General features: G+C 40.5%; 4 protein-coding genes across 12 annotated transcripts in view; all 4 read right to left on the bottom strand.

Annotated features, from left to right (window-relative positions):
• The window catches only part of kazna (kazrin, periplakin interacting protein a), a 151,592-nt gene extending 141,691 nt beyond the window's left edge, over positions 1 to 9,901 (bottom strand). For 3 of the 6 annotated variants that reach the window (XR_003039215.2, XM_017417724.3, XM_017417729.3), the window contains exon 1: positions 9,508 to 9,897. Coding sequence is in view for 5 of the 6 variants with exons in the window: in XM_017417724.3 (XP_017273213.1) it covers positions 9,508 to 9,583 (76 nt within the window). In the remaining variant the exon portion in view is untranslated. Of the gene's footprint in view, positions 1 to 9,507 lie in introns of all 6 variants that reach the window. The other 3 variants (XM_017417723.3, XM_017417722.3, XM_017417730.3) reach the window with 3 other exon arrangements.
• A 4,829-nt stretch (positions 9,902 to 14,730) lies between these two features.
• Positions 14,731 to 23,477, bottom strand: prdm2a (PR domain containing 2, with ZNF domain a). The gene is made up of 4 exons (XM_017417721.3): positions 23,317 to 23,477; positions 21,863 to 21,920; positions 16,862 to 21,029; positions 14,731 to 16,592 (listed from the first exon to the last, which is right to left on the bottom strand). The coding sequence occupies exon 3, from the start codon at positions 20,962 to 20,964 to the stop codon at positions 16,891 to 16,893; it is 4,074 nt and encodes a 1,357-aa protein (XP_017273210.1). The 5' UTR covers positions 20,965 to 21,029; positions 21,863 to 21,920; positions 23,317 to 23,477; the 3' UTR covers positions 14,731 to 16,592; positions 16,862 to 16,890.
• A 5,629-nt stretch (positions 23,478 to 29,106) lies between these two features.
• On the bottom strand, positions 29,107 to 38,552 carry si:ch211-156j16.1 (uncharacterized protein LOC564557 homolog). Of its 2 annotated transcripts, none has more exons than XM_037977202.1 (4): positions 38,150 to 38,552; positions 31,891 to 32,388; positions 31,652 to 31,757; positions 29,107 to 30,634 (listed from the first exon to the last, which is right to left on the bottom strand). In XM_037977202.1, exons 1-4 carry the CDS (start codon positions 38,211 to 38,213, stop codon positions 30,628 to 30,630), a joined length of 675 nt encoding a protein of 224 aa, XP_037833130.1. In that variant the 5' UTR covers positions 38,214 to 38,552; the 3' UTR covers positions 29,107 to 30,627. The 2 variants fall into 2 exon arrangements, with proteins under 2 accessions (XP_037833130.1, XP_017273043.1); XM_017417554.3 differs by having other exon boundaries at positions 31,652 to 31,760; positions 38,150 to 38,549.
• An 835-nt stretch (positions 38,553 to 39,387) lies between these two features.
• On the bottom strand, positions 39,388 to 98,826 carry LOC108236689 (forkhead box protein J3-like). Of its 3 annotated transcripts, none has more exons than XM_017417542.3 (13): positions 98,466 to 98,826; positions 91,033 to 91,159; positions 90,249 to 90,734; positions 68,218 to 68,292; positions 65,664 to 65,747; positions 60,037 to 60,138; positions 57,124 to 57,282; positions 52,905 to 53,118; positions 48,792 to 49,019; positions 44,591 to 44,692; positions 43,214 to 43,477; positions 42,384 to 42,485; positions 39,388 to 41,464 (listed from the first exon to the last, which is right to left on the bottom strand). In XM_017417542.3, exons 3-13 carry the CDS (start codon positions 90,618 to 90,620, stop codon positions 41,343 to 41,345), a joined length of 1,824 nt encoding a protein of 607 aa, XP_017273031.1. In that variant the 5' UTR covers positions 90,621 to 90,734; positions 91,033 to 91,159; positions 98,466 to 98,826; the 3' UTR covers positions 39,388 to 41,342. The 3 variants fall into 3 exon arrangements, with proteins under 3 accessions (XP_017273031.1, XP_037833017.1, XP_037833018.1); XM_037977089.1 differs by lacking the exon at positions 98,466 to 98,826 and adding an exon at positions 98,418 to 98,440; XM_037977090.1 differs by lacking the exon at positions 98,466 to 98,826 and adding an exon at positions 97,568 to 97,613.
• Between the last annotated feature and the right edge of the window lie 4,313 nt (positions 98,827 to 103,139).

The following is a 103,139-nucleotide window of genomic DNA, read 5'->3' as shown; positions in this document are numbered from 1 at the left end:
TTAAGTGCAGAACAACAAGACTGAGAAACAGCTTCATTCCAGAAGCTGTAAGACTCTCAAACTCCACCTCTTCACACACACTGCATTGACACTTTCAAAGACACTAACACTCCACACTAAGACACTTTATTTGCACTTGGACACTTTATCTTTTTACCTTATCTTTTTTTATGTTTATTTTTTTTTTCCTGTTTTATATTTTTAAATTTATATTAGATGTAAGCTGGGACCGTGGTTCACAATTTCGTTCCACCTCATGTACCACATGTGATGCGAATGACAATAAAGTCTCCTTGAATCCTTGAATCCTTGAATCCTGCCGGCTCAGATGATGATGACAGGGACCTGTACTCAGAGTATAAGGAGTGTTGCTGGTCATCACATTTAGGATGAACACTAAAAACAAAATGACCTGAAAAGCAGCCCCGTCGGTGACACGGCAACCTGGCCCAAGCTGTCCACCAACTGTAATGAACAGATAACACATTTTAGCAGTTTAATCAACGCCTGGAGAAAGACTTTCATTTTTTAAACAGAATTTTTCTGAGGCGTAAGCAAGACCGACAAAATGTATTATTCTCATTATAGCAGGCCTGTGCCAGCAAATGACTAAATAATGCTGTCTTTTTTTAAGTTTAGTTGTTTTTAAAATAAATGTTTTGTTGTATTGACATTGTAAGGCAATTATAAATTATTAGATTACAGCATCGCAATCACTAAATAGTTTCTCAGTTTTTTTTCCTCCTGCTGTTTTTTCCACTGACCTTGAAGTGGAGCCTGAGTGTTCACAGCTTGACCAATCTTTGGCATCGGTGCGGGCGGCTCGGTGTGGTTCTGCAGCCTGCTGTGCCGTGCCATCCCAACACCTCAAACAGTGTGAGATTACTCCCTGAGGCAGCAAGGTCTCTGATAATTAAAGTGGAAGGTGTTGAGCCACATATTCCGAGGCAGAAACGTGCACTTCTAACCCGTGATCACAAGGCTGATCGTTTTTCTCTGATGATTTTTATTTTAAAAAAAGAGGAAAACTATAAATTGGTCTCTCATTTGTCGAGACTTTCATTTTTAACTCCTAATACTTTTCTCACTTCATTATGAGAATGCAACCATGCAGCCATCTGAGGAAAAACAGATAACTTTTCTATTCAGAGAAACATTTTGTGCATTTCTTTTCTGACAACATCTCCAGTAAAGAGGTCTGTTTTGTGCATTTGAAATGAGTTTAAATATCGCTTCTTGCTTGAATAATTATCGTCACAAATAAAGCACAAAACGCATGATCTTAATGTCACGATGCTCTTCCGCTTCACCTCAAACATGCAACACTTGTTCTATAATCCTGTATGTGTTTAGGATTACGGTCTAAGCTTTTATCACTCATCAGTGATCTCACAGAGCAGAGCTCAGCACAGATGGATCATCGAGATGGGAGATCGCAGGTGCCTGACGTGAGGATTTGAGCAGGAAAGTGAAGGATTTCAGACAAGGACTGACGTGACTGGCAGAAGAATCTCGCAGCTGCTGACGCACCGTCCACCTGCAGCTGAAGATAAATACAGCCAACAAGCAACTCCTGTGGCTTCAGAGCAGAAGAACACAAAATGTGCCTCAGAACAATATCAGCTGTAAATGTGAGCAACTTTAAGCGTTTGGTGAGAATCACAAGTAGCCTGACATTTAGCTGGGCTCTCAAAGTTATTCAGAGTAAAGAGGAGTCTCGCTTAAAACTTTACCTAAATGCTATTATTCTGTAACGATAGGGATGGCAGAACCTGGCATTTAATTCTACAATGTGTCATTTCCCTTAAAGCTACATTATGGAAAAAAATCTACTTTGGTTGAAATTTAAAACTTTTCTTCTTATTTTTTTTTTACTTGTAATTTGATATTCCCAAAATAATACCTCAACTGCCTCTAAGGGATGTTTAATTGGGGATAAAATAAATACAATTAAGTATTAAAGATTTAATTTTTAATAGATAAAGCAGCTATAATCGTTATTATGTCTAAATTGTCTTGGCTCAGAAGCTGTTAGCTCCCATCCAGCCCTACCAGCTTGTCACCAGCTGCTGAGCAACACTGCAGGCTGAGAATATAATCACAGAACCACTGAGAGCCCACAGGTAGTTTTTTCTTTTTTTTACTCCAGCTGGCTGCTGAGCTCAACAGAAATTGAATCACTATAACTGCAGTGTGTTTTAGTGTATGAACTTCTTTATTATTTTGGCAGGAAAGGAGCACAACCCTATAGTGTAGAGAAGAAATCAACCCAATACATTTAGTCCAAAACATTATTGTTGCCAAAAGTTTGAAATAAAAGGTTATCTATAGTAAACAAACCCCTGATTTATGTTGAATTCAAAGACTCCTCATTTCGCCAAATGGGCTGAATTCATCTTTAAAGCCGGGAAATGAAAGCCATTATATTTTCTGCTATTATAAAAGTAATAAAAGTTTGTTTTTACTCACAACTGGAATCAGTTTAATGATAACAAACAGATGTGGAGGAACACCTGAAGCCTTTTTTTGTTTGCTTTAAACATCAACAGCTGATGAGGCTGAAGTCTAAAGAACACAGGAGTGCATTTTAAATACAGGCAAGTTTCTCATCTCTGCCTGAACAACAATTAATTCTACACAATAAAGTACATTTGCCCGTATTTTACTAAATGTACCAATTCACCACCTCCAAACAAGACTTATTTTGCTCTTCTGTCATGAAATACAACCAGAAAGTCTTCGAGAAACTCAGCTGCCAGTCAAACAGACAAGCTCTATGGCAAAACACACCAAAGCCACAGCGAGAAACTACATAAAAAGAATTTTAAAAAAGTTTGCATCTTCAAATCATTCGGGAAAAACAAAACATTTCTTGAGACAACGAGCAAACAGTACACACCGGTTCTGCTGCACCTTTTTCTGTTAGAAAGTTTGAACTCCTTTGTACTTTTGTTATTTTTAGACAAACATCAAGCTTCATTTCTTTTAAAGCACAAAAAGGTTCATCACAAGTGACAGTGCACCAAATCTGACCTCTTAAATGACGCGTATCATTAGCCCATGATTTGCTTGAAACTGTGACACCTGTGTGGTGCAAAATAGGGACAATATTTGCTACTATAAAGGTATGTTAAGCTTTATTATATCATCTTTGTATCATCAGACATGGTGTCTGTTTTATGGTGTTTGCCGTCCCGTAGATGAACATGGGAGAGTTTATATCCTGGATCACTGGTCCTGAGTCTTCCCCTAATGGTGCCTTCTGACTGGAAGGATGAAGAAAAGCACCATAAAACATTTAAACACGTCACGTGTTCAAAATGATCTCCATGTGAGGCAGTCTGTGCAAACCAGCACCCAAACTTTTTCTTACAGAGGAAAAAGCAATGAGGTGGAGAAGTTGCAATAAACCGGAACCTGCTGACTCCTCCACCAGTTCTCGCATTTATTCAAAGGTTAATAGCAGCTGGAAACTTCCAGTTCTAAGGAATGAAGCAGCAAAAGAAGAGGAGAACTGTAAATTTTTCAGACTATTCCAGGACAGGAGTACCACGGTTTCCTGCTGAAACTGAAAGGGCTGCAGTGACAGTATTTTTTTTTTCTGTTAAGAGTTTTGAATAAACCTGGAGAGATGTCAACTTGACAGAAACTTTTGTCTCTCCTATACCAGCTTCACTTATACATTTCTACAGATTAATTCAAATATATGTATTTGTACACTTCACAGTCTGGATGGGTGGATGGACACAGTAAGAAGCTTTTTTTCATGTGATTTGAAAGAGATTTATCTCGTAGAGCAAAAGGTTTTTATCTCCTGTGAGGAAAGCTCAGCCTGCTGGTGCAGATGGATGACCTGCATTCATCTGTGATTAACCTGTCAATAACAGGCCTGGTCAACACATATCAAAGCAAATTAGATAATAAGTTCCCTGCAACATATATATATATTTCTGTTTTATGGTTTCATAACGTTTCTTGTCACACATAGACTTTTCCCAAACCAAAAATCCACAGCTACGTGAATGTTATGTGAGTTATTTTGCAATTAATACAAAAATACTTCAGGGAGGCTGCTGGAAAAACACTATGTTCCTAAAAACTGTTGTAAATTTGTGATAAGTTAAACCTTTTGAGCTCCAAGAAAGAAGATACTCGAGCAAAAATCCACTTACTGAGATAAAGTACTATTCAGCAAAGCAGCAAAATGCAGTCAGGCCCCTGCAGGGCCCCAACATATTTGATGACTCTTAAACTTAACAAAATGTACAACAAATTGCATTATTCCAGCACACAAAAAAGGCCTTTAAGTCTTTTAAACAGAAAAGTGTGTGAGTGTGTATGTGCATTACAAAGTATTGCAAAGAGTGATGATGGTCTCCATCAGAAACTGGAATTTTTTTCTGCTTGGATCGGGTGTTTTAAAACTCGATTTCTTTAACTAAGCTACAAGATGAAGATAAGTTCATTTTCACCCATCAACAGTTTTCATCAAAAGCAAAACAGGTACATTTATGAAAGAAATGAGCATCTCTAAAAATAAAAATAAAAAACTTAATCTATATCTGAGATATGTAAAATTAAACAAATTTCATTAAAAAGAAATGTAAATTTTGTCTCACAACAAACTTTCTGCAACGTGACTCCTTCTGCATGATTAGCAACAGCCGCAGCAGAAAGCTAATCTCCCCTGCAGGAAACCCAGCCGGGTAAAGAGGTGCGAGGAATCTGCGAGTGTGCTGGAACCATAACATAAGTGGCAGAAGGAGAGGAATTAATCACTTCAAAGAAGACCAAAATATGTGCTACACCTGCAGTAGTCATGCATTAAAACTCCAAATCACATTCACCCTCCTGAGCACAGGTTTACCAACCGTTTACTAAGGGTATTAAGAGGATAGAGGCCAGATTTTTCAAAACAGAAAACCTGTTTACTCCTCCGGTTGTCTCTGAAGGTTATAATTTCACAGGGAATGGACATACACCTTCGTTTTTATCTTATTTTTCAGACGTATTGTGTCCAGATCAAAGGTGAACTTATTTCCTTATTTCATACTTTAGTTTCTCAGTTGTCAGCAGCGATGTTCTTTATGTGGTTTATAATTGCTTCCTATAAGGGACTGTAAGCTGCAGCAATACGTCAGTTATTTTAAGCATTATTAAAAAATAAATTATAACTGAAAGCAATTTACCTAAGGGTTGATACCAGCTTCAAACAGACCAAAATCCGAATCAACAAATAAGAAAATGCACAACCTAATTAGTGTTTGACATTAATCATGTTACATGCTGATTAATTTTCAGACTGACAGGGGGGCTTGCATTTCTGCAAAGTAGGTCAAGAGATAATAGGAGACATGAGTAAAGAGAAAGCTTTTGTTGAAATGTGGTAACAGCAGGAAGGTGAACTGAAGCCATTATAGAAAAAAAACATAGATTTACTGTGTTTTTTGCATGTCTTACCATGTGGAAAACTACACTCACTGACCACTTTATTAGATGCTCATGCTCAATTGCTTGTGAACCCTAATAGCTAATCCTCCAATCACATAGCAGCATTTGGGCATCTAGTAGTTGTGAAGACAACTTGCTGAAGTTCAAACCGAGCATCCAAATGGGGAATTTAAGTGACTTTGAAGATGATGTGGTTATTGGCTTGTCTGAGTGTTTCAGAAACTGCTGCTCTACTGGGATTTTCACACACAACCATCTCTAGGGTTTACAGAAAATGGTCTGAGAAACAGAAAATATCCAGTGAGTGGCAGCTGTGTGACGAACAAACATCGTGTTGATGTCAGAGAAGCATGGGCAGACAGCAGCAGAATACCACACGGGGTACCACTTCTGCAAGCTCAGAACAGGAAACTGATGCTGCACACAATGCTGCTCCACAGAATTGGACAGTAAGAGATTGGACAAACATTGCATGGTCTGATGAGTCACAATTCACTGGAGTCTGGCGGCCTCCACGGTCACCAGATCTCAGTCCAACTGAGCATCTTTGGAATGTGGTGAACCAGGAGATTCACATCATAAATGTGCAGCTGACTAATCTGCAGAAACTGTGTGATGCTATCATGTCAGTATGGTACCCCAATGTAATCAACATTGGGCTGCTGTGGCACCCTTAGCACCCCCAATTCCCACAGCCTCAGGTGTACCTTATAAAGAGGCCGGTGTATGGGACTGCATGGGATCCTATGGATATGTTGAAAATGTTCCATTTTCAAACGGAAAACATGCAAAATGTCTATTTTAATTTCACATGTTTGCACATGTGAAATCATGTGATTTTTCATGCGTGGAGTTCACCTGCTTTTTGTTTCAAGTCCACTCAGGAAACACATGCAAAACATGTTTTTCACCTGTGTTTCACAAGCTAATTTAATGTGTTTTCACGTGTGAATGTGCTCAAACTAGCCATTAACTTGCCACTTCTTTCAAAACTGAACTATTTGTCCACACTGAGCTCATTCAAAGAGCTATCTGCAACAGGTAAGATATTAATTGGTCATTACCATTCCACAGTACTACATTTTAAAAGAGCTGAACTATCCCTTTAATGTCCTTAACATTAGGATGTATTTGGCAGCACACTTACACTCGGTGGCTCAGAGGAAATGAAATCCACTTTATTGGTGTAAATTTAAAAAGTTACAGCCATAGAAAATTGGGTTTTAATTGAGTACTTTAACATTTTTAAGTCACACTCGTCCAACAAACAGGAGCTGCTGAGAGATTTCTGGTGACACCGCAACACTAAACACAGCATAAATCACAGCGCCAGTGGGGAATCAGAGACTCGTAGCAGGCTTCTACACCTGGCACTGCCACGTGAATTCAATTCATGAGAAAGAGGGGGAATAAAATTCTGTCAAGTGTTTATTCTGCCAGAAAACCACCAGAAGGTTGTTAATATTCAAGTCTTTGGGCTTGTGGAATGGATTTTTACTCTGCAGGATGTTGCACACAGGGACTCTGAATCCAATGATGGGTGACAGGCAAAGATAACAAAAATTAAATAAATAAATAAAAAATCCTGACATAATTGCTGTTCTGATCCTGTGGATCAGCAGGGCTGTGGATTAGTCCTCCAACAACTATGGAACAGTATGTAATGTTGCTAAAAATAGAATAAAACATCCATCTCTTATATACACAGTTTGCAGCTTGCTCACTTTCTTTGCCCCCCCCCCCACTCCTCCCTCCCACCTCCCCCCTGCTTCTCTCACACATCCAAAATCGCAGCCTTGCAGCACAAGCTTCAAAGAGCATAGATAAGTTAGTGTAGCGCAGGACCGACTGCAATTTATCACAACACATACTTGCCATGATAATGTCATTTTCACAAGCAGAGAGCAGCATTTAGGCTTAATTCAACCAGAACCCTCACCTGGACTGATAAATGGGTGTTAGAGAGAAGAAGCTTCAAAGCTTCATTGCGTTTCTTTAAGTACTCACTACATTAAGTTATAACAGTGAGAGTAAAAGTGCAGAAAAATGCCATTTGGGAGACGAGGAAAACAAATGCACAGGAAGAAATGCGCATGCAATTTTTAGTATGTGATAAAGTGCCCAAATAAAAAGCTTAATTTGCTGCCCAAAAGTCTCAAGAGTGAATAACAGTAACTGATCATTTTTCATCTGTAAAACAAATCTTACATTTCTGGCACTGAGAAAGGCCAGATAAAGGCCACTTTTTTTCCAATTACAAGGCAGTTACCTAAAGGGAAGGCATTATTTATTAATGAATGAAAGAAAAGAACAGTAGATGCTACAACTCAGTGTTGTGCATCTGCTTCTGCAGAACTAAGACATGCAGAAAAGGGAAAAGGTTTTCAGACTTACTGGAGTAAAATGACCTTGCTGTGCAGATGCTCGCATGTAATCACCTAAATCTGTATTAAATCAATGAGAAATTAAAATTCAGCTTGACATTTTGTCGGCTGGAGCCAAAGGCTGCTTTTTTCCCCTCCGTAAGTGAAGCATATTGACTCCTTTAAAAACTTCCCTGAAGAATATTTTGAAACAGATTTTGTCGTGCTGTGAGTGCCAATCCTGAGACATAAACAGCAGGTTTTAAAGCCAAGAAGAAACTGGCAGAAATATTTAAATGTTACAGATAGGAACAGAGCCAGAGTTTGAACTTTTCAATTCAAATATATATACATATATATATATATCAAGATCAATTTAAAGGCCGAACATTCCTTAAAGGAATGCATGTCACCCGCCACCTTTAATGCTATAGTTTTAAACTAAGATCATAGTTTTGGTCACCTTCTAAATGACCTTATTAGCAATCTGACGCAATATTGTGAGATCTGCTAGAGCTCAGTTTGTTTTTTAAGGATGACTCTCAGCTACTACCGCGTTAAACTTTCACTCAAGATCTGTAAAACTGACTGAGTTATAGCCATTTTTCTGAAAGCTAATGTCAATTAGCCAACTCCAAAGCCTAATTAGTTGTAGATCTAAGGGCAATGATTACTTTCTGACCGTTTCAATAAAATGCACCTAACAAACAATCGGGGTTGACTCCAACAGGTAGAGCCCACAGACTTCTCCTGACCTGTTTAAGGAATGACTCTCAGCTACAACCACGCCAAGTGGCAGCACGATATTTGTAAAACTGACTGAAACATAGCCAATTTTGTGTTTGCTTAGATCAGTCTGCTGTGCCAGCCATCTTAAATTGGGTTGAATCTAAAAGTTAATGAGTTGAAGAGGTGCATCCAATGATTATTTCCTGAAAGTTTAATTAAAATCCGTCCAGTGGTTCATGAGATATTTTGCTAACAGACCATGAGCGCACACAGACACAAGTGAAAACATTATTGTCCACCTATGGCAGCGAGCGATAACAAAACAAGCAGCAGTACTTTACTGCGTGTAAACCCAATCGTGAGGAAGTGTAATCAGTTCTTCATTCTGCTCAAACAGCTCAGGAATTGGACAGAAATGCCCTCAGTAATTTCCTCCTGTTGGTGATGACTTTTCTTTCAGTCCCGTGGAGTGTGCAGTCAGGCTGAGATCAAAGAGATGGCGAAGAGTGAGCCGCCGCCTGCCTTCACACACACATGTTCACACCTGACATCGCTCTCGCAGCCCATCAACGTTAACACGCTGAGGCGCCACACCGCATTACTCCAGGATTACGGCGTAAATATGAACACAAAACATTTCAGGAAGCCAGAGCGGAAAGAAAAGGGAATTGGTGTTTTGTTTTTTTGTTTTTTCACGGGTGACAAATTATTGATAGGAGAGGCGACAGAATTAAACAAGCTGAAGGAAGTGAGTGGTGAATCAAGCAGAAAAAAGACAAAAAGTAGGACACACTCAACTGTTGCTTAAGTAAACACCTTCCTTACATAACAGGACTGTTGATTTTTTTTGTCTACTTTAAAAAAGATTGATTGCAGATGACCGTAATGGCATCTATTAATCAGACTTTCCATGCAACAAATCACATTTCATAAGATGTTTGCTTCTCTGAATATTAAGACTTACTGGCTTGCATGAGCTGACCCTGCCGCCCAAACACCTGGGAGAAAGGGCTCCGGCTACAGGTGAGTGTCTCCTCCATGGTTGTGCTCCTGTGGGAGGGTGGGGGGGTGGATCAGGGACTGGTTCTTCTCTGAGCAGATAAAGTGCACTGAGGGTCAACCTCAATCGGAGCAGCCTTTTCTTCTGCTCCCCTCTCTGCTGACTGCTATTTGCCTTTGATGCCTCTTCACGACCTCTCCTCCGCCTTTTCCCAGTGATGTCATTCACCTCGCCCGTCAGCTGACTGCAGATCAGTGGCTCAGATCAGGAGCCGCCGCGTCTTCTCTTCAGCTGATGGGAGATCTGTGTGCCGAGGCTGCTCTCAGCCTGCTCATTAGTGCTCTGGTGTGGCTCTGCTTCAGATGGAGAGCGCAGCGTGAACAAAGCAAGAGAGAGAAGCCTGCTGCAGAGAGAAGACACACGCTCTACCTCCTGACAGAGGGAGAACACAGATAACTGTGTATGTATGCAAATGTGTGTGCACAACCACCATTACACTGTGGCTTTCTAGAAGTGGTTTGCTCTTTTTTTCCCACAACTCTCTGACTCCTCCGTGATGACATGAAAAGCATCACTGGATCTGCCTCGGAAAAGAAGACTAAAACAAATTGGGCAAGTTCACAGAAATATGCACTGAAAATTAATTCCAACGTGTTCAGAGTTTTGGATTCGGTGCACACTGTAATATTGATTTTGAGAGTTAAATGTCTAACTGCAAACCAAAAAGGAAAGCCGAGAAACCCTTTTCTTTCTCCCCCTTTCGTCCCTGCAGATCCATACTTGAGGATTATCTTCCAGAAATAGACAGAGAAAGCGTCTCTTTTACATTCTGTCAGGTACATGCAGGTTTAATACCTTGGGTTGCTTGTACAGGCAGAAAATATATATAATACACCTTCACAAGTAGCACTCAAAGCAAAACACTGATACTAAAGAAAAATCAGCTGAACCGCGCACACGAAAAAAAAACAGTTTTAAAATAAAAGGGGCCACTGGATCATTAAAAATGGATCCACATTTTTTATTAATGTCCTTGTTGAGATGTCTGTTCTGCTCCCACATGAGCAGCATTGCAGGCAGAGAAAAGAAAAAGCTGCTCCAACAAAATATATTTTATTCCGACATTATATCACGGTGGTGATGTTACTGCTGCAAGGAGTGAAGGGTAACCATCTGCACGACACTGGCATGTTAATCTTCACCTCCTTCCAAGTAACCAGACGCACTGTAGGTGAACATGCAGTGTTTGAATTATGATTTTTATTCACATTACTTCTATCGAACCAAAGAAAGAGCCACCTATGTATTGTGTACGAGGCATGTCACGAATGTTGCCCTGAGTTTCTCCAAGTCATCTTTCACTAACTGAACCGTCTGGATGCTGGAAGATGTCATCATCTGGTGACATCTATGAGCAAAACCCAGGAGTAACACCTCCATCCTCTTGTTTAAAGAGAAAATTTATGGTTGGGTTTGTGTCTTTTGGGGAAGCTGTTGGTGGTTCTGAATTAAATTTTTTAAATGAACATAATTAAAAGTGGCGCCCTCCTTGAAGGAATGCATATCGCCCGCTGCCTTTCATGCCAGAGTTTTAGACAAAGATCATCTTATCATGAGAAACTATTGCAGAGTATCTGTTGTGAATGACTGTCAGCTACTACCACATCAGATTTTAGCTCAGCATCTGTAAAGCTGACCAAGTCAGTTGGCTGCGGCAGCCATTTTGAATCAGGTTGACTCCACGCACACACTCTACCATTTCTTTTCAGAAGCATAACGTAATCACTTAGACCCGCACACCACAGCAGCATTTTTGGTGTATTTTGACAAAGAGTGACACCTCACAGATGATGATTTGTCCGATTTGCAACTACAACACTACAAATCAAAGGTATTACCACCATTAGGATCAAATCAGTGGAGATATTCTGCCGATTAGGGTTGCAGGATTATTACCTGCAACTCTTCAAACCCAGAAGGGAAATCTGATCAAATTCTGCGTCTGCCTTGTTAGTTTCAGATCAGAACTGAAATAGTTTGAGCATGCTGAAATTAACAAGGAGGAGATCAAAGGTTTCTCCCGCACACTTCTGAAATAGATCTTTCTGTTTAATTGTGGATCATTTTTAATCTTGTCCTCACTTCTCATCACAGCTTCCTGGGAGAATTCAGCGTCGCCCTGGGCTAAGATCCCACACTGGTTTGTGCACACAAATGCAGCATCACAGTTCAACGTTCTTCCCCGAGCCTCTGACTGAACATCATCCAACAGGCGTTAGAGGGCTGCTTGACACCAGCTAAACTAAAACGCTTTTAAACAAACGTCCACAATAAATCCAGTAAAACACCACATCTAACACCTTCTTCTGCTCCTTGCAGGATTTTCTACCCTAAATGTTCAGTTGGGGTGAAATTTATGTTCTAGAGCTTGGAAGATGTCAATAGAAGAAAAAAATATATATATAAATATATATATATATATATATATATATATATATATATATAAACTTCCATATAAGTTCAAACCACTTGTGTTCATTTATTACAAAAGTGCTAAAAGGTTCTGCAGAGTTAAGGTTTGAGCTTCACCAGAGGGGAGAACAAATCCAGGAGCCTTTAAACTGAGCACAGCGTAAATTAAAGCAGCTTTTTACCTCACCTGCTGCTGTAGCTGCTGCTGTAACTGCAGCTGCTGTAGCTGCTGCTGCTACTGTAGCTGTAGCAGCTGCTGCTGTAGCTGTAGCAGCTGCTGCTGTAGCTGCTGCTGCTGTAACTGCAGCTGCTCTAGCTGCTGCTGCTGTAGCTGTAGCTGCTGCTGCTGTTGCTGCAGAGTCGTGTGGATCTGCATTGTGTTCTAGCTCGGGCTGGAGCCATGACACAAGGGGGATGAAGCAATTAAAGCGATATGTCAGCGTCCCTGACACGTTTAGGGCTTTTACGTAATACTGAAGAATCATTAAAAAATCTCTTTCCCTTGGATGCCTGTGTACTTTTTTTTTTTTGCCCATAGTAATAAAAGATTGTGCGTAGCTGCCAAAATTCCAATTAAATTTATGCTCACTGTGCTGCATGTTGATGAATAATTACTTTCAGGCAGAGATTACTTTTAGGCAGTTAATGATTTGACTGAGAGAGTGTGCTGATACCAAACAGCACATAAACCTGGCCACAGCAGAAAGGAAAGAAAAAAAATGTTGTATTTTGTGTGGGCGTGGGTTAGATCCACATTCAGATTAAATTTAAATAGACTAATATTGACTGTTTATTATTGTGAAAAGTCCATTTCTGACAGGTTTGTGTTTAGTTTATAGATGAAATCACATGAAGATTTGTTGTCAAGTTACCCATATAAACGCCAGCAATGTTACAGTTATGGGACAAATCAGTACAAATGACTCTATAACCATTTTATCAGTAATGTTAACTATACTTTGAATAAATGTTGGCTACCGTAACCTTGAGGGTTGACCTCAAAGCTATAAACCCTCAAATAACTGTTTGTTACTAAGAAGAGAAGAGAAAGCCTTTACTAATGAAATTGGGAGCTCTGCTCATTGAAACTGTCAGAAAGGTATAATGAAAAAGTAAAACTGCGTAATAAATAGTTTAAGTGTAACAATCTGGATTTAAAGGCCCACATCTTACCTTCAGGCCAACGTCCATAACTCACTGTGTGAGAAGTTAATGTTTTCAAACTAATTAAAAGCGCATTTAAATGTGCTGATTCAAAATTATTTCATCTTTATGCTACTTCTTTATTATTTTAAGGACTTCAAGTCAATTTTAAATGATTTAGAGGCAGATAGATCTGACTGTAGGGGTTATAAGTTACAATCCACCTCCTGTTAGAATCTCACCCACAGAATGACTTTTAGTCTGTTTCTAAGTATGTACTTGTATATTGTTTTAGTGATTCTACTAATGCAAGTCTTGAGTCTTCGTTATTTTTTAATAAATGCTGAAAATAAGTAAAAGCCTAGTCTTCCTTGAAGGAATGCATATCACCCTCTCCATGAGTTTTAGACTTAGATCATCTTATTAAATGTGACAGTAAGGGATACAGTGAAGAAACTCACAGAACACGTTTAACACAAGAAATCTCCATCTAAAAACCAGGAACAAAAATGTGATCAGAAACCTAAATATAGTAAATAACTTGAAACTTCTAACACAAAACCCGAAATCTCAGGTGAAACCTTTCTGTGTGGGGTTTACATGTTCTCCCCGTGGGCGTGTAGGTTTCCTCCAGGTATTCCCGGTTCCTCCCACAGTCTGAAAACACGCACGGAATTTTTTAATACAAAGATAAATAGAAATTCTAATAAAAACTACAACATGGGGAGGCAGCCTGGAAATCCAGACAGAGCTGGAGTTCAAAGAGCAGATTGTATAAAAGGTCGCTGGTTCGGTTGCCACATCTGACCCGACTTGACTTTTTTTCTGTAAACAGGAGTTTTTACTTTGACCGGGAGTGCAGTTCCAAAACAAGCAGAGACGAACAAAATCCAAGTTAATGTTAAATACCTATGGACGTTTCCAGGGAGTCCAAAGGTCAGAGAACGCAATCCAGACAGGAGAAATAGATGTTTTTAAAAAGTCTTACTTTTTTACACAAGGACCTTGATTAAAATCATTTATGTTGCAGAAATACAAAAAGATTCTTTATTATTTAGTTTTATATTAAATTTAATACATCCATTAAATTCATGCTTTGATTTGATTAGCTCATTTATCTAGAATACAAACTTAAAGGTCATGTCATCTTTTAGATTTTAATTTTTGTGCTGTTAGCTCAGTCCTCCTTCATTTGCAGTTTCACTGAAGGAAAAAGATTTTTAAAAAGTCAATCTTGAAACTGCTGTGTAATTATTCATTGGTTTCCTGGAGATCAGGCTACAGGCTGCAGCTTCACATATTCCTGCATAAAACTCTGCATTTACCAAAAGGTTGGGAATGTAACGCAGTGGCAGCGAGCTGAAATCAGAAGCACCGTTTTATTTTCCCAAACAGAGTCAGCGTGGATGTGATGCCGTCGTACATCCTGTCACCGCTCCGAGTGTGGGAAGAGACTGCCACCACCTGGCTGTTTTAAGACTGCAGCAGCACAGATGATGACAATCACCCTTTTAGTTTACGAACGCGCACACAGGAATTAGTTTCAAACAAAAGCGTCACACCAATGTCACGTGTGCTTTTAACATTCGCCATTTATTTTTAACATCTGCTTGAAAAAAGAAACAAAACAAAAATCTTTTAGTGCAAATCATACAGAAGAATCAAAGACTGATAACATGATTTTAAATTATTAATAAATATACATGAGACAATTTACACTTCGAAATGCTACAAGCACTTTTCACAGTTAAATAACAGCCTCTCAGTCCATCCTGTACATCCAACATGTTGCAGTCAACTAAAGGAAAATTACCAGCAGGGGCTGAAAAGGCAAAAACAATAGTAGTACCATTCAACGGATACAGACACTTGTCAAGTTTTCTTTTGACAAAATTAATAAATCAATCTCAAAGCAAAAAAAAAAAAAACTACCCTGTGTAGCACAAATTCTTAATCGATTTAGTTCTTAAAAAACTAAATAAAACAAAAAAAATACTATATATGATTTGTGACACTGTGCAACGAACATTTTCCTCCCCAACAAAAATTACCCCCGATGTTGGCTGAACACATCTCTCATCAAACTTAGACCCCTGTCAGAAGCTAGAATCACAAATGAAGTGCTTTTATGACACAGATGAAAAAGACTTCAACACAAAAGTACTGACAGATTATACTTCTAATCACTGTGTGAGGGGGGGGATAAAACACCACAAATTAAAGGTTTAATGAGCATCTGTAGGAGGAGGTGCAAAACAAAAGCAGCAAAACAAGCTGGACTTTAGATGAAATGCTGTGAGTCCAGACGGTAACTGGCTCTGCTGACAGAGCAACCAGCTTCACAGGAACTGAACACAGGACTTTTCTTTGGGCTTGTAGTGCAAAATGCATCAAATGCAGGTTTCTCAACCGGAGAAATGCTGATTTACGGTGGCCTGTAAAGCCAAAATCGAGTGAATAATCATCCACTTGTAAGAAATCTGGTTAAATTTGCAAATTTATTTTAAGAGAATTATGGTTTTATTTAGTTAAAGCATCAAAATGAGTTTTGTTTGAGAAACGCTGACAAATGTTACAATTTTTCACCACTTTCATGCTAAATTTAGCCATGTCAGAATGATCTGATGGCACCTACAGATCATACAGGGGCAGCCGACGCAAAATGAAAATACTGCAGCATTAAATTTAGTAAACGTCACATTCATAACAATCATGAAAATATACTTTCCATCATTACAGTAGCTAACCAACAAATTATAATGCCATGCGTGGCAGGACTTTTAACAGGAACTTTATGGGCAGCATGGTGTTACTTCTCCTTGATTCTGTGACAGTGAGTTCAGAAACCATTATCTTTATTTCTATTTTGGTATGTGAGACATGCCTTCCATGTGCTTAGAGTAGTTACTGTTAGCAAATCAAAGGTTTATGACCAGATTCTGTGCTGAGGACCTGACTGCGTCAACATAATCCGTCTTTAATCAGTGCAGCTGCAGTAGAAGCTCACAGACAGCATGCAGTAAGAGTTTGAACCAAAAGGCCACAAAGAACTACAAATAAGAACAAAGTGCAAATGCATGCCAGAAAGTGACCGCCATGTTCTCTGAGCCACCCCGCAAGTAGGAAATGAGCTGCTCAGTCCTTCCTACGTCTTTTCAAACCTATAGCAGTCAGATTAACTTCAAGTGCAAGTCCAAGCCGTAAATAGAGCTAACACAACAAAGGAAAAAAAAAAAAAAACTCTCAAAGTGTCAAGTTACTAAAACGACATTCACCCACCTGTACACATTCACTCACTGCTAGCTTTTTTTTTTCTTCTTCTCTTTAATCAGTCTTGAATTTAATGTACAGTATATTGTAGCCTACAAGTCCGCTGGGTTTACAGTGTAGTTACCAGTTTCATCCCTTCAGAATAAGAGGTTCCTACAGCAGTCCTGAAAACAAACAAACAAAAAAGAAGAAAACAAGATGAGAAAGACAGAAATGTAATCTGGGTACTTACTTTATTTGTATTTTTTTATCCTTGAGATTTAAAAATGGCTGTGCTGCAATCTTATCAGTGTTTACATTAGATCACCTAACTAAAGTAAAAACTGCCAATTACCATCTACTCTGTTTATAATAATTGTACTTGTCTTGCCTTTGGAAAAACATTTATTTTACCATTATGCTCATAATTGTAACTTTAAAGGATTTAGTCTACCTGCTTATCCAGGTTGATTGATGGAGCTGTCAGGCCATCGTTCCAGTTGCCTCCTCTCGACTCTGAGTGGGAAGTGGCTCGTCCTTCTGCCGAGGCTTCACTATGGTGATTTTGATGGGAACTCCTTTGATGCTATGCTGCACTCTGCTGTACTGCCGCATGGAGGGGTTGAAAGTGCGAATGGGAACTTCTGAAAGAGTGGGCGACTCCTCTTTCGGCTGCCTGTCCTTTTTTATGATGATTTTACTCCGCTTGCTTGAGAAGACGGTCTGCACCGGCAGAACGGCGGGCCTCTTTGCAGATATAGACGTCTGCAGTCTTGTGTTATGCTGAGGAGATGATTGCTGCTGCTGCTTCTCCTTCACATGAGAAAGCCCTCTCTGCAAGTGTCCGACGTTTTCTTTTGTGACAGATATTCCGCCTTCTTTCCTTTTCTTGACTTCTTTTGGTTTCTTGGGGCAGACAGCGGCGTGTTTGGTCCGGCTGCGGCGCATTGTGAACTCCCTGCTGCAGTGTGGGCACACAAAGATTTCCTGTGGCTCAGCCACCTGCGTGGGTGACATTTTATTCGATGAAGGGACCGACTTACTTCTTTGTGGCATGACCCTTTGGACTAACTTTTTCTTCCGTTTGTTCAGTATTTTAAGCTTAATTGGCGATTCTTGACTTGGTTTGGACCTGCTTGCCTGACTGACTTTGTTCAGCCCATTTGCAGAATTAGTAGTAGAAAGCACTCCATTTTGAGTTTTTGCGAAGTGCCGTAAAGGGATGGGGTTTTTTCGAGGCGTGTATCGTCTTTTATCGCTTGCGTTGGCACACGCCAAGATGTGTTTGTGCAGCTCTGGCATATTATCAAAGCTTTTTCCACACTTGGTGCATCGAATAGCTGTGCTGAAGGTTTGTGGGATGTTGTGGGTGGTAAAGTTTGTTGCTGAAGCAAGTGATCCAGCAGGTGATCGGTTATGATAAGGAAAAGGAGGCGGCTTGAAGCTGGGATAGTGCTGGTTTATGCCAAGACGAACATCAGGCCCCTTGATTTTACTTCCATCTGAAGCCATGATCTTAATCGTCGTAAACAGCTCATCAGCAGTCACGGAAACTTCACATTCTTCCTTTTTCGCCAGTTTCTTGGGTTCCTCAAGAGGTTTGGGAACTGAAGGATTTGTGTTCACTTTAGTTGAGTTATTATAGTTCTGAGGTCTTAATTTTCCCTTTTCTTCCTCCGTGTATGAACACTGCTGGCCGGGATGCAGCTCCTCCTGATGCTGCTTCAGATTGCAAAGGTAGACAAATTCTTTTGTACATGCACTGCAAACATAAGTCTTTCCAACACCGTGGAGGCTTGATCGATGGTCGAGCAAATCAGAAGGCTTGCCAAAGAGCAGCACGCAGAACTCACATTTGTAGGGCCATTCATCAGCGTGGTCCACTGCGTGATGTCCGAGTTCCTTCATTGAATGGAAAAGCTTATCACATACATTGCAGATAAAGTTTTTGGTGAATGTCTGCTGCTGCGGATCATTTTCTGTATTGTTTGATGATTCTTCATTGGCTTTCTCAAGAGGAGGAGGAGGAGGTGAGGTTGTCGGAGGGATTTCCGACATGGAAACAGGACTGTCAGCTGCTTCTTCATCTTTTTTGGCTGGCGGGTCTGTACTACCAACAGACTCTGGGTCAGGATTTGAGTCGTCCGCATTAGGAGAACCAGATATTGCATCAGTGTTATTGGACAGAGCTACAGCTTCTGTGATGGAGGACAGAAGAATAGTGTGATCCACAGTTTGAGGACTGGGCACAGATACAATTTGTTGTTGTTCTGAGTGATTAACAACCATCTGGGCGGGTGCTGGAGGCTCAGCGGCATTCTCTTGTAAGGTAACTGCAGGAGGAACAGCACTTCCCGGGGCTTCCAGCGATATTGTACACTCGATTAACACTGTGTTGCTGGCAATGTTGAGTAAGGAATCGTTTAAGGTTACAGCTGGTGGGAAAGGTACTTGTGACACAGGACTGGATTCGACCACAGGTGGATTGAGCGCAATCTGATCCGTGAGAAACACATGGCCAGGCAGATTAAGAGTCGGGTCAAGTGGCTGGGAGAGAGTGATAATGTTTGCAGGATTGGTGGCAGCAAATGCAGTAGTTAAATCACAATCTGAAGAATTTAGTGCATTTTCTGTACAGATTACCAAGGGCTCATGAGATAAATTTGGGGTTAATACTTGGATTGGTTGGCTTGAAGGGCTGGAAATAGATGGAGGTGGGGCCAAAACTGTAATTACTGAGGGAGCATTAGGAAGGACGGTGTGTGCAACTGGAGAAGCGAATGCTATGGTGCATGGTGAAGCTGGCTCCAAGGCAACAGGGGTCAGCGAACCAGCTGATGAAGTCAGAGTACCCGGAGGTATGGCAAGTCCGTAAACAAGCCCCTCTGTGACATGTTCCAGCGGGCCCACAACATCTGAACCCGTGACAAGAGTAAAGTCTGTAACCAGGGGAGTCACAGGATTTCCCAGGTTTATTTTTTGTTCTCCAGTTTTAACTAAGGCCTTTTCCACCATGCATGTATTTGATTCTCCTTTCAAACCTGCTTGTGAAACTAAATTTAATGTCAGTTCAGATTCAGCTGGGCTCCTTCTTTGCAAACTCAAATCCAGAACAGCATCACCTGATGCCCCATCGTCATTTCTTTTGACTGTATTAGAAAGATCCAGAGGCTTTTGGTTACAAGAATTACCACCGGTGACAGGGGGCCAGCCTTCTGACAGAACAGGTTTGACTTCTGGCATGACTACAGATGGAGTTGCATCATTGTTTTCATCAAGCGATTGTTGCACAGGTGAGCTACGCTGCGCCTCAATCTGCCGTCCACTTCCAGAACCAAACTCTTCAGAATCCGGCTCTGACGTTTCTTCATTTGTTGTTAACATTTGCTGTGTCAAGCCTGTCGGAGAGCTGGTTCTTCTCTTAAACCGTCCCGTCCCAGAAGGTAGAACAGAGAGGGAAACTGGTGACGCTGGGTTCTGGCCATCTGTGATGAGGGCGAGTGTTGGTTTAAGACCCTCCTGCTTCTCAAGGAGCTGCTTCAGTTTTGGAGACAGAAATACTGTTCTTTCTTTCTGTACAACTGAAGACTCTGAATTCTGAGGGAACAGATTTTCTATTAAAGAAGAAACAAGTGATGAAGAGAATGAAGACACCACCACCTCAGACTCCAGTTCGGTTTTAATTTGTGGTAAGAGAGGCGGTGTTGTCGTTCTTCTCTTGGCCTGCTGTTGACCAGATATTTCTGCATCTGTGTTTAGAACCTGACTGATCTGGACAGGGTCTACAATCAGGGCATCCAGTCCAACTAAAGGTGAAGCTCCAGACTGAACCTCAGCCACCTCACAGTTACTGACTGTGCTTGTTGACACTATCTTTCCGTCGATGTAAAAGCTGAGATTCTCTGAAATATTGTGAGGCACGTCTAGCATGTACTGTTCTACATATTCTCCTTCATTTGTGGATGTGGATGCCAATTTCTCCTCATGCTGTGTCTGATGTTGCGACGCTTCGCTGGGTAACGGCTGTGAAATTCCCTCCTGTGACAGCTTGGTTTGCTCATCCTGCGTGAGCTCCAGTGGATCCTCGTGGACAATGCACTCATGCTGCTGGTTGTTGGTATTTGCTGTGAATATCTTCTCAGCGTACATGAAAGCATGACGCTCCTCCAATGTTCCAGGCATACGATGCTGACCACTGTGATCTCCACCCATCAAAGTGGAAGTATTAGTGCTAGAGGAGGGTAAAGTATGAACCTGCTGGACTGAATCTACTGCATTCACAGGCTTCATTTTCTCACGCTGCAGCTGAATTAGGTTTGAACCTGAAGAGCTGTTTTTGTACTCGTGTGCCTCGTTGTTCATAAAAGCATGGCTGTGCATGTGTTGTTCCAAGCCTTGTCTGCTGGTAAAGCATCTCTTGCAGTGCTGGCACAGAAAAGAGTCTCTTTCTGCATCTTGTTTTGGAGGGTTTATGTGCTCACAGCTTGTGTCTGGTCGTTCTTGTAGATCCTCGCTGTCTTCGAGTTCAGAAATGCACAAATGGGGCGAGTCGTCCATCTTCACTGAGGATGTATCTGGCTTTCTGAATGATGTCGGTCACAGGATTTTGGCAGTTTTCACTCCTGTTAAATCAATCAAGCAAATACTGACATTTAGCAAAAAGCAACACCACATATGCTCATGAAAGAACTACACCAAATTAACTTGATCAAAGTAGCTAGCAGTAAGTGCAAGTGTACAGAATTAGTTGGCTGAGAGACTGAGGTTTACATTGGCTTTAAAATCTTAGTTATGGGGTTTTGAATTAAATCGGTATTTTTAGCTTGTGCAAATTATATCTTTAGATCATAAATTCCTTAAAAGATACAATTACACTAACTGATGCAACAAGAGAGTAAATGATACTGCTGCGGGTATAAATGTAGGTGCAGCTAGGTACCCTAACAGAAAAACAAACAATTAAAACAACAAAACCTTCCAGGAATGGAAGAGCAAATTGTAAGTAAATAAAGCCTAGTTACAGAAGTTTTTGTCAAACCTTGTAAATGATTGTCTTCATTCAGCAATCCAAATGAGAAAAAGTAATCCTATTTAATTCTGTAGTAAGCAGGCTAAAGAACACCCAAAACTTTACTTTTTTAATGTTGTATTGTACTGTAACATCATAACAACCTGAAGAAGATGGTTTTTATCATGTATAAAGAACTTTGTGTTCTGATGAAAATACAGTTTTTCCAACATGATCACTATTGGAAGAATCCACACAACTGGAACAAATGAGAATAGAGTTACAGATGTTTGTTGATTTATATAAAAACTTATGTATTAAATTCCAGAGAATACTTTAAAAAATTGTGTGCATAAATTTACCACTTTAAATACTTCTCATGTTACATACATCATAAGTAAAACTGTCTTTGAATATGCAGTTAAAACATTATTTGGATTAGCTCACCATTGTAATCTTCAGTGCAGAATAGTTGTTTGTTCAGGGGTGAACAAATGCAGGTTATCTGTTGAAAAAAGAACAAAAATTGTTATTAAAATTTGATCCTAATTATTACAAGACATTGCAGAATGACGAAAAGCAAAATCTGATTGGAGTAGACAGCTGTGGTGTTGAAGCAAATGAGGCAAGTAGCAAAATATCTCGGATGATCTGGTTCCTGAATGAGCTGTGAGTTTATGCAAATCAATCTCAAGGATGTCTAGGTTGCCAGGTGACTCACTGTGATGCTGCAATGCTACCATTTATACAAATAAAATCTTGTTTCTTCATGTGAGTGCATCAAATTCTAGTAATGTGTCTGATGATTACCTTATTTACCTTTTAATTACATTCCCTTCTCAGCTGAATAAATCCACTCTCAACTCACCTGCTATCCACATAGAAACCTCAGCTTGGTTTGAAATAAATGTCTAATCAGCTACTGAAAGAAACATAAAAAACCACATAATAAAGCCTTCCAGTAAATTAGCTAATTTGGACATAAATCCTTGGCTGGCTAAAACAAAATGGCAGGCCTGTCATGTGTCTGATTTGTTATGCAGAAAAGCTAGCAAACCGATTAAATGTGCTCCAAAACAAAAGGCATCAACATCAAACTCATTTGCTTAATAATCAGATCTGTAAGCACGCCTTCAAAACATTTTTATAAAAATATATATTACTAATCTACATATAGCGCAGCTTTCAAAAACACAAGAGGCCATATAAAGACTTTTGAGTTCATATTATACACACTGCCTCCTTGTTATTTCAGCGACAATATTTTGAAGCATTCTTGTTGCACAAAAATAAAGCAGAATCGTTATTTATTTGAGTCAGCGCAATTTAGGGCCTACAGTATTGATTTATTTAAACCGCTTCTTAGTTTTCTATTTAAACCAATGCACGCCGCAACAGGCTTATATAAAACCCGCTACTCACATAATACATTTCCAACAGACGTGCTTTTTTATTTTATTTTAATTAAAAGTATATTTTATTTTTTTAAATAAAAAACCCGGTCTATGTTGCGTTCACGCGCATCCGTTTCGCCCGGTTCAGTGACGCGCCTCCGTCCTTGCTCCATTGCTAACAGCTCCCACAACACGTCGTCACATTACGCTTTGGGCTACGGAGGCTGCCGCGCTAGCTCGTCCACTTTTTAAGGTCAACCGGGGGTTTGCGAATGCTGGCGTTTAACCGTCCGCAAAACACGGGGAGCCGCTGTGAAAGTCCGTCGACGAGGCTTTAAACGTCAAGTCAAATAATCCAGGTTTTTTTTTAGGTGTCAACATATTTTTTTTTTGCTAGCTTCGATGCTAGCTAGTTAGCTCGTGCCAGAATTAAAACTAAACGTCCAACGCAGCGGTCACAACAAGCGCTGCCTGACGAGCACAAAATGCTAATTAAAGTGTCCGTACCTGCATATGTTTCCCTCCAAAGTACCGTAAAAAAACACAGGTTAGAAGTGACCCTGTTGTGCAGCTTGTACACAGCTGTTCTTAACCCCCTTAGAGTATCAACAAAATTCAGGCGTTCTGATTGGACAAAGAATCGGCAAGGAAAGACCAACCAATCAGCGGCAAGTTTGTTGAAGCCATGAAGCGGTGTTGTAAAAAGAAAACTAACGGAGAAATCTGTGATTGTTGCTTTTTATTTTTATTTTTTTTAAATAAAATAAACAGAAGGAAACAACAACATTAACTTTCATAAACTGCAGTTGCACTTAATTGTAATTGTACAAAGTTGTGTAAAATAAACCATGTGACACAGCTTATTCATTCAGCTTATTATTATTAATGATAATAATAATGATTATTATTATTTGGCTACAGAGACTATTAGCTTGTCCGCTTTTACAGTTCATTGGTTTTGTGAATGCAAAACTGGTTGATAATTAATATTAGTAATAGTAGTTGTTGTATTACAGACATCCTAATAGAGAATTCAATGTTTGTCTATTAAATAAGGCCTGTCAAATCCAAGAGATAGTCTACTTTAAAGCAAAGTTTCATGCATATGATACAGTACAAATTAGTTTGTAAAACTTAAACATTTAGAATCTGTTACAGCTGAAACATTAAAAGCTGAGACAAAACAAATGCAGCATCATGCATGAGAAAGGACGTTTGCAAGCAGGTAAAACAAAGAATCGGTTTAATTTCTGCCCACAAGACGTAGCCAAGCAGGAGGAACATTTAGCCATAACGTTTAATCAAATGGGTGCACTGTAAAATATAGAAATGAACTTGGTTTATCTTATTTTAAAATTCTTACTTTGTTAAAGTATGAAGGGCTAACTGTAATCTTACATCATTTCAATCATATATGTTGATATCATCTGCACAATCAGTTTACAATAATCAGATTATTTAAGAAAAACAGCATAGCTGTAGTTTATTGTTTTAACCTCTAGAGGGCAAAACATTCAAAGACTTCAGGTCAGTTCCTCACCAAGCTGCTGCCAGTGTTACTCATACAGTTTAGATGTGACTGTAATTTTATAACATTTAGAAAATTACTGCATGAACAGTCCCAATTTTCCCACTCTACAGTAACTGTGTGTCCGTGCGTACTGTCTAGTGTGACTATTGCAGCTACAACACAGGCAACAAGATGAGGAAAATGTTTACAAGATATGTGGGTATTTTATTTATTAGCTTTAATTAATAAAAACTGAGTTGGCAGTCGTAAATTACTGAGCGAACATTTAAATTTTGATGACACAGCTGAATTTGGGTCATATTTCAAACCTTTTAATTACCACTGTCATTTTCTCTTTCCCAACAGTTAATAAAACAGAAGCCACATTGTGCTCACAAACCGGAGATTAATAACAGTATGGTTTTCTTTTTTTTTCTCCTGACCAGTTTTCTGTTTTCCTCATCATTTGACAGTTGAAGCCTAAGGGACTGGTTCATATAAATCTGACAGAGAGCTGCTACCTGACTTCACATGGCTTCACCTCCAACCTGTAGGAGTCCATAAAACCCCCGCCTGCGCGTCGATGACACTGCGCAGCACATAGGTGGTGTTCTTATGGCACGTGCATGGTATGTCTCTTGTTGTTACGTTGTATGTGGGCTGAGCGGTGTTTCACTGTGACACCACATGCCTGACTTCTGCAAGCCATAATGAAAGATCATAAATTACAGACCTAACCCTCTATATTCTGGCTTCTTTTAAACTTTTTTGGTAGTTTAGAATTAGCCTCCTAAACTTTTCAGTTTGGCGACTGACTCACAGCACGACATGTCGTATTGACGTCGCTCCTACGGAACAAACTCTTGTCGCCACTGCAAAGTTAATTTGGGGCCAAGCTGGCAGTGATTGAGTTTATTCATACCATGTTGTAGCAACTTGCCGTGGACGTGCCCAGGCTCACAGCTGAGAGCAGTTGCAGCTGTGGACTGTAATGAGCGGCATAAAATTGGGCCTCCGTGTTACACATACGTCAGATTATTGTAAAAAGCAGGTGCTGACTGTCTGGGAGAGACACCGAATACGTGAGTAAGCAGTCAAGAGTTGTAGGAAGTAAGCTTTTACAAGACTGGAAGCAACTGGGAGCATAAAGCGTGGAGAACTATCAGAAAAAGCAGAACAAATTCTGCAGAGTATGAAGTATATTTAAGTTGACATTTGGGAAATCTTGCAGCAGCACTAGACAAAAGGCTTGGTGCTTTTATTTTTGCAGACTTAGCTGATATAAACAAAAGTAAAAAACAGAAAGTGTGTAAAGCTGTCGTGATATGTCACGTTTATGGATTCATTCTTGGTTAATCAGGGGGGAAACATCAGTGGGTTTGTCAAACGGGGTCACATGATGTGTATACCTCGTAAAAATGTATCTGTTTGCAACATCATCTTCTCTATTGGAGCCGAACATATAACATTGCAGTGTCATGATGTTTTCACATGTGTGTGAGTGTTTTCACGTGGATATTGATTTCTGCAGGTAAGTTATAAATGTGTGCCTACCACGTTAGATTTAGTTCATAAGGCCACTGAGTGTAAAATATTGAAAAATGGCAAATTTCAAGATGTCGAACGGTTTAGCCCTCATTCTTCGAGATGGCGTGGAATCCAGACAGGAAGCTGATTGGATTGTGTTTCCTAGATGCTTATTTCTGAACATATCCTGTGGTAGTGGGTGCTGGTTCATGCCAGAAAATGTGTGCACAAAGAAACATTCAACATCCACAAAAACATACAGTATGGAGCAAGAAAAACAAAGAGGGGAAGAAGGAGAGGTGGTCCCCAATTGTCCATATATCAGACCGATCACTGAGCAGGACCTTGGTACAAAATAATAAAGGTCTCTAACTGAGGGTGTGTGTCAACATAAGACGAACAAAGACCTGACTGAGAGTTGACAAGATGTTATGTCACTTGCCTGAAAATAGAACTTATTGTTTTGAATTGCAGGCACCAGATATGCAGGGAAGAATATACAAATGTGAACTTGTGGAATAAAAGTGCAAACACCATATACGTGTGCTGCGATCTTAAAAATCTGATCATTTTGCACACGCTCATTCAGAATTTCATCCTGATAAACACTGCTCAGTCAGTCTCCTCTGTTTATGTTTACGGTTTTCTTCTGGAACGCACAGGAAAGTTCAGCCAAGCCCTGCATCATCCATACCAAGCACACCGTCCGTGCCTCTGTCACCCAACCTTGTGCACCCTTCAGCACTTCTCCATCTCTTCCCCCACAACCCTCCCCTACGTCCACCCTCGGAGCCCAGCTGTCTGTGACACTCAAAAGCTGCTGGGCTGACACTTTCCCCATGACATCACATGATCCCGCACGCCGTCTGCGCTCGCTGGAGGACACAACCTGCCGCGGGGCTCCAGTCAACACAGGGATGGTGTCGGCGCCAGAGACGAAGCACTTCAGCAGACAGGAAACAAACAATACTCATGAAAAAAAAAAATCAATCTGCTTTGATGAGACCAGCGTCTTGTCTTTCTTGAAGAAAAGTTCAGTTTCGTTTTTTGGAAAAGCGACTGAAGAGAGGGTGTGTTCTCAAGCCGCCCCTGATAAGATTAGTTGTAAACGGTGTAGGACGGAGCAGTTGTTGGCCCAGCCCTGACCGGGCCTTTCTGTGTGGCACTCGCATGTTTGTCTTTGTGTTCTGTGTGTTTCTCCTCACATTCCCCAGCTTCTTCACGCAGTGGGAGACATGCAGCGCAGTTGGATGGGCAGCTTTTTATTGCTGAGGGGTGTGAACGTGTCAGCATACACAGGGAAGCCTCTCACCTATCATAACCTTGACCTGATGGAAGAAACGTAAATCAAGGAGTGGATTAGTGTGTTTTAAATATTACTAAAAGAAGGAGACGTTCAAATATACCTCTGGCAATTTTTAGGGTTGACCAATTACATTTTGGGGTTTTCTGTTAATGAAACCACATGAAAAACTGCAGGAATTTACTATCAGTTGGACTGGTTTAGTCCTGTGACTGTTCCTCAGAAAGAGACTAAAAATACACAGTTTATGAGGCTTCTTTGGAAGGACTGCCAAGAGAAAGTTTCTTCTTTCTGAAAAGGACATGGTAACGCACGGCTCCGGTTTATTTACTCGCATCAAAGATCTACCAAAAGACTTTTAAAAATGTCGCTTTAGATGGGGAAGTGACTGCTTTAAAATGTTGGGACATTATGTACAGAACCACGTTTGGCAAAACCCAAATCCAGTAAATCAGCAAAAAACACCTTGTTCGAGCACATGGTGAGGGTTTGGGCTTGTCTGTTTCAGACATAGGACTGCAGGTTCTGCGTGTGTTTAGGTAATTATTTTGTCTCTTTTTGAAATGCATCGTCGTGATTTGACGAGGAACACACAAATATCAGGTTTAGCAAGACGTGGGAACAATTCTTGCTATAATTTCTGAATGTGTTGTTTGTATCAAGTTGTAGATTCGTTTGCATCTTCTAAATACTAAACATCGGTCAATAAAATTACTTTTTTTTGTGAAAGTGAGATTTGTAACTGAATTAAGCAGATGCCTGGTGTTTATCCTCAGCACCGCAGGCCTGTTGTTACACAGCCTGTGCTTTATTTATACAGTTGGGATTAATTATTGCTGACTGGGCATCAGCAGCTTCTTTAACGAACAAAAAAGATGACTTCTGTCTGTATGAAATGCATCGAACACAGCCTGCTCAAAGCCTCTGGTCGTCACTGACAGAACAATAACAGCCAGACAATAGAATTTATGTTCTTTAGTTTATGTCAGAACAAAAGAAACAGCTGTTTATCATTGAGACTGTTTCAGGCTTCTTTATAACATCAGATAAGCAGTCACATGTTTAAGGGACAGTTAATGATATAATAAATATGCTTTTAAAGTCATGTGCTTTCAGTAAATCCCCAACTATGTGCCATAATGGCTGCCTTTACAGAGACATTTCACTGCTGCGTGCCTTTTGTTATCTTTTATTAGGTTGTTTTCATTTGAACAGCTAATTATTTACTCTTTATTAGAGTATTTCTATGGCTTGAGTGTGTAAAAAGCACATGATGGATGCTGGGCCCACCCAGGAAGTGACTCCACCCCGCAGCAACGTACAAAATTCCCCCGTTGCTGAAGGGGAAGAGAGCGAGTCCAACAGCCTCTCCATTTGCCCCTCTCAAAAGACTCCATTGTTCCCAGAAGTCTGAAGTGAAAAAAGTGAGCTAAAAGGGAGTTATGAAGCTCCCTGGTGGGGCAGAGACTTAGGTGGGGGGGAGTTGGGGGGTGTTGGGTTGGTGCCTAAAACCACACGGAGGACCAGGAGCCAGACACAGAGCATCTCTGTGAGTTTGGCCTCAGCCTAACAGCACAGTATGAAAAAAACCATCCACAACACGGCACAAACAGCACACCTCACTGTCAGAGAGCTCAACCGTCTCAACGTTTCTGGAGCGAACGCGTCCTCCATATTTGGTGCTGTTTGTCTGCTTTAAAAAAGGGGGATTTTTTTTTTCCCTCGTTTTTTTTTTTTTTTTTTTGTAAGATTTGAGTCACTGCTTGAATTGGCCAAGCAGAGAGGGCAGCTGGACGAAGCCCCGGGCAACTTGTTAATGTTTGCATACTTCATTTGGAAATAGAAAATTAGAATCATGGGACTCTAACAGTCACAAGAATGTAAGTAAGAGTAACAGTGCTGGTGTTCACTTTTTAGCTGCCTCCATAGCAAATAAGTAAATGGAAAAAAGATGAAATATGGAATATTTTTCTTTTTTTATTGAAACAGTATGAACCAAAAACTGCAATTAAATAAAGAGTTTGAATGAACCAGATGGCACAGATTAAAGACATAAAAAAAACAATGCAAAGCAGAAGAAACAAACATTTCATTGCAAAACATTTGCAGAGTCTAAAGCCTATTCATTAACCATTACTCCACTCATTCAGTGCACACATTAAATACTTTTTAAAAGCACGCAGGGACAAGTTATGAGTTCCTTTTTCATACACTAATTCAACACAGCTACAATCGCAAAAGTAACAAAACAGGCAATACTGCTTAAACTGTGCACTAGAAGTAAGTGCAGCTATTAAATGTAAACGCGTGCGCAATCTAGAGTTAATGACTGGGTGGATGTTCTGGTAATAAAACAACAGAACTACATTGTCATGACATCACAATAATTGTGTCTAACAACTGCTGGCAGTGAAAAAAAAAGCTATCCATGTAGATGTTGTTTTAAATAAAATAGGAAATAGGAAAGTTGAGTCCCACTAAAAATGCAGTTCAAAAGTTACAATCCTCTTTGCTAGCAAGAGAACACCAGAGGCAGTGGAACAAACCCTTCTGCTAAATTTCACAGATATGTATTAGGTTTTTATAAGTCTGTGTTAAAGTGGGCAGAATGTCACGTTACTCCTTAAAACGAGGACGACTTTTCTGTCCTGCGTCACCTCAGAGCACAGACGTGTTGTCAGAACAACTTCTGCACACCGTGCTTCATACAATTGGCCGACATGTCAGGTATTCTGGCTGCAAGAGAAACTGTCTGAACCGCTGCTTTGGGGTGTTTTAGCTACATAATCAGTCTACGGTTTCCTGTATATACTGCGTGTTTAATATCAAAAAGCTAGTCTATGCAACTGTAAAAAATGAGAGTCATTTGCTAAGTCCTATGTAGTACCCCTGCGTTGTATGTACATGAATCTTGTGGATTTGCCACAGCATTTCCTGATTTGGAATCCCAGCCTCTTTGCAAACTTCACACATTGCTCCATTTAAATGCTTTCTTTTTTCCAGCTTTAACAGTAATTGAAGTCAGTCACGCCACCACTCCACCCCCTCCACATGTCAGGTGATCTGTTTCTTAATTTTTATTCAACAAAATGCTTTTGAAAGAAAAAAAAAAATCTTTGTGACCTCCTGTTGTCACTTTGTTTCGTTCTCTTCAAGGAAATAAGGGAAGGCAGGGCCTTTATTGTCAGCAGCTCCTTAATATCAGAGAGGTGGCGGGGGGAGGGGGGGGCATGAGGATGTTGGCTCATGCCCCCCTCTTGTCTCACAAACATCACAGTACATGCATCACATACAGCAACACAAACAAACCTTCCTGCACCTCTTGGTTGGGCACCAGTTCTGACTCCGACTTAAATTAGTTTAGTTCTGGTTTTGTGCTTTTTATATAAAGTTATATATGATCAAAATCAACATCATTGTTCAGTAGTTTAAATTTTCCAGAACTTTACACGATCCTGCTGCTTGGTCTGCGTTTTCCTCAAGGTCTGTGGGGGAGAAAAATTGGAAACCAATCAGAAAATTTAGACAGATATAACATAAAATAAATCTGTATCTGTGTTGGGTGAAATAAATAAAGTTTGTGTTATTTCCAATTTAATTATTTGGTGAGCTCATTACATGTCGTTTATAGTCTTTTTCCCCCTTAAAGGCATGAAGAAGCAAGTCTGACTTTTGGTTTCTACAGTTAAAAAACAAAAACATCTTGCTGACTCTAGTTTGCAGTCACACTTCCAACAAACACATGCCCTCTGTTTCTGAGGATAAAACCAGGCTGTTAAAAGTAAACCAGCCTACATGATGACCACTGTCCACAACTCCTGACACTGAGTCAATAAACAAAATAATTTACAGGTCAAAAAGAGCCACTTGTCACCATGAATGCCTGAATTTTTTTATTTTTTTTTTACCACACAGCACAAGACTGTGTCAGCTAAAGGAACAGATACAAACATGTTTTGTCAGTTTTGAGGAGAGAAACTTGTTAGTAAAAAGATGGTTGAGAGTTTTTAAACTGATTTGCAGAGAAAATCAAAAGAAGAAAATTCCCAGAAACCATAGGGATGGCTTTTATTTAAACTGTTTTTTGCTCTTAGCATACCTATGAGAAACAATAATAATAATCATCATCATATGGTGAGGAGGGTGTGTTCTGTGAAATTAGTACCACTTGGAAGTGATTTGGTTTATTTTCTGGGTTAACTTTGGTTTTCCAAATACATTCAACACCCTAAGACCATTTATGGTCGAAATGTTACACAGTTTGCGTTGGGCATTCAGCGGCATCTTATCACACGGGACCAACAATCCCCATTACATCATTATCTGTGATGTAATGGGACCGTGGAAATAATGACTAAATGCTCGTGCATCCTGGCTCAGTAATCAGAGGAAGCAAGATGAGATACTCTGGATGCACGTATCATTCACACCTGGGTCACGTTCTCAGTGTTCGCTGTATGTACGCACAAATATATGTTCCTTCAGAGTGGAGGGGTACTTACGAGTACTTTCCCATCCTCCTCACAAATGCAAACACCACAGCGGTGACAAGCACCACAGCGAGGATGGCACCGATCACAATGCCGACTATCTGTCCAGAGGTCAGGCCTTCTGTGAAAGAAAAGTTGTCTCATTTAGTTTAGGGTTACGCATCTTTAAAAACACCTCTTAGGTTTTGATTTTATATATTTTTATGGTATTGATCACTGCAAATCAATTCAATTAATCTTCTGTTCCTCACCTTCATTGCTTTCGTCAATGGTCACCTCTTCACTCAAGCTGTGAGTCTCCATTAAATAAGTTTGGTCCTCATCCTCTGTAGGATCAGCAGGGGTTGTGATCTCCGGTGGAGCTGCAGCAGCATATGTGGTCTCCTCAGGTAACGCTGCAGTTGGAGTCATGGAGTCCTTGGTGGGAGCTGCAGTACTAGCTGTGGTCTCCTCAGTAGTTGATGGAGTAGTCGTGGTCTCCTCAGGAGTAGATGGAGAAGCCGTGGTCTCCTCAGTGGGAGCTGTAGACCCGACGGAAGGAGGATGCTGAGATGTTGCGGCCCCTACATAAGTGGGAGTCATGGGCTCTTCGGTACCGTCTGTGACAAAGGATGTAGATGTATGTACGACATCAGGTGCAGCATGTGGCTCGGTGGGAGGAGGACCGGTTCTTATATCAAGCTTTGTTGGAGTTGGAGCTGCAGAGGTGACATCTGTTTCTGCCTCAGTGTTGTAAGGTCCTGTGGGGCCTGAGGAGAATAATAAGAAACATTACAAATAGTTTTTAATGCAAATCATCTCTCTTTTATTCAAAGTGGTTGAGGCAGAGTGGGTCTGAGGTTTCATGCAGAAGTTTTACTCCCCACTGCGGCCACAAGTTTGCTCAAGGGCAAGTTGTTGGGTTTTGTTACTACAGTATGTGTTTGTAAAGAGCTAAGCATTTGGTGAAACGTATCTTCTCATAGCCCTTTTAGGCAAGGCAGCTATGCACATTATTATAATATTTGGTTATGTTCCCATAACTTCACAGCATTATAAAGAGAGGATGAATTAGAATTTCAAATGTTAGCAGCAACCCACTAAAGCAGGCTGACCCATTGTCCTCTCCCGCTTTGAACGGTCACATAAAGCCCGGTTGTAAAATCAAAATGGCATCTGACACAGAAGTTCTCAAGTTTGCTAAGATGGGTGCAATAAAAAGCCTGCACACTCCCTGAAAACAATTGTCCCATCATCAGAGCACAGTTGCCATGGCAGCGTTTTACACCCCACCCAGTGACCTCCCAAAATGTACATCCTCCTTCAGTTCCTCCACCCGCTCCATCCTGTCTTTAAAATTTGTGTCTTTGTGAAGTGGAATGCCACATCCTCTGCCTCATTTCCTGTGGAAGGAGCTAAAATGTAAGAAACGCTCAGTTTTGTTAACCCTTAGCAACTTCACCAAGAGGGAGATGATGCAACAGGGGAGCAAATATGCTAAAAGGTGTCTAAAACCCTAAAAAGGTTAAGATGTACAAAAAAAAAAAAAAATTTAGTCTGCTCCAAGTTGTTCTTGTTTTATGTCTAAAGGTAGGGTTTTTTCTGCCTTTGCACTGAAGAGAGGCTCCTATTTCTTCCCAGCTGTATAAAGACATAAATTCGAAAGCCTGACCTAGTTTCAACCCAATCATTTACCTTTATTAACTCTCACTGCATCTCCCTAAGTTCTACATCGCTCCAGCCACAACTAAAAGCCGAGCCTGGACAGCGCTGCTTCAAAATTAAGGAGGTAGACTTCAGCGGGGCACCAAAATTACAGTCTGCAATCAACTTTCCACTGACAAAAAAAAAAAATTGTTGGCTAGAAATTGCTTTGTCTTCTCTTTGGAAAAATAAAGTCTGTTTAAAACTATTCATCCCTCTAAACGTTCTTACAGTTAAGAGCAGAAAAGTGTGTCTTCTAAACTTAGCCGCTGACATAATGGTCTCTCCATCTCTACTCTATCCAACTCCCTTTAAATACTTGAAATAATAAATGACTCTTTGCAAGAGCAAAAATAACCCTGAATGACCTGCAGTGGTTTCATTAGCAGCAGGCAGGGTAAATATAACAAAACATTTGTTCCCACTGCAATAGCACCATTGAAGGGGGGGTTTTAGACTGTTTGTTTGGAACATCTGTAAGCAATGATATAATGGTCTGTGCTTCACAGAGTATGGCTGCACACTATGTGTAATCACCTAACCCTCTCAACAACAATTGTTTCATTATCTGTCCAATTCCCACAATTAGCACAGAGTTCCCACACAGCTGACCCCTCTGGGTTAAAACAACTGCATTAAAACCTACATCCTCTCTTTTTCTTTTTCTTCTGCTTCTCGTCTGTCTGTCTCTCCATGACCCTGACACTCCCTGAGATTATAGGTTTGCTGCTGCCGAAACCTTTGAAAGGACTGAATCTATGAAGAGGAGGAGATTGGAGGGGAGGGCAGGAGGAAATCATGAGGGTGGAGGAGAGCCTCTTCGGGCACAGTGTGAGTCAAACCTGAGAAGCCGTGGAACTTGACTTAGCTGTGAAAATAGTCTGTCTTTGCATACAGAAGGATAAGTGACTGCTGGGGGGACATGTAGGGAAATAAAACTGGTTTTTGTCCAATCTGATGGAGGTTCAGGGAGAGAACTTGACCCCTGAGGTCAGGTGAGAACTTCTACAACTTGTCTACAAAATATTTAACGAAACAATGAACAGATTTGAATGAAGCTCACAGAAAGCCATCATTGGATACACATCCATCCATTTTCTTTAACTCGCTTTTCCTTTCCGGGTCGAGGGGCAGCTGGTGCCTATCTCCATCACTCACTGTGCGAGAGGCAGGGGACACCCTGGACAGGTTGCAAGTCCATCACAGGGACACACAGAGACAAATGAGACAAACTCAGGAACGCACAGGGAGAACATGCAAACTCCTCTCAGAAAGGCTGGGAGGCGAACCTGTGAGACAACAGCTCTAACAACTGCGCTGCCATTGTTGGAACCCAATTCAAGAAGCCTGCCACAGCTAATCAACCTTAGCAAACAAAAAAAAATGCTACAACTTGATTAATTTTACAGATATCAAGCTAAAATTTGGCGTGATAATAGCTTGGACCGCTAACAAATCACACAAGATCTTTGTTTAAAAGTTTAGCATGAATGATGACAGGTAATATGCATCCCTCCAGTGCTAATTTAAAAAAAAGTATGATGCTTTTTTAGGAACTGAACTCTTTAACTCTCATCTGTATACCTAATGTGGATAAGAAACCCAACAAGTCAAAGCACCTCTGACCTGTGGGGTACCTCAGGTGTCTGTCCTTGGATCTGGCTTATTTTCTTTATATATGCTACCTTTGAGCTACCAAATATAAAAATTCAGTTGTCTTTTATCATGATTATGCTGATGATACACAGCTTTATTTATTCTTAAAGCCTGGTAAAATGGAGCTGTTCTGCTCAATTGTTTGGCTGAGATTAGCAATGGGACGTCTTAAATTTTCTTCAGCTAAATCACAGTAAACCAATGTTCTGATTCTTGCCCCAAACTAAACTTCTTGTTTCCCTGAGAGGTGATTCAGATAAACCGGGAAAGAAGGGTGTCGTCCAGCTCAGACAGGATGAGCGAATGAAAAAATGAGAAATGCAGCAAATAAAAACAAACAAACAAAAAGAACCTCTGAGACATGGAGGCACCCATGTGAGGATGTTTCCCGTTTGACAAAAATAAAACTCTATTAGGAGTTAAGGTGTGAGGGAGGACCAAAACATACAGGAAGAGACAAGAGAGGAAGGAGCAGCAGCTTCCATCTACAGATACGATCACAATCAGCTGCCTCTGGGGGCCCCTGTTTATGTGTGTGTGTGTGTGTGTGTGTGTGTGTGTGTGTGACTTCACAGCTCAGTGTGGGAGGGAAAAACGCTGTGAGGGGAGTGTGAGCGAATCCACCTTTGGAGCTCAGGAATGTTTTCATGACGCTAAAGGAGGACATGATAAAGATACAGGCACCCTGTCCCTGACGTGGCACTAATATGAGAGGCTGTATCGCATGCCCTCCCCCACAAAACCAATAGGAGACACCCCTAAAGATACCAGGGCGTACAGTGTGAAGCTCACTGGAGATTTCAAATGAGAGACAGGCCAAAGTGGAAACCCATTAAAAAGCCTTATCACAAACGCAACACGATGAGCGTCCGCAACTCATTTAGGAGCTGATGTTGTTCTCCTCCTCGTCGAGGTAAGGAGGACTTTCAGCAGAACCCATCTGGACTCCATCACCAGGGGCAAAAACTGGCATCAGATCGAGTGGGCCTTTAATCCCATGCCCTCCAGGTTCAGTCCCATTTTGACAAAGTAATGAACCAGATCAGGAATGGCTAAATAAAAAACGTTCTTCTTCAGTTCTCTTCTTTTGTTCTCAGATAAAACAATGCCCCGAAAGACATTGATTTTTTTTTTTTTTCAAGCAAGCTTCTTAATGTGCCTCTAATTTTGATGACCTTCAGATCCCTCGTTAGAAACACCCACCCAGTTGACACAGTAAGTGTTGCTTTGTTAGCAGCTATTTGTTCTTTATCATCTTCTACGTCGTAGTGCACATAGATGCTAAACATGATGTTTTTTCTTTCATTCTCAAAGAAAATGCCCCAAAAAGCTCTTCTTAAAGAGGTTTGAGGAACTCTGCTTCTGAGTTCTAATCACAATTGGCCAAAAAGCTGCTGCAGTTTCAGAACATCAGGGATGAAAGAGCCTCAGCAGTTCTAATACAGAGTACTTCTTCAGCCTCCTCAAAATCAGACTGAAAGTAGCTTGTTCCTCATGTTCCCACTTTAATGGACGTCTCCTATTTGGGGTTAAGCACAACATCCAAAGCGTTTCTAAGAGCAGGCGTGTACAAAAGGCACTGACCTCGGTGGCCAGATGTGATCAGGATGTTATTGGGCCAGCGAGGCAGACAGAACTCATTAGGAGGGAGACCCAGGAAGTGGTTGGGGCCGGGGTTGAGAGGATGGAGGCTTTTATGGGATTCATGGGAGTTTCTAGTTAAATAAGTAGACGAGATGGAGTTAAAAGTGTCCACCTCTGAAGCAAAGGTGAGGCCTGAGTGACTTTTTCTGTTACTCTTAAAAGGTAGATACCAGGATTAGGAATCCTTCTGATAGTTTGACCACTTTTATCCTGAATAAACCCCTAAAGTAAAAGGCACAGCTACATCTGCTGGTAAAGATAATCATTCAAAAAAAATAAAATCCTCTCTGTTCCCTGGTGTTCCCAGCTCCCCGGGTTAAACTCATCAGGCTGAAACATGGGGAAGGAGGCAGAGAGCTGTGGAAAGGAGGAGGGCTGGCGAACAAAAGGGGGAGAAGCTCGAGAGGGGGATTTTAAGTGGCAAAGGTTGACACCCCTCCAAAGATGGGTAAATGCCAAGGCGCGTCCAACGGTTTACCAACACACAGCACGAGAAGGGTGGGGTAACTCTCACAGCTCATAGCGTCTCTCAGTCCTTTCTCCCTTTCAAATGACCTTCTTAAATATAGAGCCTCTCACTATTAATACACACAGCAAACCGGCGCGGCCCTGCCCTGCCGATCCCTCACGCCTCGGCCAAACAACGCTCCCACTGCCGGCGCCCGTCTGTTTCTACGGGACGGGAAGCGGCGCTGAGCACAAAGAAGACAGCAGAAGAAAAAGCGAGGGAAACAATTTCTGGTCAAATGTAAGATGAGGAAAGAGGCCAGATGCAAAGTTGCAACAACAGGGAATAAGGAGTAAAATGAGAGGAAGGCTTCTGGAGAAATGTGTACAGTGTACATTACAGTTTACAGCCACGAGTCACCCCCCTCCCCAACCACCCCTCCCTGCATATGGGATCTGTTTTGAGGAGGCTTCCAAAGGATATTCCTTTCTTCTTTTTAGCAGTGCCAGGAGTTTACAGACACAAGGCAGCAGAGCTCCCGCTGTTACATCTGTTTTTGTTTTGTTTTTTCTTTCTTTTTCCTTTATGGCAGCAAATCAAACCCTTCCTTTTGTCTGTCTGGGTTCAGAGGTGTGAAATTGTACGAAAACAAGTGAGAAATCTTCCAAAGCAGGAGAGGTTATCTGTTAAATGAACACGCTGTGTTTATTAGAACGGCTTTCTTTTTGTTCAAACACCTCATTCACACAATTCTTTCGCATTTTTTTTTTTTTTTTATTCAGTAATTTTCAGCTGAGGTGGAACACAGGCCCGAGTTGCCTGATGCAATTTTGGAAAATTTCTCTCTGCAAATCGAAGAAAAATAGGTGTTAAAACATTTTAGCAGACTGAAATTAAATGATTGCATCAGTGGACAAGTATTAAAACGGAACCTCCTTTGCCTTCATTCGAATCCACCGCCTGAAGTGTGTTATTCAGCGGAGGATAAAGCAAACAAAGAGTGGTGTATGGAGGGCACATGGAGGCAGAGAGGGGACAAAGTGTGCTAACAGCAGGACAGTGAAAGAGAGTACACTTACTTGCACATGTGAAGGCACAGAAAGGGCCAACCAAGGCCACCAGGAGCAGCAGCTGAACTTTCATGGTGCTGAAAACTCGTCCAGTCTTTTCTCCTGACAGAACCGGTGGAGACTCACTCACACGGCAAACAGCGCGACACTGTGACTCCAGACACAAGCCGGAGAGAGTGGATGCGAGAGCGCCGGATAATAACACAAAAAAATAAAAAATAAAAAAAAAGGTAGAGAATGAAAATAAAGTTTCTGGAGAAAGAGGCAGCAGCTGACGTTGGTTTTGAGTAAACGTTGTACAGAGGAGCTCGGCAAAAAGAGACAACGGGACGTGGAGAGGACAGGAGACAAGAGAGGAGCTCTGACCACTCTGAGGAAGTGTAGGGAGAGGGAGGGAATGGCACACGGCATGAGAGAGAGAAGAGAGGGTGCGTGTGAGTGAGGGGGGCTGGTGCTGGTGGGCGGGCGGCCCGGGGAGCGGGAGGCAGGTTAGGGTTGGGAGGAGGCTGGAAGGTGGTCCGGCCCTGTATGAGACACGCTCTCCCTTTTAGCAAAGCCTGTACTATCAGCAGCGTGCACACGTTCATGAACACGCAGATAAAGTCGGAGGTGACTTAACTTACTGATGCAGGACAGTAACCACAATGTCTTTGCTTATACATATATAAAGCTAAAGTAATATGTTTGGTTCCTTTAAGTAACCCTCCCAGAACCACAAATGTGGAGCAAACTAAGCGGCTGTTTCACTTGATGCCAACGTCTTTAACTACCTACAGAAACAAACTGTAACAGAGCGACCACATGCAACGCAAACTTCCCTCTAGTCTTTTCAAAGAAAAGCGTCAGCATGCATGCGTGGCTAACAAACAGAAGCAGGAGCCTGCTGCTTTTAAACCTGTGAAATGGATCCGTTCGTACGGTTTGGACACTATGTCACTTTCACACAAGCAGGCATAGGTGGTCTGTTGAGATTACGTGCAGGGGGACACAAACCAAAAAAAAGTGCTGCTTGGCACTTGGCTGACACCTGTTGGACAACAAGCAACGAGTGGAGGGAGATGCATAAAATCCTGGACTTTTGTTTCCTCCTGTAGGAGCACATTTTAACCTCTGTCAAAAAGAGAATTGTACAGCTGGATTTAGAGGCAGCACAACAGCGTGTTCAGCATCGTGTTATAAGATGAGCAGGAGCTGTAAATCCAACAGGCAAACGGCTGATGAAATAAAGGCAGCGGTTGCAGCGTGAGTGCAGTAAAAATGGCTCATGACATTTTAATAAACACTTGACAGAATTTTAACAGTTGAACCTCCACACACAGAATATTTATGACACACATAACGCCAATGCCAGTATTGGGTTTTCTTTTCTTCTTTTTTTTCTTGCAAATCACTTCTTTACGATATACTGAAAATATGTACATGATGCAAATCCTGAAGGTCGAATTACAAAATACCATCTCTGTTTGCTGCTTTTCTCTCTTCTTTTTAATCAGTCTGTGATTTTCAAGGGCAAACAGAGGAGCAACAAACGGTTATTTACAGGGACAACGACACACAAACAGAGAGGATATACATATGCTGGTCACTGCAATACAGCATCCTATGGCAATAACAGGTATTTCACTTTTTTTTTCCTCGCTCTCCACAATGAAACATTGTTTTGACCACCTGAAAAATCACAGAGATCCTCCAAATCAAACAGCACTTTAAGCTCCATATTTCACTGTAGAAAATATACGAACCTAAAGTGTTGATAGAAAGTAATTCATTCGTTTAATCAGATTTTTTTCTTTAGCTGTATGAAGCTGTACACCTTTATGCTAAAGGAAATCAGAGACAACAATAGTACACAGAGACAAAATTAACATCACTATAAACAAAACAAAGAGAAACATTTCGTCTTCGCTTTAATGTTGTTGTTTTTTTAAAGAAATACAAAAGAGCTATTTTTATATATATATTTCTTTTTTTTTGACCTAGATGCTATCCAGCTTGGCGTTGTGCAAAATCTGCTCCTTTTCTCCCTAAATGAGGCATCTTGAAATTGACCAGCTTCTCCTACGAGGTCAAAGTTTAATTTATTACAGTAGCCTAAGAAGTTAAACTACCTTACATACCAAAACGCTGCGACTCAATGTTGAAAAAAAATCCAAACCTGGCCCGTGTCGTGTCTTTATTCTAATTTGTGGCCGCTGTTTAAGTTACCAAAAAAAGCTTATTCTGCAGTATCTTGTTTGTTTTAGCTTATAGATTTGACAAATACCGATTCTGTCCTTTTCGGCGGCAGTAAAAAAGATGCCAACAGGATCCGAACACCGACAGCACCACACGGCACACAGTTCACCTCATATATTTATAGAAATGGCACAGATGTGAAGATGTTTGCGAGCATTCCACCCTGAGAACATGGAACTGTGAACTACTGCATCACATAAAATTACGGCATAAATTAAGATAAAAAAAAAATTAAAAAAACCCTACAAAATCTGAGTTTTAAATGACAGAATAGAGGTCGAAGAGAAACAACTTGTGGCATGTTGATTATTTTCAAGAAGCTGAATCTGAATAGCGCTGTTTTTAACCAGCAGGTGGTGCTCCACTCAATACTCTGCCTTAAAAATCTTTTTTTTTTGTTTTTTTTTCTCCTCATTTTTGTTAAGATTCACAGCAATTTAGAGAGGTTCAGCAACAAAGAGGGTGAAGGGTTTATGATAAGGAGGAAAAGCGGAAACATCTGGACATGCCTGGTGTGAAATGTAACTGATCTGCAGGGAGTTTTAGAGTTTTTCTTCTTGCACGGGCAGTGAAACTCTGCGGACACGGGACACAAGCTGCAGCAGGAAACACAATTAAGATAAAAGGAAAACAATTCACAGAAGATTCGACGACACTTTGGAGACTTGCAACTCTAACATCGTGTTTCCCTTCTGGATTTGTCCCACAGCAAAAAAAAAAAAGTCTGTCCTCTGGATTTTACAATGATTGTCTTTAGACTCATCAGCCACTTATATTAGAAAAAAAAAGCAGTCCAGCATCTTTTTAAAAACTATTTTCCATTTGTTCTCAGTTGGATTGTCATATCTGTTTCCCTTCACGCAGGCGGACGAAGCAGGTCGGACACCTCCGTAACAACGAGTCGCTGTGGTCCCACAGGGCAGTCTCTACTCCCTCCTCTTGTTTCACGTCCCCCCCCACCCTCGGTTTAAACAATGGAGTCCCAGTCAAAGTCGTCCTGGATGTCGTCGGTGGCGAGCATGCGTCTCACCTGAAAGTGTCCTGGAGGCAGTCCGTGTTGCTGGTGGTGGTTCAACTGGCTGTGATGACCTGTGCATGAAAAAATAAATACAGAACAAAACTTAGGCTGAATATTGTCATACAGGAGGTACTAACTTTAGGACCACTTTGAGGTCAGTGGGACAAAAAGAAGTGTCTGATTTTAGATACATGCACAAAAAACGTGAACCATAAAAATGTTCTGAATTAAAAAGCAATTATATTTAAAAACCTAGCACTCCTTGAAGGAATGCACATCCCCCGCTGCCTTTCATGCCACAGTTTCAGGCTATGATGAGAAATATTAACAATAACAACACAGTTGTAGCCATTTTTCATTAAACCTTAAAAATAATGTTACAAATAATCCCTGCATAAATGTCACCCTCTGAGTGAACGACTCTCAGCTACTACAACATCACATTTTAGCCGAATATCTGTAAATCTGACTGAGTTATTGCTGTTTTTGGGTTGGCTAATTTTGATTAGCTGTGGCGACCATCTTGATATGGCCTGACTCCAAAACATAATCATGTCTAGATGTACATCCAGACATGTTAGCACTCAGTCTCAGTTACTACCACACTAAAGTTTGGGTCAATATTGCTAAAATTGCCTGAGTTAAAGAAATGTATGTGTTTTTAGGGTTCACTGGCTGTAGCGGCCATCTGGAATTGAGTTGACTCCAAAAGTTAATCATTTGTAGATGCACGTCCATTGACTGCTTCCTGAAAGCTTCATTAAAATTTGACCAGTGGGTCATGAGATATTTTGGTAACAGACAGACAAATGAACACAGATACGAACACCTTCTAATGGCTGATGATGAGCTTTCTAGTTGTACAACAGGTAAGATATTAACTTTTCATAACCTTTCCACAGAACCCCCACTTCAAAAGAGCAGAACTACTGCTTTAAACTCCATCTTTCTGCTTTTTACCACGTTGTTCTGACCCGTCGGAGGAGTCACCTGTCATGTTAGGTGCCGTGCTGCTTAATGGAGGCATGTGAGGATATCCGGGTGGACCCATTAGAGGAGAAATGTTCTGTCTCGAGTCCATGTACATGTTCCCTGCGAGAGAACAGAGAAAAGGGCAGTGACTAACTGTCAGATTAGTATCCCGACTTTCACACGTTTGTCTTTGCAGAGCACAAACTGTTATCATGTATCACACACACACATCATACTGTCATCTTATGCTAAGCCAGATAAACAGTACAGAATCTCCTGTCGTTCAGAGGACCCTTCAGCGATGAAAGCTGCACAATCGTCTTCATGTCCTTAGCAAAGTGGCTTTAAAACTGACAACATCCAATATGCCTTTGCAAAAATATAAAAGGATGGCAATGTCACACTGTGCAGAAATAAAATATCCGGCCTGAACTCAAGCCTCTATCGCAACCAAAGAGGCCCTGAAATTACACTGAATGCCCAGTGTGAAAGGGAAAAAATAAATACAGAATTAATTAAGTGTTTTAATCTTTAAAAAAAACACCCTTTCTTAACTAAATCTCAAGCAGAAATAAATTTTATTTACAAGGCTGATTAAATCTGTCTGCTTGGTTACATGTGATGAAAAAATGTGCTTTAGTTGATTCAGACTGAACCTGTTCGGATTTTCTGATGTGATGTTTAGACAATTTATCCCAGACATAAATTTTTCCATCTGATTTATTGTTCAGTTTTTGCCATTTTTCTTCTTCGTGCTCATTTTTTGTTGACTGGAAAACAAAAACACCTTCAAAGTGTTGTTGTATCTAATAAGAGGAGATGCGTGTTGTGGTTTTGGGTGGACTGACCCGTGCCGATGTGTTGGTTGTGCTGCCCGTGCTGATTGTGGTGGTTGGGCTTCGGGTGCATGGCGCCGTGCGGCTGAGCGGGGCGCTGCGGCGCCGACGCTGCCGCTCCGTGTTGGACTTGAGGCTGAGGGTGGGTGGTGCCCTGAGGGGGGATGACCCCCGTGGCTGTGAAGAACTGGTTTATCGAGGAGCACAGGTCGGCCATCTGAGCGGCATCCAAAGTCCAGTTGTTGAGCTCAGCCTGTCTCATACTCTCCTTTAGACCTGACAGAGAGAAGAAGAGACGTTTGGATCGTCGTGGTCTTTCACTCGTTCACCTAAACTTTCCCTAATTCTGCACAAAATACTGGTCAAGCTTTGGTAATACTTAAAAACAAAACATTAAACAGGCATACAAAAAATAAAAAATAAAATATTAAAGAGAAGAAAAACCTCTAAATGCCACGACAAAGTGTCTGAAGACCTGCACTCATTACCTAGGCCAAGCGTTGCTTCATAACTACATTCAAAGAGGAAAAAGTCCCATTTCATTTCTTTCAGACTAGATGCAAACCATCTTAAGAACTTATCAATGATCATTTTTAGACCAATTATACATTTTTTAATTAACAACTCACTGAGTAACCAAATCAAAAAAATGGTCTGCAGTTGTGAGGTCACATAAAGTGAAGCGATCAATGGTTCAATGTCACGAATCAAACAAGGAAATATTTACATTTCGAACCCCAACTCCTCCTTTTTGTATATACTTATTAAAAATTATACACAGCCAAAAACACTACAGTCTACTAGTTTCCCTTAATTGCATTCGACTCGTTTAAGTCTCTCTGTCTGTGGGTGACAGAGGCTCTGTCTCTATGGTTCAGAGGCGTTCAAACAGTGGAGGACGGCAGCGTGAAGGAGGTAAAGCACTGCAGGAAGAAACAAAAACAGAGAGACAGAGAGCCAGCAGCAGCCTGTGTGTGGCTGTAGCCGGCTTTATGCGCTAACCATGATAATAGGCTGTTAGGGAGTCAAGACCTAATTGGATTATTCACATCATATGATTGGGGACGGGGCGAGACAGCCTGTGTGTGTGTGTGTGTATGTCTGTGTGTGAGCCACAGAAAAAAAAGTGGCAACCTCTCTGATGCAGGATAATGTTTTTTATTTGTCAGACCCAGCTAAAACAACAGGTTTGATTCAAAGGTGAGTGTACAAAAAGGTAGAATCATGTCGGTTTGATCAAAAGAACCGATTGAAATGAAAAGTTTTTTATTCTTATTCTTTGCGATGACAGAGAACGCAGCGTCACCAGCCGCCGTCTCAAATGGTCACAACGATGCAATGAGTGTGAGTGTGTGTGTGTGTGTGTGTGTGTGTGTGTGCATGTGAAACCTTGAAATGGGGAGAGGTCCACATCAGCCCAGTTGTAGCTGGTAGCAATGCGGCAGCTCTCTTTCAGCCAGTCCAGGTTGGGGTACCAGTCAGACGACATGCCTGAGAAACAGCAAGAGACGTTCAGTCGCAGTTCTGAATGATGCAATGAAAAGCTTCATCACCGGGAGCAAAGTTTTAGGAAACGAGCCTCCGTGATTTCAGCCATTCCGCCACAAATTATTACCATAATTAACAAAACAGCTTCGCAGATGAAATGGTGGATAACTTCAATGACAAACTGTCACTTGTAAAGTTATGCTTGGCAGCTTTAAGGGCATTAATGGAGGAATTTTTCCCCTAAAGCACTGAAAGTGATTTGTTTTTCATTTGCATGTCTTAAGAGAGGTTTAAAGTAAAATTTCATCAGAGCTGTTGAGCAACATAAACATTAGATCATAATTATTTGCATAAATTTTCTTGAAATGTTACCCAAATCAAAGCTTTTCAAATGTACATATGCTGCATATAAATGTGAGCATACCAGTTGAGCCTTTTTTAGTTTTTTGGGGGGAAAGTGGCTTTGTGTGCAACCTGAAGGGTTTTGAATGTTTTACGGCCACATTCTTTTTTCTAATTACATCCCCAAAAACAAATATTCACAAACTGAAACAGCCATCTGAGAAATCTGGAGAAAGTCTCACCCTTTAATAGCACTAATAAAATGAAGCTGATAGATGTATACTGCTTTCCATTTTTGCAAATAATAAAACTGATTATGCAGGTTATGTTGGATTTGTCAAACATTTTGGTTTTAGTTCTTTTCTTATCCTTTCAATCATCTTTTTGTCTGATAGATATGCAAGCTAAAAGCTTTTATTTTCTTTGAAAGCTGCATTTCAGTACTGACATGATAGTATTGATCCATCAGGCTTCGCTCTGTACGCTATGAGAAATTAAGGAATAAAAAAAAAAAACAACACGCAGACAACAAACAATATTAATTTAAAATAAGTTCAAATCTGACTATACATTTCAAAAGCTTTCACCAGTAGATTAAATCATAAACATCAGGGTGGCAACAAAATAATGTGGACAGCCTAGAAATACGGTTCTGCAAGCCGTGGAGATGAAAAAAAGGCCAGGATTCTCAAAAACTGGCTGCACAAAAACACGGCCACGTGGCTCACTGGTTGCTTGGTCGCAAACGCGATTTCTGTGAAACAGCAACAGAAAATATTGCCTGAACTAGTCTCCAACAGTTTGCAGGCCAGTGAGAGCTGGAGGTGACAGAGATGAAGATGTTTAGGTTGTCACAGGAAGTCAAGTTGAGCGTTTCAGAGACAAAGTTACAGAGATGAGGCTGGTGTGGTTTGGGAATGTGCAGAGGACGGACGGTGGATATACAGTATTGGACAGAAGATGCTGAATATGGAGGAAGACCACAGAAACAAGTTCATAGATGTAGTGAGGGAGGATATGAGGAGGGTTGATGTGATGAAGGAGGTTGCTCGGCAGAGGGGGGAGATGGAGGCAGATAATCTGCTGAGGCGACTCCTAAAGGGAGCAGACCAAAGGTTTGAGCTGCTTCTCAGACTTTAACTCATGTAACAACAAGAAAAAAAGGGAAATAATTTTATTTGAGAAGAATAACAAATTAGTTTAGGGTTCTTTAATTAATGTTGCCAACATATACAGTATCATATTGTATTTTAGTGCATTCTGATTTTCTACTTCTTGACTTATTCTTTGGGGTCTAAAACTGTCAACATTACCTCGTTTATCCAGGTCATCATAATCCAAACACTGTTCTAAAATGAACAAAAAGGTTAAATATTTCACATTTATTAAAATGAAGGCATGTCTCAGTCTATTTTGCAAACAACCACAAGGTGGTATGAGTTCACACAGGAGAAATTACAGCAGCAGATTTACATTTAAGGAGGGGGGGGGGGGGGCAACCAATACTACTGTGTACTTTCTGAAGCCGTACATCACATAAAGAGGGCTTGATTTCACTCAACCTCAGCTGGGTTAAGAGGAATACAACCAACATAAATAATGTTGCTCTGTTGCGGGGAGGTAGAAAAGAAGAAGAAGAAGAAGAAGAAAAAGAAATATGAGCAGGAGAATCCTTGGTGAAGATTTGTATTAACCCAGCTTCACATTATTAAATGCTGTACCCTGGGACCTTATGGGAAAAAGAATATGATATAAATGCAATATATCTGGGCACAGACAAGTTTATGGCTGGGTGGATTCTCTTTACAACACTGTGGCTTTGGGAATCAGCAGATGTAGAACCTATGTTTGTGCTGTACTGCAGCACAGTGAAAGAGATTTTGGGTGTTTTCAACAGAATCAGATGCATCCATATAAGACCAGACTTGTAATTGGACATATTGGGCACCAAGGCCCCAAACGTCCTAATCATAAAAGTTATTTTCTTACTGGTATAAGAATGGAACAAAGCATGAATGAGACTAACCCACAACATGAAGGAGGTTCCACTCACTGCTAATACACACTAGATAAACTAACTTTGGGTTTTTTTTAGTGTACATACTTAAAGCAGTTCATCACCAAGTTAAAGCTGTAAAACTAGAATATTACACTAAACTCCAAGAGTGTTTATTATCTGCTCTGATGCTTGGATTTAGTCTCCGTGCATTATGATGTGAACGGGAACAGTAATCAAGCTTCATGGTTTGTGGAGCCGTTCTGCACATCAAGCTCGGAAACTGTGTGATTTTCCCCACAACAATATGCTGCTGTGGAGCTTTTCCAAGCCTAACACTGGGGGGCCACTACAGACAAAACAACACCACAAAGCGGTGCCAAAGTAGTCAACAATTTCTGTTTATAGTTGACACACTCACACTAACTATTGCTGCAGAATTAAACTATAAGGAGTGTCTTTTTCTAAAATCTCTGGGCAGATTTGTAACTTGTGGCATCTTTAAATCTGACTTCGGTGGGAAAGAAAAACTACATTTTGTCACACTGTGGTGAGTAAGAACGACAGTTTCACGGATGGTTGGTGATATAATAAATAGACCTTACGAAAACTCCTGACATTTTCTAAATATCAAGGAGGCAAATACTTGATCATGTTTGAAATGGTGCAGATTTAAAAAGGTGGTCATTTTAAACAAATTGCAAAAACTGATATGCCAAAGTTTTTTTTATATAATTTAAAAAAAATCACATAAAACAGTAAAACAATCATGCTTATATTTTATACATGTTTAGTTCCTAATATTAGAGTAAGGAGTTTAACACCAGGAGCTGATAGTTTCAGCCTTTTTAGGGAGAAACATGAAATTGATCTTCTTGTGACAATAAGTTTATATTCAAGAAAACCCTGAATAACAAGTTGTTTTAATCTTTGATGGCAACAATGTGCTTATTTTATTTTTCCAATCAACAATTTTAAATCTATTCCTATATATTACTAAAACCTTATTGTCTCTGCAGTGTTGTTTTTTCTATTTAAAAACCATTTTTAAAAAGCCTCAGACTGACATAGTGTTTATTCTCATATGTCTGTAAAAACTCTTGAGATGCTGCAGGTTTATTTGCCATTCACAGAATTTCTACGACCTGATTTGGAGGCAAGACTTTTAGTTTTCAGGCTCCTCTGCTCTGGAATCAGCTTCCAGTTTGGGTTTGCTTTTAAAACAAGCTTATAACTTAAGTCTTTAAAACAGCTTATGGTTCGTAATATTTCATACATTCTTACTGTCTCTTATGCTGAACTGCCCGTGTTTAATTTGTTCCTGTTTTAATATGCTTGTTTTCTTTTTTGTACTCTTCACTCTTTTGTTCTTATCTTTACTAACTTGTATCTCTTCCTGGATTTATCTATTTTCTACGATTACCTTATTCATTTTTATATGTATTTATTTTTAAGTCATGTTTTAATTTGTTCACTGTGTTTGAACAGTGCTACTCTATATAAATAAAGCTGAATTGAATAATATGCTTAAAATTACTTGAATTGGGAAAAGTTTATCTTCAAAGTTATGTTATGATGTCCCAGTGTCTAATTTTACAGTCTCCATTTTAATTCAGATTATTCACTGGGCAAATCTTGGTGTGTTTTTGTTTTTGTTTCAAACCAGAGTCAGAATTGGTCAAGTTTTGCAAAATATTAAAAGGATTTTTGACTGAAACTAAAAAAAAATAGAAGTTAAACGTGAATAACCAGTTGTGCTCTCACCTGTTGTGGAGCAGGTCTGAACTCCGTGACCCGGGTGGGACAGGGACGGGTGCTGCTGGTGCACCTGGTGGCGGTGGGGGGACAGGTGAGGGTGGTGGGCGTGGTGCGACGTCTGCCCGTGGTTGTGTTGGTGGTGGTGGGCGCTGCTGCTTCCTGCGCCGGGGGAGTGTTGGTAGGAGCAGGCGGTCCGAGCCTGCTGACTGGAGTCACTCGGCATACTCATCAGGCCTATTTTAAAAAAATTAATTACTCAATAAATTAAAAAACGGATGCAGAAAATCAGATGAACAAACTAGCAGCTTTTTGTGTTTCTTGTCCATCTCATCCTTTTATCTGTAAGAAGTATTTTATCAGGCTTTTTAAACTGTACTTTAAGCCCATGTGCTCATTATTAAAGTTAATTCCTGGATGAGGAGAATAATAAAACTAAATGACAGTTTGTGACCTAAAAGCAAAAGCACAATAAAGATGTTTTAGACTTTTACTCCTGTCTCTTACATATAAGCCTACAGGTCATCTATGGATCAAAGTGTCAACAGAAAAAGACTCCAAAGAGAGGGGCCAGGGGGGCAAAGGCCACCCATATACATATGCTGTCTCCAGTAGTTTGTGTTGTGTGTGTGTGTGTGTGTGTGTGCGTGTGCACACGCGTGTGTCCAGGGGAAGGGTAGCAAATTTATTTGTTTGGTGCAAATATTTAATTTCCGTTAGCTATTTCCGACTTGCAGAACCTCATAAACATAAAAAATAAATTGTTGTTTTTGAACAATTAGTAGCTGAAAACAAGCAAATACTTTTATTTAAAAAAATATTTAATAAAAAAAATGAAAGCTAATCTCGCTGAATAAAAACAGAATTTAACATTTCTTACGCAGAAAACTGATTTCCTTATATTCTAATGCACGGTCAAAGGAAGTTAAATGCATTTTGTTTTTGTAAGTATAGATTTAAAAGAGAAGAGGAGAAAATTCAGTGAGTAGAGCAGTGGTTGTGCTGTTCTCAATGAGCAATTTAAGCTGTAAAATTAGAACAATTAGGCAGACTACACTAGAAGGTGGTTCTTTTTCTCTCATACCACTGTATTTCTCAACAATAGCATCAAAAACAAAAACAGAAATTCTGGTATGGCTTTTGGTTGTGGTGTGCCCTCATACAGGCCTCCCTCTGAAAACTTTCTGCAGGCACCTCAGTTTAAAGCAGAGAAGAAAAAGTTTTCACTCCTTCCTATTCTCTTGTGAGTTTAGACTGACAGCAAACCCTGCCTGTGCTGCAGACGGCAGCATTACAGCATCTTCATGTCACGAGGTCAAGCCAGTCGCTCCTCTTGATGCTAGTTACAAAAATGTCTTCCTGACACAATCATTCCTCCTTATCAGCTTGTTGATTTTATTTATTTACTTCTTCTGTGGCACACAGCAAACATTTCTGCAAAAGCAGCATCATAAAAACAATCTACTCTTCATCACAATGCTGATAAGCAAAATAAACCTCAAAGTGGAAGTTAAACCGTAAGTGTTGTTAAAGTTTCAGCGAATTTCATCCTGTTTTACCTTCCTTTTACTCGTCCTTGTGCAGCATTTAAAATAAGGTATTGCTCTGAAATTGTAATCTTATGGAGTTAGATTTTTTAAAGTCTTGCAAGGATTTTGTTTGTGTTCTTCAACAATCTGTTGAGTTCTTGAACTGAGAACCTTTCTGCCTCCTTTTCTCTCAGACTTACAGCAGAGAAATAACTTTCAATTTAAAACAAATGTAGAAAGAAATTCAAAAGAATGTGTTTTATGGATGTGAGACGCTTGAGATTATAGAAGACAATCCTGATCATCAGGACAGAATAAGACAAAAAATAAAAACTCCAACGTAAAAATAACTATTTTACTCACTTTTACCTAAACTGTCAATTAGAGAGCAACAAACAGATCCACGTTATTAAGTGATACTGTAACGAAGCGGAATGAATTTTCCTCTTGATACTCGACTGTCTCTCTCAGTAAACGTGTCATGCTTGAAAACCATCAAAATAAAACCTTAGATCTTCTCTCAGTTCAAACGCAGCCTGAGCACATGGAGCTCCAGGGACCTTTTCAGAAACTGTTTTCCTGCAGTCTTTTATTAAATGTCTCTTCATATGTGTTTTTCATCTGCTGTTTTTCCACCTTTTCACCCAAAGAAAAGAATAGGCTGAAAGGGATGTAAAGATCCTTTTTTTTTTCTTTTACTTTTCTTTTTTGCTCATACAAATCATAACAAAATGATCAAGAGGCTAGCTGAGCCTGTCTGAGCTGAATCAACTTTTACTGCTGCCACAAGGGAGTCATTACACCTTTATCTACTTACATGTTTTCAGGAACAATTCCTTTCCTACATGTCTGTTCAGTGTTTTCTAGAAATGTTCTTATCTCTATCTATAACAACAAAAGCATTTTGAGCTGTTTTTTGTGTGTGTTAATGCAAATTTAGCATTCATATTATTGTTTTCCTTTTTTTTTTTTCCGCATGTATTTTTCAGTCTAACGACATCTGTGTACTTTGTGCTACTCATAATTCAAAACATTTAGTTTAGATGGGTGCTATGACTGTTGTTGTTTTGTAACTTTTATACTTTTCAAATTAGTTTTTTTTTTTTTACAAATATTTTCCTCATAGAAATACATTAAGATCTCTTTTCAAAACATTTTTCTCTTTGAAATTTCCTTCAGCACACTGGCTCTGCTTTGTCTTCTAGCGCCACTTTTACGTTTTAGCTACAGTGCTGCTACCTTTAGCTAGCCTTCTGATACTTCAGCTTTCGGGGGCTGCGGTGGCTCAGTGGTCAGTGCCACAATCTTGTAATTCTGAGGTTGCAGGTTTGAGCCCAGGTTGCGTCGGGAACTGCATCCGGCGTGCAACAACTGCCAAATCGTTCGTGCAAGTTGTTCGCTGTGGCGACCCCTGAAGAAGGGAGCAGCCGAACAGACCTACTTACTTACTTTAGCTTTTACTAAATCTTTTGCTACCTTTCATGTTTAGCTAGCATTCTGCTACTTTTAGTTTTAACTCAGTACAGCTTCTTCAGAACTTACACTGCTTTTTTGCAGAAAATGAAACTTGTCTAGTTTACTTTGATTCATAATATGACAAAGAAAGGTTAAGCATGTTTTTTTTAAAAGCCAGACTGTAAAATGATTAATTTTTTCGACAGGATTTTCATTTTCATCCAATTTATTATTTATTACAGTGAAACTTTTAGGTTGTTTCTGTCCTGCTGCGACATGGCGACACAACCCGAGCCGGCTCCAGTTTGCTGTGGGGATATTTGGACTCATTATAAAAAAGACATGGTAACTTAAAGAGTCAAACACAACTACGGAAGCTGGTTTTCTACTTCACCTATTAGTTAAACATCTCCTTCAGGAATCCAGTATCTCCACGTTGCCCTAATTGTCCATCTAGATCTGTGCATTGACACATCTTTTGTGTTTTACTCATCTAGTCTTCTTGAGTTTTCCTGTCGGCATCCCTGACCACAAACTGAAGGCGACCCTGTCAGACGGTGACTAACATCCATGAGTTTGTAACTGAGGAGATTGATGCGCTTTGCTGAGCTCTGCTGCTCGGTAAAGTCAGAGGAACAAGGTAGTAGGGGGTGGCGGAGGTGGGGGGGTCCAAGAGGGAGGAGGCCTGGTGACCTGAAAGCTTCAGGAAGCAATTAGAGAGATGCTTCACAAACTTTAGAACCAATCTAATTAGCTGCTATCAAAGCTGCAGAACTCCCTTCTCTGCTCGGCTAAAGATGTGTTTTTCTCCTGTTGGATTCTTCCTCCTAATTGCCTTTACTCATTTGACTGTGCGAGTCGTAAAATGCAGATATGCGGAACAACGGATTGTTTGTTTATTTAAATATACCAGAGCAGGAGTAGCGTCTGGTGGAGGTGCGTGCCGAAATGCCGCCTGTGAAAGCAACGTTCAGCTTGTGTGAATTGCACCGTGAGTTTAAGCGTGCCACTTAATTATGAGCACGAAGCCTGACAAGAGGTGTACAGTTGTTTTCCCTGTTCCCGCAGACACCCTCTCGGATGTTGGACGTGCTCCCGCGAACCGCCGCGCTCACCCGCGGCGAGGGCTGACACCCACCTGGCTGTGAGAAGGGCGGCTCGAAGACGCACTTGTAGAGACTGCGGAAAGACGAGCTGAGGTCCTCGAAGTCTGAGAAGCAGAGCTGCTTGTCCCGGGATTCCGGGACGGGTAAGCCGTACTGGGGCTGTGGGGGAGGAGGGGGAGGCGGAGGAGGTTGGGCCGGTTGTTGGAGGCTCAGGGACTGGGACGAAGGCTCTGAGTGGCTGCTCACCTTCGAAACACAAAGAAAGAAGAAGGTGACAAAAAATAAAAAAATCTGTGAATATATTCATAACAACTGATACAACTAGTAAATGCAGTAAAGCTGAGGTCAAATGGGACCAATTTAACTCTTGGTACAACTTTAATATTGCTGCCCTGAGAAAAAAGAAACAAACTGAGCTGTATCATAAACCTCTGTTTCCAACCGTAAAGTCCACAACTAGATTAGTGTTTAATCACGAGAAGGTTTCTAACTTTATTACAATATTTAGTGCAGTGTTTGTCAGGGAGAATTAAATTCATGTTAAATTTCTGTGGACAGAATTAATAGATGGCAATAAAATGCATCAGATATGTTTAATATATTTTTAACAGGATTATGATGTCATTTTTTGGTTTGTTTTATCCACATTACAACTAATGCTATCAGTATTATAGTTAAAACTTTGCTTATTTGTCTTTGTTGCTGCTTTATGAGGTCATTAAATAAACATATTTGCATGTTTTTATGTAATCCCCACACACTCTCATATACACTCCTGTTAATTTCTCTTTTATTACTTGTTCCACTGTGTAACTTTGTCTTCGTCTTACTAGGTCTTAAAATGTTGCTTCAATATATTACAAAACCGGTCATAGTTAGTAAATGACATTTTTTGTGTTTTATAACAACCTTTTAGCGCGATACCTTACTTTATTCGGTTAGGGTTAACAAAACGAGAAATATCTGAAGTGCTTTTGACAAATGTTTTATTTTTTAACACAGAAACACAGATACAGTGTATACAGATTTCTGGATTAATAAATTAGATTATTTTCTTTTTATTATGGCAGAGTTTGAATGATGCACAGTTAAATCCAGATTAGCTGTAAATCTCTCGAAGTGAATGACAGAATCAGAGATCCACGGGATCTAAAGGCCACTAGTTTACTGTTTTCACAAATATAAGCGTACGAGGAAACATCTGAAGGCTGGCGGAAAAGCGATAAGGACCCTAAAAGAAAGTTACCTTCTGTTAATGTTTTTCTTGTCTGTAAATGGTGTTGATTAGGATATTGTCAGAGACGGGACAAGGACATTATGAGTTAGATTAGATCCTTTTTAGGTGAAAGGAAAAACAGTGACTCATTTACAAGGTTATTATTAAAACTGATGATCAGTTTTCCATTTCAAAGCTCCGGTCCATTTTTTTCTGTCCTACAAGTCTTGGATTACTCAGTAGTCTGTTTTTATTTCTTCAACACCTAAAGCAACACACTGCACACACACACACATAGGATTAGATGTTATACTATCCTTTTATTTCCAACTGGGTCTTTGTAAAGGCAGCTGTTGGGACAGCACTGACTGCTAAACAAATTTCTCCAAGGAGACAAAAAAAAAAAAAAAATTTTGTAAAGTGAACTTTACTGTTATTTTATATATCAAATATTGTATTGTATATTTTACTGCATTGTAATTTTCAAACTAAGTACTTTAACCTGATTTTTGCTGGTAAACTAAAACAGAATGGCTAGATTTTATCAATGCGCAGTGAGTTTCGAATATTTGAAGTCTACTTAAAACGGACCTAACAGTCCTTTTCTAGTAGAGGTGATTCTTTTCGACAGAATACCTGCTTCCCACCCCTCTTAAAAAAATAAAAAGAAAAGAAACAACTCAAAGCATCCCTAGAGTCTGTTCCTGACGTAGTTTATTTTGAAAGAATTATAAAATGGAAACTATGGTCCCAGGTGAGCTGAGCTTCACTGACAGAATACATGTGTCCCCACTCCACGTTGATCCGATGGACAGATGGGATTTAAAGAAAGAATTTGAGAGAAAATTCATGAGAATCGTCAATGACTGCCAGTTGTATGGGTGGGTGATGGGTGGGTGATCAGACAGGACTGGCAGAGCTGGACTAGACTCAAAGAATAAACACAAGATTAACTCAAACAGTGTTTTTGCTTAAAATACACATCCCTAATCTGAATACAGCATGTTCACACATAAGTTATTTTTTAGGTTTTGGACTTCTGTGAACTAACTAACTTGTGAAAATTAATCATCGTCGTAAAATCACTGAGGGCAAATCATGGGCCATTATATTTCAAGTTCAAGAACTCATGTTTTGCATGCTAATAACGTATTTATTCAATCCGACAGACTCTCATGGCCTTGATGGCCACACCGGGTTCAGATGATAGTGATGACAAAAGAAATGTGGATTTATAGCAACTGATATCATCATCGTAATATTAAACTCATACCGCACACCCCAAGTTTTTCTAACATAGTGCAGCCTGAGAGTTTGTCACAGTTTCTTGTATTCACCAGACCAGGATTCAATCATTTTTTTAGCTGGTAGAGCTACAAAGATCAAACCTAAAATGTATAGAAAAATAAAAATAAATTGTTCAATTTCAAAGAATTAAAGCAGATTTTTTGGTGCCTTTAAAGGTACTTGTATTTCTTTTATTCTGCCACTCAAGATAATGATCAAACCAAATTCAATTCCACAAAAACACAAAAAAAGGAATCATTTCTTTCCACATAAACACACAAAAACAAAATGCAGGGCTTCAAATTTCTGCCTCATTTTGTGACTGCAGGTTGTCATCCTCCATCCTCAATCATCTCATCCCAGCTGTCATCCTCCTCACCATCCGCCCGGTGAGCACAGGCAATTTGCTGTGATCAGTGTGCCTCTGCCAATATAAGCCAACTTACCATGACGCATCACCCACACATCTACCTGCACCCAATAATGGGAGCCTCTCTGTAAAATCTCCCGGTATCTTTGAGATCTCTGCCAGCGATGCCACCAGTAATCACTGTCTGTCAGGAGAACGTCACCTGCACCAGGTAATGAGTCAGAAGTAACGCCGATCCCGGCGGGCTCCACCACAGATGAGGTCCGAGAGGACGAAGGAGGGGCGGAGGAGGTGATGAAAACAAAAGATGGCCTCAAGAAATGAGAGGTTAACGAGATGAGATTGCACTGACCTTTGCTAATGCAGGTGGGAGGTAACCAGAGAAATGTGATTGATAGTATAAAAAGAAAAAGAAAAAAAGAGGTGAGCAGCTGTTACAGCTGAGAAACAATAAAGAGAAGAGTGAGGGGGGGGGTCGTGCTACTGTAATGTGGGACCAAATGGTTTTGAACAAATATTAGCTTTTAAAATTGTATTCAATTTATTTTAATGGGACAAAGAACAAAATTTACTCAAGATGCTGCAGCGTGAATTAAAAAAAAAAAATAAACGGAGAAAAAAAAAAAGTCACAAAGGATTGCTGTAAAAGTCTTGCTCCCACACATTATCCACTGGAAGCATAAATATTATGATTTGGTTATACATGATTGAAGAGCTTATGAACAGCAGAGAAGAAAAGCATGAAAGAAACTCATTTTTGTCGAGAGGTTTTGGTTTTGGCTTGACGGAGGCAGTGCGGGGAAAGTCAGAAGAGCATAAGAGGAGAAATTTAAGACTTTTTGAGACAAATGCGAGCCGTCTGTCTACGTCATCGCCTCAAAGCTAATGTAAAAGAAGACAAAAACGCACATTCTTGACAATAAACCGTGCTTTGCTAAAACCCACTGAGAATAAATTTGGCTTTTAGTCTGAGCTCAAACCCAGAAAAAAAAAGAGAAAAGAAAGAAAAGGGTTTGAGCAGAGAGCTGGAGATCCAGTGTACATGTTGTTAGCTGGTTCCCACCTCCTCAGCTGCTAAGGGTGCAGCAGACACCTTCAGCACCCACTGAGTGTCTGCACCGGCAACTGAATCACCCAAATTATGTCAGAATCAGGAGCTCACACAAAAGCTGTTTAAACACAGGGAGTTTCAAATTTGAGAGATGACAGTTTAAAAAAAAACAATAATAGAAAAAATAAAAAAATTTAAGCTAAATGCGAGAAGTTTTGTACGATAAGACGGGCCCCGCGGCGGCGGGTCAGCTATTGTTCCTGTACAAACAGACATTTTTCCGCAATGAGCATTCCACTCGCAGCCATAACAAAGACAAGCTCTTACTGGTGTGTAGCTGTGCACGCTGCTGCCGCTGCTGACAGCCGTGCTCAGGCTGTTAAGGTTGACAGACGCCAAACTCGGCTCTGAAAGACTGTTGCTCAGGCTGCCACCCAGACTCCCAGGACTCTCACCGCCTTCTGCTTCAGGATTATACAGTGCTACCTACACACACACACAGCAAGAAAAAAAAGGTTTCATGTTGACATGATAATAATGGCTTCTATGTAGGACATGGAAGAACATTTTGAGGCAATGCACCAAATAATACCCCCTTCAATAGCAGTGATTCATGATGTTTTCTGTTCTCCTTGTTGTTTCTTTGCCAACTCGTATGCAGACGGAGGTGAGCAACTCTAAGGGTTACTTGTCTACAATTAACTTCAGGGTCAACTCGTGATTTGTGCTGGTGCACAAATCAGTGCAGCTCCTGCGTTACTGACAGCCTGTAGCCTTTGGGATTTTCATCTGAGGTCTTAACCCTTTTTTTTTTTTTAAATGAATTAAGAGGAGCTCTACTGTACGTTGTTTTTGACACATCAGAGGGCTTTTAGAAGACGTGCGTTGGAATTATGTTGAATCACGTTCCTCTTGTTTCATTTGACTGTCAGCACTTGTGAGGCAAAGCGCCAGGATTACCTTCAGGCTACATTTAATTGTAAAGACAAATGTGAAAACATAGCCTCCGGGTGAGACAACAGTAAAAACTCTCTGGGGCAGTGCTCTGCCCCGTGGAGATTCTTGCAGTGGAAAAAAAAAAAAAAACAAGAAAAAACAAGCATTTTAAGAAGTGTGTTTTCTTGTTTCTTTGGATTCAGTGATATTTAAAACAACTGAACCTTTTGTCCTCCTTTCCCTGACTCTGCAGTAACAACAAACTGCTGAGGCCTAGGAGACATTTGAGGTAAAAACAACACAATATTTGACGAATTTAGCAATTTATTAAGAAAAGCACGTTCCGTTTGGATCATTTTGCCGTGACAAGTTACAGGGATGCCTTAGTTTCAAAAGCACAGACATATTCCGACGATAACAGAATATCAGTGAGCAAATGTGTTAGAAAAGCAGCTCTGACACACTGCTGCGCCTGCAGGACGCCACCTGTCTGGACGTGGGTGGATATCATTGACGTTGGCATCAGCATCATTATCATCAAGGTCTTCCTCTCCCTGCTCTGAATCATTGTTGCAGAATGTAAAGTGATATTTCTAATGAGTCGTGGCTGCATTTGTCCTGGAGTAACACAGAATAGGTGCAAAGCGGCAGGTAAAGAAAAAAAAAAAGCATTTTCTGTTGCTCCTCTGTTCAACCGCTGCCTGCGTGGAGCTGTTCTGAGAAATGACTGCTTCATAATTAAGATAAAATGGCTGCTAATCAAGCTATCCTTGTGGTTTTTGTTATCAAACATTAAAAGCTGGGAAATCTTTAACAATACTGATTAACACTCAGGTTTAAAAGGCATGCTGCTAAATGATCCTTTTCAAAGCAATGTATTGTGATTTTTTTTGTGTTTTTTTATTTCTCTGCAGAAAATTTCAAACCTTAAATATACTGAACTGACTAGGACATGATGCTAAAAAATAAAAAAAAAGCTGTGAGCCTTTACAAATAAGGAGCAATAATAGTCTAGTTTCTAAATTACAAATGAAAACATGTGAGGGCATGGTTATACAGCCCTTGCAATAAAAATAAATATACATTTTCTAAAATGTTCGCCGCTATAATTTAAGTGTTTTCGGTTGGCAGATCCTGGAAACTACGAGTCGGGATTTGCAAAACGAGATCAGAGTGGAAAACTGTACAAAGCTGTCAAATCCTTCAAATAACATTCACAGAGTTGTGGGAGCTGCTGTGGGACAAATCTTCTCTTTGGTCAGGGTCAGAAGAAGGGGTCACCAAACACACTTCATCACTGTGTGTGTGTGTTGTGGTGTGCACATGCCGGATCAGACAGGCTCCACAGGTCCCAGTCGGCGTTTGATCTCTGACCCTCATATTTATAGACACGCTCAGTTTTATTGTATAGTTTGAATGTTGAAAGTGAGGATATAAACTGCAGCCTCAGATGATGATGGTGGAACAAAACAGAGTCCTTCTGCTCACATCCTCCTCAGATTATTTGTCAAACCCCATCAGTAAAGGCGGCAATATGTCTTTCTAATAAATATACACTAAACATAAGTTTTCTAAAAACTGAACATATAGTGAGAGACGTGGCCAGTGACGTCTTATTACTCCACGAACAAAAATCAATACTTCATCCACTTCTGTTTCATGCTTTTTAAGAGTGATATTGCAAATATTTCTTCTGAATCAGTAATTAGCCAGCTCAATAATTTTATATAACCTACGCGAGCCAATCCAAACACATCACTAACAATCCACTATCTCCACAACCACTTGCCCATTCCTTTCAGCGATGCTGTGTGTATTTTGCTGTCCCCTCAGACGACAAAAGGCCTGTCTGAGTGACTGATCATTTACCAGCTGGGAGGCAAACACAAAAATTACGCTCAAATCGAAAGGCAGCTGTCGTTCTCCTTAACTCTGCTAAACGATCCGGCCTATTTTTGTCCGTCAGTTGAAACATATTTTAAGGGTGATATTTCCGAAGTTCCTCATTACGGGCGCCTTGCCGAAAACAACCCCTCTCTTTTGTCACTCAAGCCTTTTAGTTTTAGGGTTTTCATTGTCCGCGTATGACTAGTTTTAGTTCTAAGTTATTCCCAAATCTGACTCAAAGTAAACCGAGGTTCCTAACTAATCAACAGATACCGAACAGGTTTGGCAGAATCCATTTTGGTTCCTGTAGGGTGGTGCTAAGATCTTTGCTTGGGGTTTATTCCCACAAGTGGATGATTCGCGTTTCTCTTGCGCGAACAAATCCCAGCCCTTCCCGACGTTTTGAGCGTGCCGCACCTTGTTATTTGCTGCACTGATGGCCAGAGTCGGGGATGCCCCTCCTGACATGATGCAGTCCATCCTCAGAGACTCTGACTCCAGACTGTAAGGGGTGGACGCCTGCAAACGGAGTACAACAGAGTAATGAGACACAGAAGGCATGGATCAAAAAGTATATTTACATATAAAGTCGCTCACAATGAGGGTATTTATGTCTAAGTATTTGAGTTTTGTTGAACAGTAGGAAAGGAAAAGAAAATACCTCCAACAGATCGTCGCTGCTGAAGCTTTTCCTTTAGCTCTACCATAACAAGGAGCAGCACAGGATGTCACTTTTGGCTACTACAGATCTTTATTAACCATTTGAGTCATTATTAGCAGCAGAAGTAGTTTTCAAAATATCTTTTCTTCAGAGATTAATAAAGTTTTATTCAATTTAATGATAATTTTGCCAAGAAAACCTGCACAAAACTTTTCTGTGCACTTTTTTTTGTATTTCAGCCCTCCAAAAACTTTATGTACCTAATTATCTGTGGATCTTCTCTGTCAAAGTTTGTGTGTTTGTTTGTGGAAGTTTATTCTGCTGCAATTGCCTGCCATCTGTGTCAAAACTCAAGCTGAAGACATTTGATAGAACTGTAGCTTTAGCAACAAGCTAAAGCGACTTCACTCAGTGAACTGGTGCGCGTACTCGGAGACGGGGAAAATGCAAAGGAAACTACGTGAGGCTGATTCATTAGCTGTGACATTAAATAAAAACAAAGTACGGCACAGCGGGAAGTTATTTACTAATGCTTATTTGGGAAACTGGGAGCCTTTTCTGTTATTTTATATGCACATCTATTTAAAAAGAAACAACTCTTTCTGATTGGAAACATCCAGAGGAGTTTGGCAGCGAGGAGGGAAATGAAATGTGACAAAGGTTAGGAAGAAATTTCAGCGTGCTTCAAGTTCACAATTCCTCGGCGAGCCTCCTGATTCACCGCCACGCCCCGGGGCTGAAGACCGTGTGAACGAGTCGAGGCGTGCTTCATGTAAATTACCGGACACTTAAACAGCCAGGAAAGTGGGCACATCACTTGCACTCGGTGAGACGAATCAAGCATTCCTCCACATGCATTTTTCAAGGGTCTGAAATATATTCGGCTGCATTTCATCCTCATGAAGCGCCGAAGCAGGGTTAACTCGATATAAGGAACTATTTAAAGATTGATGAGGGGGCAACACTGACTCCTAGGAAATCTTACAACAAAAAAATGAGCACCACGTATGTTTTTTTCACCCTGTCTGACTTCTTTCAGGGTTCAAGGCAGCGTGCACGCCTCCCCAAACATCTTACAGTAAGAGGATTGGTTGGTAACAATGCAATCTTTAATTTATGATAAACTCCCAGACAAACGGGTTGCCGGTTCCCCGGTGGCGGCACTTAGAAAGAAGACAGCAGAGAGGTGAAGAGAGGAGGAAAAAGAAAGGCTTGTGGAAAAAAAGAAAAAAGAGGGGGGTGGGGGGAGACGAAGAACAGTTAGATAATTGAGTGGTGACAGGCAGATGGAGAGGCATACATAAAATGAAAGGGTGTGATTATTCTGAAGGCACCGCAGACACGGCTACGAAACTAAACGTACACGGTGTACACATTAACACAATGCCGCCGACGTTTAGCATCACTTCCATCCTTAACTCTTTATGTCTGCGTAGCCCAGGTGCAACAAAACCCCAATAAAAACACAAAGACATATTTAGTCCGCGGCTTTTTTTTTGTTTTGTCTCCCCAGACAGTAATACAGGCAATAAATCTTGGCACTTAAAACCTCCCGTTTTTTTCCCCCTTCGCCCATGTGACAGCCCACAGCGTGTCTGCCAGCAGTGCAAGTGAGGCATAAGAAAAGGGGTCGAAGGGCCCATCCATGTAAGACGAGATGACAAGGCTCTGAATTAATTAATGTTTGTAATAAAAAAAATTTAAAAAAAATTGTTGGTGAAGAAAATATGTCGAACTGCAGCCCCAGGGCCTTCTGTGGTAATTAACTGGAACACAAGCCTAGAACACTCCCTCCTCCCTCCTCTTCTTCCTCCAATTCCTCTTACTTCTTTTTTCGCTCCTTGCAGCTTGACTTTTTCCCTCTACACCATGTCTACCTTGACGTCTGTTTCTCTTCATTTCTGCATCCTTTCTTTATAACACTCACTTATTTTTTTCTTCTCCCCCAACCCTCAGCTCCTCCAGGCAACCCTTCCCATCTCGTTTACCTCGAGTCTTCCTCTATTGAGCAACAGTGATTGTGTACTTTGCCGCTCCATGCCTGCCTGAGCTCCCGGGAGACGAAGGAGGGCGAAGCAGAGCAGCAATATGGACAGAGAGGGAGAGAAACGGGTGGCAGGCCAACGGACAGATAATGGTCGTGTTGCGACAAACAGCGGCGGAGACGGTGGAGGAAAAGACGAGAGATGATGGCGAGCAACTCAGTGTTCATTTTTATTTTTGGTTTTTTGGTAAACGTAACAACCCAATCTGGTGAGCGTTTAAAAAGATCTCAATTAATTTGATCAATGCAAATGATTTATTTTTATTCTGTCCAGAAGACTTCTTTCCTAAATGTTTGAGCCCTGATTAGATGTTAATTAGATGTTAACTTCTGATTCTCGCTTTTGTGGTAAGAACTCAGGAAAAAAAAAAAAAAATTCTAATGACTCTTTCATTAATTTGTGCTGCTATAGCTCCACAGCAAAGCAGCACACCGAGACCAAAAGCATTTATCTACCTCCCCTAGTCTTTACAACCTCAAATGTTCATGTTAACTCTCAATCACTAATTGCACTCCAAACCCTAAAAACTACCGTCTGTGAACAGTTAGTTATATTCATGTCTTTTAATGATTTGTGGGGATCAATTATTTGAATTTTAAAGTGAGTGTATTGTGCCTAGAGCCCGCTGATTGTTAGGTTTGAAGCAGAGTATTTTAAAAATCATTTTAATTTGCATTAATTGGCCTTTTTCCTGATAGTGTCTGTGAGCAAGCAGCAAACCCAAAAAAGGGAAATTAAAACACACGCATCCACACTAAACTCGCTAAAAGCAACGAACGGAGCGTTTAACGCTTTGAAGTTCAGGTAATCTCCAACTCAAAAACTGTTAAGAAGACCAGGTATTTTCATTAGACATCCACACCCGCATAACAATGTATGATCTGCATGTACATGTCAAGCCTGGAGCACAGTTTGTTTAATCCTAATTGGAATAATAACCACAAAGCAGTTTCATCTCTCTTAATGTGTTTAATTCTCAAACTGACAGTTTGGTTGAAGTGCGTTTTTATCAATAAACCAAACTAGTTATAAGTGCGCTAATTAATAACTGGGGAAGCTGAAACTACATGCACAGATCTGGTAGGCAGACAGAGCAAAAACAAGAGAGACGAGTGAAGGCAGAGGTGGCACAGGGCTCGCAACACATCACGGAACAAACTCTGCACTACTTCTGTATTCAGATTTGCAGGTTAATGACTGAACGCCAGCCGCATTCTGCCGAGCCGATGCAGGGTTACGTGTATTTATAGCCTCCGCTGCTGTCAATCAGTTTTTCAAAACCAATCTTAGTTCCTGCCGCTGTGTTCTCACATCTATCCTGTAGCTTGTTCCTGTTTTTTCACCGCCGCATCACGAGAACTGCAACCCGGGAGCCTGTGGTTAACACAGGTGAGTGTATATGTGCTGAATTGTTTAATTACGGCTCCAAAGGCTCTGGTTCTGTGATAAATAAACGCCACATGCACATCACGGATGTGGTCTTTCTTTGTGACGTGATGCTTTTTACCCCGCTACTTGTGCCATTAAGGAAGAAGTGACAAAACCCTCTGCAAGGATAAGCGTTATATTTTTTGTGGCTTTTAAATTTTAATAATTACACACACAAAAAATGTTGTCTGTTGTGGTAGACAGTTCCGGCTACTGTTCAGCCAAAATTCTGCTCATCTTGTGCCATGTTTGCAGACAAGGAGTTACACAGGGTCTACAAACAGCTTCAGACCTCAATCTGTGAATACACAAGGCACAGCACACAATCACCGATGTTATAATCATACAATAAAAAGAAGTGCACTCGAAACAATAAAATGCACTTTAGGATGTATAAAAGAATGCATTCTGGCACAACGGCAGCGTAACTGCAAATCAAGCTATCAGAATATAGCTCGTATGTCGTTCTTTATTCAGGGTTTTTCCAGTTTTTTCACAGCGAAAGCCTCCGCGATGGCTGTAACATTCAATAAATGTTATAACAACACGATGCACTCACATTCCTCAGAGCACTCCAACATGTCTGAGGCAAGAATGTTTGCCTCCACTGACAATACAGCAGCTAAAAAAACAAGCTCCTTCAATAAGTGGGCTGGCTGCAAGAGATCAGACCTGGAACAAAGTGCAATATCCTATGGAATATGCCAGGAAGCTGTTACCTCTGAAGACGGAAGCACAGCAAAGCTTGTTTCACCACTTTTAAACAAAACCACTGTGGAGAAGCAAGGAAGAGAGACAAGCAGCTGGTTGCATCCAGTCCAAAGGTAAACAAACTCGAAGAAGCACCACTGTGTGCACTTTAAATGACAGGAAGAACGAGCGCTTTGGAGAAATTATCGATGGCATTACATATTGTTAGGCTGAGGTTAAAATATCTATCCAGATAAGACTTATGCTTTCATAAAATGTTAGTATTTTTGCTTACATTTGTTTTGTTTTGTTTTAAAAACCGGGGTATTAGTGGCGTCTCTGCTATAGTAGTGATGTTTATGGCCTCAGATTCTCACCCTCATCATGCACTGTAGGTCTCAAAAGAATGAAGATCAGAAATACATTTATTTTGTTTGCACTAATAAATCCTTCAACATCGAGTCTGAAATCTCAAACAAAATATTCAGTGTTATTTTATTTCTGTGCTGTCATAAATATCATTCTCCACTCGTGGTCATATCATTTTGAGCTTACATTGTCTACTCGTGCTAAAATCCTAATGGACTCTTTAAATGGAGCTTTTTACATTAATCAACCTGATCACAAGGAGCAACAGCTCTTCGCCGAGCTGCATCGTCTCCGCTCATCTGTTATTTTTGTCCTTGTGCGTTCAGAGTACTGCGAACGCTTCCTCAGATAATACTCACTGTAGTACAAGATAAGTTCTTCGGCAGCTAACAGCTTTAACTGGTATTAAAATTCTTTTGAGGCCGTGAAAGCAAATAACAAGTGGTTACATAACAAGGTCACACTTGGAATGGAGTGTTACAAGTGTTACACGCACAAAGAAACTCACAAGTCTAAGAACTCTCTTCATTTAAAATATTTTATAGTTATGACAACAGTTGGAATGACTAGTTCGATGTCATCCCATTCTATTAGATCAGGTGGATTTTTTTTAATAAGCATCCCATGAAGTGTGTTATGTGTTATTTGTAGTAAGCTAAATAATGTATAATATTACATGTTAGAACTCTGGAAAATATGTACCTGTCTTTAGGGATTTAGGGATATGGGTAACCCCAGGAAATGTGGTTTGTTCTAACTGTACTTATGAGATGTAGTTTTACACGAGCGACAATATTTTAGGCTTTTAAAACAACAAGCAACAAGTATATAGAGGGTCTGTTAAAGCTTACCCGTTCTCCAGAGCGTGGTCTCTTCTTCGGCCTGCTGGGTAATGTGTCCTCTTTAGGATTGGTGTCTATGGCCCAGTAGGAACCCTGAATGGGAACCGCAAGAAACGCAATTTAGCCAACCTGATGGGAAATGTTTTTGTGTATTCTTCCAGACCTCCTCCCCACCCTTTGGCTCAGCTTTATCTTAAAAAAAAAAGAAAAAAAAGACAGGACATTGCAAAGTCTGCATCACTGCAGAAGAGTCGATTGTCAATTTCCTGCTTCATTCTAAGCCTTCTTGTTAACAACACCCCAAGATACCTCACAACCTCTGCTAAAGACAACAACTTCATCTCCATCTGAAGTGGTCAATGCTGATTTAACTTTTACTCCTTTGTTTACACATAATTTGCTATTTGTTAAAGATCTCGTTGCTGTCAAGGGTTGCAGATTTAAAACCCTGAACAGGAAGTACAGAAAATGGATGGATGAATAGATCTAATATCTACTCATCCATCCATTTTCTGCTGCCTATCTGTGATCGCTCTGCAGAGAGCTTTGCCTTTTGGCTCAGCTTCTTCTTCTTCACCACGAGAGACCAGAGCAACACCCTTATTACTGCAGCAAGGCCCCGATCCGTCAATCTATTTCCCGCTCCATCCTACCGCCACTCACGGCGAAGGCTCCCAGACACTGAAACTCCTCCACTTGGGCCACCCCCGAGCCATAAGTGTATTTATATAAGTGGTATAGTTAAATCCAAAATATTTCCACACATTTTACCTCTGTGACGTTAATAAAGGTGTCTCTGCTTTTTATGCACGCAGATAAGAATATTTTTTTCTCCACTTGTTCTTCAGTCATCCAGCCAACAGCTCTCACTACACTGAATCTGTTCCATTCAATAAACCGAGTGCATCTGTTTTTCTACCACTTCTGTACCAAATCAGTTCTCTCAGCTTTAGTTTGCCTGTGCTGCACACTTCGGCTTCTTCTCCCCCAAGAAAATCCACTCCAGTCTATTTGATACACACAATTAAAACGCAACTGTCTCCCGAATTAAAACACGCAATGAAATTCGAAGTAATCAGTTACTTTTAGAAGGCCTTGGTTTCTTCCTGCTCTGATTTTTTTATTTTTTATTTTTTCTCTTTCTACATTTCATTTTTACTCTTTCCTCCCAAGGACGTCTAAAGCTGCAAACAGAATTCAAGAGGTTCATCTAGGCCACACACACACACACAGTTCAACCATCAACTTCTACCCCCCACCCCACCTCCCTTTTTCTCGTCTCTTCTCCCTCTGTCTCTCAGTCCCACATCACTGAGCTGTACACAGCCAATTAACGTTAGCACATGCATGATTTAACGTCTCCCTTCTCTCTGCGGCTTCAAACGTGTACATTCAGCTTCTTCACACAGAGATGACCCCCCCCCCTCCCCCTCTCATTCCCTCCCATGCCGAAGTATCGACCAATTCAATCCATGTCATGAATTAAGGTGCTGGTCAGGTCCAAGTCAGGCTAATCAGGGGGGGTAGCCACTCTCTTTGTGTCTCTCCACACTATAAGCCTCCACTCAAGCCCAAGGATTTTGTCTGAATTATTTAAACCTTCTTCCCCTCTAATTCATTTTTCAATGGCTCCAAAATCCCCACAGCCAGGAGAAAAAGAAAAAAAAAAAAAACCTTCCTCACCCCATCCCCCCAACAGAACGAGTAGAGTTTTAAGAGTTCGTTGAAAAGTTCTGCCTAAAAAAAAAAAAAAAAAAACCTTCCTCACCCCATCCCCCCAACAGAACGAGTAGAGTTTTAAGAGTTCGTTGAAAAGTTCTGCCTTTTTTTCTTCCCTTCCACAAAAGTTGCACATTGTTTCTCACATTAATCCTGTGATGAGAGGAAGTGCAGACATTTGAGCGTTTATTATAAAAATAATGTAAAGACAAGCTTCAGTGATCAACCTTAATTATATACTCCCCCCCATCTGAGCGAGTCCTTCGATTCAGCACAAACAAGGACTTGACAAATTGTTGTTATCAAACCGGCACCACAGAAGTGGCCCTGGCAAGAAGGTGTCCTAACGACAGCGGAGCCAGCAGCGACGAAACATATCTAAAGCTTCCTGTGATTGTGTCCGAGAGAGGGACGAAAGGACAGAAACAAACTCTAATAAAGCATAACAGATGCATGAAAGGCCTTGTGTCTGAGGGTGTGTACCTACATGTACTTATTATTCATTGCTCTCTGTGCCACATTATTACTTGGCGGAATCAATATCGAAGGAGCCACAGATCAGAGAAAGCTGCATTAGGCATTCAAGCGCAGCTGGTTATGGAGTTACAAACTGCTTTTAAGTGCACATATTACATTGTGCGTGTGCACGTACGTGTGCGCGTGAAGACAGAAACAAAGCAGAAGAGGTGAAAACTGTGTCCACACGTGTGGCACAAGAGTGACTAAACAGTCGAAAAGCCCCGTTTGAAAGCCTGTTGCAACAGACTGGGATTTTTTTTTTCTGAAGCACCGTAACTCGGCTTGACCTTTTCCAGTCAAGTCACGTTGCTGAGGAGATACTCACTTTTCCAGGGTCGTCTTTGGAGCGAGGCACTTTGAGAAAACACTTGTTCAAGGACAGGTTGTGTCGTATGGAATTCTGCATGGAAAGGGCGGGAAAAACGAGAGAGGGAGAAAGAATCAACGCTGTTATACAGCTAGCAGACAATAAATACACTCTTTTTTTAGACAGGAAAACTACATTTATAGTGACTTTGACATCTACTCATTCACAACAAAAAAATAGGAAAGATCAGAAAATTTGCCTTTTCGATCAACAAACTGAAAGCTTTTGATCATTTTAGTTTTATCTTAAATTGAAAAATATTTGCAGTACCTTGCGAGGAAGCTAAATACTCAAGAGATTCATGAGATCCAAATCATAGGAGAATCCATCGTGCTGGGCTCCAAGCCCTAAGCATCCAAGCAGCACAGCAAGTAGAGCAAATACATCTTAATTATTCAACCAAGTGGGAGATGTGGAACGCTTTGATTCCCCACTTGTTGTATTTTATAGTTATAAATAATTATTAGAAGGAGACAAATGCCTATTCCAATAATTACTTTATTACAGTATTTTCAGAAATTGACAAACATTAGGAACTAAAACCCTCATCCCTCAACACATTTTGGCTGTCAGTAAGAAACAGGACATTTTGCTTCAAAAGCAGAATATTAGTTACTCTTCTCTTAGTAATGCAGCCTTTTTGACCATGTTTGTAATTGGACAGCAAAACCTAGAAATAGTCAACTTCTTGTGGCCCTTTTTTATATTTTATAACCGGACAGTGATAATTTTAGAGTGCAAACCCACTGATTAAATCAGCATGACAGAGTAATGATATATGTCCCAGAGACAGAGATTAGAAAACTAAACTGGAATTAAAGACTTGTTTTACAGCAGTCACACTCTAAACACTGCTGACATGAGACGAACATGAAAGAACACGTTCCCAGACAGCTGCTTTAGGTCAAACATGGCTTCTGACTTTGTCAATTTTCATGATCAAAGTGGGAGAGTTATGCACACACTTTGCACAATTTCTTACACATCTTTTTTTTTCTCTCATGAAATAAAAAGCAAATTCATCGGTGTGAACAAGTTGATGCGAACGGAGGACACTGATAGAAGACAAACAAAGCAGCTGCAAAGACAAAGCTGCCAGCTCTGCAAATAGTTCTGCATTCAATAAGCAAGAGTACCTGAAGAAAGCAAAAATGGCTCAATTAATCTTTCAATCAATAACTGAAATAAATGTCTTAAATTGGAAAAACTATAAATATTTATATTTTTTAAACCAACTGAAGTACTGAAGTATTTGCAGTTTGTTTTTAATTTGTCCGGGAAGCCAATTAATACGTTCCTTGTCCATTGTCCTTTGATCATCTGCGGTTGGCTTGTGAAAGCGGCTCGTCCAGGAGGGACACCCAGACATCCCTCACCCCAGCAACACCATCCAGCTTTCCCTGTGGCGTTCCAAAGCGTTCACAGGTCAGAGAGGCTATATAATCCCTCCAGCGAGTTCTTGATCAGCCCTGGGGTCTCCTCACAGCGATACACGCTCAGAAAGCCTCCAAAGGAAGGCCTTTAGGGGGGATCACAATCAGATGACGCCCTCATCAATCTGTCGCTCCATCTCCTGCTCCATCCTGCCATCACTCGTGAGCATCAGAGGTAACAGCAGTAGTTACAGTAAAACGTAGCAGAAAGTAGTCATTTTTATAATTATTTCTAAAAATAGCGAAAAGTAATGCTTAATAGCGGTTACACGGTCCCCTTCCACAGTGTTGATTGCGGCACCAGTTATTTACCTTTTAAGCACAACTGCGATTTAATCCTCAGTCCGACCTGCGGAACAAGCCCTTCTCCGAACGTGAAGAGAGCTTGGAGTTGCAAAGTGAAAAATCCTGTGAAGTTAATAGCAGCTGTGGTATTTTAGTGGGACTGTGGGGCCGAGCCACGTTGGGATAAAAATACACTGTGTGTGACAGTTAAAGAGGAAAGAAACGCTAGCTGTTGCGCTACAGATGCAGACAGCGGCATTGATTAAAACTGTGATGTATCAGTTCTGTCAGAAACATCTGCACCTGATGATTGAAGGGAAACTGAAACACAATTCACTGTGGATAGTGAGCAAGACAATACAAGACCGGAGCCAAGATTGAGCCTGATTGTGAGTTTGGATGGTTGTGCAGTGTCCCAATCTGAGATGCTTTTGGAAATAAATGCATTGTTTAAACATGTGAAGGGGACATTTTCAAGCTTAAGATTCGATTTTACATGGGAATTGCTCCCATCTTTGCTTTATAAACATATAATACTTTTAGAGTTAGTCATGATGAGAGGAAGCTGATGCTTCTGCAGTCTGTAAGACCTCATATTGTTGCTGTTGTGTGCACGGGAGAGGAGGCAGAAGAAAAGAGAAAAGCAGAAGACCAGAGAAGGGGCCAACAACAGCGAACACTAACCTGACATGAACCTGTTCTCCCTTCAGGCTCCCGTTCTCCACTCATCTGCTGCTGCTAATTAATACCACTGGGGAGGAGGAGGAGGGGAAAAGGTAGACGGAGAGGAGAAATTTATTTCCCCCCCCCCACACACTTTTTTATTTTTTTATTTTTGGCTCTTACCGCTCTAAACCAGATTTCTTTCTCCTTTAATAAAAACATCTCCCCTCTCCGTCTGCAGCATCACAACAGCCTTGTCCACCTCTGTCTCGCCCCAATCCTCCAGAAGAAATGCTTGAGCGGTTTTTGCTTTACTTAGCAGGTCAATGGTTATTTGAGGCCGTCCATCACGGAAAGACGTGGCAGTTGGGTGATAGAAAAGGCAAAGAGGAATGCCACCAGTTTGCCAAAGCAGAGGCAAACATCTGCTTCAAAAGCTGGTCATCAGTCACAGAGAGTGGCTTCACTTCAGCTGCGAGCACGCCTTTGTTCACTTCTACCTGCTTTTTTTGTTTATTTACACTCTATTTTTAATCATCCAGGCAGTTTTTTTTTTTGCACATCTGTGCACGACTTGCAACGTTTGCACAACTCCGTGTCTTTCAGACTTTGCACACTCCGGCACTTTCTGGAATGCGTGTCCTTGGTTGGATTTGGGGAGGGTTTACCGAAAAATTACCTAAGAACAAAAACCTTGACCTAGATTTATTTCCTTTAATGTCACTCCGATTAGTAAATGCTCTTCTCGGTTTTTAAGAGTCCTAATTGGACCTCCAGCAGTAAACAGGCTTTAAAACGATGTATATTTCTCAGAGCAGCTGTATTTCAGAAGCCAGAGCAGTTTTCTACAAAAAGACGGCAGTATACTTGTCAAAGTGTCTTTTAAAGAAAAAACAAATCAATAATGTCTGAGTGTGTGTATGATGAAGCACAAAGTACTTTAATTGCAATAAGAATGTAATTTAACACTAATGAGGGTCTGCAATGCTATAAAATGCTTTGAATGGTCAACAATAGTTAAAAAGTTTTGAACAAGGTTCATTTAAATGGTTTGGACAAATGAATATTCTATTTTTTTGTTCATTTACTTTACATTTGCATCAACATTTTTCCGCAGTAAACCATATGTTCTTAAGTCAGAACATCTATTTCTACAAAATAACAGCTTCTGTGTTAAATGCTGGTTTATATCGTCTGACGTGTCTTTTAAAGAAGTTGTCTAAAAAGATGGCCCTACTGGAGGTATATTTGTGGCATCTGAATAAATCATACCCATGTTCTTTTATGGGCTTATTCCTTTAACGGAACAAACTTTGGTTAAGGTATCAGGGTTGGTTTTTTTTTATATAAAAAGTAAAGTATTTCTTAACAAAAAATGGTAGTTTTTGCTCCAAGTGCCTCTTCAGTTTGTTTGGCACCCAACATAGTCTGCACTCGAGCTAAAACGTTATTGACTTGTCCAGTGAAAGCTACGAGACACAAAACTTCAAATCTTTTTATTTCCTTTCTATTTACTTTTTTTATGATGGGCCATTTGCACCAGGAGTTAGTTGTTTTATCCCACTTGAGCAATAAATCAAATTTTGCCCCTTGCACAGATTTTCTTGTCCTTCTGTTTGTCAATGAGAAGCTCTAAAAAGGCTCTAAAATATTTTTCACAATTCTGCCACTGAATGAAAAAAGGGTTTCAATTGAAAGCTTTTTTATAGGTTAATAAATCTGCCTTCATTTTGAGGAGTTTATGTGTAAAAAATATTGATTTTTGTAAACATCAATGACACATAAAACTGCTTTTTCTTGTCAACTGTATGAATTTAGGGGGGAAAAAAAGCAGAACATTTGAAAGAAAATAATAACGTTGCAACACAAATAGATGCAAGGACGTGGTGGTATTGTGTGGGTGAATGTGGCTTTAAGTAAAATTGCATGCAGAAGAAATCTGTCCTTCCAGCCTGAAAGCATCAGTCAAAGTCTGCTTGTTTGCACATAAACTGTATGAGTGATCACCTTTTTTTGGTTCATATTATAGAAACAGTAATCTTTCACAGAATGGGGATAGTCATCATCAATAAATGTACTGATTAGCAGTGTTGTGAAGTAAGATAATGAAATTCACCACTGCGTCTTCCTTCCACCCACTCCTCGCCTTGCTTGATTAATGAGCTTTCTGGGACTTACTGGGGTAACAGCATCATCACCCACCAGCTGATGGACCACACACACACACACACACACTGGTGATGACTACAAGCATGTCTGAGAGTGTCTTTGTGAAGGACAATGTATAAGACAACCGGTCAAGCCCCTTAACTTCGCAAACTGCATAAACACCAGCTGTTCGCTGGATGAATGTTTGCTGGACTGTTGTTTGCAGAAAAACCAAACTAAAGATAAAATGAGCAATGGCTGTGTGTTTCTTTTTCATCTGCAACAATCCTGTTATAAGACTTTGTGACATACTTTTTTCATCCAAATGAGGCAGCAACTATTTATTATTTGTCTGCTTGTGTAAAATCTGAACCTACATGAGACACGAACAGATAAACATAAGTTGAGACAGACAAACTGGATGATTTTAACTGTGGCTAATTAAAGAGCTTATAGCTCCTTAGTTTTAGGTCTTCACTTCCCAACTTTGGGTCGTTACAGTCATTTTTTGGTGTTTGCTAGGGTCGATTAGCTCTGATGGTCATCTTTAATTTAATTTAACTCCAAAATTTAACCAGTTATAGATTTCAATCCACTGATTACATTCTGATAGTCTCATTAAAATATGGCTTGTGGTTTATGTGAGTTTACTGACAGACAGACAGACAAGGTTGACTCAAACTGTTTGCACTGGTGGTATGGAATGAGGATGACTTTTTACTACAACACCAAATTTTAGCTCAACTGGTTATTGCCATTTTTGCATTTGCTGAGGTTCATTTGCTGTGGCGTCCACCTTTAATCTGACTAATTCAAAAGGGTAATCAGTTGTAGATGTCAATCCAATTATTACATTCTGAGAGTTTTATTAAAAACTGTCCAGTGGTTCATGAAATATTTTGCTAACAGCCAAACCCACAAACACACACAAGTAATTACACGATCACCTGCCACCATAAAACAGACTGAGACCAGCAGCCAAGCTCCAGTTACCTATTATATAATTAAATATAACATATCTGACTGGCAAGTTTAGAACTTGATGGACTTGTGACATGTCCAGGATATAGGTCACAACGATCGTTGGAGATAGGCACCAGCTACCCTGCAACCCAAAAAGGAAAAAAGCGGGATGGATGGATGGATGGATGGATGGATGGATGGATGGATGGATGGATGGATGGATGGATGGATGGATGGATGGATGGATGGATGGATGGATGGATGGAAAACCAGGATTAAGAACTTCTCCTACAGTAGTTACTCACAGGGAAAGCTACAGAAATGTTTGGTCCTAAAGTCTCTGTAGGGAGATTTGAATATTAAGTCATTAGTTGTTTTTTTTATTTATTAATGTATTTCTTTTGGACTGTTTACGCAGACAAAAACGCACCTGCATCTGTTCATCTCCTGCTTCACGTGCATTTTTAGAAGCTGAAGACTTAGGAGTTCTGTTGCAAAACAAATGAGGTTGAACGTAATTTCTTAAACATTTATTACAAATGTAAGGCCTAATGTGAAGGGTGTGTGCTGCTGCTGCTGCTGCTGCTGCATTAATATGAGCTGCAACATGTTGAACTTGACATAATTAGTTACGTAAATGAGGCTTGATAAGCACGGATGACTTCTTGACAAAATGCAATGTGATATAATTTGATGTGTGACAAAAAGAAAGATTTTGGAAACATGCTTTCGGGTATAAAACATAAACAGGGTAAAAGAGAAAACATGTAAAAGAGTGAAGGAGAGAAAATGATAAATGATCAGAGACAGACAAGTAAGGTTGGATGGAAGCAGTCAGGTTGACTGAACAAGATTCTTCAATGGCCAATGCCTATTTTTAAGAAATCAGGGTACTTAATGAGCAGTTTATAAATACAATTTGTTTGGTTGGTTTTGATCCATGAATAAAGTTTATTATTCATATATTTTACAATCTACTAAAAAAATATTGTGATTGCCTGTGATTTAGAAATCTGGTCCTGGGGCCTGATGCTAATCTGTACACTACAGTTTATTGGAGGCTAGCTAAGAAATTATCCATATTTTCTTCCTAAAAAATAACATTTCCTTTGTAACCAATTCCATATATATATATCGCTCTGAAAGATTTGAATTTAGATCTTAACAAATCCCCCAGTAAAAAACACTCTTTTTTTAAAAGTTAACATAATATTCTGGTTTGTCTGTGTTGCACAGAAAAAAGTGTCCCTGTCACAGGAAGCCCTTTGAAAAAAGAATGGAGTGTCAAACATAATGACACTGTGCTGACCACAGATGTGCCTGCCTTTTAATCAGCATAATATGCTCAGCTGTTATCAATGCTGATTATTAAAATGGAGGGAGGGGGGTATGGGGGAACAACAAATCGGCCTCCCAATCAGTCAGTCGATAGTTATATTAGCTGAAGTATAAAGCAGCCGACAGAATTGTCTCAGTTTGCATGCTGTGTGTGAGTGAAGGTGTCTGTGTTGGGGATGCGAGCGTGTCAACAGAACAAGGAAACAGGTCACATGAAGAAGTGACGTTACGTAAGTTGAAGATTTGGGTCACGGCACTTGAGTTAAACTTAAAGTGGCATTATAAGAGACTTTATCCTTTAAAGTGGATTTAACGATGATGGAAGTCGTGTATGACGAGCACAGAAAAACCCTTTGTTCCATTATAAACCCCTTCTAACACGAGGCTCAATAATGTAGATTATAGCTCAATGTGGTGGACATGGATCATCAGTAGAGGGGTCAAAGTATTTTTGGGGGAAAGATACTGACCCCTGTGAACACTGAGTGGAGATTGTAGAAAAACAAAATACTGTGTGTTCAAATCGTGAAAATATATAGAGAGATGCGCTTTGTAAAACCCTGAAAATGCAGCTCTAGATCCGTTCAGTGTTTGTGTGCCTTGGTTTCCAGGAGTAAATAAGGAGCTTTGCGTTATACGTTGTATCAGCATCAGTGTGGCAATGTGTGTTCGTGCAACAGTCACGTCGCAAGAAATGCAAAGTCAAATGAGGTACATTTACAGTACCGCATCATACCACGACTATTTTTATCTGCATCACAAAAAGAAGAAGAAAAAAAGAACTATGATTGCTTGAATTTTCCACATTTCCCTTGTGTGAGTTACACACGCGCTTGGCTTATATAAACTGACGAGAAGAAACCCTGAAAAGTAATGTGAATGTAAAAAGGAACGGCAGAAACCGGAGACATAACACGACTCAAACAAGCAGAGGCAGAACCTTCCATTTCGGCCAGCCTGTTCTCTACGGCGGCTCTACAGACTCGAGTCCCTCCATCGGATTCAAGCTAGAAACAGGAAAAGAAAGTCAAAGTATTCAATCACACTCAAGTCCAATAACAACAAATCCGGCTTACCTGTAGGTCCAGCTAAAGAAAGGATAAATAATGGGAAATACTTATCTGTATATCAAATAGTAACAATTAAACTTGCTTGAAGCTGTACACAATTTATTTGGCAGAAAAGAAAACAGATAATGTTGCGACGTCTGACCTTTCCGGTATCTTGCAAATCTGCAACATTAACATTCATTTGATCTGACAAACTTGGACATAAAGCTCCAGGTTTAATCATCCACCATCGCATTCGCTGTTTTGGGGGAAAATGTCTTCGCCGCTATAAGGATGAAGGATGATTAAAGCTGCTGGAACTTCACAAGATGGCATTTAAAGGATGTGTAAAATCAAACATACTGCTCCGCTGTGGCTTTTAGAGATGGACTGTGAGATTTGGAGGATCGGAAAAGGATAAACTGTTTCAAATATGAATTCTGCAATATGCCAAGCGGGAACAGAAAGCCTGAGAAACGAACGGCCTGCATGTTGCGCAGATCCCTCTGGAGGATTAGCTCAGCTGTGTGCTTGCACGGACACTGAAGTCAAAGGGCAAAAGGTTTGCTGGCCTGGGTATTAACCTTTACGTCTACGAGCAAACATACACATGCACGCCCACGTAGCAGCATTCAGGAGAGCCCTATGCCCTTCAGGCTGGGGTGTCAGGAACTTACCTTGTGCATTTCCAGACACAAATAGACAAGAGTCGGAAAGAAATTGAAGAGGAGAGGAAAAAATAGCAGGAGGGGAATTTCTGAGCTATAAAAACGGGGGATTTTATTAACTCTCCCTATGCAGTGCGTAAAGAAAGCGTAAAGCGCGGTACAGTTTGAAGGCAGGGGGAAAAACGAGCTGCGAGGAGGGAGGGTGGAGCACAAAGAAACAGAGGAAGAATCGGCTGGAAGAGGGAGCTGAGGTTAGGAGCACGTACGGACAGGTGTCTTAGAAGTTATGTCTCCGGGGTTCTGAGCGTCGTCGAGATGCCTGATTACATGACGGCGTGACACGAGCTCCACGGGTAAAAGTCAGTACTTTAAACCCGACCTGATGCATATTCATTTCATTTGATGGCCTCTCCCCCAACTTCTGCATTCCCCGCACAAGACATCTATAACATCAGAGGCAGCGTTTTTATACGCCAGTGTGCGCGCCTGGAAATGTGTGCAGCTGAGCAGTTTATTTCAGCACACACACACACCTGTATATGTTGGTATAGGAGGGAGACACTGAGAACATTACCCAAGCCCGTGTGGGTATGAGGATGCTGTTTGACAGCTTGGGTGTACCTTCTTTAGGTGAGCCAATGTGTTTGTGTGTCTGATTACATGTGATTGGCCCAAATAAAAATAAAAATGACGGAAAATTAGGATCTCTGCTGTACCTAAGGTTCCTGGAAGCTGCTCTGCACGAGTTAATTTAGCCATAAACAACTTTGGCATGGCATTGTAGTCTGTGACTCTTAAAGATTTCTTATCGCAAGTTACATTTTTCTAGCGCTGTATTCCTACGCTGCACCAGGAGGTGTCAAGTCATAAACACATGCATCATTACCGCCGATGACTCAGAAAGTTTTCTTTTCTTCAAATATTGTGTCAGTGTTGGTGACCTGAGAGAAAACTGCGCTTTCAGAGCTTTCAAATGAAACTTTGAGCATTTTATTCACATAAATAATTGTTGGCCAAAAGTTGTAGCAGATAGTGGGTATCTAGTGGATATAAACTTGTCCAGGTTTTTGTTCAAGTTTGAACTCCTTCCAGTGTTGGTCTATATATTTCCCCCCTCCATATTGTTCAGTTTTCTTCCACAGTGACTGAAGTCATGTATGTAACCCTTCCTATATAGTCCATGCATGAAGAATCTGCAGCATTAAAGGCCGGTCCTGCTGCGTCTCCTAATATCACTGAAGAAAACAGCGCTTGTATAAACTGCAAAGACCACGCCCAGCTCTCAGCTCAGATGTACAATCTACCTCGACACAACAGGACATCGTTTTGAAATCCAGAAAAAAACAGTTCATTATTCAATGAGGAAACTCAAAGATGAGAAAGTTAAAAACTAGAAAAAAATTAAAATGATGTTATTATTGGAGCAGTTTTCAGCATCTGACAGTTCTTTGTTTGAAGCGTTTGATTATTTATTGACAACACAGTGTCATAATTTATAGGATTCTACGGTAAAGTTTAGTTTTTAGATTTCATGTTAGTTACTTGTGTTTTGTCACTTTCACTTCCTGTTTTATTTTGTAGTTGGGCTCTTGTGTGTTTTGCTTTCCTGCTCCTTTGTCACACCTGATTCAGTTTTGTAATCGGCACACCATGCGTTCAATCATCCCCCTCTGCGTATTTAGAGTCCCAGTTTTTCTGTTGTGCGTTTGTCAGTTCCTGGTAATATCACGGGCTCCTCGCTGCGGCAGTTCTGTATGTACCTGAGTCGTGTGCGATTTAGGAATGAAAGGATTATACCCATAGCCGGTAAGTCTCCTTTTGTGTCTGCATTTGGGTCCTCCAGCCTTCACTTGCTCTGCAGCGATGGCCAGATGAAGCTTTGTGAAGCAATGAAGCTTTCCAGCCAATTGTGTTTAAAAATGGCTCATTTCTCGAGGCTTTAAATGCTCGGCAGCTCCAAGTTTGAGACAAATAATGAAAACTGAGTTTACAGTCAAAATTCTTACAATTATATAATGTTTAGATTGGTTTCCAAGGTATGGGAACACAACTATAATTATTAGATGTTGAATGTAGATGTGAAACTGTAAGATTGGACAAACACACTATATATATATATATATATATATATATTTGCAGACAAACCTCAGACCTGAACTTGTTTGACTCATTCATGTTCTGTTGTACCTTATCAGTGGCATCAGTTGTTTTTGTGTTGCTCTGTTTTGTTTCATTTATTTAATTATTCATTTAATTTTCAAGTTTTCATAAGAAAACTTCACAAAGGGGTGGAAAAAAAATCAAAAGTTACGATATTTGTTTCAGCTTCTTGAATGTTTCGTTCTTTCTTTCTTTCCTCCCGCTTGTTTCTGATGAACTCCAGCCTGTTTGGGGTCAAATTCAGTGAGCCAGAGTCGGGTCTGCACCTGGAGCGAGGCTTCATTCGTCACCGATCATGTGATTTCAGGGAGGCTGAAGCCCCACTTCGAGTCTTCATTTAAAGCCTCGAAGTGGGGCTTCATTTAAAATTGTCCTTCCTGTGTGATTCAAAGCTTCGGTTCAATTGGCCCATCACTACCGCTCTGGTTTAATGACACGTTTCAGTTTTAACTAAGAAATCAAGCTGAAGTTATAAAGCATTTTAACTTTATGCTTTAAAAAAATATGACACAGTTGAAGTCATATAAACGTACATCAAAAGAGAACCTCGAAGATTTTATGGAGGCTCAGATCATCAGTCAATGGAGTCGGGTTGTTTTTGATTTGTCAAAAAAAAAAAAAAATCTTCACTTTCATGAAGGATTTTCTGAAATACTCTGTTTGGGGTCAGACGTGAGTTCGTTTGCTGTGCTTAGAAGCCAATCAAAATTAAATTCCTAACATTCACTGAAGGAGCGCGTGTCACCCCTCGCCTTTCATGGCAGAGTTTCAAACTGAGATCACCTCCCGACGAGAGGGGAAGGGGCTGGAGGCGTTTTGCTCTGACCATGAAAAAGAGACGAGTGAACTCCTCGATCATTGTGAGATCTCGACAGATGTGTTGAGGACGAGCTCCTACCACATCAAACTTCAGCTCAGTGTCTGTGTATTGGACTAAGATGTGGCTGAGGTCAGCTAGCTGTGGTGGCCATCTTGAATTGGACTGAATCAGTTCTAGATGTGAGAGTTTTGTAGAAATCTGTCTAACGGTTCATGAGCAAAAACATTATCACCCTTTCTCCTTTGGCAGCTTCCCAGAATCAGCTCAGTGACAATAACGTAGTTGACACATTAAAACTTTAGTGTTTATATTTAATCTCACTTTAACTAATTGGAAAGCTAACAAAAAATTTGACTTTTTATTTGTTTTTATTGACAATGGAACATTTAAGCCAGACTGCCATCTTTGTTAAAAACAGAAGCTCTACGTTATGAGGCTTTGTTCTAAGCCATTAGTTTGTTTTGTGTTTTTTGTTTTAAGATGCCTTTAGAGTCACAGAGAGAAGTTAAAGAGACTTACTAAACAGAGAACATGAATAAAAGATCCAATATGGGTGTTAGCAGAGCTAATGCATGGAGGTAATTTACCAATTTAGGGCTGGTTCCTACAGGAAACCAGCCCTCAGATCAAATTCCTTCAAATTGAAAAAAAAATGTTTTATGAATCAGCTGAAATGGTTTCACCAAATAGTTGTGGACACGAAAGAAATTCTAAAAGCACTACAAAGGGATCAATCAGTGGATCTGGAGGTGTGCTTTTGTTTGCTGGTCGGACAATAAACTGCAGCACAATGATTACCAGCGCTAAGTGTGACAGCACCCTGACGAACGGCGTGAGTCCGGTTCAACTTTATCCACCGCACATTCGTTCTGTGTCAGATTAGTGATCATTAGCATGTCTAATATCGCAGCTAATTTAAGAAGGACGCCTCTCTTCGGCTGTAATTTTCTGAAGGAGTTTCGCAAACAGATCGAACTAGGTCACGGTGGCACGCTTCCCGCTGCCGGTCGTGTCAGGCATCGGGCTGTGGTGAAGTGACAGCTCCTGTCAGCTGCTTTCCGGTGGAGGTGGTGGTGTGTGAGCAGGGGAGCAGGAAGGAGGAGAAGCAGGACATGCAGGAAGGAGTGCACTGGCTGTACTGCATGTGCATCCAAATAACGCCTGACAACTGCCTTTTTTTTTCTCCCCCTATTCTTAGCCTTACTGGATGAAATGCAGGCTAATTCAGACTGAATCTTGACATTTCATGTGAGTTAACCATCAATCTAAAATAATTTTCATATTTATAGGATTATGTTTTCTGCGATGTGGGAGACAAGAACAAAATCACATTTAGCAAATAAAATCTAATTAACTGTAAATGTGCAATATTACAGAATTTGTTCTTAAGCAAACATGATCTAAATAATTAAATAAATAATTAAAGTGTTTGTTGCATCATGTGCACAAGAAGGGAATAGTTAGCTGTACTTCAGCCACTGCATCCCCGTCTGTGTGATGAGGTCAGCTGAAACACTACAGTCATTTAAAAAGTTACAAAGATCTACAGTAAGTGTTACACTTAGAGCAGAGATAACATGATCAGGAGAACAAATTTATGTAGGATTTTAGCACACAACTGACTGAAACCACAGGAATACATTCAATCAGTCATGTTAAATTATCAAAGCAAATGGATTAATGTGAGCCTCTCTTTTCACCCCAACTTTCCATTTTTTAAACATGATCAGAAGGAAGTTGTAAATGCTGTAGCATCAGGATCAGATACTCCTCCTGATAAACATAAAAAAGCTTGTTTTTCATTTTAAGTTAAGTGTTCCCAAGACACAGTAGTGACCTCCTGTCAAACTCACTTGTTGGAGCAGCAGATGAAGTCTGTTCTGCAGAGGTTTGGTAGAAAAAAAAAACAATATCTGTCGTTGTCAACAAAACCACATGTGAGAGACTGCAGCCTCCTGAACACCGTCAGTGGGGAGCAAGTCTAAACGGACACAGTAACAACGCGAACGTACACCAAAAACCTTTGAAATGCTGTGTGAATTTTAGGTTTATGTTAGGCACTTTTACTGTACAAAAATAAAAAAAGAACAGCTTTTAAATTAAAAAATGTAAAATGTTATGATGAAATACTTTCAAATAGATTTTAGGCACCTTCATTTTCAACAGCATTGAATCTTCCATTGGATCAAAACACTTTATGAGGTTTTTTTTTTAAGTTTTCCAATCCTGACTAATTTGGGGGTTATTCCCATTTGGATTGTTAAAATGTCCTCATCCACAGCATGATTATATGGTATTCAGAAAAAGAAAAACAAGAAACTTGGAGGAAAATCATACATTCTGGGGGCGGCAAAGCATTGAAATATATTTCACAGGGTTTTATGTTTAGTTGTAATCATCTAAAAAAAAAAAAAAATAAGTTTATTAAAAAACTACATCAGTATGATTGGACTCAGTTCAGTCCAGAGATGAGATGAAGATTCTGCTCCACCTCTAACTCTGTGACCAAAACGTCAGTCTAACCCAAGACAGATCAGCTCGTCATCATAAGTTTACAATATTTACAGAAGCTTATCAAGAGCTTCTTTTCTGTTAGAATTAAGAAGCTTTTTTTGTATTATTCACCTGTCTGAAAGTGTTCAAATCTATTTGACGACACAAACGTTAAGCTTACTTGGATTCTAGTTTAGTATAAAAAAAAAACAAAAAAAGGAAAACAGACGATAAACATTAAAAGAGAAGCTCAAAGATTTTCTCAGGGCAAAGATCACCACTCACAGGTGTTGGGCTGTTTTTGCTTTGTCAAACCCCCAAAAACTAAAATGAAATAAAATAAAGCTTCACTTTGCTAAAACATTTTCTGAACTACTAATGTTATTTGGGGTCAGACAAATGGCAGACTCATGTCAGGCAGGATGTAAAGCCTTTAGCAAGCAAATAAACCCATTTTGTGGTATAATTGTTGCATTCCAGGAGCACTAGGAAAACCAACCTTAAGCCTGTTATTACCCATATGGAGAGTGCTCCAGGCCTGGCTGGTTACAGAGAGAAACTCAGTGCTGGATCAGAGCCAAACACAAGCAGATAGCAAAAGAAATTCCTGGCTTTTAATTAAGAATTTAATACTGACACTGGTTTTAGTGATTAGTATGTAATTAAAAGCTCTAGCAGTGATTCTCGTAGAAGTTTAATTAATAGCTGCATCTATGTGTGCAGCGTGTTCACGTATATAATGTAAATGTAAATGTAATAAAAATGTCACAAATGCTGGAAGTCCTAATCAGTGGAAATGGTTTATATTAAATATAAATTTGGAGCAGGGAGTAGCTCTGATGTTTACAACCTTTAAAAAAAACTGTGGCTGACAATTTCACAGCTCACCACAGACCTCCTGCAAAAGCGCAGATACACTTGAGGCCGAGCATCAACCATTGCTGCTTTCAGCTGAAGAGCTCACATGAAGCAGAGAGGGGGGACAGCCGTAAAAATGGCCTGGTGATGATTCATATCAGGTGATTGTTTGTGACACGCAGTAGTCAGCCAAAGGCCAAAGGCCGCCTCGGCACCGCTGCCCTTCTCGGCGTCACATTAGGCTTTGCTAATTTGCAGGCAATTAGCTTGGCTGCATGGGAGGCCGCCTGGAGCCACAGGGTTTATAAAGGAGCGGGTTAGTCAGCGCCGACTGCACAGGTCTGAGCATTTCTCAGGGAGGTAAAATACAGGTGCACGTTCAGATTCCAATAACATTTTCAAAGTGAAATGACCTTTGAGTGAGTAACATTTTTCATTTTTACATTTAGCACGGATAGACAAGAAATAAGCACTTAATACATTTCTGCTTGGGCTTTATTTTCCGTTTTAACCAATCAACAGAGTTTGTCGAAAGGTCATAAATAAAGTGAAAACTGTCAGCTGTGGCATCTTTTTGCACAAAGAAAATCCATAATGATGAAACACAAGTCCGCTGAACTATTTTAAGTCATTTGAGATTCCTTTTCTAAATAGTCTGAATAGTGCCCAAACTACAAAGATTCAAACCAAACTAAACAAGAAACGGGACGATCCAGAAGACTGGGAGAAGCTGTGGAACAAGACGAGGCACCACAGAGGAAGGAAACTACAGAACTACAGGCGTTTCACATCAGGAAAGACAAGACAGGCTGAGCGTGAACACAGGTAATCACACGCACTTCCTAATCTATAACACTTTAATGAGAGTACGTTACTTATATCTTACCCACCTTCCTTCCATTTATTGTTAGAAAAGCTGCTTCATTAGGCGACATACGGACAGCGAACTTCAATAAGAATCCTAGCTGCACACAGTAAGGTTCAAAAAATGCAAACATGTTTTGTTTTTATTATTCCCGATGCCTCAATAAAGAGATAAATACAGACAGGATGGAGGAAAAAAAAAGGAGCTGCTGTATGGCTGGCTATGGTTTCCTGCTGTGTTCTAATTAAGAGTTGTGGTGAAGTTGTTTTAAGTGTGGAGGGACACATGGAAGTGATAGGGATGCGAGGGGCCTGCAGAGGCCATGGGAAAGCAGAGCGGCGCACACGGCAGGACAAAGGCAGAGACGGGGAGAGGCCCGCAAGGATAACATTCATGAGATAAGGTTGTTCCAGGGATGCTAAATAATACTGGAATGATGCAGCCTGATGCAATGCTGTTTGTGCTCCAGTTGAGTCTCCTCTCCAGTTTATTCCTCTGCTCTGAGAGGAAAAGAAAAAATGTGGAAATGGTATGCGTGCTTGTTACACAAAACAGATTTAGAATTTTCAACAAGCTCCATAAACAAATCGTTTATGCATGCATGTGCTACTTAAATTGAGGATGTTTCTTTTTTTTTAATTTTTTTTTTCTCTGTTTTTGTATTACAAACTATAAACCTCCTCCACAGCTCTGGAGAAAGCTTCTCATCAATACTCCTTAGATTAAAAAGAACTCTCTCCATATTCATTTTTCCTTCAAAGACACACAAAGATTTCATGACCTTGTAAAGTTGCGCGATTACGCAAAAAAAAAAAAAAAAAACGGATTGAATTTTAATCCATTTGAGAGTGAGAGAGTGTGTGAAGACGCATGCAGCGGGAGATGGTCAACCGGTGTTTGCGAGGTGAAGTCGGTGCGTGTCTACGCGTGGTGTGTGCGGCGGTGTGTTGTCCTGGTTTCAACTCTGCCATTCCTGCACTCCTCACATTATCATACAGAGCAGACTGAGTGCGTGTGCTGGGTAGTAAAGCTCCCTGCTCTCTAACAGCCCAACCCCTCCTCCCATCTCATCTCCTGCTGAGCTCCCTGCGTGTAATCTGCAGACTGCACACGTACACTGCCTACCTGAGTGGGAGTCTCTCTATGGATCCACAGGCTCGTGTGTGTGTGAGCATACTCATGTGTGGCGGTGGGTGAGGGAGACAGAACCCAGACGTATCGTATACAAAGTGTTTTCTGACGGCGTGCTTTGAGCCTGCGTTCGGAAAAACCTTCGTCTTTAAACGTGCGCCTCACCCATATGTATATGTCATCTATTAATGTCGGCTGGATGCAGCAACGAGGCGGTCTGTGCGCGTCTGTCTCCCACTGTGTACAGCTGACAGCAATCACCCAAACTGGAATAAGCAGGACTTGCGTAACTTTCCCTGTGACGGCCATGGCTGATACAAAACAAGCCCCCACTGTTTGGAGCTGGGTTCGTCCAGGAAGCAAAGGTGCACTGCTTTCTCCTAAAGCTTAATACAATACTGTCATTCAAAGTCTACTTTAGTTTGTTTGTTTCTAAAGAATGTAAGGCAGAAAAAAAATGTGTGAAAATGTTGTTTTCTTCCCTTAGATCTTTGCTCATCTTTTACTGTTTATTGCCGAATCAATCTTAGTAAAAAAAAATAAAGTGAGAGCTTTTGAAGTCTAAAGAACATTTTTGAGAAGCACTGCAACGCTGGTACATTCAAAACACTGTACAACCTGGCCTGAATAAAAAGCGGCGTAACACTGGATTCCACGTCTCCTAACAAGCTTCTTAAAACGCACTTATGGACAAACGCCAAACTGTGTGAAAAGAAAACCACAATGTCATCAGGGTGGTGTGGTAATGGCACTCCTAGAATGCAGCTACTCATACAAATCAATGTTTATCACTGTATAATTATGGGATACTAAAAACATCCTGCTGCACCAGTACAATCACTGGGAGAATGCAGTCATGAGCTGCACTGAAAAATAAAAAAAAAGGCCAGAATAGTTTTAGTAACCTTTATTCCCTTCCAGGCAACAAAAAAACTAATTGACTGAATTCTATGTGCAGGTAAGGAGCTCTGCCAACACAAGCTGGCTTGTATCATAACCTTTTTGTCTCTGTTTTTGGCACGCATCCGCGTTCAGGGAACAGTGTGTAGAAGATTACAGAGGGGGGAACAAACACAAGTTTGTGAAATGAAAAGACGAAGAGAGGAGAGGAGAGGAGAGGAGTGACTGACGGAGGGGATGGGGGAGAGAGGGGAGGCTGGTTTGGTGGAGTGCAAGTGCTTGAGAGATGAAGATAGAAAGTGAAAAGGAAGAGAAATAATGAGAGAAGAGGAAAAACGTTCCCACTCTCGGAGAGATGAATTGGTTTATAGTTTGCAGACAGCCTTTTCAGTGAATCAGTGGAAGGACTATATCCATCCCCTTCTTCGCTAATAAGGCAGAGAATCCCCAAGACACAACCGCAGGGATCTATTCATTTGTCTCCAATAACACAGCCACCTTTCTGCTCGTATTAGCCGGGATTTGCATAGCTACATTTGCATAAGGATTTAATAATGTCCTCTGAATGAGACAAAATGCACCTGTCAATCATTCTCAGTTCACTAAAAGGTTTCTGTGCTCTTCAAGGCGACGACTGGATCAGGCACTCCGAGCACAAGCAATGCTGGTTCCTCAGGATGTGATTAAATTTGTAGCAAATATCAGATCTGCTTGTCGAATCGGATGGATTTCAAATTCCTTATCGAATGTAGGCTAGTTTAAAATGTAAATTTGAATTTGTCATTTAAAAGTCAAGTTTCATGTACAAAACAATGCAAAAAAAAAAAGGTGCACTACATTTTATTTCCTTATATTTTGCTCCCAAGAAGCAAAGTTTGCTTGTAAAAAAGTAGCTACAGCAGATGAACAGTACCTGAATTCATACCCTGCAAAGACCTGACACAGGACCTGAGAGACTCATCATCCCTCAGCTGATCATCTACTCAACACCAGGTTTTCTGCTGACACCTCTTTGGAAAATCACCATTTTTTATTTGTTACTTTATCTGTCTGGGAACACCTAGAATCTGTTCAGATCATAAAAGACACGCAGAAAGGGCCGATCCCCCCTTGTCTCTGTACAACATGGGAGCTCCTCTCAGACACCACAGTGGCTAAGATGAAAAGCCACATGGTTTATGAGAGAGGATCAGGGGAGAAATGATATTAACACCAGACGAGTCAAGGACCAGCCACTGATTAACTCAACAATCACAGCTCCAGTCAAGGCTTTAAGACCGGACATCCGAACTTGCCCACCGCCAGAGCTGACACGAAGGTCTATGATTGAACTTAGAGACACCGAAATGCTTGGAAAACTACATTGCCACATCAAACATCAACAAGACACTAAAATAAGCTCCAGAGGCCAATTCAAAGCAGGTCAAATGTGGCGAACACCAAGATGATGTTCTGTCCTCACTACTGTTCTGCAGCTAGGCCTGGGTCGTCACAAAAAGAGGTGAAGGACGCTGGTTCCAGAGTGGAGCAGACATCAGCCACCTCGTCTGCATGGAAGACATCAAGCTGTATGCCAAAAACGAGCGAGACATCAACTCAATGATTCCCCTCAGTACTACATGCAGCGGCAACCAAAGACAGATTTGTAAGAAAGTCGGCCAAAACCAGGTACCAACAAACAGCAACACAGGCACGAAGCAGCCATCTGTACAGGTACGTCCTGCCACTTATCAGAGACCTCAGCTTGATCAAAAATATTAGATAGAAGCTCCTCGCAATGTATGAAGTGTTTCACCCTAAATCCAGAATCATTGAAAGCAGAAAAAAAAGTCTGTGGATTATAATCCCTTCTAAATACTGATTAGGTGCTTTAAACAAATAAAACAACTGAATGTTGTGGTGGTGTGGGGGGGTTCTTCAATTAAAAGAAAAAAAATGTAATTATCTTTTAAACCAGAGGAGAACAGTTAAAAATCTGTGCTCAACTTCAGTCAGTCTTTAATGCTGAAAACCACAAACCGAAACACAAACATGGCTGTCGTTGTGGACTCCGAGCTTAATTTCAACAGCAACATCAAATGGATTACAGAGTCAGTCTGCTATCATCTTAAGATTGTTTTTTTTTTTTTTTTCAGAACTAAAGGGTTAATGTTCCAGAGCAATTTAGAAGAGCTGCTGGAGATAGGCACCGGCTCCGCGAGACCCGGAAAGGAGAAGCGGGTAACGAAAATGGATGGATGAATGGAAGGACGGATGGTCTGTGCGTTTATCTTGAGTAGGCTTGATTACTGTAACAGTGGGCTTACTGGTGAGCCTGAAAGTCTGATCAGATTGCTGCAGCTAAATTAGAAAGGTGGTGCTTGAGCCTTTACAAAAACAAAAAAAAGTGGATTAGTTTACTCTATTTCCTAGGTCTCTGCACGGGGGTCCCTGTTTATCAAAGAAAGAATTTTAGGATTTTGCATTTGGTTTAAAAATACTTGAAGACCAGAATATATTAAGTACCTTAAGGGAAGTTACTCTTCCAGGCATTTCAGGCAATCAGGAACAGAGTTGCTTTAAGTCTGAAAACTTATAACCAAACATGCAGAAGGTCGAATGTGGAACAAAGTAAAAGAACTACAGGTCTAATTGTTTGTTACTGAATTTGATTGACTGCAATAAAATAAAGGTAGACCTTTCAACTGCTCTACATCACGTACTCTGATTCAGCTTCCTTATTTCCTATATTTCATTTTATTTTATGCATCACTTATGATAAATATAGTTTGAACTCATTATTTTTTTATGTCTTTCATTTTGTGTTACTCTCAAACTGCGTTATATAAATAAATCTGCTTTGCCTTGCACTTACTTACAGTAATCAGTGTGGCTCTTGTACTTCACCTTAAGACTCTGTCTTTAGCATCATTTCTGCTTTCTGCTTCTCAGCGAGAGCTGGAGGAGAAACTGCATCATGACCCAAGATGCTGCAGCAGACATTCAGCACAAGTCTTTGCTGCTAATTTAGCCCAGGCAAAGTAGAAGGAAAAACACTGAAGTGCTGTACCTAATAATGGTTGTTAAAACCATGCAGTCACAAGGTTTGGGATTTCTATTTTTTTATTTTGTTTTAATGCTGCAATCATTTGGATTCCAATGAAAAGTAGACCACTTACCAAAACAAAACCTTACTGTTTGTGTCAATGTGTTATTGTGACAGAATAAAATTCACACTGGTGCTGTTTTGACTCTGACAGGTAAATGATAATCGGTTCTTGGAATAGTTAAGAGACACTTACAGTAAAAACTGATTTATACAGGCATCTTAAAAATAGCCATTTTATGTCAACTTAATAGAAAACAGTGCATGTCTACCAAGAGCTGAAGTGATATGTTTGACCCTTTTTTAAAAATACACATAAATTGCCCGTTTTTAAAACCTTTAATGACTAAATTAAAGAAGTGACAGAAAGGTTTATGTAATATTGTGAAGCCAACAGCATATAGATCAATATATCAAAAAGAGACCTTATTTAAAACTACCCTTTTTTTAACCCATTAAAATGTGTTCTCGATATTGCGCTTAGACTCAATAATGCCTTAATAAAAAATAAAATAAATCTGTGCAGCTGATTATGCAAATTATCCCCACCTTTATGTCTATCCTTTAACTGCCTGCAGCTGCTCATTTTCATACAAACCCTGAATGTCTAAATCCTTTTTTTTTTCTTCAAATTGTTATTAGTACACAGCAGATCCACAATGAAAAGGCTCAACCATAGTGTGAACATTTTGTTTCCCTAAAGAAGTTTTCTTTTGTTGTTGGTATTACAAGAAATTGTTGGTACAGATTAACAAGGTTAAAAATGTTTGATTGAAAGACATTTTAAAACTGTAATTAAAATTTTCTAAAAGTAACTTATTAATAATAATATTGCCTCTTAAGCAAATATGATGACTTACACAATCAGATCCAAAAAACAGTGGAATTATTGACACAAAATGGAAAACTAGCAATAAAACATCACCTTAACACACCTGTTTAGACTCGGACATTTTCAAGTCTCAATTCTCAATTCAACTTTAACCTGATTTGTCACAGTTTAAGTTTGAGATGACTGTCAAAACAAAATAACAGGGACTACATCAAGCTTAACCCTACATTTCCAACTCAACAACAGAAAGAAGAAAACGGTTGTAAATGCATAGTTTGTCATTTTTGTACGATCTTACCTTCCAGCCGCTGCCTGCCTCTCTGTAGTAGGGGAAGTTGTCACAGATCCACTGGTATATCTCACTGAGGGTCATCCGTTTGCGAGGTGAGCCATTGATGGCGAAGGTGATGAGGCTGGCGTAGCTGTAGGGGGGTTTGCCGTCTCTGTGCTGCGCGGCTTCTTCTTGGTCCAGCGTCGTTCCCGGGTCCAAGTGTACCATTTTCTTGCCAGGTCCGTGCCCATGATGGAGCATGTGGTGGTGGTGGTGGTGGTGGTGGTGTCCTAGGTGGCCGTGGTGGTGCCCCGCGTCCGTCTTCTGGATGGCCGCCCTCATGCCGAGCTGGGGGAGCCAGTCCATTGAAGTGAGGCTACTCTCCAGCTCAGAGGTCATAGTTACTGATCCTCGAGAGGTCAAAGAAGAAGGTGTGAGGCTCAGCAACGTGGCGTGTGGAGGATCTCCTATTGGCTCACTGAACGGGTTCTGTGCAGCAGTCTTGGCTCAGTCCTGAAAAGAGCAGGAGGTTTATTTACTATGCCTATTCATCTTCTGTAGCTGGAGCAGACACCACATTTGGCAGTCACACAGATGTCAAGTTGCACATTATTTTCCACATACAGTCTAGCTTTGTGTTACAGAAAACTAAATATTTTGGTATTTTAATCCCTTTGTCTTTAACACTGCACATAAATATTATTTGCTATGTGATCTATGGACCCTGAAAACAATTTATCACGCAGTTACTGTTAATCATACATTCATTAGCACAGTAGTGTAGAGGGTGGGTATAAGGTGAGTGTCTTACTCTTCCCATTTCTTTCCATCTTTCTTTTGGCCAAAGCATCTGGGGAAGTCGCTGAAGTGAACGGCAGAGTCCTCTCTTTGTGCATTTTCACAAAGTCTTCATTTAGCCACCAGTATGGCTGCTACTGCTGAAATGTACAAACAAAACCACACAAGACGGTGAGCTTGCACTGCCAGACAGCCCTCATAAGATATTAATATCGCACAACCATTCAACTGGCCTCGGCATCTGTCCAACCTGATTAAAACCCTTCTCCCTTTCCCCCTTCTGTGCTGTGTCTATCTGGATTGGCTCAAAGTTTCATTCCCTCCAAAGTGGAAATGGCAATTGGATCTGCAGGGTGACTAAAAGCTGGGGAATTGTTTTCACAAGTGCCTGCCAAATGGGGGGAACAGCTCGGGAGGAATTCCAACCCTCCGGAGGAGCTGAAAGGCTCGTCCCTTTCCCCTTTTACGTCTAGTCCACGACTGCCCCCCCTCCCCCCAAACATCCCACACACTCACTCACAATTTCATTTCTGACTCGACGTGTCACACTCAGCCGACAAGTCCGTGCCCACCCCTCTGTCCCAATCAGACTCCCAGATCCTTGTCAGACACAAGCAGTGGGAAAAAGAGCTCCGTAATCCTCAACCTTTAATTATAATAGTACTTTTTAGGGAAAGCTGAACCTAAAAACATGTCTCGAGTTAAACCCAGTAGGAACACATAATGGGGTTTTTTTTTGTAAATAGTTTTTGCGTGATTCAGGATGAAAAAGAATAGAATAATTGGGTGCACACAAGAAAAATTACCAATTGTTCTGTATTTCAGTTAGTCACGAACGTTTGCTGGGTTGTCATTACCGGACTGAGAATGTCACATAACTGTTACTCATCACAGAAGATGGTGCCATGCTCTAATTTGACAAAGATCAATTTCTTTACTTAGTACTTATGGGAAATAAGCGCCTTACTGTCTGTTAAATAAAGGTGACGAAAGTGTTCCCCAATGCAATGACCAGTCCACAGTAGTTGTTCCAAATACGAAGGAAACCACATCTAAACTTTCATTACCACCCCATGTGCTAACCTTTGTGTGTCCTTCAACAACAAAGATCGCCAACGCTTTCTCCATTCAAAATGTAATAAATAAAGATGCTATAACTTCAATAAAGATGCCCACTAAGATGAAACACCTTTGTCTCATCTTCTACCTTTCGCTGTGGAAAGCCCAATAAGATGAATAAGAAAAGGGGGAAATACCTAGAATCTGAAATATCTTTGCTTAATTACAAGGACGAGAAGAAAAAAAAAAGGCATATGTTAAGCTGTGCACTCATCAAGTCAAACGAGCCAGGCAGTGGAACTAGAGCAAAGAAAGAAGAATCAAGAGAAACTCGATGAGGCTTCTTGCATGAAACAGCCCCCATCTTCTCCTCCGGGCTCTATCACTGTGGGAGAAGCATAGCCAAAACCTTTCTTCCAAATCCCAGAAAGCCATCTTAATTAGTGCGCCTTGTTTCATTTTTCCTGAGGTTTTAGTGGTGGTGGGTAGGTGGGAATTGGGTGGTGACACACAAGACACAGTACAACAAGTACTTATTTTCTTCTCATTAAAAGAAGGCTCAAGCTGCAAATCAGCCTGCCACAAGTCCCGACCTGCTGCGCTCTCGTGGCTGTTGTTGCCGAGAAGTTTGGGAGCGTGGGCAGGCTGAGCGGTCGCACGGTGGAGCTTCACACCGCGAGCCTGGTGAGGTGTTGGGACGATGAGTAATGGCATAGAGCAAAGACGGAAAAAGGAGGGGATATGACTTGGCTTGTGGGAAGAGGGGGTCCTGCTGGGTGGGCAAACCCAACCAATTACCCAACCTTTGTTTCCCATATCTGCCGAGCCACATGTCAACATCGTGGGAGTGCACGGTATCAGAGGAGACGCCTCACATTCGGACAATTAGTTTAGAAAAATCAGTCTTTTAGATCAAATTTGTGGTTTATCTTTTAGCATCTCTATCCTAAGTTGTTGCTTGTGGGTCTCTGAATGCACCACAACAACCACATCAGTTAAATAACTTATCTTGTTGCACAGCAGGAGAACTAACTGATGCAACCATTGGGCAGTAATCAAAGCAGCCAGTTTGTGCACACAGAGGTTCTGCACCTACATCACTGTTCGTTGATGTGACGTTTGGATCCGGCCTTACCCATACCCCGAACCCAAGCCTATTTGTTAAACTGGTAAAAATGTTTTTAGGGAACATTTTATACTTTGGAGCTAAAGTTAAATGTTTAACCACTTGCTTCACATGTTTCATTTGCAGAACCCACGTATTAACGTTATCCTGAGCTTGTCGAGCCGACCATTTACCGTTATCTTCAATGCAGACACCGAAATGACAATAAATACATTTTCCCTCCATCAAATCTTAGCAACAACACTGCAGTTGTGTGAACTAAGACTGGGATATACCAAATAGCAGGTTTAGTCTGTAGGTTTTTTTAAAATATTGTAAAATAAAAAAGTTTTATCCTGAAAATACAAACTCAACCGACAGAGTGTTCACTGCAAATCCACACTTCTGGTTATTGGCTTAAGTCTTTATAAACTGCAGCAGTTCGTTTGGTTTCATTTCATTTTGGGGGAGTTTATAACAAGGATAGGTTTAGATTTTTTGCTAAATCTATTTGCAAAGTCTATAGCAAGACAACTCTTCTCCATTTACGTTCTGTTTTCTGTGTTTTCAAGCCTCTGAGCCAATCCACGATCATCGTCAGTGGTCTTTTTGCCCCTCAGTCAATGGACGTAACTCCAGCGTGAGACATCAGCAATGACATCACACGTATAACCCCTTAATGCTTTATCAGAAAACTCTGTATGCAAGGTGCACATCTGTACCTAGGTTGGGTGTTGAGTTTAGGATCTTCTGGCAGCTGAATACACATTAAAACAATCTTTCATTGAGTAGTTTGGACAGATTTAGGATAAATTTGCTGCAGAATATTTTCCATGACAGATGTCATCAGCTAACATGAGTAGGAGAGGTTCAACAAATGGTAAAAAAAATGATTTCTGATTTTTTTTTATTTTACTTTACTCAAAATGAACACGTCTAAACTTCTTCATCTTGACGGCTGTGAGCCATCGGCGGGCACTTACAGAAAAGATTACAAGCATTATTTTTAAAAATAAGATGTAGATGTTTATGAGCAAGAAATGTTTTTTTTATCTTCCCCTCCTCAAAAAAAAAAAAAATTAATGCACTACTCTTTGCACTGTACATACTGCTTTGATGACTGGGAATATTGTCGCTTTAAAAAGAGCTGAGGATATGTGTGTGATTGAATGTATTCACCCATTAGATTTTGTAGCTGTTATGCACTCACTCAGCTGCATGCATCACTAACAGCCAACAGTCCCCTGCTGCTAGCAGGCTTTTAGACTGAGAGAGGCTTTACAGTTCTGCATTTTAATAGAGAACTTTCAATGGAGTGACTGGGGATGGGTGAGAAAAGAGGGGATGAGTTGGGGGGAGCTCAAAAGAAAGAGGCATCAAAATATTTTCAGAGCAAAATGAAGTAATGACAAAATACCCACCCGGAGAGCGAGCAGAGCAGAAGGGGTTTCTGGAAAGGACTGCTTTGGCAAGTGTAAGGCTAATGTGTCAAAGGAAACTCTGTAGGCATTCTGAGCGCTGACATGTCTAGAAGTGTGGGCCATTCAAAGGAAAGAGGAAAAGGTCCAAAAAGCAGCATTGAACGTCTTAATTACTTTCTGCTTCAGCAAAACATAACCCTGAAAAGGTTCAATTATAAGATATCAAGGCAAATCAGCTGTCCTCAGTGGCTGTTTGCTCTTCCCTAAATGGAGCTAGGTTAAGCAATTATCATTTGATACTCCCCCCCCCCCTTTTTTTTTTTTTTCCACGAGACATGGAGACGCATCAATGAAATGCACTACTTAAAAGTGAGATACCTTTTGTAGCCTCGGTCCTTCAAAAGATTGGTCAAGCAAACTCGTGCGTAAGAGAAAAAATTAAAAAGATTATTACGCGGGATGATATTCTATCAATGACAGAACACTTCATTTGCCGCCTCATATCAACCGAGTTCATCCAGTGGCATCTGAATTCAAAAAGAATGTTGTGATTTACACCATCTTTCTAAGGTCTGAAAGAAAATCTTAATCAAAAAGAAAATAGTATCAGAGGAATTCAATCAGTCATTGAATCCCTCCAGGCTTAGAAGAAAATATTTAACCGCTGAGCCCACACAGAAGGCAACACCTGAAAACATCTGCCAAGGTAGGAGTTAGCAAATCGCAAGACTCAAGGAAAAAAAAAAAAAAAAAACAGCTACCAGAATTTCAGATTCTGACAACGGCAGAGTTAAAAAGGCATATTTTGTCATAAATAAAACATAAGAGTGCAGCATTCAGCAAACTCCCCCATCGAAAGGTCCCAGGAGAGAGACGGGATGCTGCTTGTGAACTCATGCTCTGCACAGCAAAGGAGGCTAGAGCACTGCGTCACCGCAACCCAAACCACACTCCCACATCCAGGCCTATTCAGCGAGGACTAGTCCTCTTTAAAAATTCATTAATTTACAACAAAAATAGATTAAAGCGCCCAACTGTACCAACCTAAAAAGTTTGGCTTGTGAATTGCATTAATAACAGAAGTGAGCATCCCGGACCCCGAGGCCCAGGCTCCGAGGCACAGTTTCGGATTTGTTGCGCTTGATAATGGGGAGTCATTTACATTTTTCAGAAGCATTACAGCTTTTTGATGCTTGTTTGTAATTACATTGTTTTACGGGAAAATTGCCTAACAATTGTTGCTCATTAAAAACACAACCAGCAGAGTGCGGCGCTCTCAGCTCGAGGAGGACACCAGGTTCACAGTGGGAGCTCCACGCCGAACTCTCGTCGCTGGCAGCACAGCTGGCGAGTTCAATCCAAATAAGGGGGCCCTCCAAAGGTGATCATCCCCCCCCATCTTATCTCTCACATCTTTCCTTTTTGAAATCGCGGCGACGCCTCGCCAACTGAATCAAAGAGGATTTTGACAAGATAAAAGGATTTGCTGCATTAGAATTCAAATTATGTGTACTTTCCGGAGGACATGACAAAAAATCACAGTGACTGGGAGCACTCAGGGAACTTAAAGGTGCTTGAAAAAGGAGAGCACGCTCCGCTCTAATGTGCTGTCAAATTCATAAACTTAGAGCCCGGTGACAGAGGAGTCCGTCCTGTGGGTAAATCAATATCTGATTTAGTCTTGTTTATATATAAATAAATTACAGTCAGGCCACATAACTGTCTGCTTCTCCCCCCGCAGACAGGGGGGTGTGGTAAACAGCAAGTCGTTTCAATAATCTTTTTTAAATAGCTGATAAATGATATGACTCGAGGTAATTAGGGTGACCTGATCTCCTGTAGAGTAGCCCAGCATTTAGAGGCTGAAGTGACACCTCGTCCTCACCTCTTTTAATAGCTATGGTGTCTCCCAGCAAGGCAGTTTACCAACAACAGAAGTGTTAATGATGAAGAGGAGCGGACAGCCTCTTGGCATCGTGGCTCCGCGGCGACAAAACTGTCGCTCGAAAAGCGCTTCGTCCCTTATTAGGGGTTTACGTAAAAGTTAACAGATCGAAACGCAGATAAGCCTGTTGTAGCAGTGGCGGCGTGGAAAGTGGAAACCAGATTACTAATGAGCTGCAAGACAAAAAAAAAAAAAAAAACTTCTCGTGCTGGGCCTTTCAGTGAAACGACACTCACCAGGATGCAACGTTCCCAAACACGATTTGAGATGCAGTTCTGAAGGATAAATATAAATATATATATCGCTTTGAAAGACAAGCCTCTTCAGAAGCTTTTATAATAAATGCTCTGTGTGTTCAGTGTTAAATGTTGGAACTCTATCATGCCTTCATTAAGTGGCAGACTTTGAGCAGGAAGACCGGCCCAAGTCGCACGAAATAAAGAGTTTATTACAAGCAAGAATGAGAATACGGAGCGGGGAACGACAGCCACAACTGATTTTAAAACAAAGAAATGCCTGCAGTGAGCGAACACATTCACACACAGATACACAAATAAAAAAAACAACTCTTCATTCAAACTTTCAAAAAGTCATCCTAGGACTTTGCGTTGCATTTTGCTGACATTGACGATAATTACGGTGACCTTTTTCGACGAGAAAAACGCAAATCAGTAAAACATCACAACGGTTGCTCCTTCTTCTCCTGCTTCTTCTTCACGTTTCGCGAGGTTCTGCATAACGTTTTAATGAGGCATTTAGGGGTCCATGAGTGATGTACTGAGGAAGCCTACAATGGCAATCAGCAGTGAGTGTGGCAGCTGTTCGGCAATTAAAAAGCCAAATTGCCCTCAATCAACACCATTTACAAGCACAAGTAAATCTCCGAGCAAATAATGATGAGAGAAATCTGCTCAGACAGCTCTCATCTTGATGGGAATTAGAGACACATCCAAATCAGGAGCGGGGTGTTTCTATCGAACGGAACGCTGCACGCACACACACACACACACACACACACCTCCTACTGTCTGAGCAGCTTTAGGAAGGTGAAGTTGGGCGATATTAACCTGGCTGTCCACGCAGCTGTGGGAAGGAAAGATAACGACAGTTTAAAGCACGACATGTTCACATTTCATGGCAACATTAAGGTCTAATGATTTATGATTCACTGGGGTGGAACGTGGAGACGTTCTGAATTATTCAAACAGTGTTCCCTTCAAAACACACCTCTTATAGGTGCGCTGGCCTTGCTGTCGATCTGTGAAACGTGTCCAACTTATGAAAGCAGTCCTAAATGACATGTATTTAATATCATTCCTAGTTATAATCCAAACTGAGCACAGGGAGCCTCTGATAACCTTGGCTTGTAACACAAATGCGCGGAACAAAAAGACAAAACTTCGGATTTTGTGTGTTTAAAAGCATGCACCTTGAACCATGGTGCTTTTGGCACATTCACTTATGACACAGAGTCAGGAATTTCTTCACAAAACTAATGTTTGTTTGTTTTTTTCCTGCTTTGCTTTGGGACACGTCTGTGCTGAAACTCTTCTAAGAAGTCAGTTCTCACGCTTTCAAAATAATAACAATAATAACAGCTAGAAAGACTACAGTCTCCTGTGCATATCCTATGCCTCGTATACAAGGTGGTGCTTTTCATTAGCAGGATCCTGTCTGACAGCCTGACTGTGGCGATGCCAGCATGCAGTAAACTTGCAGAAGTTGACTTTTACCGGCGGACATAACGACTGACATTCTTCAGAGCCTGCATGCATGGATGCTGTCACAGGCAGCCAACTTGTCACGGCCTGCCATCAAGTCAAAAAAAACGTGTTCTTTAAGGTTTCTTTCACCAAATGTATGATTACCTGCCTGCCGTGTGCCTTCAGAGGAACAACCCTGGAGCTCATACTCACCGTCGGGCATCATGATGATGATGATGATGATGGTGGCGGTGGTGAATTAGAACCGGCTCGGGTTCTTTTTTTTTTTTTTTTTTTTGTATTCCCGACGCCCGTGGTTGTGTGTCACTTGAAAATATTCCCCCCGCTTCGAGGACGAAAACAAACTCAAAAAAAAAAGAAAAAAGAAAAAAAAAAAGAAGAAGCGCACGCGAGACTCTGCGCGCGCTCAGGTTCGGCGGGACCCTGCCGGGGTCGGGCTGAACTGACCGCTGGGCTCGGTGGTCATTTCGGAGGCTGGAGACGGAGAGGCTCGACCCGGTGTTCGCGTTTAACCGGCTCGGCAGCACCTCACCGGCGGCCCGGCTCTCTCTCTCTCTCTCTCTCTCTCTCTGAGCCGCTGGAACTACTTCCCAGCCGGAGCACCTTCGACATGAATCAATGCGCCTCAGAAGACAAGGGGAGTGAGGAGGGGAGAAAAACTAGTTCCTACTTTCAATGTTGAGGACGTTTTACAAGGACGCGCTCAAGAGTGCACTCACATATTACAATCATATACCACTTTGTAACCACTATGTTTATTTTATTAATTATTTTGGCCTTAAACAATAATCATAATCCAATGCCACTTATTTTTGCATGCCTTCATTAATAGGAAAAGTAAAGAAAAGGCTTCCACATATCAAAGACAGGTAATTACTTCATTAAAAAAAGAAAAAAGAAAACTTGCAACCATATTAAGAATTTACACACGCTCACAGTGCAAAAGCAATCGCGTTACCGCTACTATATGCCAACAAACTGGGGCTTCGTGGTAAACATCTGCTGTAGTTGGGGTCTTTCTGTGTGAAAGCTGTGATTTGTTGATTCAACGCAGAGAGGAGCCTGATGTGAAGTCACAGCGCACCCAGCTGGAGACAGCAGCAGCCCGAAAGGCTGGAAATAAATGGGTTTTAGCTAAAGTTAAAGGTATTCATTGCAAACTATCAAATCAAACCAAAAAAAGGCTATTTTGAATCATATCTACTGGTGCAGTTTGAAAGCGTTTACCCCGATAGTTTTTTCAGAAACAATGATGCACAATTCTGAAATACAGGTACGCACTCAGTGTAAACAAACACACTTTTATCTGTGCTCTTTACTCAACAAATCTGAGTGTAAATACGTACCAATACATCAAAAATGTCCGACTTCTCGATCCAAAACGGCTCTTCCATGGAAGTCACCGTTTTTGAGCTGTTTTTAGTCCCTTCGGCTGTTAGTGTAGGTAAGCTAACACACGTGGTAGCTGGCATTCTTTACGAATTTCACTTCTTTTGTTTTTGTTTTTTTAATTTAAGGACACATTACCCATCAGTAAGAGATAAAGTAGTGTATGGATTGTGTTTCTTACTTTATGATAGTTTTTGTTTTGACCAGCCATCGTGTTGGAGTGAGAAACTTTAACTAACTCCTGAACTAATTTGAACTCTTGTGTTCGGAGTCACAATAATGCAGAGCAGTTGTTTCTAAAGCTGAGGTAAGGACCCTACTGTGGGTCCTGAAACACCAACTTTGGGGCTGTTATATTTTTTAAGTTGAATTTAAACATGGCAGCTAATAACCCTGTTTTTGCCATAGTTTTTCCAGGAAAAAAATGGCAAAGTAATAAAGTCTGAATATAACTAGTCTAGTTTTTGAGACAGTTGGAGATATTATTATGTCCTCATTTAACTTTGGGTCAGTAGTTTCTCTTGTGCTGTGAACTAGAGTCACATTTCTCACATTTCAGGAACTTTGTCAACAACTTTTTATATATTTAGTTTTACACTCTCATATTTGTAATACTTTTTAACATGTGCATTCTTTTTTTTTCCCCCATTTAACATTCCTGCACAGTGACTCAGGCAAAGTAACAGCCAAGGAAAATAAAATAAAAGCATAATAAACTAAATAAAAACAGGGGAAATTATCTCCATTAACAAGAAATTAAAGGAGCACGGCAAAACGCCAACATCTGTGTCTGTCTGAACAACATAAAAATAAACACAAATAAATAAAACTGACTACATTTACAGGGAAAAAAAAATTGTATAAAACAGAATGGCTTACAGTGACTCAGCATCCACAAATAAAATGCTTCTCTCGTGCAAATTAACAGCAAATGTTGTGTATAAAGTCCTAAAGCTGAAACATGCAGTATATGATTGATTATTGGGAGAAATTGTTATTTTTTACACTAGATGTGTAACATCAGGCTGAACGGCTGTGAGACTTGTTCACATTTATTTATTTCCTTTTCTGCATCAAAAGCCAATATCTGCTCAGAAAGAAAATGGCCCCTAAGCTAAATTTGTTGACCCCTGCCTTAAGGCATGACCTCAAACCAGAGCGCTGACTGATGGTATCTAACAAGTCCTCTTTAGGTGTTTTAGCTTTTCCAGATTCTTCGAATCCTGTATGTTTACAGGTTTGGCTTCCTTTGTTTGGGCTTGTTGGTCCAGTACATCCCACAGATGGGTTTGATAACAGGAGAATTTGGAGATCAGGTCAAGAAACTTGCTGCTGGTCTCAGGTCATCCTTCGACCACTTATTGCAGAGTGACAGGGCGTGTTTCTGTCTCTGAGGGGATTTATTTTTTTTTGGTCAGCAACATGTCAAACCAGCAGTCCCGGTAAAAGACAAAGAGTTTCCCATAAGAAACATTTTCAGAACTGCCCCCAGTAGTCTGCCTTTTTACCCACAGTGCATCCTGGGTCCACGTGCTGCACGCTGACTCAGCATCAGAATCGGGTAAAAGACAGCTAATCTGATCAGACCAGGCCACTCCAGAGCCAGTTTTGTTGTCAAATTAAAATGCGGCTTGTTTTGTCCTCTTTCTGCTGAAATCTGCATTAATCTTTTCAGCAGCTCGGTGCAGCAGCTCATCTACTGGCTCAGTCCACATGGGTCAGCCTCTGTGACCCCAAGCCCGCTGCAGGTTCACCTGTTTTCTCAGCTCGCCTCCAGTATAAGCCCTGTTGCACATCAGCAACCTCCAAACCAAAGCTGCGGTTTCTACACGATGCTGAGAAACACAGACTTTTATACCAGCTTCATTTGTTCTTTTACTCTAACACATCAGCTCTACAGACAGAATGATCATTTATCCCTCCCACAGCCAGGATCGAGTGACTACAGGAGTGTTCCACTTCTCCTGTTTGACTCTAAGGAATGACTGATGCGCCTGAACAAAGTCATTCCAGGAAGTCAAAGTACAAGGCACAAACTTATTTTTGCACAAATATGCAGATCCATTAGTATAATGACCAACACATTTGCCTTTCAGAGTTCTGCTGGGCATTTTCATTGAAACACGATGTGAGCTGTAAAGAAAACGTTCTCAGCAGAACCTGCAAGAGAGGCAACCTTAATAATATGTTTCAACCCAAAACACAAAAAAACAATTCATCCAATGTAAAGTACTTACAATTTTACTTCATTTATAGTTAAATACTGCTCTAAAATTGACCTGAGTTTTAGACCCTGATACTGAATTTTTGTTTTCTAGATTCAGAGTTTTATGAAGAAAAGAAAAGAAAATCAAACATTAATAAATCTATTGTTTTTATTCTTATACAGTATGTAAAGTATATCAGAGATAGATTGAAAACATGGAAGTATTTGGTCAGTGTTTAATAACTCTATAGCAAAATAGTTCAATAATAAAGCTTTGATGTAATATTTTGTGATTAAGTGAAGCCAGTTTTCTTAGTTCATGAATACATTTTTTAAATCAAAAGATCTGGAAAGTCACATTTTGAATTCTAAAACACACGTGTGCATAATCCACCGCGGTACAACAAGAGGAATGTTGTCTTGTTTGCACAATGAAGACAAATTACCACAAAAAGTTAGTCATGCTTTTAGCTGCTATTTATTTGCATCTCGTCTGTTACCAGCATGCCTAATTAGCAGTTATAATTTTCTGTCTGCGATACTACATGTGTGGACAGAAACATGGAGACTGGTAGCACTATTTGTTTCCAGGAGTGAAAAATCCTGTCCTCTAAAAATACACAGTGAGTTCAGCTTTTGGTGTGTCTAAAATAAACCAGATATGAATTATTGGTTGGCTTCAACTAAACTAAAGCTGAGCTAAAGACTGCTGCCATGAGACGGTGTGTTTTGAACAATGTTTATGAGATAATAAACGTGATAAAAACACACACCTGAACAGCTGGAACCTCTGGACCAAAGAAAAGGGATTTATTGCTAATAAAAAACAAAACAAATAATCTTCAAATTCTGTAAACGTATTTTGGAAGGGGAGGAAAAAAAATTAATAATCTATGCAGGGGTGGAAATTAAAAATTTTGTCCACCAGCCACTATGGCTGGTGGACAAAATGTTTTACCGGCCACTCAAATATTTTACCAGCCACTATTTTTTGTTGTGACAAAAAGTTATTTCATATGATGATGAAGATGATGATGGAGGTGGGTGGAAGCAGTTGCGATGCCCTACAAGCTGAACAACACCTCTTTCTGGACACTGCATGGAAACAACTAGATTTTTCTTATTTTTTTATTTTATTTTAAACCATTAAAAGATGCATATCTGTACATAAAAAATTCAGACAAGTGAAATTTATTTCTGTGGAGTGTTTTTGAAGTTTTTTTTTGTGCTTTTGTAAGTTTTTGTATGTAAGTTGTAATGTTTTTCAGACA

Source organism: Kryptolebias marmoratus, linkage group LG8, assembly GCF_001649575.2.
Source record: "Kryptolebias marmoratus isolate JLee-2015 linkage group LG8, ASM164957v2, whole genome shotgun sequence".
NCBI lineage: Eukaryota > Metazoa > Chordata > Actinopteri > Cyprinodontiformes > Rivulidae > Kryptolebias > Kryptolebias marmoratus.
The sequence above is the reverse complement of the archived record's forward strand: the minus strand, read 5'-3'. Positions and strand labels throughout refer to the sequence as shown.

What these genes read in the sequence shown, in the direction of transcription:
- prdm2a (XM_017417721.3), bottom strand. Translation starts at nt 20,964, where the DNA reads ATGGACGACTCGCCCCATTTGTGCATTTCTGAACTCGAAGACAGCGAG.
- si:ch211-156j16.1 (XM_017417554.3), bottom strand. Translation starts at nt 38,213, where the DNA reads ATGAAAGTTCAGCTGCTGCTCCTGGTGGCCTTGGTTGGCCCTTTCTGT. An exon ending in CTGTGCCTTCACATGTGCAA is followed by an intron (nt 32,389 to 38,149) that starts GTAAGTGTACTC and finishes TATTCTCCTCAG; the next exon opens with GCCCCACAGGACCTTACAAC. An exon ending in CATTGACGAAAGCAATGAAG is followed by an intron (nt 31,761 to 31,890) that starts GTGAGGAACAGA and finishes TTTCTTTCACAG; the next exon opens with AAGGCCTGACCTCTGGACAG.
- LOC108236689 (XM_017417542.3), bottom strand. Translation starts at nt 90,620, where the DNA reads ATGACCTCTGAGCTGGAGAGTAGCCTCACTTCAATGGACTGGCTCCCC. An exon ending in GACCACGCTCTGGAGAACGG is followed by an intron (nt 60,139 to 65,663) that starts GTAAGCTTTAAC and finishes CTCCGTTTGCAG; the next exon opens with GCGTCCACCCCTTACAGTCT. An exon ending in TCAGACCTGCTCCACAACAG is followed by an intron (nt 44,693 to 48,791) that starts GTGAGAGCACAA and finishes GCTGTTTCTCAG; the next exon opens with GCATGTCGTCTGACTGGTAC.